We start from the raw sequence: 135,956 nt of genomic DNA on the forward strand, positions 1-135,956 counted from the left end.
TCAGGGGAGCACTGTGGGCCCTGAGGCTCATCCCTCTCCTCCCCCACTGAGGTCCTGCTTTCTGGCCCTTGAAGGCTCCATTCATTTTCGCTGCTTATCCCCAAGGGTCTACTGCCTTCTCTGAACTGATTCTTTCACTTTTACAGTGACCCAAAGCCACAGCTCTGAGGAGACCACTCTCTGGCTTTCACATCTATACAGCATTTTGAGTTTAGGTAGGGTAGAGGCAGAAGGAGTTGTCCCTGAATCCAAGAGACTAAGGTTTGGAACTGGGCTCCCAACCCAATGGCCTTGAAGACGCACCTGTCCTGAGATCTCATGCCCTGGGAACATGTAAAGTGTGAAAATTCCCAAGAACGCCCTCATTGTAGTGTTTGGTGGGGGTTAAAGGAGGGGCCTCAGGTTAGTGGTTGGAAAGGAGGTCCCTTAGTCTTTATTGTGGATATGTAATATTTTCCTCTAATAGCACTCCTTCCTGGGCGCCTCTCCTTCCTGTCTCCCTCCTGTACGTCTTACTCCAAACCACTTAGTATTAAGTCAGCCTGTCCATGACTGAACAAAGCAGTGATGACTTAAGTTAGAGACAAGTCAGGCATCGGCTGAGTAGGCGGTGGGACAGCCCCATGCTATCACTGGGATCTGATCAGGCACTCATCTTTCTGACCTACCATCTGGAACTTGCCTTTCCCCAGATGACTCCACAGACCAAAATGGCTGCTGAAACTCCAGGCAGCAAATCTGTATTCTTTATCTTGACAGTAGGAGGAGGTGAGGTTCTGTAGTCTCCCTATTAGGAAAGAGGGGGAAAGTAAAGGAGGGCCAAAAAAAAAAAAAAAGAAATTATATGTAGCCTATGTAACACTCACTCCTATCCCCACTGCCCTGGGGCTTTGCTGAAGCCGCTACAGGGAAGTTTCTCCATGTACAGAAGCGAGTTTCATGGTCTCTCCTAGCTGCAAAATGTAGTCTTGTCTCTGGGATGAGAGAGAGTAGGGCTTTCGGGTAAGCAGGACAGAAAGAGGACATATCTCTATTTCTAACCAGCGGGATTGGCTATGGCCTGGGGACCCAGGATGGCCGTCAGTGCCCTTCCATGGGATCTGATGCACAGCATCATGGAAAAGGTAACCCATGCTCCATACGGATCACAGGTGGAGGGACACAGCCCCGCCACACAAAGCACAGCAGCGCACAGCAGCACCAGCCTGGCAAAGAGCGAGCCCGGTGGGGGGGGGGTGCTCTGGCCTCTGGCTAGGCAGAAACCTAGTCACCTCTTGACCCAGGCACATTTCCGTGGCATCTCGTTTGTGCTGACTCAACACCCATGAGGACAACTGCTTGTTGTAGTGAATAAGCTAAGGTTGAACTGATGATGCATTAGGGGCTCCTTCCTGATCTCTGCAGCCACTTCGTTCGTGCTGCCTCCTTGGAGGCTCTCAAAAGCACCATCCTCGCCTCAACGCTCCCCTCCCCCCATCAATGTTTCTTCTATTCTCTCCTCCAAGAAACCCCTGTTTAGTCTTGAAGCCCCGACACCCAAATTCCTTCCTCTATAGAAGTTCCCTCAGTCATTTGATCCTTGGTCTTCATGAGCCCACTCCTTCTTCTGCAATTCTTCACCGCCCCCTCCCATCACGTAGACGGGAGGACCTAGAGGGAAAATCCCATCCCACACAGACTCCCACGTGTGACCTTTTGTTTGTGGCTGGATGACTGAATGAAAGCAGCGGAGTGAGATTTGGTTTCTATGCAAACTAAATTTGATCAGGACTTTCTGAGCAGGGCTGTTGGGTATGAACCCAGGGCTGCTGGGTGTGGACCCAGGGTTCTCTCCATCAGCTCTCTCCTCCACCGATCATTCGCCATGCCTGGCACAGAGTAGTGCCACATTGGATGCTGTTGGCCCACAGGAGGGTAGCTGCCTATGTATTCTCAGACTCTGAAACACTCTTTCTTTCCTTCCACGGCAGCGCTTTGCCACGAGGTGAGACAGGCTGAATTGGCAGCTTGTTTGTTTTCCAGGAGGAGCAAAAGAATTCCACACTGCTTTGCTGTGAGTGCTGTTCTGAAGTCAACTCGACTGGTTACTATCAGGGAAAGAACAGGATGTAGAAATATGAGCCTTGCCAAAAGCCAACTGCATTCACTGGTGAGACGAGGCTGGCCTCAGAACAGCTAAAGCCTCAAGCAACACAGAAAGAGATGGAGGGAGGATTGGCAAGAAAGTTCAGTGAGTAAAGGCACTTGAAGCTAACCCTGATGAGCTCCGCCCCTAGGACCCAGCTAAACTGACTACTAAAGTTGTCCTCTGACCTCTGCATGTACCATAGCATGCACCACCACCGCTGCCACCTTGACACACACATACACCATTTCCTTTAAACATGAAGGGAGAGGCCTGGTCTCCTCACATGTTCTACAAAAAACAAACAAACAAACAAACAAAAAACAAAAACAAAACAAAACAAAAAACCCTGAGAAAGGTAAGGGGCTGGAAAGAGGTGGAGGGTGGAGGGAGGCATTAGGATTATGGGTTGTCAGAGAATGTGGTGGTACGAATAAGAATGGTCCCCATTGGCTCATAGAAGATTTGAATGCTTGTTCACCTTGGAGCGGCACTATTTGAACTTCTCCAGCACCACATCTGCCTGCATGGCACCATGCTGCCCACCATAATAGACTAGACCTCTGAAACTGTATGAAAGCCCCAGTTAAAGGATTTCTTTTATAAGAGTTGCTGTGACTCTGGTTATCTCTTCACAGCAATAGAACACTGACTAAGACAGAAGCAAGACTTAAAACTCCATGGGTGGAAAAAGCTACAAGCAACAAAACAGAGTATTCTAGAAAAGCCACACACTGTGGGAGGAAGCAGTGCCACATAGCAACCTTAGTTAGGGTCCTGCAGCTCGAGTACAGAGCATTTGCAATCCCAGCCTCCTTGCCCAGCCTCAAGAGCCTGCTACTTTTTTTCCAGAGTTTTTTTTCTCATCATAAAAAAGTCTCTAAGTCAGTCACTGCCTGTGTGTCCCTAGTTCAGTTCTCTGTGCTGGGATACAAGAATCTGGAAATTTTAGCAGTTACCCTCTAGACTCAGATCCACACCAATAATAAAAGAGGTTAAAAAAAAAAGAAAAAGAAAGAAAGAGGAAACAGTGAAGCCTGGTGAATAAGCCTATGTTGGAGGTTGAGGCAGGAGGATCAAGTTTAGTGCCTGCCTGGGCTACAGAGTGAGTCCAAGGCCAACCATGGCAACTTAAAGAGACCTTGTTGCAAAATAAAATATAAGGCTATGATGTAATTCACAGTAAGAGGCTTGCTTACCTTGCAAGGCTGTGGACTCAAGTGTTGGGAACCCCCAAGGAGAAAGAACAGAGTGGGTAAGGGAAGTCAGGGCTCATGTCTTGCCAGAGCTAAGCGGGACTGTGGTCATACAGTGCTGACTGGAAACACACAACTAAGGAATCGGCTCCATTCCGTGAGAAATGAATTGTCAAAGAGATGGTGAACTGAAACACTTCAGCCATACACTAGAATATTATTCAAACACACACACACACACACACACACACACACACACACACACACACAAAGGAATGATGCTGCCATACTTGTGTAAGCATGGGAGAACCTAGAAAACGCTCATGCTAGGTAACAAGTCAGACACAAAGGACATACTCTGTATTACTTCGTTTACATGGGACATCCAGAATAGAGCGTGGATGCAAATAGAAAATGTTTGTGGTGCTGGAAGAAGGCAGAAATAGGAAGGGTGGGGCTAATGGCCCTGGGGTTTCCTTTTGAACGTTTTTGAATTGGGCAGAGGTGCTTGTGGGGGAGCGGTGGCACAGTTCTGAGTTCTGCTACCTTGTTCATTTGTAGCAGTTAATTTTACATGGAAATCTCACTTCAAGTTTTAAAAATATTTCCCTCTAAAACTGGAGGTCCCCTGATCTTTCAGAAATAGAAAATGAGCTAGAAAAGCTATGTAGTCCTCACCAAGATAACACATCCAATCCTGGATTGTCAAATAGCTGCCCAGTGGGAAGGGGCTCCCTGAGCAGAAGCTAGAATCCCAGAGAACAGTGGGCAGGAAGGCTCCACAGAGGGTTAATCTTGAGAGGGAGGATTCCCTTGTCTGCTCTGATGGTATTTGGGGGAAACAGGGCCCTCTCGAGAAACCCACCCCCGCCCCCTGCTCAACTTGGAATAGCAGTGCCTTTCATACCTTGTCTCCAGGGTTCTGGGGTATGTGAGACCACTAACTGATCTTAATGTGTGATTAACTGTCAAACGCTGGGCTCCATCTAGAAGCCAGAAACAGCCTACCAAGCATAGCCCGAACTATGACAGCAACTTATCCAGCAGCTCCCCACTTTGCTCCCGCTAATCAAGTCCTCGGCTTTCTGTTGGATAAAGAATGATTCTTTCCAAACAGTTCATACATGAGCTATCTCCCTTGCAGCTGGGTGAGGTCACGAGAAAGGAAGTCCAGGATATGAGCTGGAAAGAACTGGATAGTAAGAGTAGGTAGCTGGCCAGAGGACCAACCACAACCCATCCCTGGATTTCTTTTGCACAAAGGTTAAACTATTTGTATCAGAGCCTTGTAGCTGTACTTTCCATAAAAAGTAAAGGACGCAGAAGACAGTTGGTTTTGTAGACTCTGTCCTAGTTAACATTAACTCTCACTCACCCAGCCTGATTTGAGAAATTACCTAGATCAGGTTGACCAGTGGGCACGTCAGTGGGGGAGACGGCCAACTGTGGGCAGCACAGTCCTTACGCAGGTGGTCCTAGGCAATTTAAGAAAGCTAACTGGGCATGCATGAGCCTATAAACAAACCAGAGAACAATCCTGCAAGCTGCCTTCCTCCACGGGCCCCAGTCTTGAGTTCCAGTCCTGACTTCCTTCAACGATAGGCTGTGACCTACAAGTGTAAGCCAAATAAAACCTTTTCTTCTCTAAGCCTCATCAGCCTTTAGTGTTTGGTCAGAGTCCCCATTCCCTGAAGAATGGGCCAGGGGAACCATCAATGTCTTAGCAAAAACAACCCCATCTTTTCTTACCAGAAAACAGCAAGAACTTTGCCAAGTGCAGGCAACATGATCATCTCTGAGCTGGTTAAACAGCTCCCTGACCACAGGAGTTTCTATAACCACAAGATAGTTAAGAAAGACAGCATCTGTCCCTGTGTCCCCTTGTGCAACTATGTCTGAACTATGATTGCAAAGTCTATGTTTTTTTTTCAAGATATTCCTTAGTGGATGCAAAAGAAGAAATTAATCTCTGGCATATTTTACTGGGGCCGGAGGGTATGTGCCGGGGCCTGCAGCAGAGGTCAGAGGACAGTTTTAAAGTCAGTTCTCTCTTCCCACCACGTGGCATCAAGGTCATCAGTCTCAGTGGTACGCACCTTTACCCCCGAGCCTTCTCACAAGCCACTTTTCTTTTCCCTCCTCCTCTCTTTCCATAGATAGGTCCATCTTTTATAAAAAGCTGTAATCCTGCTTTATCCCATTCTGTTCTGTTCAACACTAATCTCACTACATCTGAGCATGCTTGTTGAGCCCATTAGTGCCCAGTGCACGGGGAAGTTCAGATGGCCTTGAGTGGTCCTCGTGCCCAATCTTAATTACTTAACCTGAGGTGATGCAGAAGAACTTCCCTCTCTTTGTCCACTGAGAAAGACCCAGAACTACAGCTGCCACAAAAAGACTTCATTCAGCTGCCTAATGGCTCCATGGAGCACCTTCTCAGCCTGCTAATTTAGATGTTCTTTCGTGCAGATGCATGCTGGCTTTAACCTTTAGATACAGGCACACTGCCCAAGCAGTCTCAGATCACCAAAGAATGAGCAAAACTGTGTGGGAACATTCAGTTTGGCTTTCAGTAGGTAAAACACCATCCTCATTCTCAGGCACAGGAAAGGCTGCCCCATAGCCTCTGCTCTGTTTTAATACACCCGAGGTTGTGTGGAGCCTAGGGTAAGGGCCACAGGAAAGGGAAGGACGGAGTCAGATCAGACTCTACATATGCTCTCACTGCAGCAGTAGGCCTCTTTGCAAACAGTATTTCTTCTGCAGAGACCCAGTGACACAAGGCCGGGAATATGTATTTGTCAACTGCCGTGTCCCGACACCTAGAACCTACTTGGCACACATTGTGCACTCAGAATAGTTTAATGACTTTGTTTATAAGCTCCCTTTAATGTCAACATTCTGAAATCCATCAAAGTCACCAGCATTTTCTCATGAAGGAGAAAAATGCCTCCAGGCTCACACGGCGTCTTCAGCTGACAATGGGGGTGAAGTACCAATCAAGCAGTTGTACACTGAAGATATGGGAAATTGAGCATGCCTTTAATGCGTGCAACGCCACTCCAGTTCTCTGCCTCAGCTCAACTCAGCGACACAGCACACTACACAGGAGCAATTGCTTCTGTGAGCACACAGCCAGACAGAGCGTCAGCTATAGAGAACAGCACCTCATTAGCTCAGGGGAAAGGTTAAAATTCAAACCAGAAGTATGTTTTCCATTGAGAGAGAGAGAAAGAGAGAGAGAGAGAGAGAGAGAGAGAGAGAGAGAGAGTGTGTCCATAATAAAATACATAATAAAATAGAATATAAAATAGAATGATCCTCTTCTTTCTCAGCTGGATACTCCCTCTCTGGCCTTGATCCCTGGGGTGGGCAAGGTGGACAAAGTTTCAAAAAGGGTGGGGTAATAGAGGGACATGTGAAGACAGACAGATACTGCACTTGAGGAACAGAGGCTGAGACAGAGAAATTTCCCTGTTTCAAAACTTCAGCCCAGCCTTCTTCCTCAAACCTCCCTTCCTTCCCTGTTTTGGATTCTTTTATGTCCCCACAGTTCTCCAAATCTAGAACTTGGGTTCTTATGATCAGGCCTAAAGGTCAACTGTATGGAAAGTCTGGCCCACCTTCGGGGAGAGGTTTCCGTCATGATATATATATATCATTCAACTTCTAAAAGAGATGAGATGACTATAAATTAATATTTGGGACTGCACATATGCCTGCCAGTCAGGTGTAGTTCTTTAGAACTGTATACCATCTGACCCAGTGGAGAATTGTTCTGATCTCTTACCTACTCTGGAAGACAGGGAGGCCTCAGGTCTGTCTGCAGCATGGAAGACTCCATACTACAATAGGAAAAACAGACCACATACGGCGTTATATACCTGCATTCATAGGTTCCACAGGAAGAAAATTGAATAGACTTCATCACCATTCACTGTCAACATCAACATCAACATCAACATCACCACCATCCTCACCATCTCCTACGTGGGCACCTGGATCTCACTGTGCCCAGGCACTGTGCAACGCTTGTCTCCTCTGGCAGTTTTACATGGGTCTCATAGGTTAACAAGGTGGTATCTCTTTGCTTTCCCTTTATTTAAAACCTCAAAGCCTACCCCTAGTAACACACCTAGGAGGCACAGCTTTGGTGAGGCAAGGGCCTATACCAAGACACCAGCAAAGGAAAATCTTTATTGTTGGTAGAACTCTGGGCAGTCACTGCAGGGAAGTTGGAAACAGAGCTTCTGAAATAACTTTTAAGTCCAGGTATCTTGTATCCTGGGACTTGCTTTTATGAAATCTGACTCTTAAGCCATGCCTGTCTTACGGCAGACATGGTAGAGTAGCACTTCCAAGATTAAATAATGAGAGATGAGCTTCTGTCTCCAGGGCACTTTCTCTTTCTCCTTCAGATTGCTCACCCTGGAGGCAGTGAGATTGTGCACCATGAAAGACTAAGGCCTGACACAACTGTGTGAGTAAGCTTGAGACAGATACAGCCACCCAGCTGTGGTATGTGGTGGTCTGAGTGAAAATGGGCCCCACCAAACCACTGCCCTGGGCTCATATAGTTGAATGCTTGGTCCCCAGTCAGTGGAACTATTTGGAAAGGATTAGGAGGTGTGGCCTTGTTGGAAGAGGTGTGTTACTAGGGGTAGGCTTTGAGGTTTTAAAAGTCCATGACAGGCCCAATTAACTCTCTCTGGACCCTGTTTATTGATCAGACGTAAGATCTCAGCTAATGCTTCAGTGCCATACCTATTTGCCTGCTTGTCATGTTGCCCACCATGATGGTCATCGATTCAAACCCTCAGGAACTATGAGCTCCTAATTAAATGCATTCTTTTATAAGTTGCCTTGATCATAGTGTCTGTATTAATCAGGTTCGCTAGAGGAACACAACTGATAGAATGAATCAATCAACCTATCTATATTTCTATATACATCTACATCTATCCATCTACACACACACGCACACTTTATGCCTGCATTTGTATTTATATGTGCATCTTTATCTATATCTATATATGTATAGATTCAGATATAGATAGAATGCTTGATAGATAGATGATAGATAGATAGAATATAGATAGATAGATAGATAGATAGATAGATAGATAGATAGATAGATAGAAGCAGATTTATCAGAGTGGCTTACAAGCTGGGTGGCCCAGCTAGTCCAACAACGACTGTCTCCCAGTGGAAAGTCCAAGAGTCCAGTAGTTGTTAAGTCCACAGGCCAGAACACAGAAGTAGGCACTAATTCTGGGAAGGAACAGTCTTGACAGTGGGAATGAGAGTAAGCAGGCAAGGAGAGCAAACTCCCTTCTTCTGTGTTCTTCATAAAGGCTAAGTGTGAGTTCTCTAAATCTCCATAGTGCGTCCTAAGTCATGGCTCCTCCTTAAAATATCCCTAACAGAGAGAAAGAAGGAATGGAAGGGCCTATGGTTTGTTCAGCTATGACACGGCATCTACAGTCTCAAAGTGCAGCGAATAAAGCACAAGTGTTAGTAAAGATCAGAGGACGTATGACTAGATGATTGGTAAGTTTACTTAAGTCGCTACTTCTAGTCTCAGCAATACACTGAAGGCGAATTTTTTTTCCTGGCAGGCCTTGCTAAGAATAATATTTCGTAGCACCCAACATTCATCATGGAGTATAAAAGTAAACAAATCTTTATTTATTACAATGTTTCAATAAATAACACATTAATACGATGTGTGAAGGCCAGAAGCTATGAGTCAAAGGAGCAGCCTGACATTAATAGGGAAACTCACGGCTCCTCTCGTAATTTATGGATCTGTGCAGAAATCAGAGCTCATTTCGGAATCAGCTTCAAGGGCTGTGGGAACAACGATGGCAGCTGCTGAGAGGCTGTGAGGCTCATTCGTCACTGTCAAGTGCAGGCAGCACCCTTATTTAGTCCACCTAGTTTTTCAATTCATTATACCAAGCCTTTAACTGGTAGCCCCAGGCAAGCTACAAGACTCACATTGTGCCCTAATCTAGAGTAATAATCTATTTAAAAGCTTTTTTTTTTTTTTTTTTTGCCAACAAGTGACTGTTTGCTTAATTCTAGTTGTATATGGAAGGGGTTGGAGGAGAAAATTTTGAACAATACAGACTGAAGGTAGGTTGTCTGTATGGGGTCACAGAGGAGAGCCCGTGAAGTTGTTGTTCTGCCTCCCTATGAGACCCATGAGGACCCGCTAAGGGTTTATGATTAAGGGACCCAGCATTGCACAAACTGGGGGCACAATTCCCCAAAAGTTATTGACATGACAAGGACAATCCTTCTTCATCCTTTCTTTAAGTCTGGTTTTAAAATCAGAAAAAAAAATGAGTCTGGGCTTTCTGTGTGATTTGTCTCCATGTATCAGACAGATGAGTGGTTGCCACTAGGGCCTTGCAGAAAGCCAAAGGAAATTTTACCCTAGGGCCTGGGAGCATTATCTGGAATTTATTTTGGCAATAGTACCATTCCCTCCGACCCCTCAGCTCCGGTCCCCTTCCCTCCACATCGCATTCCCCAAGTCTCCCAGGACAGATCTTTGTAGGACTGTAGGATGGGATTCCAGTCATGTGCCCAGCAACGTCTCCTCTGATTCCCAAATTTTTATCCTAAATAAGAGCATTCCCAGATTGGATTCTGTTGCCACCATCGAGGGAGGGAAGTCCACATCAATACTCAGAGCTGGTGTTCAGGAATCTTTGGGAGAGGCAAGGCCCATGTTGTCTCCACCAATTCATTCATGACCCTGGTCAGGCAAATTTTTCAGCTAAGTGACCAGGCCCAAGGAGCATTGTGTATATCTCCATCAGGGGACTCTGGACCCATCAGCAGAGAGGACCTAGCTGTTCTTTTCCTCATATTCCTGGCTCCGTCTACAGAAGCAGAAAAAGAAACTTTCTATGCTTCTGCGCACCAGGACCCATCCAAGAGGGAAGCTGAACACTTCCTTTAGAGGGCATTCGTGTGTTCTCCCTGTTCCTCCAAGCCAAGATGCTATGTTTGGACAAACGACTATTCCCTGTGCATAGAGAGAGACCAGGGAAAGGTCATACAAGAACCAGCCAGAAAAATTCCCAGAAACCAAACACACACACACACACACACACACACACACACACACACACACACACACACACGGGGGCTTTAAAAAAATATCAGTCTACTTCTCCAGCCTTCAGAAAATAAAATCACATTTCAAATAGAGCCCATAATTGACCTCCAGCTTGGGACTTGAACTCTGTTAGACTTTCTTGGGCCAGACATAGTGGCTCATGTCTTGACCAGCTACTAGTAAGGTAGAGGTAGGAAAATCAGCTCAAGGTCATCTTCAGCCAATCAATAAATCATCAACCAAAATGGCCTCAGTTCCCAAATATCAGCCAGCCAGATCTTCCTTACTTCTGAAATATGTGTGATCCAATGCATTCAAAAGGAACTTTGAGGGTTGCGGATTTAGCTCAGTGGTAGAGCGCTTGCCTAGGAAGCGCAAGGCCCTGAGTTCAATCCCCAGCTCCGAAAAAAAAGAACCAAAAAAAAAAAAAAAAAAGGAACTTTGAAATGTGGCATCCCTAGACACTGAAGTGGAACTCTCGAGCTATGCAAAAATCAATGGAAAATGTATCTCCTTCAGGCTGCTGGGGAGTGGGGCAGTCGATGACTTGGAACAAAGTTTCAATCCCATTGTTAATTTGAAATAGTTAAAAATCACACTCCTGCACCCAGATTAGAGGCTTTTTAGTTTTGTGGTCAGAAGACACACCATCTGCTCCCTGGTATCCTCAGGGAAGCTGTGTCCCAAACAGGGGCTGGGTCTCTTTCCTCAATGATCAAAGGACCCCTCTTTTCTGTTCATGCATCTTTTTGGCCTTCTCAATGCCAATCCCTTCCATTGCCTTCCATCACACCACAGGCCCCAGAGACAGACACGATTTCCTGGAAACTGACTTTCCTCCGTGCCTTCGCTTTCTCTAAGGCCATTCCAATTGCATTTGTGATGTCAGTACTGTGGAGAGGTTACCTAGCATTTCCATCGCTGTGACAAAAATGCCTGGAAAAATAAAAAGCAACATATAAGGACTTTGTTCTGGCCCGAAAATCCCCCCCCCCCCGCCGTGCCCATTTGGTTTCACTGTTTTGGTGCCTGTGTGGAGGTAGAAGAGCATGGCTGGGGGCTCACAGGGTATAATGGAGCTGCTCGCTCCATGCAGCCAGGAAACGAAGAGGAAAAGAGACAGGGATGCCATGTCCTCTTTAGGGATACAGCTCCTGTGACGTAACTTCCTTCCACTGGATCTGTCACCTCCTAATCGGTAGTAACCAGAGTTTAATGCGGGGGAACATTAAAGATCCAAACTTCACAGGAAGACATGCACAGAGAACATGCCCACAGTCATCACCACCCGCAGAATAATGACCAGCTCTTCAGGCATGCAGCAAGACTGGTTTCTCCTCCTTCCAGAATTGCAAGGGTCCTTATAGATCCACTTCTGTAGCATCCCATGATTCCTTTCTCTCTTATCCAACCTCAAGTTTTGAGTCTCCTCCTTTCTATCAAAAATTATATATATATATATATATATATATATATATGTGTGTGTGTGTGTGTGTGTGTGTGTGTGATCTGACCAGACTGCTGGCGGCCCTCAGCCACCCAGACATGAGATCTCAGGCCACTTTTACAGCCTTGCTGAGCTGCCCAGAAGAAACGTGAGAATTTTCCCACAACTGCAATGAATGAACACGGTTGACCCCAGGAAACCAACACTGCGGTGACATTTTACAATCTCACAGTTTCTCTCCCTCGGGAAACATAAATTTCCGTCTCTTCAGCTAAAACCCACCTAGAGAACTTGGGGGTGAGAGCAAATGCATTAGTTTTGTGTAAGTATCTACACTAGGGTGGAAAAAAGTACTCCACGTGGGACCAGCTGGTGTGGGGCACCGGTTTCTGTCCTGTCAATAATATTCTTCACGGTCCCCAGCTCTCTGCTCCTCCCAACTGGACCCTCTAACTGTGGGTTATTGTGTTTGCAGTGGGGGTAAGGGGGTTAGCCCATGGAGGACCCACTGAGACCTCAAAGGCATGTAAGATATGACAGGCAAGGCTGCAGCATACATAATTGATCATGAATAAGCCCAGAGAAGAGGGGGATCCCTTCCTGCCTAGATCCTCAGCCTTGGCAGAATTTCTGCGTGTGAGCCCGGAGGCAGACTCCAGGATCCTGTCTAGGCCTTTAAATCTCTCAAAGATTTGACACTGCTATGACAGAACAACATAGAGACTAGAGTGGCTTCTACTTTAAAGTCTGAGACAGTAAAAGAGGTTTGGCAGTTTACAGGAGGAGGCGAGGTTCTTGTGTGAGGCTTGCAGAGTCGCCAACAGCCGGCGGAGTTCAGCAGAGGAGGAGAACCAGAAGAGGAATGCTTAAGCAACGGGCAACTCGGGGGCCCCAGAAAAAGGCTTTAAAATGAGATGGCAAGACCTTGGCCACGATGTTCAAGATTTCAGACTCAAAATATTTAAGGCTGGTTGTAACTTTATTTTTTTTCTAACTTCATTTTTAATGGTAGTTCTTAAATGCTTTAACTTCCTTTTAGCCTACTACCCACCAGAAGTAGTTGAAAAGTGGGAGTGGGGGGCTGGGGATTTAGTTCAGTGGTAGAGCGCTTACCTAGGAAGCGCAAGGCCCTGGGTTCGGTCCCAGCTCCGAAAAAAAGAACCAAAAAAAAAAAAAAAAAAAAAGAAAAGTGGGAGTGGAAATCTTTGAAAGATTTTTTGGAGCAACTCCTGTTTGTGTTGTCTGGAAACTGGCAGTTCAGTTCACAGGTTAGCGGCGGCAGCTTGATCCACTCGTAAGCACTTCACAGATACACCAGCAGTCGGGTTTGGTAGAGTCAAGTTAGCAACCTTGGTGGCATAACCTAGCAGCCAGGCCTCAGCCTTGCCTAAAGTCAGCAGGAGGGACCCCAGAAGAAGTGTGCCTCTCTTGAGGAAGTGAGGATCAGTGAAGACGAGAGACCCACAAGCATTACACAGCTAGCTGTACTAGCAAGCCAAGCTCTGTCTCAGTCACTCTGTGGAGTCCTATTTATACTCTCTAAACATCACGTGTCCTTCACATGTCTTGCTAAGCACGAGTCTTACCTCAGCTCATGCATCCAGTCAGCCCAAGTTCACAGAGTTCCCCCCTATAAGGGAGCTCAACTACACAATGTAAGGTGGACCAATACATGTGTGCCGTTAACAAGGAATCCTCCATCACGTGCCCTTTCACAGGCTTGCTTTAGCAGGACATCCTTTCTTCTGTGTCCGTGACAGCAATATGTCCCTTCACGAGTCTGCCTTAGCCTTTCACACTTTCATGAAACATTCCTTCACGTGTTTGCCCCAGCAAAACATCATCCAACTGACTTTACAAAGAACACTTAAGTTTCCACGTTAGCTGGCGGTTCTTAGGAGGGTCTCACCTCCTCAGAGACTCATCTAGCAGGAAAAGAAGAGAAAGAGAGTTGTGAGAAAACATGTACACGCTGTATTAGAAGATTGCTTGGAGCTATAGAAGGTTCTGGGGTAGATATAGGGGTAGGCGGGGGTAGAGCTCACAACACAGTTGTGACCCTGGCACCTGTAGAAAGATAATGAGAATGGAAGAACCAGGAAGAGGAGCCCATCGGGGAATAAGAGACCAGATTGGTGTTTGCAACGTGTGTTTATAGGACCAGAGAAGCCATGGAGAGGAAATGTCACATAGGAAAGACAAGGGAGTTAAGCAGAACAGGGGAGCTGGGGTTAAAGATCCAGACCTGGCTTTGAACTGGAACAGTTTATGGAAGGTGGCCAAAGCTGTAAGGAGGGGTCCTGGCAGGTGCAGCAGGGAGGCAAGCGTTCCTCAAAGTGAACTCCCTGGCAGCCATCACTGGCCACCCACGAGAAAAGCCCTAGGCCCAGATCCAAAGCCCACACAGCAGCTCAGCACTACATTCTGCCCATTTTATAGGTGGGCCTGGACTACTTGTTCAAGTTCAGAAGCTATGTGGGGGAGGCCCTGGGAAAAGATCCCCAGTTTGTGGGACTTCATGGCTGAGTTCTTCCTTCCACACCAGGCCCCTCCAGTCTTTGAACATGGTGACTGCACTCAGGACAAACATGGTGGGTGGGGCTTAGTCACTTACTTGTCATTTTCTAAGAACTTGGTATATCTGAGTTTGGAGAAGGAACACTTACCAGGGAAGTTGTGCAATCGAGGGAAATTACAAAACACTCAAAGGCGGTTCAAGCCTCTGCTCAGATCTGGGAAAGCTTTGGAACCCACAGATTCCGGAACTGGTCAGAGAAATGATCTGGTGGATAGGTGGAGACCATGCTGTCCTTGGCCTGATCCCGTCTCTCTGGATAACAGGCCACAAAGCTGCGCCTGTGCCCTTAATGTCTTTCTGGCTTGGTTTCCTAAGAGTAAAATCAACCCCACTGTGCCCGGCACAGGAAGCCCCTGAGGACTTTCATTTCTCCTTCCCACACCTGGCAAAATGTGAATGAATTTCCCCAGCCCCGACCCCATTCATTCTCTAAGCCAAAGATATAATCAGTCGCTTGAACTTCCCACACAAGTTTGGACATCTCGGCGGAGATTTGCTTTCAGATCCATGCAGAATACATGATGGGGAGAGAGAGACGTGCTGGCCAAAATGTAGCATGCCATCTTCATGATATAGAATTAAGTCAAAACTGTGCAGCTCAGAGTCCCTACAGCCTGCTGTGTCCTTGGGTCCACTTGTTGGAGATGAGAAGTGCTGTGGGGAATGCTCCTGAGAAGTAGGCCAGGTTACCCCACTCTTCTGCTCCCTTGCTGAAAGCAGAGGCCTCAAGAGAGGTTAAGAGAAGAGGAACCAGTATTTCTGCGTGGGCAGCCTAGAGCAACCTCGCTTTTGTATGGATGTGGGTGTCTCTCCAGGCAATGTGTGTGTTCATACAGAAATGATACACATGCATTTCTATCAGGGTAACTGTTTAGGAAAGACGGCTCCTCATTGTACAAAGAGGTTCTGCTGTAGGCGTCTTTTACAAAGATAGACTCCCAGCTCCTGTGATAAATACATCGTTCCACTTACTTAAAACAAATAATTTTCAAACAGTTGCCAACAACATCATGAACAGACAGCCAGGTCTACCCAGATGGTCCTGCCCAGTCTGTCCTTGGGCCAAATAGAGTGTCTTAGTGAATATTGGGAATTGATCCGTAGCCTGCCTTCAATGCCAGAGGCCATCTGCACCTACAGCACAAAGAGAGGCGGATTGAGTATCTTATTTCTTATTCTTGGCTCTCTTGTTCTGATTCAGGAGATAGAGCAGACCCTTGTCAGTCTAGAGTTACCAGAAGCCTCCAAGCAGACAAGGCCAGGGCAGATTTCCCCCGGAATCTTGTTTCTTTTGAGTGTGATCTGCAGGATCATGAAGGCTTCCTCTTATGGTGCCCCAGAGCAGAGCACCCCTCCACACAAGACACAAAATCCATAAAGCACAGTTTCAAGTTGATTGAATTCACTATTTTTTTTTTTGGAAAATGTGAGAGCTGAGGTTCCCAATTCTTTCTGTTAGAGTATGAGACGTTTGGGCAGAATGTGCCTGTCAATCACAAAGGTAGGTATTCTTTGCTTAGAAAAAGCCTTAGCCTCACTGAACACCCAGCTTCTCAATCATTTAAACAGCACAGGCTGGTTTACTAGAAACTTCCCTAACCTCTCTCCTCAGCCCTGGAGACTGATACAGACCAGCGGATTTGCAGTCACTGTGTTTCAATGGCCACTCCCCTCCTGTACATGAGGGAGATAAAACTGGTGTCAGGGTGGTCTCTCAGGATGCTCGACCAGATCGTCTTAGTCTTGCTGTATCACTGAATAATCTTCCTCCTGGTTCCCATGGCTTGCCTTCAGTGCACTGGGCCTAGCTGTGAATAAACGGGCTTAACGTCAGTCACAGGTGCAGGGGTTGAAAATCAAGGCCTAGAAGAAGAGGAAATGAATCCTGTGCGAGAGATGTCAGCAAGTCTATCCTCGAGGAAAGTAGGGAGGAGTGGGGGAAAGGAGGCTAAAAACGTAATGTACTGTGAGACCACACTAAACTGACAGGGAACAAATTTTAAGAAAACTTCAACGGGACACAGAGATGCATGCATTGGGAGGCAGAGGAAGGCAGATCCCTGTGGCCAGAGCTCAGTCTGTCTATTGAGCTCAAGGGCAGCCAGAGCTACATGAAAAAAAGAAATTGTGATCCAACAAACCAAAAGGGAAAAATTTAAAGGAAAAGAAAGAAAACCCCAAAGGATCAAACTGAGACAAGAAATAAAATAGTTCCTAAGGTAATATAGCTTTTTAAGACATTAGTTATGTAAAGATCACAGTATCAGGATATGATTTTTAAATATATTACCCATATATATTTGGGGGGGTCAGCTGCTCCTCTTACAAAATGTCATGGTTGCAAGTGCAGACAAATACTAGAATTGAGCTCAGATTGTATCTCAGCTCCAAATATTCTGCTAAGGCAATGTTTGCCCATGGATAGGCTAGACAGGGCCACCTTGTCCACAGAGAATCCTTCAGAGACCTATGGGCTCAGTCACACCTATGACCAGACCCTGGGAGCTTCTTCCCCTGCTCTCCAAGCTGCTGAGGTGCACAGAGTCTGTGATTCTATCCAGAGAGCTTGGTCATCAGAATGATAAAGCATTCAACTAGTCATGAGCCTACCAATTGTAGATACCATGCTGAGCTGGCCCTGGGGTCATGAGAATGGGGGGGGGGGTAGCCCTGGTGAAGGGGATGGAAATGAGCCAGAGGGTGAGAGAGAGGAGAGCTGGCCCTTTGTTTGTCTGCCCACCCCAGATCACCCCTAACCACCTGAGTTACTCTGAAGGTATGAGCATGGGAGAGCTACCTTTGCCCCTCTTCTGGCTGTAGCCCTACATATGGACTGAACAACACATTGGATCTGACCCAGATGGAGAAGGCACAGGTGAGCCAGCCCCAAAGGTGTGAGAGGAGAGCTGGTCCAGTCTCTTGCAGCACTTGAGGAAGTGGGCCCTGTGCCTTGACTGGGCAGCACATGGAGATGGCTCTGGAGGCATAGGTGCAGGAAGGCCAGCAGGAGGGCATGAGAGTAGAAACACTGACCCTGCCTCCTGCCGATGGCTGTGTTGGGTGGCCTAACTGGAACAGTGCTGAAGACCTTGCCCTTGTGGTGTGGATAAAAGAGAGACAATGGGCTGACCAGTTCATTGTCCTACCACCCAGGCTCAGATGCAGGACTCTGAGTCAGCCTACTCCAAAATCTACATCATCTGTGAATGGTTGGAACACGTGAAAGGTCTGGTCCTGTTGATCCAAATCCCCATGACACCGGGCAACAACAGGATAGCCCGGAGGAGTTCCAATGTTGATGGTGTCACAGAAGCCAAAGATCTCAAACTAGACCAATGACTCATTGAAATGAGCATTTCCAAGTGAAGATATGTGGACAGAGGGATAAACTGTGGGACACACTGGGGCGTACTACAGCTTCCATGATAAGATGTTTTCTATGCGTGTGTGTGTGTGTGTGTGTGTGTGTGTGTGTGTGTGTGTGTGTTGACTTGGGGGGAGGTTGCAAGGGTAAAGGACAGATATGATGGGACAGGGAGATGAGCAGGACTGAGTACACACTGGGAAACTCACAATAAATCAATAAAAACTTCAAAAACAAACAAAGAATATACAGTGAGGAAAAAAAACAAATAAATAACAAACAGTCCTCTAAGTCATCAAAGTGAGGCTGTGAAGAACCATGACAATCAGCTCTAGACCAGTGGTTCTCATGACAACCGGCTCTAGACCAGTGCTTCTCAACCGTCCTAATGCATGTCAACCACAGCAACCCTGCTGTAACACCTCATGCTGCAGTGACCCCCAGCCATACAATTATTTTTTGTTTCTACTTCGTAACTGAACTGTAAATATCTGTATTTTTCCAATGGTCTTAGGCAACCCCTTGCTCAGGGGCTGTGACCCATGGGTTGAGAATCACTATCCTAAAGCATCCGCCAAAAAGACCCTTCTACTTGGATGGCCTAAGACAACAGCCTTCAGCTTCTCAAGTGCTGGTGGCCTCCAAACCTTCCCATGTCTCAGTCAAACGTACAGTCTGATGTGGTTGGTCTGTGCTGCGCCCTGGGATTCTGATGTTTCAGAAGCCCCCGGAGGCTGGTACCACTGCCGCTGGTCCACAGACCATGGTTTGAAGCTGGTATTTAGGACAATTTATTTGGGAATAATAAAGTTAGCAGGTTCAGCCTCTGATCCAAGCCTAGGGCAGGCAGAAAAACTGTGATGTCAGAGTCCTGCTCAGACTCCTGAGGCTGTCAGGGTCTGATCACCCAGATGTGTGCATTCACACCCGAGAGACTCTACACCATGCTGCTAACACTGCGCTGCACAGACAGACAAATGTCACAATCTCCCTTACATGTGAAGGCACAGAGATTGAGAGGAAAGTTACCAGGAGGGATGGAGGTAGGGGCTTGATCCCAGGATTGACTTCTGGTGTTACAGTACGGTTGCCGTGGTTTGACAACATTTAACCGTATGTTTTAAAATCACAGGTAGAGAAGGTTTTTGAAAGGTCCTGAAGAAATGAATGACAAATGACAAATGCTTGAAGTGGTAGATTATGCCAATTACCCTGTTGTGACCATTTATATTGAAATGTATAATGTGTTGAAAAGTCACACTGTGCCCCGTAAATATGCACAATCATTATCTGTCAATTTAAGAAAACGTGCTACAGTTTTTTTCTCCACACCCTACATCATGTGGGTAACACATTCAGCCTGGAAGTTTGAGCATTCATTCTGGAAGTTTCTTTTTGAATCTTAGTCCCAGGGGTAGCTTTAAAAAGCAAAGGCCTGAAACACCGTCTGATACCCATGTCTGCCTGACTCTTATAATGCCACTAACCTCGGCTGATGGATGAGGTCCTTAATTGATATTAGCACCCTCAGATGCCAGTGACGGAAGCTTCAAAATGAGTGTGACAGTCTGGCCCAATTCCTTCCCAGACTGACGAGTGCTGACTGCCAGCAACACGGAACATACCAGACACCATGGAGAGGAGATACAAGGATGTCAGGTCAGAGCCAGGTCCCAAGACACCTTCCTCTGACCACTGAATAGTTAACTGGAACCTTTAAATTATTTTAAACTTAAAAAGTGGAAGGTCTTCTCTCCTTGTTCTCTAGCCTCCTGTGGTATCATGTGACCTTTAGACAAAATAGATCTGCATTGGGAATATGGCTGAAGAAGAGACATTAACAGCGTGGTAGTTTTTCTACACATGTACTTTGTTTAGAATTTAAATCATTTTTCTGACTTTTCTATTAAGCCTTGATCCAAATATGAAAAAAGTAGAACATGTGGTCAAACAGAAGGCCTGGCCCAGAAAATACAGGAAAGATGCAGACAGAAGTTCATGCTGAGTTTGGGATTCTCTGGGCAATGAGCTTGGAAATCTCTTGACAGCAACATAGGTTTACTTAGAGAATGCCAGCCCAAGCCCTCTAGGGCTTGCCCTATTGTTGTAACCAATAGTAGAGAGGCATCTGGTTTTGGCACGTTGCCTGACCTATTTCGGTTAGGGGTTCCTCTGTTTCCTTGTATTATTTCCTGGGCTTGCCATCCTGGTGCATATGATACTATAAAGAAAGGTTTCACCTGTGAGTCCCTCCCTCTGTGACAATGGATGACCATGATGTGATGTGCTGCTGTCAATAGTAGCAAAATTACAGTTATGAAGTAGCAATAAAACTAATTCTAGTTAGTTGGGGGTCACCGCAACATGAGGAAGTGTATTAAAGGGTTACAGCATTAGGAAGGTTGAGAACCACTGTCCTAAAGGTTCAAGTGCCCCGCTTTTCCCATCTAAGCTAGCCATCCCTTTGAAGTGGGTTTCAGCGACATCACTTTATACAGTAATTTGGTGTTTGAGTATTAACTCGGTGATAGCCTCATAGGTTGTAGGGCTTTTGTTTGTAATAAGGAACCAGAAATTTAGAAAATGGAAAATCAATATACCCTGAAATTATAGCATTGTGCCTCCTTAACTCAAAGATAGTAAGATAAAAGCCACAAAACAGCCTTTTCCATTTTGTGTGGAGATAAATAAAAAAAAAACAATTTTCCATTCACAATCATTATAAATATGGAAAGAAGGCCTGTGTGAGCTGATCCAATCACCGTGGCTGCTGAAGACAGTTAAGTTAGTGGTTAAAAGAAGGATTCAGATCATGAAGCAGAGCTCTGTGACACAATGCTTATCTAAAATGTACAAGGCGTGTTCAATTCCCAACAACATCTCTCCAATACCCCCCAGAATGCCCAGATCTCATTAAACATGTCTTCTTATTTGCATATAAGTGTATATTCACAACAGCCTTCTATAAATGTCGTGCTCGCTAGTTATGCTCATTGGACTTACTGCGCATGCGTATGCGTTTCTTGGTATTTATTATATCAAGGAGACTATGAGCAGTGAAGTGGTTCACATGGGTGAAATTGGGAACCTTCCAAAACCACTCAGCCTAACCACTGAATGAAGACGTTTGAGAGCAGGGCTGACCATGCTGCTACTGTTCGCTGTCCTGCGTTATGACTCGTGGCTGAGCCTCACGCTTGTTTCCAAGCAGGGTCTTCTGGGTCACGGAGGTGACTTGTTCGTGTAGCTTGAAAGGGGCTGGTGTATGTGGTGCACCCGTAGCCACATCCTGAGTCAGAACCGGAACACCAAGACCGATTTAGATATTCTGTATGTGACTGAGCATAATTTCTCTTGCTGGGAATTGACTTCAGAGTCTGCCTTTTGTGTGGGGGTCCAGCTGCTAAGGAGGAAACGTAGCTTATTCTTCTTTTCCTTTTAAAAATCTATTAATTAATTTTTCTGTGAATGGGAGTTTTGCCTGAATGGGTGACTGTGTACCACATCTGCTTAGACCTCACAGAGACCAGAAGGTGTCAGGTCTTCTGGGACTAGAGTTACAGACAGTTGTAAGCTGCTATGTAGGTGCTGAAAATCCAGGCCTTCTGGAAGAGCAACCAGTGCCCTGAGCCTCTCCAGTCCTCCTTTTTCTCCTTAATATGAAGACAAGTGGCATTGTAAAGTGACTTGAGAGTCTTAGGACAAGGGCAAAATTGTATTATGTCCTAGATACAATACCACAAATCGGTATTTTCTTTAAAAGCATTAGTTATTGGGGCTGGAGAAATATTTCAGACATTAAGCTGCTCTTCCGGAAGATCCAGATCAATTCTCAGCATGCAGATGTGGCAGCTCACATCTGTCTATAACTCCATTTCCAGGGAATCTGACACCTTCACACAGACATACACATACAGGCAAAACACCAGCGCATATAAAAGTAAATAAATCTTAAAAAGGAAAGAAAACCACAAAATTATCATGTTTATCTTTGTGCATGAACGTGTGTGTGTGTGTGTGTGTGTGTGTGTGTGTGTGTGTGTACATGTATGTGTAGGGATGTGCATGCAGAGGTCATAAGACAACTTGTGGGAGCTGTTTTTCTCATTCCACCATTAAATCCCAGGGATTGAACTCAGGTCAAAGGTCTTGACGAAGGACCTTCATCCACCCAGCATCCTAGCTAACTCCACAAGTCACTTCTTAAGCAATGAATGCTTTTACCATTAAGACCCGAGACACTCCTGTTTAAGCCAAAACCACACTGCCTAAGCCTAAGCCCAACTAAAGGACTCGAGTTTCTGTAGTGCGAAGAATGGGGCCAGTTGTCTAGGCCAAGGCACTTGAGCTGTGTTTCTGCTTCGTCTGAACTCCAGCCTGGAAATCTCAATGCAGGAAGAGCTCTTGGGTCTTCTTGAAGTCGCCTTCATGTCCTGGAAGGCAACAGAGAGATCCATTATTTTCCCATTTTTACTCTTTCAGACAGGGTCTGGAGACGTTGTCCTTGAAGTCACTGTGCAGCTCAGGCAGGTCTTGAACTCACGATCTTTCTCAGCTCTCGAATTGATCCTGGATAGCATTACCCGGAGTTAGAAGGCTCTTCAGAGTCTAAATTCCTAGCCACCTGTATCAATTGCACAAGAATGTCACTGTGGGGCAAACTTACGTGACACAATACAGAGGTAATCTAACTGCTGGTGCAGGCGCTGTTTAGTTCTGCTGCCCAGGTGCCAATTATAGCCACCCTTCCTTAAGCATAAAGCGTTCTACACTTCTCTGTCTGATAATCATTTACCCACATGGGTTGTATCTCTTACTTCAAGTTAGGAACAAGAGAAACGGCTTTGGTTAGAGGGGTGGTGCCTCCTGGCTCATACATGTCTATTGGATGCTCTGAGTTGTCAATCAATGGGAAAAGAAAAAAAGAGAGTTGGTCCATGCCTGGATCACATGGTTCCCAGCCATTCCTTCACCTGCAGCCAACATCGTTGGAGGTGCTGGGACACTCTCCCTGTCCTTTTTATTTTAAGATTTATTTTAATTATGTAGGTATGAGTGTTTTTCTAAGTGTGCCTGGAGGCTCACAGAGGTTAGAAAATAGCATACGATTTCCTGGAGATGGAGTTACAGACATTTATGAACTGCCATGTGGCTGCTGGTAACCCAAACCTGGGTCCTCTGCAAGGGCACCGGAGCTCTTAACCTCTGAGCCATCTCTCCAGCCCTAACCACTGAGCCACCTGTCCAGACCCTGCCTCTTTTGTTCTTAACTGAATTCTTGATGCAATGAAACCAATTATAAAAGGCATCGTCGACTCAGTCTATTTACTTGTCATGCAGCGACTGTGGGGGCCTTTATCCTGTCCCACAGGACCCTGTAGTGAATGGAATATGTGAGCATAACTTTCTCTTCTGCAGTGAAACCCTTTCAAAATGGAATCTACCCTAGTTAAAATTCTAAGGATGTTATAATTTAAAACTGTGCCTGTGAGTCTTACCTGCAAAAATCTTTCCATCTAGCTTCAGGAAGAAATGATTCATTTTCAAAGTGATCCCATGACTTGTCCAGTTCAAAATCATCATCTTAACCTTTGATTAAAGGAGGCAATGTAAAAAAAAAATTTTTTTTTGGAGATGGCCACAGAGACTCACACTGTGGCCAAAGTCTTTCCCACAGTGATCTGACTCCTTCGAATGGCGGCAGAGGTACCAGCATTTCAGAAACGAGAGGATAGAAGAGCTGAATACAATGTTTCCTTTAAATAATATCCCGGGTTTCCTCCTCAATGGCTTCAGATATGCAGATGGCAGGACGCAGGTCATGGCCCAGGGCTGCGCCATCAGTGTGAGCCCCTGGTTTCTGACCACAGTGCGTGTGATCACCCTTCAAAGAGACATGGCCGCACTTCATTTTCACTTTGCTTCCCTGTGGCCACATTGAGGCTGAGAGCATTTGACTGCAAACCTTGTTCATCTTTTTGGCTCTTCGAATATCAAGCCACATCAGCAGGGAAAGCGGATATCAAAACACCAGCGCCCTATTTTCCAAACACACATCAGCTGTCAGGGCTGCGGTTCACATTTTCTTGTTGTTGGCAAAACCGCATCCGCCCTGCAGTACGGCCAGAAATCCTAGGTTGTATCAATTGCCTCGGAAAGCACGTGCCATTATGCATCAGACACAGAGGAAATAAAAACTGCTGATGCTCTAGTTTGCAAGGACGAATTAATTTGCCCCAGAAATGGAATGCGTGCCACCGATCTCATTAAAAGTACGGTGAGATCATCAAGAAAAATTAATCCAAGCCATTGGCTATCACCTACACCATGTCAGCACACACGGGTGCGTGCTGCTTGTCAGTTTGCTGCTGCGGGCAAGGACGGTATTCACGAAGAAAGTCACACTCGATTAGAAACCACCCTTGCACCGGCATCTGCCGTCCTTCTACACCAGACCAAGTCAAGCGATTGTAGCACTTTTGCTTTGAACGTGAGAAAAAAAGGAGAGTCAAGTCCTTTCTCAAAAGCACAGAGGAAGAACGGCCTGCTTGAAAAGATGGGAAACTGAGGCTCCAAGCTACTGAGGATGCTCAAGAAACATGAGGCGGAATAAATTGCACATTTGTACCTTGGAGCCGATCGTTTGTGGTTAGATTTTCAAGGTGTTGCTATGCCTCCCTTTGGTCCCTTGCACAGGTCCCCTAAGCGCTTGTCCCAGGTGACTACTGTATTGTCACTGTGCGTAGATGTCAGGCATGGCTTAGGCACTAACCCAAATATCTGAATATCCCCTGACAACTACCACTGGGACAGGTCCTTATATGTCTTCTGAGTCATCCATTTAGCAAACTCTTAGCGACAGTTATGAGCTCAGTGTCACCCGAGACCCTGGGGATGCAGTGAGTGAGTAAAGAAAAACAAATTATGTTGTTAAGTATTTCATTGTTCAGTACAGGATTTCATTGTTCAGTACAGGATCATGCAGCCTTCACAGACAGGCCGCCTAGGCTGGGAGTCCTCTCCTGCTTGGCCTCATCTGTTTGCCAAAGCGATTGTTGTCTGCTATTCTGCACAGGTGGCCGGGGTGTGTGCTAACACAACTAAGTGGCCACGATGGTTATACCTGTTCAAGGGGACTTATTTTCTAAAGTCTATGTTCTTATGGGGCATTTACAAAAGGTAGAAGAGGGACCCCTGGGAAGACAGCCCAGTTGATAAACTGACTGCTCTCCAAGCATAACAACCTGATTTTGGATCCCTAGCACCTACCATAAGAAGCTGAAAGGGTGGTATGCTCCTGTAACTGCGGTTCTGTTCAGTGAGAGACCCTAGCTCTACCACAATACTGTGGAAAGCAATAGAGGAAGACACCCAACATTGACTCTTAGCCTCTGATGCCAGGCAATGACCACCCCCCAACACACATGCACATGCACACACATATGTGCACACAGATATCTCTCTCTCTCTCTCTCTCTCTCTCTCTCTCTCTCTCTCTCTCTCTCACACACACACACACACACAGACTGAGTAGGGGGAGATCACCCTGTGTCTCCTGCTGGGCCACCATATTCTGCAGGTGGAAGGAAGGTGTCTTTTGTCTAATCATGCTGCCTAACAGCACTATACATACACCATCAGTATAAGTAAATGTCAAAGAAAGGAAAAAAGCACTGTTGAAATGTGTCAATGGTAGAACTCATTACAAATCTATGGACGCATGAGCAGGGCTGGAAGTCTCTAAACTGCATCGTCTAATTGGCCTCCAAAGGCCTTCTGGAGGCTTTTAGGTGCCTCCAGCCAGTCCTTCCATGGAGTTTGTCCTGCTGTAATGTTGGTATAGGCTGTGGCCTCATCTGGGTGCTGACTAAAACATCTGAACATGGTCAACCAGAGAAATTCTAGGCCTTTCTCTTGAAGATATGTAGCCATGCCGACAGAGGCGTTGTTCCTCAAGTGAGAGGTCCTGTGGCTGCAGTTGGTTCAGGGAGACTAAAGGGGCTAGAGTCTGCCTCTTGAGCTGAGGTTTTCTGTGTGTTCTCTAATGCAGTGCCTGATTTCTAGATCATTCTTGGTTCCACAGAGTGACAACAAGAGGTTTCTTATTGCTGGGCTCCCCTAACCTCAGTGACTCCTCTGAACCACCCAGAGGTAGTGTGTGTGGTCAGGAGGGCCAACCCGGTGTACTTCTAATCAGCCACATCCACAGCTTGACTAAAGAGAGTTAGAGGTGGTCATGAAAACCATTCTTCAGATCCTGCCTCTGATTGTTACTCAGGGAAGCTGACCCACCCATCAACGGAAGAGACAAGCAGAATAACTCCTTTTTACTCCATTCTGCTGAGCTCTGTGAACCAGAAGGTTCTAGAAGCTCTTGGAGACCTTTCGTGAATATGAAGTATGCTGAATTTGTTAAAGCCCTCCCTGAAAAGGTGGAAGAAAGCCTCCAAGTCAAAGGCATGCACTCTGCAGAAGAATAGCTGGACTGTGGATGGGACTGAGGGGCACAGTGGACAATACCACAGGTCCTCCACTTTGGCTTACTTCCAAATGGGAAGCAATACTCAGGCAGAGAGACATGGATACTCACTGAAGGAGACACATTAATATCTAGTACAATGGGAAACATTGTATCTGGTTCATCCCAGAGGAAGTATCCCCAAGGGACAGGGGACTGGGAACATGCTGGGTGGGCCACAGCCTCTCTGAGTTGAATGTAACAAGAGATGTTTGGCTGCAGTAAGGCCAGAGTTAACCAGCTCCCTACACATCGTTTCTAGTTTCTTCCTCCTGTTCACTAGTGTCCTCTGGCAAGCTCTTAACCTTGGTAAGGCTTAAAGTCTGAGAAAGCAACAATGTCCAATGTCACTATTATGAAACTCTACCCTTAGTCGTCATACCCACTCTTAGCTCTATCCTCTGGCACACATGGCCTTAATCTGATGGCCAGAGAAGGAAGTGCTTCATAGTCACAGTGTATAGGGTCTCTCTCTCTCTCTCTCTCTCTCTCTCTCTCTCTCTCTCTCTTCTCCCCTCCCCTTCTCTCTCTCTCTTCTCCCCTCCCCTTCTCTCTCTCTCTTCTCCCCTCCCCTTCTCTCTCTCTTCTCCCCTCCCCTCTCTCTCTCTTCTCCCCTCCCCTTCTCTCTCTCTTTCTCTCTCTCTCTTCTCCCCTCCCCTTCTCTCTCTCTTCTCCCCTCTCCTTCTCTCTCTCTCTTCTCCCCTCCCCTTCTCTCTCTCTTTCTCTCTCTCTTCTCCCCTCCCCTTCTCTCTCTTTCTCTCTCTCTTCTCCCCTCCCCTTCTCTCTCTCTCTTCTCCCCTCCCCTTCTCTCTCTCTCTCTCTCTCTCTCTCTCTCTCTTCTCTTTCCCTCTCTCTCCCTGTCTCGCTCTGTCTGTCTTTGTCTATCTCTGTCTGTCTCTGTCTCTGTCTATCTCTGTCTCTCTCTGTCTCTGTCTCTCTGTCTCTGTCTCTCTCTCTTTCTCTCTCTCTCTCTGTATACCCATTTTAGGTTGTGTGGTATTAAACTTTTCTGCCGGTAAGTAGAAAAGACCTTTTTGGTAAAAACTGAGAAACAGCTCTCAGGCGAGAACAGATATTTCAGAAATGACTCAGAGTCATGTTTTGCTAGAAGAATGCTAATGAAAGGCAGAGCATGTAGTCATGAAACCAACAGCTCCCTCAGAGAGAGAATGACTTCTCTAAGATGCCGGCGCTTGAGTGAAACACTCACTGACTGTAATGCAGTGGATGGGATTATGCTGGCAGAATGCCTCCTTCCTGTAGGGCGGTGATGAAGGGTGTCCTCCAGTCTCATGAAAAAGCTCGCCTCACTTGACCTTTAACCCTCCAGGAAATAGTCTTAAAAACATGGGATCCAGTAAGCTAGACACCAGCCAGATGCCCAGGATGTAACCTCCACACCTCCCACTCCTCTCTCAGGACTCATGTGAAGACAGCACACACCACATTCCCCATGACTCTTGGAGACTAGGGTAACAGCATCCCACATCCAATCTCCCATGTTGAAAGAAATAAAACAAAAACAAAAGCAAGATAGCCCCTAAGCTTGCTCATAGCTAGCAGGGTGTTAGCCCACGTCCAACTTAGAAACTGCTTTAGTTACAAACTACTTGAGCTTCCTATCAATGACTTGGGGTAATTTTTGCCAACAACTGAGTGCTGTCTGGGAAGCTGTCCTCTCTGGATGTCAGACACAGCTCATGGATCATGGCCCCTCTTTTTCTCTTTCAGATAGACTTGTTGACAGACACCTTGTCCCTCTGCTTGCTACTGTGTTTCCAGTCCCGTCTCCCTTACTGTTGTTCATACCTACAGCTATGAATAAGGACGGAAACCTAGAAAGAGTACAAGCGCGTGTACAGTGTCATGGTCTGTTCTTACAGAACTGGGGGACCCAACTCCGTCCAGAATCTAGAGCTAGGTGGCTCAATCTCTAATTTCCTTATATTTAAGTTATTCATTGTTATAGATGAGCCCCAACTCTTTGGTGCATGGTCTTGAACTCAGCATCCTTCTGCCTGAGGCCCCCCAGCACTGGTATTATAGGAGTATGCCTCTGGACCTGGGATCTAGCACACCTAAGTGTTCTCAGAGAGGTTTCTGGAAGGACTAGAGTAGGACTGAAAATCAGGCTTTAAGCAACATTGAGTAATTTAAGGCCCAAAGTAACGAAAAGGTATGGATAAAGGAAAAGCTTAAACCTCATTAACTGAACTTAATTTTCCATGATCTCTAGTACTCCAGAGGCAGAGGCAAGATCATAAGGTCAGGGTAGCCTAGGTTACACAGAGAGACTATGCTTCGAAGTGGGTGTGGGGGGAAGGGACAGAGACACAGATGGAGAGAAGGGGGAATCATTGTAGTTATAACTAAGAAAATAAGAATTCTCATATTTTAGAGGTGTACACTAAATTTTTACAGACCAAATCATGCAATACATACGACTTGCTTTATTGGATCATCCACAGAGCAGCAAGGGGAGAGTTACAGGTGTGACAAGTTCCCGTGAGTGGATCCCGTGGCCCAGGGATTATAATATTTGATCTGATTATGCCTGGAGATGATCTTTGATGGAAAGTTAAATATTTCCTTAGCGCTTAAGATTTGTTTGCATATACCTAGATTATATGAGTTTTGTCTTGTAAAAAAGAAACCACAGCATTAAATACGAGCTTTCTCTCTTCTCTCCTCTCCTCTCCCCCCCCCCTCTTTTGCTTTCTCTCCTCTTCCCCCCCTTATTCTACTCAAGGGTTCTGAGTGAGGACCACACAGCAAAAGCCTGGCACTCACTCAACAGACGCATTCCAGAGACACTACACTGTCATCTCCACCCAGAGACACTACACTGTCATCTCCACCCAGAGACACTACACTGTCATCTCCACCCAGAGACACTACACTGTCATCTCCACCCAGAGACACTACACTGTCATCTCTCTCCACCCAGAGACACTACACTGTCATCTCCACCCAGAGACACTACACTGTCATCTCCACCCAGAGACACTACACTGTCATCTCTCTCCACCCAGAGACACTACACTGTCATCTCCACCCAGAGACACAACACTGTCATCTCCACCCAGAGACACTACACTGTCATCTCCACCCAGACAGCTCCTCCCTGTGCATGGGCTGAGGAGGCTTCAGTGGGTGTCAGTCACATTAACACATGGAACAGCCAGATGGTGGCTCTTGTAAATACCACCGAAACGTACAGTCACAAAACTTGACTAGTGACAAATCTACAAAATAGTTTCATATTCTTCAATGAGGAAAAAACAAAATCCAGGACACTAGAGGGGGGCACAGAGAAGTCCCACCTATACCTGTGTCCTCTTGCCACGTGACCCAACCCTCTATTTTCAGGGTTAGATCGAATGCATCTGAACCTAAGATGGTCTGAATGGGGGCAGAAGCCAACAGAGTAAGCCACCACAGCAGTGACACAGTTGACCCCTGGTAGGACTTCCCGCTTCTCTGAATCCTCCCAGAGGCCACAGGCCCTCCCTATCTCAGACAGGCACAGTGGAGAAGCATCCATTAACTGACTTAATAAACACCTAAATCAAAACATCCTTGAGAAATCAAACTCTGCAGGGAAAAAAAAAACATGGCTATTGCCAGTTTCCAAGACAAGGAGAAATAGCACGTGGCAATGCTAGCCCTGGGTACATAACCTCAAAGATAGGCAGGACAGGAGAAATGCCAGCATATGATCGGAGAGGGTAGCTGGATACAAAATAAGGGGAAGGATTTATAGCCCTGGATAGGGAAGCAAACAGAGCCAGAGGCCACAATGAGTTTTTGGTAGAATGACCTCTTGGCTGGAACCCTTGCTCTCTGCACTGCTCAGTGCCGGAGACTGGGAAACCCACATTATGGAGCGAGCCCTATTCTGAATGCCTGGAGCAAACATAATTTAAACCAAGTCTATTGAGAATTGTGGGTCAACCTTGAGACCTCTGTACATTAACTGCTCTATGCCTCAGTTTCCCCATGTGTAAAACAAGGAGAGGCTCACAGAATCTACTTAGGAGACTGCTGTAGGCTTTAATGATCAGCACAGTGAAGGGATTGGTTATGGTACATCTGAGAGACCCGGGGGCCACACCCCACAGCTGCTTCTCCCAAAGTGTACTGCACCCCCCACCCCAGTGTCACCAGGCTGCTCCCCAGAGCAGTGACAGAGCAGCCTCAAGTGCTGGGACATGGGGGCTGCCTCTTCTCTGCCCCGAGAGTTCTCCAGCTGCAGAGCCACTCTGCCCCCTCAGTAGTCAGCGTGTTCTGAGGTCAGTGGTGAGCATCTGAAGTGGAGTGCGAACTTCGAAGGTAGATTTTTCTTCTCGATCTAAAGTCTTCCCTGCTGTCTCTTCGTTAGTCTGCTTACTTGGTGCCTCACTTAGCATCATGAGTGTTCAATTCCTGGGTGAATAGAATTGTGCTTTATGCTGTGCGACTGAGACTTATTACCCTGATATCTCCCCCACCCCCCATTTCCAGGAGGCTGGACAAGTCGAGTCCTGGATCTGGTTCTAGAGTGCTCCTGGGAGCATCAGGAATGGTTCATGGGTTTTCTGCCGGCTGACCCAGGTCTGGCTGGCTCCAAGGTGTTTCTGTGCTCAGGAGACAGCCATCACATCTCTGAAATATCAGAGGTACACATGGGCCATGCAGGGCAGGGAACACTGAGGCCAGAGCTGGCTCCGAGTGTCATCATCATGGGGCTCTGATGTCAGGACAGCAGAAAGCAGCGTTGTCCTGGCGAGGAGGTTGGAAGGCCAGTGAATTCCTCCCTTAAACCATCAGCTAAGGCTAAGATGTTTTTCCTTTCGGTGCTATTCAAAGGAGAGCCCTTGGTTCTTGTAGCGTCTTTTGCTGGGAGGACAAGAAGGTCCTAAGCACTTGAGGGCCGCCCTCGGAGTCCAATGTGGAGAGGGAAGCTACCCGGAGGCACATATACCTGTAGATATGGTGACTCTGCATCTCTATTCACACCATTGTGCATGTGCATGTGTGTGCACATGCTCTCGGTGGAAATCAAAGCGTAATAAAAACAAGGAAAGGACACTGGACTTTGTAGCCAGAAACCCAAGATCTCCAGCCTATTGTGTCCCTGAGAGGCTGTGGAACCTGGGTGGGTTGAAAAACAGAAGAGCTATTTTCTTCTTTACATGAAGGGTTTTCTCGAGTAATTTTAAAAGCACGGTTTATTAACCAGGACAACAGCAGTATGGATGGCCAAAAACATCTATTGAGCATTAAGAAGCTGTCAATCTCTGCCACTTGCTTTATTTGCATATCCACTAACATAATTATATGGAGTAATTATGTAACATAATTATATGGGCTATCAGCATCTGCATACGATAAGATTGTTTATGGAAAAATCCCTTAAATCTATAGCCTAAATCTATAGTTATATAGAAAAACCCCCAAAGTTCTAATGAAACCAAAAAGGTGGTAAGATATAAAATTTTGCTAAATTTTGGATTTGGATCTTGGATAAGAGTTAACGGTTGGATTCTGTCTTGTAGCGACTGAGACATAGTGGAACATGAAGGGGTGGCCTCAAGCATCATTGCAGATGTGTCCTCAAACGGCACGACGGGATTCCAACCTTCTCCTTTCTCTCTTTCCTTTACCCATAGTCTTGTCACTGTGATGGGCAGTCTCCCTAAAAGCAAGGAGACCTCAAACTGTCAGCCATGCTTCCTCTTTGTAAATGATGATCTCAGGTACCTGTTAGAGTAACAGAAATCTGATTAACATAAATTCCCATGTGAATAAAGTAACTAGAAAGTTTAACTAAAAAGATCATACTATTTAAAATAGCACTAAAAAAAGTCAGTTCTCTGAAAATAAATCTAGCAGGTGTTCAAGATCTCTAGAAGGAACGGGGGTCAAGGAGAGGGGCTCAATAATTGAGATTGCCCTTACCTTTGACAGAGGGCAGGGGCTTGGTTTCCAGTCAAGAATATGTAACTCCAGTTCCGGGGGATTTGATGCCCTCTTCTGGCATCTGTTGGTACTGCACACACGTTACATAAACGTACATGTAATCACTCATACACATAAATTTTTAAATATAAATCTTCAAAAGGAACAGCATAAAATTCTATTCAGACATGTTAAAGATGGCCTTAGTAAGTGAGGGTGTGAAGACTATAACCCTGAATGATCTGATCATTGTGATTTTTTTCTATAAAACCCTTACCTTTTTTTCAGTCCGGAGGCCGCTTACCTGCTATAAAAGGGTTTTGCCAGTGACCTACACATTCCAGCTCCGCTATTTAAGTTTTCTACACAGACTTTTATTTTTAAAGATTTATTTCATGTGTATGAGTGCGCAGTTGCTGTCTTCAGACACACCAGAAGAGGGCATCGGATCCCATGACAGATGGTTGTGAGCCACCATGTAGTTGCTGGGAATTGAACTCAGGACCTCTGGAAGAGCAGTCAGTGCTCTTAACCGCTGAGCCATCTCTCCAGCCTCCCAGTCCCATTTTAAAAATAGAATATGGGGCTGGAGAGATGGCTCAGTGGTTAAGGGCACCGACTGCTCTTCCCGAGGTCCTGAGTTCAAATCCCAGCAACCACATGGTGGCTCACAACCATCTGTAATGAGATCTGATGCCCTCTTCTGGTGTGTCTGAAGACAGCTACAGTGTACTCATATATATAATAAATAAATAAAATATTTAAAAAAAAATAGAATATGAAATGAATAATTTGAAATCTGTTCGAAAGAGTTGAAGGACCAAAGTAGCCAACATGAAGAATAATTGAGCAGCAATTCCTTGGCGTAGCTGGACATTCTGTGGTGATGGATCTGGCAGTCTGCTATACAGACAGAAGAAAACTACCATAGCATATGATGAGGCCTCAGAGAAAGACCCATGCATAAAAGGGGGCTAGCGTAAGGGAGAACTCAGGTTAGTGATGAAGAGAACAGAGCTGGGGAAAGTAGCTATTCCTGTGAGAAAAGAAAAAGAGGGAGCTTGGGAATCTCCCTCACATTGTACTAGGCAAATAAACCCAGATAAAAGAAAAGATTAAAGTTTTTCCAGCACTGAGATGTCATAATAAATAATATCTTTTATACACAGGATGCATGAGTATTTTCTTAACTGAGCACATAAATTACTGATGATAAAATCATACAATTAGCAATATCGAAATCAAGAACTTTGGTTCACCAAGAGATGTGTCTAACAAATGAAAGATATCTAGGCAGAGCTGTGCACCTCTGTAACCCCAGCATTCAAGTCTCTGAGGCAGGGGGCTTTGTGAGTTGAAGTCCGCCTTGGCAACATTAGAAAATCCTGACTCAAGAAAACAACACAACAATCCTTCTTTTAAGGATTTATATTATTATATTATATTATATTATATTATATTATATTATATTATATTATATGTGTATGGTGTTCTGCCTGCACGTACAATGTACTGTGTATATGCGGTGTCCACAGAGGCCAGGAGAAGGTGTTAGATGGCCCGGAACTGGTGTCACAGAGGGTTATGAGCTGCCACGTGAGCGTTGAGAATCAAACCAAGTCCTCTGCAAGATCGAGTGCTCTTAAGCGATGCACCATCTCTCCAGGCCCACCGCACAAAAATTTTAAGTGAAAAGACAAGGTGGAAATTGAAACAAGACATTCATAACGTCAACCACAGAGGCCTTCTACCAAGACCGTACAGAACTGCTCAAATCGATTTTAACAAAGTCAACAGCCCAGCATAACAGTGGGTGAAAACCGTCAACAGGTATTTCCCAGAAGAGGAAACGTGGCGGTTGAATAGATTCATGAAGTGTAAGTCAGCGCCATGATGACACATGGTTCAGTTTGGTGACCGAAGTCAGAATCCCCAGGACCCACATCAAGAACCCGAGTGTGGGAGCACAAACCTATAATGCCATCACCAGATAGGTGGAGACAGGAGGGTCCCCTGAGCTTGCTGGTCAGTCAGCCAGTCTACTGAGTCCGTGAGCCCCAAAGCTCAGCGAAGGGTTCTGACTCAAAAACTAACGCGTGAGAACATGGAAGTGCATCCACGCTCTGCGGGGTCTTGAGAAAGGAGACAGCACACTTTCTGGTTAGAAGGCCGTTGTAAGAATCCTGCTTGGGGTTGGGGATTTAGCTCAGTGGTAGAGCGCTTGCCTAGCAAGTGCAAGGCCCTGGGTTCGGTCCCCAGCTCTGGAAAAAAAAAAAGAATCCGGCTGGCACATTGCATTTGTCCTTGTATAGGTGTGGAGTTTCTCCCGTGTATAGGCTTGGAAGGAGCTCACACGTTGGAGCACTCAGGAGCAACCACAGTGCACACGACGTCGTGGATGGCTCTTGCAGGGTAACATTAAGTAACAAAAGGAGGTCCCCAAAAGTTGCACATCGCATGTCATTTCTACAAAGCATAAAAATCCAAGTACTTTCTGGTGATACATACATCAATATATAAGTATTAGGAGCAGCGATCTGAAGACCTGAGGGATAGAGAAAAGGGACTAATGAGATCTGGGAGACTAGACAGTGCAACATAGGGGGCTCACGGGTATTCACTACACTACCAGAAATAACTAATTCTATCACTAAGTAAATGGCAAAAGGACTAGTTATCTCATAGACTGATGGTGGAGAGTTTAATAATCAAGGGTTGAGATTAATGTGATTCTTAGATTCTGTGAACTGGGGATGGGACGGGAAAGCTTTCCTCCTTTGTCCTCTGGGGTAAACACCCCTTGTCATCTGCATGCTTCAGGAAGGGAAGTAGGGCCCAGTCTGGTTAAGTTACTTGCCTCAGGGCACCCACTAGTCATAGGAGAGGCAGACGTAGAGCAGAAGCCTTGGTCACAGCCACAGACCAGCTGGCAGGCCTTGAAGCCATGTGTGTAGAGCGACTTCACCTCGAAGCAGACCCCATGGCGTCTGTCCATAATGAGAAATCTATTTTGGAACTAGGTCATTTAGACCCACATTAACTCCAGCCTGTTTATTTCCTGTTGTAATCCAGAGGGTCCTAAAACCCTGGTGGGGTGATGTCTCCTCCGCCCCAGCACATATGCACAGCCCAAAGTCTTTTCTGACCCCCTCCCAAAATCATTTTCATATTCTTTTTGAGTAGTTTCGTTTTCTAGATGGGTTAGTTCAGATCTCATTCACAGGGAGCATATGAAAGAAATCGGCTCAGCATTGACTAAGCAGATGAGTAAGATTTGATTTTAATAGCACCGTGTAGGAGGCTTCTTCATAAATGAATGTAGAAGGGGAGGAGGACGTGCTGTGGGCTGCCCACTGACAAAAGCTAAACTTGTCACAGCCGGCTAATCTCGAACCATTCTTCCGTTTCCAGACTGGAGCTGTGTTTTGTAATATCCTCAACAATAAATGAATGAATGAATGAGTGAATGAATGAGTGAATGAATGAATGAATGAGTGAATGAATGAATGAGTGAATGAGTGAGTGAATGAATGAGTGAATGAATGAGTGAGTGAATGAATGAGTGAATGAATGAGTGAGTGAATGAATGAGTGAGTGAATGAGTGAATGAATGAGTGAATGAATGAGTGAATGAATGAAGCCAATGACTAACAGTCTGAGTCCTGGGAAGTGGATTTTTAGAGCCCTCTGGCCAACCAGTTTAGCCAATCAGTATACTTCTGGTTCGGTGGGAAACATACTCTCCAAAACAAGGTAGAGAGTGACTGAGGCAGTCACCTAATGTCAGCCTCTGACCCCTCATGCTCACACATGTCACAAACATACACTACTTTTTTTTAAATGGCTAAGGACCCAGAAGTAGGAATTTGCATACTAGATAGCCTGCCAGTTCCATTCTGTGTGGAAGCATTTCTGTGGCAGAAGTGCCCATCTCAGAACTGAGGCGCTGCAAGGTTAAAGATGAGGCACAGTTCCCTGCATTGCTCTAGGAGGTTCAAGTCCACAGGCAGAACAGCCCTCAGAGAAGGGCTTGTATCCCCCAGGGTGGAGAAGTGTTAACTTGGTTTTCTCTGTCCTCCGCTTGCACACTCAATCTCCAACATGTCACAGGGGCAGCATAAGGTCTAGAGGACAGCTGCCAGCAGAGCTGTGAGGAAATATCAGGTGTGACAACCTGGGGTATCCCAAGGGAGAGAGCGACTGTGCTAGACTTGAGTCAATTCCCTTCCCCACTCCTACATAGGCGGGATTGTGTACTAGGAAGCTCTGGGACATCCTCCTTAGTCCACTTCCTACAGTATGGCACTCATGAGCCTCTGGTATGATGGGAAAGAGTCTAGATTCCACTAGTCCTTTCCTGAGTTACGCCCCTCCCACCACTGCCATTCTCAATCTCTCTCAGTAGAAGACTGGCCTCCCTAGCCAAGCTACATTGTAATATAATAACCTTAATACCCACTTTGTCTTTGGACTTACCAGGAACAAGGACAGGAAGATTCCAAAGTGCCCTCTGCCTCAACCTCCACAGATGGCCACTTCTCAGCCAGAGGACCCCTACAAGGGGCAATTTGAGTTCCATAGGTTAAAACTAACCTCCTCTTTGGGATTTCTTAGAGCAGTGTGGGAAGCCACATCCCACCCCCTCTCCACCTTTCTCCTTCAGCCTTGGTTGTTCTCTGGGCTGCCCATTCAACAGGTGCACTTGTGGATAGGACAAGGAAAAGGGGGGCTCGGATAGACCCAGCAACGCTCTGTTCGGGGAGCTTACACGGTACACTGCAAATTAAAGAAGGCTGGGGCTGTGTGGACCTTTGGGGCTATTTTATTTTTAATTTAATATTTTAGTTTTCATCTCGGCAGGTTCTTTCCTTGTGCCTTTGCATCTTCTTGGCTAACCTCCATGCTGAAGCTTGCATTTCTGGGTGCTGTCTTTGTCTTGCTGTGGAATATACCATTCTGTCTTGATGACTAGAACACAGAAGAGGTTAAGATGGCCTTCCCATACCCACAGCCTAGGAACCCGGGAACATAAACACTGTATCCCAGCAGCTGGATGCAGCCAGCAACATTTGCTCAATTGCTCACTCCGTGGCATGGGAAGTGATTCATGGTTTTGCCTCATCCTCTTGCAGGGCTTTGAAATTATGTAATTTTTGTTGTTTTGCAACTAAGAAAATGCTGCATGGTTTTAAAAGTTTCAAATCCCAATTTTTCAAAGCCCTGTAAAACCCACAGTACTCCCCTCTCTGTCGTTGCAAAGATCTCAACACCGGGGAGCAAGGGTCCCTCTGTGGTCCTGCTGGCCAATCCTTAAAGGCTTCCGCAGTGACCAGACTCCATGTGTCTGTAAACTGAGTGTACTTGGCCATCCATACTGGGTCCACCCCACCTCCATTCGTCCTGTTCTTGCCAACATACCAGACGCATTGCTCATTGTAGATCCTTTATGCAGCAGCCAAATCTAAGTGTGACCACCACATTTAGTGCAGAGATCTCCTTCCTCACCTTGGGCAGCAATGTAGTGCCCAAGATGGTGCCAGCAACCTTCTGGGACCTCATCTTCTACAAGCACGGCAGGAGTTCAGGCAAGGGTTCTGCCTGGATTACCAGTGCCCTGCACCTCATCATGGCTCTCCCATGACATATTCCAGTCCTGGTGGGTTTTTTTTTCTTTCTCTAAAATGTGCTGTGACCCATGTTTAAACCTGTGTCATTTGCCAACCTCCATGAACCATGAGAAACTCTTGAGTCCAAAGGCACCTGGCATTTAGGAGGTAGCTCTCTATGCCCAACCAAGCCAGGCCGCCAGGTGCAGAGCCCAGCATGCTGCTATGGTGCCATGTCTCGCGTGAGACACAGGTACAAGTTCCAGGTACCTGCTGTCTCCTCCTGCCTATACCTGTCTGTAACTCTAGGTAGACAGCTGGAAAACTGACAGAGGGGTTTAGAGTGCAGGAGCTTGGGGTCAAGTGGAGGTGGTGATGCTTCAGGGGAGGCGGGGTAAGTGACGGGGGCAAGAGAGCATAAGTGGGAGGGGAGAGGAGGGAGGCAGGAGTGCAGGGCAGAGGGCAAGGCTGAGTCTGAAGAGGTCTCTGAAGAAAGCACAGAGAGCTCCAGCTAGCAGGTGTCCAGGAAATAGCTGACAGGGAGAGACCAGGAGGGCAAGGTCACTCTACAGTTGAGGGGATTTATGTGACTCTGGCGAGCCCTTGGCTAGGTCTGAGTCTGGGCGATGCAATCTATCATGACCATCCAAGTCTGGAGATGGGGCAGGAAAGGCAAAGCCCCAGGCCAGTGCTCTTCCCTTTCATGCAGGCCACTGGTGCTTTAACCCCATGTCATCATCTCAATGGTCGTCACCAAGGTGTTAGGATCATCTGAGTGGGAGAGTGTGATATACAGACATACACTGACCCCTGCCTGCCTCTCCTCCCCTCACCTACCTCCCCCAAAACTAGCAGACACTCCTGTCATCCATACAATCACGTTTACACCTCTGAAAATATCTTTCAGCACCAATGACTGAGTGAAAAGAAACATTGTAACTGGGGCCTGCTGTGGCTCCAGTGAAATGTCCCCTACTGACTCCTATGCTTAAATGCCGGCTTCCTGGCGGGTGGTGCCGCCTTATGGGTGGTTTATGATAGGAATGTGAGGTAGTTGGTGGAGTGGGGGTATATTTAGGTTATGCGTGTACATGTGTGGTGTGTGTTGGGCTTTTTTTAAAGTTTTGTTTATTTATTCTATATACGTACACTGTAGCTGTCTTCACACCAGAAGAGGACATCAGGTCTCATTACAGGTGGTTGTGAGCCACCATGTAGTTGCTGGGATTTGAACTCGGGACCTCTGGGAAAGCAGTCAGTGCTGAGACATCTCTCCAGCCCTGTGTTGGGCTTTATTCTATGATCCTACTGTGTTTCAGCTCATGGGAATCTCATTGAAACCTATTCAGTAGACAGCTTCATAGATAGCTCCTGGGGGCTGGGGATTTAGCTCAGTGGTAGAGCGCTTACCTAAGAAGCGCAAGGCCCTGGGTTCGGTCCCCAGCTCTGGAAAAAAAAAAAAACATAGATAGCTCCTTCTTCATACTTTGGAGAAAATAAGAATTACTATTATTCCCATTTTTCGGATGAGGCACAGATTTATGAAGCCAGGTTAAAGCATATATGTGTACATTTATAATACATATTTAATATATATATACATACATGTTTATAGTAACACACATGTATGTATACATATGTGTGTATTAAGGGATGTACTAGGTCGGCTTGTGTGAAGATAGCAACAGCAGCAGAATCGTACCTGAAGGGATTCGTACACAGCAGTCATTCTGTTTTCAGTCAGGCTGGTTGCTTATCATGGTCCTATAATGGCCGTCTCCCACCGGAGAGGTATCTCTCTGTCCACAAGGCTGTGTGCCTCAGCAGCGCTGACCTGGCCCTGATAACCTGGGATTCCTGGACCATCGTCATCAGCAGAAGCCTGGGAATGCTGGTTCTACTGTGAGCAAAGGAATCAGCATCACTGCAGCAAGAAGAAAGGCCAAGTGAGGAAGGGCAGGGCAGTTGGAGAGGGTCCTCCCCAAGTCACTCACACAATGGCGACACTTCTTCAGGTCAGGCAGTTCAGGGGATTCTAGTTGATGGGGAGTTGACACTAAAACCAACTGTAATAGTTAGCTTATTCTCCAACACGAAGAATCCCTTGCTACTACTGTGTCACAGAGGCATCAGGACTCCATGGGTCCTGCATGTGGAAGGACTTGGGGGACTTCAGGGTTATGCATACCACAGTTGCTGTCCCTCCTACAATTTTCTCTCCATGTGGACTGCACCCTCAAACTGTAAGCCAAAACAAAACCCCTTTCTTTCAGTTACTACTGATAGCTCTTCTGTTAATAATGAGAAACTGGTACATCTGTATCCCTAGAGGAGTATATAACTTTTGACCATGGCTATGGCTTCAACCGACTTTACAACAGTCTGCAAGCCATAGACCAGATTGGCAAGCCACTAGTGACAGTTTCAGGCCCTCTGTACCTGGGTGTCTGCTGAAGAGGGAGAGGATGTGGCTTTCACCCAGGAGATGCCACACCCAGTGCTGAAGTCACATGGTACTGTGTGGCTCAGAGTTCCAAGGCTCCCGACAGGAAGTCAGCCTGAGAGAGTCTGGGAAAACATGTGTGCTGTTGATCCCGTGTGTACTTCAGAGAGGGAAGGGCGCTGGCCGAGCAGAAGCCCTGTGGGAACTTCAGAGATGTTCCAACAGCAGGCCACAGAAGAATCAGAGTGTGGGAATGTGCTAAAAGGACCACAGCCAAGGGCATGACAGAGGGGGTTGGGGAGAAATAGAACATACTGAAAAGACCTAGAAAAAGGCAGCAACTAAAACTCCCCACAGCCCTCCAAAGTCCACCCTAGATTCCCAGACTTCAACGAAGGCCTTACTTATAATTCCTAAAGGATAAAAATACCAGTTTGGGCAGGAAGGTGTGGAAAGAGAGAGATGAGGAAAGGAGGCCAGCTTTGGACTCTCACTTTCCATCCTCATGAATCTGAATGTTCTTGAACACACGCACATGCACACATGCACACACACACACACACACACACACACACACACACACACACACACATGCACACACACACATTACCTTTGTGGATCAGGAGCTCTGAGCACTTGAGCATGTGGCCCAAGGCCCCCTCAAACTGCTTGTCTTTTGGGTGGATATTTTTCTTCCTCCTGGCAAGCTCAGCTCATAAACTATGAGATCTCAGGCACTAACAGTAAGGAGAGGACTGACAGCAAGACTTCTAGAAGCTTCCAGGGCTGAGAAGAGGCAGGGCAGACAAACCAGCGGGTCTCCATCGCACAGACTCCTGGGAGACCCTGACATGGTGGGAGAGAATTCTAAGAATCTGCAGGTCTCAGACTTCCACGACCAGCAGAGAGATGTTGGTAGAGCTGGGACAAGCCAGTGCATCGCCCTGAGATGCAGGTGGGTTGCCAAGCAAAACACAGGCTGCTGAGTTACATTTGAATTTCAGAAAGTGCATGGTGCTGAATGAGGACCAAAACTGCATAGTTAATAACCAAAAAATTAATGCGAAGCTAGTTAGCACTGTAATCTGGGCAAGCAGATTTAAGAAATCTTTTCACACACTTGTCCACCCTGTGCCCTGACCCTTACAGAGGGAGGGTTGGGGTGCATGTCCATCTGTGGCTCACGGTAGCCTACTTAGTCTTAGCATTTGGAGTAGCTAGGAGTCTCTACAGTGACCATCGAGACGAACGCCGCCAATAGGTTCTCCCCTTGGGCTAATGGCATCTCCAGCCTTGGCCTTTGACAGTGTTTAAACTACCAGGTATGACTTTTGTGAAGCAGGCATCTGTCACCCTCAGAAACAGTCTCGTTACTATTGTACCAGTAGACATGTATTGCCTTGTAGATCAATACAATAGCAGTCAGAGTCCACGCAATAGAACATTGATCCCCCTCGACCCCAAGAAGCCTGTCCAGAACTGCAAAAGTAATCAGGAGGAAACCTTTCCGAGTCAATTCAGTATCAATTTCTTTGTGTCCTATAGTCAAAATAAGTATTATGTTCGGTGATAGGGTCTTGGTATTTAGTTATAGTGGGCAACCAAGAGCTGCCTGTATTATTTTGGAGACCTATATCTGAGCCTCTCTGATCAATCACTCATAGGGAAGTGGTAACTTGTGCCTGTGCCCAGATTTCCATGTGAGAACCTGTGTCTTTCTGGAATAGAATTGCTCATTTACGTTTGACACCTCTGCTCAAACTCCATTTTAAGGAAATGTATTTTTAATTCGTTTACAAACTATTGGGTCTCCTAACACCTTTTCATATACCCTTAGTTAGGATTAACCCACCCTCTATCCTCCTTTCCCTAACCTCCAATCCCAACCCTAACAAGTTTACTGACCTTTTCAAAGACCTAGCTTTTGTTTTATGGATTTGTCCCTATTTCTCCCCCTCCCCCGGTTTCTATTTCCCATTTTCTACCCTTTTTTCCTTCTTTCAGCTCACTGAGAATCTTTGCATTATTTTTATGTGGAGTCTCGGAACAGAGATTATTTATTTAAAGTCTCCCCTCTCTTCAAACGCACATATTCCGTGCTGTAAATTTCCCTCTCTGAGTTCCATGAGTCCACCCTCACCCCACCCCCCCATTCTGATATCTGCGTCTTTTCACTTCCATTTAAAAGTAGTTTTTCTTTTTCAATTTCTCTTGACACTGCCTCTTTGACCAGTGAACTGCCAAGTCTTTGGGGGGTTTGCTGTTCAATCACCTGTTACTGATTTCCACCTTATTTATTGGGGTCCAAGAACACACCTGCATGCTTTCAATCTTTTTCCGATTTGTTGACATTTCTTTTGTGAGTCAGAGCGTGCCCTATCTCGATGGCTGTCTCAGGAATCCCCAGGGAAAGATGTGTATTCTGCTGTCACTGAATGGATGTGCCAGGGGAAAAGGGGATTCCTGCCCTGCGTCTGCCTCAGAGTGGCTTTCCATTTAAAAATCAGCGAGTCTTCGTTTTTGAATTATCTGTTCAGTGTTTTTGAGCCACGGTTGATCACAAGGAGCTGAAACCATGACTAAAGCAGGGCCTTTGTGGAGACTTTCCATACAGCCTCCCACCCAAAGCTTCCTATATTAACGTCTTGTATTAACGCAGCCCACTGTCTTGGTTAACAGTGTGTTCTTGCTCACAAGGTCAACGTTTTATTTAGCTTTCCTGAGGGTTGCTTTGGGATCCCACTCAGCTCAGCACATTTCATCTAGTCATTACCCTCCTTGGGCCTCTCGTGGTTGTGAGATTGTCTCAAACCTTCCTTGATTTCTTTAGACTTGACTGGTTTTGAGTCAGCCTTGTCAGGATGCCTCTTTATTAAGATGCGTCTGAGTCTTTTACCGTGATCTAATTGAGGTGGCTAGTATTGGAATGAACACCAATAAACCAGGTTGGTCAGATCCTGTCCCGGATATGCAATGCGGTCATGATCAATCAGTTGGTCTTGACCTTAGTAACCGGGCCATGGCAGTCTCGGCCAGCTTTCTCTCCCATCTCACTTTGCTTTTTACACTACTTGGGAGAAGTTATCAGGTTCAGTGCGACCTTGTCTCAAAAAAAATAAAGTGGGGAGAGGCAAAAGAAGACACTCGAAGCTCTGGTCTGTATAACCACAGCGCTGACCCACCCTCCACCCCTCCCCCCTAGCTGGTCCCCACAGCATTTGCAGAGTGTTTGTCTTGGGTCAGTACCATCCCTTGGGGTTATTGCCTTTGTGCAAACAGCATGTGGTTCCTGGCCTGAAGAACTTTCTGCAGTGTAGTTTCTAGCAATGCCAGTGTCAATGGGATGAATGCAATGTCCTCCGAAGTGACTGCTGCTCCTGGACTTGGCTCGGGCCTATTTTGCTTCTTTTATTTGAAACAAGAGAGCTCTATTTATGTGAGGACTGTTTCAGCTCTCCTTTCAGATCTTTAATGCTTTTTTTTTTTTTTTTGAGGTTTTTTCGGATATCCCTGACAGAATCACCTGAAGGAAATCAACTTTCCCACAGTATTTGCTCTTAATATTTTTTTAACCTCATGTATTTATTGGCTTGGTGTCCAGCATCTCTGCTCCTGGTTAAATTTCTCGCTCTGTCAAGCCAGGACCCTTGACCATTTTTCCTTTGGCTGTGAGCCCGTAACAATGCCCAAAGAAATAAGCACTGTGTAAACACTGTTGAAATGAATCATGTCGAATCCAGATGAGTTGGTTTCAAGGGGAATTCAAGTTACTAAAAGGTGGGACTTCGGGCTTCAGGAGCTGTTAGCAGAAAAACACAGCTGTCGGGTTACAGGCTTGGCAAACATGACTCTGGGTTGCTGTGTAACCCAAACAGCCTACTAGTACTGGGCTCAACAGCACAAGTACTTCCCAGTGGCATGGATCTCAGGTGACTTACAAGAGTATAAGAGCGATCCCAGGATGAGCAGGTGCCTGCCAGGGGCTGTTAAAGGGTTGAGAACAATCTGTTCTCGCCTTCTGTGAAAATATAGGATTTGAACTGGAGGTTGCCAAGAGGAACAAACCCGAGAGACCTGGGAACACAGTACAGGGCTACTGCACGAGAGACCAAACTATACAGGGGTGTTGGGGGGGCTCCAGCTGTGGGTCAACATCCAGCTGGCCTGCCTTGATGGAGGGCGTGAACTAGTGCCAGAGTTCAGTATAAGGGTCAAAGAAAGAGAACCCACAGCAAAAACACAGCAGAGAGGAAAATGGTGTAGAGATCCAAGGTGACTTTGGTTTCGGCTGGCATCCCTGGTAAGGGGTTGGCGGTGGTAGTGGCATAACCACTGTGAAGAGGGGTGGATGACATTTTCTGAACGCTTGTTTTTGCCCGTTTTCATGGTAAATACTCATACCTGCTAGATAGCTTTCTTTCTTTCTCTCTCTGCCTCTCTCTGCCTCTCTCTGCTTCTCTTCTGCCTCTCTCTGTCTCTCTGTCTCTCTGTCTCTCTTCTGCCTCTCTCTGCCTCTCCCTGCCTCTCCCTGCCTCTCCCTGCCTCTCTCTGCCTCTCCCTGCCTCTCCCTGCCTCTCCCTGCCTCTCCCTGCCTCTCTCTGCCTCTCCCTGCCTCTCCCTGCCTCTCTCTGCCTCTCTCTGCCTCTCTCCCTCTCCCTTTCCCTCTCTCTCCACAGTGTAAGGAAGGACTTGGTGATTTGTCACCTGGCTCATCGGCTTTTTGTAGAATAAAGACTTCAGCAGGGTAGTTGACATTCCCAAAGTGATACAGCTGCATGTGGTGGGGGTGGGGTGGGGTAGCATTCCGGAGTGGACATGTCGAGCAATGGACCATGCAGCAAACAGGCAGATCTAACAGGATTCCCTTGGGCATCCCACGTCAGCTCCTTTCTTGGTTGCCAGCCTCAGCCTGCCCTGCCCTTGCCCTTGCCATGTCTGGGATTGTTTTGAATTAGGACAGCCCAGGTGAAAAAAGGCAGCTGCAGAACACAGCAGGAAGGGGCAGCAGCCTACGCCCTGTGCACCTGCAACAGGACATTGGGGAGTTTAACGAATTTTAATAGAAAAGTATTGTTTTGTGAGCTTGCTTTGGTTTTATTTTTATTATTTTTTACTTTTATGCTTTGGGGTTTTGTTTGTTTGGGGGGGGTTTGTTTGTTTTGTTTTGCTTTTGTTTTGTCTTTTTCAAGACAGAGTCTCACTATGTATTTTTGGCTGTCCTGGAACTTACTATGTGAGCCAGGCTAGCCTTGAACTCACAGAGATCAATCTGTCTCTGTCTCCCAAGTGCTGGGATTAAAGGTGTGCACCACTATTCCTGGCTTGGTTTCATATATTTAAAAAAAATTTTTGAGTCGGGTATAGTGACACATGCCTTTAATAACAGTACTTGGGAGGTCGAGGCAGGTGGATCTCTGTGAGCTCTGGACCATCCTGGTATAAGTAAGGAGTTTTAGGACAGCCAGGGCTACAAAGGAGGCCTTGTGTCAAAAGTAAGTAAGTAAATAACTGTAGACATAAATATTTTACAACCCACTTTTAATAAACATTCAACTCTCCTCCTGCCCACCACCTAGCAGAGGTAGTATAAGAGAAAAGTTATTAGGATATGGGGGAAGTGGATCTGTTTAGCAATAGTTCTTTGGAGGCAAGCTCAATCGATCCTCTTTCCCAGCAGGTCAGTCCCATAGCAAACACTACATATGAATCAGCAGCTAGGGTCCAGTCCTCTAGGCAGGCAGACATCACTCATGACCCAACAGCTGTAGTTCAGTCCTGAGGAAACTGCAAGGCTCTCCAACCACCTGAGGCTAGGCCACTGTGGAAGTGGCAGGAGCTGTAGGAACCTCTCGAGAAGTTGTTTGGTAAGTTTCTCTCAGTGGTGGCGTTACCACAAGCAGAGCTCAACACGGTGTAAGGTGAACCAATACATGTGTGTGTCTTTAACAAAGAATATCGAGGAGGAGCGAACCAAGCCAATGCTCCCACTCCCACTGTCTGTGAGGTCATTCTTACATTCCTTCATCATGAGTCCTTTCACCTGTGTCTGCTTCAGGAAAACATTCTTTCATGTGTCTGCTTCAGCAAGATATCCTTTCACCCTGTGTGCCCAGCAAAGCATCATTTGACATAACTGACTTTCCAAAGAAACCAGAAGTTTCCACTTCAAATAAATAAACAAACCAACAAAATTTTAAAATTGAACTTTTAAAATGTAGCAATCCTATGAGACCATTTTACTGTTTGTTTCATATCTTCTGATCTGAAATGAACATCGAATACAGTCTGTGTGGGGCTGGAAAAATGGCTCAGTGACTAAACGTGCTTGTTGTGCTTCCAGAAACCTGAGGTCAGATCCTAGCATTCACACTGGGCAGCTCAGAGAGTTAACCTATATCTCTAGCTCTAGTAGACCAATGCCCTCCTTGTCTGGCCTTTGTGGACAGTTGAACATATATGCACGCACACACGCGCACACACACACACACACACACACACACACACATTTTACACTGGGTAGATTTTAAGACAAGCCTTCACTATTTAAAGCACATGGCCAGTCCATTAGACAGACCTGCACTGTGAACCCCAAGGTGAAGGTTAAGCTTCACTTTCCCTGTCAATTTGCCTGGATTTAGAATCGACATGAAAGCACAGCTCTGGGTGTGTCTATGAGAGTATTTACAGAATAGTCTAACTGAATGGGAAAACCCAGCCTGAATGTGGGTGGGTTCATCCCCATCCCATAAGCTGAGCTTCTAGACTAAATATCAATGAGGGAGTGAGCCGAGTACCAGCAGTCACCTCTCTCCTGCTGACTGTGGATAACAATGTAACCAGCCACCTCATGGTCCTGCCTCCTTGCCTTCTCAGCCACGTTACAGTGTGTCCCTTAACCCATAACAGCAGATCAAATCCTTTCTCCCTTAAGTTGCTTCTTTTCAAGAAGTTGGCTGCAGCAACAAGGAAAGGAAATAGTGATCCCGGGACATAGAGGAGAGTTGGGGAAGCCATAAGAGAATCTGTAAAGGTAAATTGCAGAGACAAAAGGTACAGGTCTCCAACATCCAGGAACAGATTTCTGAGTTATCTCCCTTGTAAAGTCTGGAGCATGCCCGCATCCCAAATTAGTCTACAGCAGACAAAAGGAGGAAATCAAGGATGGGATGCTCAAAAGCAAGAAGACCAAGTTCAGAAGAAAACAGAGAGAAACTCAGCTGTGCAATCGGGATTGATGGCAGTATCGTTAGCAATGACACAAACTTCCAAGGAACATTACGCTCTCTGCTTTTCTAGACTTGGAGGTGGTCTTACAAAAAAACCAAAAGACAGACCAGGAAGTGTATATGGTTTATTCTCCCTGCCATGACAGTCATTGCACAGAAAGGAGTGATGACATTCTACCACCAGAATCTTAAGAGACAGAAAAGCAGCCCATTAGAGCCCAAGCAAGCCAAAGGAAGGGGAATAGAGATGTGTGTTTGAGATAGGGAGAAACTGGACCAAACCAATAGTGGTCCATTACACACCATATCAATGGCCTAGTTTTCAAGTTAAGTGCAAATGGTTCATTAATAAAAAGTGCCAAACTTGGTGACACAGTCCTGTTACTGGGATAAAATATGACGACCAAGGGCTACTTATGGGAAGAAGATTTTACTGTGGGCTCGTGTTTCCAGAAGCTAAGAGTCCACAATGGTAGAGAAGGCGGAACAATGGGCAGCCCAAGCAGGAAGGGTGAGCACATCTTAGGACAGGAAGCATGAAGCAGAGAGAGCAAACTAGAGGTAGGGTGAGGCTACACATTCTTAAAGGCTCCCCCTAGTGACACACTTCCTCCAGCAAGGCCACACCTCCTAGGTCTTCCTCACTGAGCACTGCCCCACGGTGTCTCTGTTCTCACGCCTGCTGTGGGACAGTGACATGACCTCTGCACTGGGAGTTGGGAAAACCATTCTGGTCCAAATGTTCTTCATTTTATTTAAGGATTTGCTATGCCAGATGTGCAAGGCAGAAGCCAGAATAGCTACAGAGAGACTTTGGGCCAATCACTTACCATATCTGAGGTTCTGTTTCCTGATTTCTAAAGTTGAGACAAAAAAATGAGATGCCAAAAACGAAAAGTTTGCTGTGAATTAGGGCATCCCATGTGACTGGATTCCGTGTGACTGGATTCTGAGATCCTACTATGAAGACCACACATGTGGCAGGCCCTAAAACCATGTGGCTGCCAGCTAAATGTTTTGAGATGGGAAGACATACTCAAAACTGTGCTGAGAGGGACACATCTTTGAAGCTGGTGTCAGTGACACCCAGGACAGAGCTCAGAGCCTTGGGCTTGGAATAGTCAAAGGAAAAGGTGGTTTGCCTTTAAGCCGCCATCTACCCACGCTAGAAGAAAACTACATAAATTCCCCATGTGGATAATACCATGTGTCAAGTCATAGAAAAGAGGTGGATCCAAGCCCCATTTAACCAGCGCTGTAATGATCCAACACTTGATAAATGTTTGACGGTCCCTGTGTGCACTTTCTGTTATGTGGAACCCATATTATTCATTCCTGTAGTGTCACTAAATGCCACAGGTTTAAAATAATGACCCGAGTTAGGACAAAAGAGAGAAAAAATTCCAAAACATACCAAACTCCAAGGGGAGGAAGGAATTATCAGATTGTTCAAAGTAAAAGGAACTAGAAATTTCAATATGAGACATAATTAAGACTAGGGCATTTTTAATTATGTGATTTTTAATTATTTTTCAACATTTGGAAGCTGTCAAAGGTGGAAAATGCAACTATATAAAAAAAACAAAAAATGAACCAAAACTAAAACGAACAAATAGACAAGAAACCAGTAGTAACCAGGCTGGAAAGATGGCTCAGGGGTTCACAATACACATTCCTCTTATGTGTATTTAATTACATATCAGTCATATAATTGCAGCCCTGAGTTTGGTTCCCAGCACTCACAATGTGGTGGCTCACAACCACTTGAAACTCTAACTCCATGGGTGCCCTCTTCTGGCCCTATAAGTATCTACACTCATATATACATACCCAAACCCAGACACATACATATATACACAATTTAAAATAAAATAATTTTCTTGTAAAAAATAATAAAACAACTCCATGGCAAAAAAAAAAAAATACCATTGGCAAATGGCCAAGATAAATACTGAGCTAAAGTAAAAGATGACAGCTCATGGCACAGACCCAGATCAATAAAGAAGTCCTGAGGATGAGTAAGAGCAAACCCAAGAGTCGTCTGTACAAAGGATGAGCACGGACTGCACAGCACGGCAAGTACAATGGTCCTAAAAGCAACCAGGGTAAAGATGGACGCTGTGTGAGCTCGCTGCCTTCGGTTCATCCGAGCTGCACTGTTGCCAGCTCACAAGGAGCGACCATTAGCTTTTCACAGCTGGTTGTACAAGTCGAATGTTAGAGTCAGTCATTACTAAATGTTAATTATGTAGACATTAATGACATAAAGCCTACTGACAAACTGACACGACTCTCAGATCCATCATTATCATCCCGTTACTCTTGTGCTGCTCCTGATGTGTTAGGTGACATCAGACAATGATGTTCGTCTCAACTCCACATTTGGGGGTAGGCATGGGCATATTTGAAGTCAAAATTGGGTTGGGAAGATACAATGTACTTACACCATGAAAATCAACAGATACAATATATCAGGGCTGTTTTGAGAAGTGGTTGCTTGACACTTACCAGATCATCCCTGCAGAAATCCCACTGTCACTAAGATGTACTGTTGGGAAAGCTGGAAGAGACAGGTCTTCTGGTCTCACACTCACGAGACTGCCCAGCAATCAGTAGAACTCCGAGGAGTGTAATTTGGTAATGCGTGCTAGAATTCTAAAGGCACTTGCCCGCTTGTCCAGCAGTTTCTCTCTAGAGACTCTGTCTACTCGTGTCTGCCTGTGTGGGAGATAAGGCCCCATCTGAGGCCATCCTGCCAGGTTCACAACAGCAGGGTGCATTAGCCAGGAGTTGTCACAAAGGGCCACGCAGCCAGCTATGTAGAAGTGTGGGGGTGCTTTCAGTGTAGATAGGGGAACCTGTCAGAGGCAGGGAATATGTGATAAAAGCAAAGCACAGATGGTTCGCTTCTTCTTGTCTGTAAGTGGGGACGCGGAATGTATTTCTACATGCTTGTGTTTGCGTGTTTGCATAGAAGACTGCCAAGGGTGGGCTGGTATGATGAAAGCCAGCTACTTGATTCCATGGGTGACTTGGGGACGGTGTACTACATAATGCTCTTGAAAGTGTTATCCCACGAGGGGCTGCACCAGGGACGGGAGGAAGAACAGGATGAAGGACACTTGGCCTGGAAAACCAGGGCTACCAAGAAGGTTTGCGGGCTGCATGGTGCTGGATGTTGTCTGTGGGGGGAAGCTGTAGTCTACATAGTCAGGCCTAGCAGAACCTCTCACCAAGGGTGTACAGGCACACAAACACAGAGACGAGGAAAGAGGCTAGTCACAGCTTCTCTCTCTCTCCCTCTCTCTCTCTAGTGTTGTTTCTACTGCCACTGGTATAACAGTAAAAACACAAGAAAAATGATTCTTTCCAACAAAATTCCCACCTTCTAAGGTATTAGATACGTTCTCAGAACTATCATTATAAAATGTTAGTTTTATTAATAATGAAGATATACCTATTAGCTCCTGACAAGATGCTAATTTCATGCCCAAGTCAATTAAAGGATAGAGTCTATACTCAGTAATATTAACTTTTATACATGAAATATGATTCTAGAGGAGATAGGATTAGATTACATTTCAAACCTCTCATGTAAAACAATGGAAAGTTTGACAGGGACACTTAAAACCATACACTACTTAAAGTTATAGGTCCATAAGATGACAAATTGGTAAAAGGAGACTTAAATTCTAACTTAGGGTTCTTCCAAGTTGTACCCAGGACTCAACGAACAGGGTGGGCGCACTTGAGCTGAGCTGGGTGGAGTCAGGAGGATGGCCAGAGCACAGATGAGGAGAGTGCTTGGACTGAGTCCTGTTTACGAATAAAATGTTTACTGCATCCATCAAATGGGTTAGTCAGAAGATTCCTTACTCAGTTCTCCTGCTATCCTACAGCCATTTGTTTCTTGAAATATTTTCTTTAATTGAAAACAGATTCTTTTCTCATACAATATATCCTGATTATAGTTTCTCGCTCTTCTTCCCCTCCTCTCCCCTCTAGATCCACTCCTTTTCTGTCTCTCACTAGAAATGAGTAGGCTGCTAAGAGGTAACGAGCAAACATGACAAAATAAAATACAATTAAGATGAAGCAAAAGGACCCTACTAACATCAACCCAAATGGCGACTCACAAGGGGGAACGAGTCCTAGGAGCAGGCAAAAGAGTCAGAGACCCGCTCGTTCTCACAGTCAGGATTTCCATAAAAACACTGAGCGAATGGCTACAACACATACGACCTGGTGCTGCCCAGAGCAGGCCCTGTGCTTGCTGCTTCAGTCTCTGTGAACTCATGCGAGCTTGGCTCAGCTGCCTCAGAGGGCCTTGTCCTGGTGCCCTCCATGCTCCCTGGCTCTTATGTTCTGACTGTTCCTCAGCAGGGTTCCCCGAGATTCGAGGGGAGGGATTTAGATCCTCTGCACAGAATGTCTGGCTGTGGGTCTCTGCATCTGCTCCCATCTGCTGCTGGAAGGAGCCTCTCTGACGATGACTGAAGAAGACACCGGTCTGTGAGGATAGCAGAATATCCTTAGGAGGCATTTTACTGTTACTGTTTCTTTTTAGACCAGTCATGTTTGGTTTCCCCCTAGCTTTCTGGGATATCTCGTCTCTGGTTCTTAGTTACCTAAGCAGTCAGTGCTGGGTGTGGGTTCCTTCTCTGGGGTGGGCCTGAGTCAAACCAGACAATGGTTGGCTGTGCCTACACGTTCCGTGCCACCAGCGCTCTGCCCTATTTCGCAGGCAGGGCAGGCTGTAGGTCAAAGGTTTTGTGGCTAAGTTGGTGTTTCTCTTTTGGTAGCTTGCAGAGTGCCTTCCCTCACCAAAGACTATTGATCAGGTCTAACCCCTTACGGTCAATTATTTCCAGAACCATTGTCACAGATACATTTAAAGATGTGCTTGCCAATAGTCCTTTTTCCTTCCTTCCTTCCTTCCTTCCTTCCTTCCTTCCTTTTCTTTCTCTTTTTTTCTTCTGTTCTCTTTCTTTCTTTCTCTCTCTTTCTTTCTCTCTCTCTCTCTCTCTCTCTCTCTCTCTCTCTCTCTCTTAGATTTATTTATTTTATGTGAGTACACTGTAGCTGTCCTCAGACACACCAGAAGAGGACATCAGATCCCATTACAGATGGTTGAGAGCCACCATGTGGGTGCTGGGAATTGAACTCAGGACCTCTGGAAGAGTAGTCAGTGCCCTTGACCAGCCTGTCTCTAATATTTCTTTATCCAATTAAACTGACAAATGAAAAGGGTATATACGTTGTTGGGTTTTTTTTTTTTTTTTAAAGCTGATGAGATGGTGAGATAACATGTCACTGCAGCTAAACTGAGTTTACTCTGACTAAAACCAGAACCGGAGAGGTATAGTCCTCTGTGAGCGACCACTGGTTTATGCTATGGGGAGGTCACACCAGTTAAATTGGGGAGAGAAGGGCACAGACCTTCCATATGGGCTTGTAAGTTGTGACTCTCCTTCATCCAGAGCAGAAATTGAACAAATTAGAAGTGACAGGCAAGTCAGACACCAGGAGACAATGAAAAAGGCACTGTTCAACCAGAGCTATAGAGTAAGCTGAGGCAGGAGGATAGGGTCTCCGCCTACCTGGGTTGCAGGGTGAATTCAAGGCTGGCTGATACAGGTTATCAAGCCTGTGTCAAAATAAATAGTGAAAAACAAAAACGAAACAAACTGGTGTATATCTAGCAAGTTATGTGGAGCCTAAGGTTCAAACCTCAGTATATTTTTTTAAGACTGTGTTTTGGAGGGAGCAGTTTCAGGTTCATACTCTACCTACCCCCAAGCCTAATCAGGCACAGCCTTTCCTAACACTGACATATTCATGAGGATGGCGCAAGGGTTAGAAGCCACCAACCAATGCAGATGCACGAGTATCTCCCAAGTCCACAGCATACACTGGGCTTCACCCTCCGTATACATTCTGTGGTGCAGACAAACCGTAATGATGTCTGTCCATCACGATTGTGTCACGCAGGGATCCTCACTGACTCCAAGCATCCTCTGTGCGGAGCAAAAGCCCTACTGAAACCCTTGGCTGGACAGTGTTTCTGAGCCCAGCCTCTGCCTTCTCCAGGGACCTATGCCACATCTGTCTCCTCACCCTCTATCTGCATCTGCCTGCATCTCCACCACATACCAACCTGCCCCCAGGGTCATCAGGGGTGCTGCCAAATCTGCCTAGATGGTCTCCTCCCTCTGCCTCTCACAGGCCGGCTGCTGTCATGTCTCAAATGCCAGGCACCCCATCTAGTAGGGGGACTCCTTGTTCTCACCTCTCATAGCTCCCTCTGTCCATCTCTCCTCAAGCAGGGGGTCTACTGTGTGGTACTCCTGACTCTGGACACTCTGCCTCAAACAGAGGGTGAATTGGATGAGCTTTTGTTGGACATAGACGTTTCTAGACCTTTCTCTCTATCATGTTCTACATCTGGAAGCTTCAGGATTCTCAAGCCCAGGTACCTGTGAGAAGTTACTGGAAGGAAAAGCAAGCATGAGGGGTGAGTGTGTGTGTGTGTGTGTGTGTGTGTGTGTTCATGTGTGTGTTTACATGTGTGTGAGTGCGCACATATGAATGTGTGAGTGTACATATATGTGAGTGTGTATGTGTGAGTGCATGTGAGTGAGTGAGTGTGCCCATGTGTGACTGTGCGTGAGTGTGTGTGCGCATGTGTGTATTTGTGTGTGAGTGTGTGTGTGAGAGTGTGTGGGTATGTATAAATGTGAGTGTGCATGCATGAGAAGGGGTGAGAACGAGCCACACATTTGCTGCTTCCAAGAACCAAGTAGGCAGTGGTCCATCTTGGGTCTAATCGCCGTCCCTTCCTCCTGCTCAGCACCCTGGTCCACAGCACACAGGTCTCCACAGTGAGCAGACGCTGGCCGTGAAAGCGAGTCTCCCTCTCTTCCTGGCCGTCTCAGATAAAGACAGAAAGCCTTCAGGATTGGCCAGTGCCCAGGGAAGACAGAAGTCCATCAGAGTGGTAGTCACATCTCACAGTGCCTTCTCCTGAAGGGAGTCCACCCCACTGGTCCCCTACCCCGCCTGGCCCAGCAGTAAAAGTAGTCCCTGCCTAGACACAAATAAATATGCACGGAGTCCTGGGACAACTGTGAACTCTGAAGCCCCGCAGCCCCGAGCTCAAGTCCAGCATCCATTTCTCACAGGCACGCTTTATGATTCCCCACCAGAAGCCAGGTTTCCACCCCTTCAACTCCTCCAAGGAAGAACACCATGCCCAGATCATAACTGCATGGAGCACGTGCCTGGTCTCTTGTATAAAACAAGTCCGAGTACCTAAGGTATGCATCTTATCAAAGACTGTGTGCTGGCTGATCTTAAAATATCGCCCCCCAAGTACACATGGAGTACGCCAAGAAACCATCAACGGTAAATTACGTCCTGCTCCATGGGCCAGGACGTGGGCACTGTCCTCGTGCAAGCCGTTCACATAAAATCCAAGATGTCTCACACTTTATCTTGAAACTTGGTAAAATTTATTGATCTTTACAGCCATGAAAGGCAAGAGGAAATATATTTCAAGTTCAAGTCTTTTATTACTGACCTACTGACCATGTGAAATGGCTCAGATTTCTCCTCTCCTCCAGCTGCCAGCATTTATGGCAGCTTTTAAATGTGTCGCTTTACCCAGATCTTTGTACGGTTCAGGGGACACTGGGAGTGTGCTGAGTGGCTCAGGCTTTGGGATCAGAAAAAAACCTTTCAGCTTAAGTACTTTTGCAGCTCATGGGACAGAGGAAGTGAAGTCCACTTGAGAAGATGGTGGACCCCAGAAACTCAGTGAAGAAGCATGCTCTCCCAGATTTATGCCTCTCCACATGGGAATAACAGAAGTTCCCCTTGTCACTGGGAGTTATGTGTGCCTCTGTGCTGTGATAGAGGTAGAAGAAATATTCAGATTCCTTGGTGACACTTGCTACCTGCAGAATCCCTCTCTAACAGAGACCCTCAGTGGCTTCCCTGGGCTTAGGCTCAAAGACTCCACAGCTACCACATCTGTCTAGAACCCAGAGTGGGCAAAAACAACCAAAGAATGGGTACCCAGTCAACAGAGAGGGGACCAGATATCTGCACCAAGAAACATCTCCAGCAGCATCACTCCTGATGCCTACATCCCAGGGTTAAAACACAAAAATGACCAATCTACCCAATGTGCCTCCTCCAGAAGGCGGCAACCCTCCGAAGAAGGCCCTGGGGGAAGCAATTTAGTTGAATCACAAGACAAGGACTTTAAAATAGCAATTACAGACATGTTCAGAGACTTGAAAGAGGGCATACATGCCTTAATGAAAACACAAGCAGGGCGATGAAGTAATGAGAGCCATTCAAGACACAAAGGTGGGATGTAACAAGGAAACAGAATCACTAAAAAACAAAACAAAACAAACAAAACCCAACCGGGACTGAAATAGAGCTTGAAATAAAAAGGATTCAGGATGCCAAACAAAAACCTCAGAGATAAACATCAACAGCAGAGTAGAAGACGTGGAAGACGGAATCTCAGGATTGAAGACGAGATAGAAGAAATGGAGAGTTAGGTCAAAGGAAGTGTTAAGTGTAAAAACATCCCAGGCACAAAACATCTGGGATATCTGAGAGACACTGTGATAAGACAAAGCTATGGATAACAGGTACAGAGGGAGAAACCAGGGCCAGAGGCACAGAAAACAAAACTTTTAACTGTTTACTCCGACTGTGGTCCGTGCTATAGACAAGTGGCTTAAACAACATCTATTGTCCCATGGTTCTAAACCACAGATATCGAAGCCCAAGGTGACAGCAAGGTTCATCCCTACCAGAGGCCGAGAGAGCAATTCTGACCATCCTCCCTCCCTCCCTCCTGGCTTCCCATGTCTGGCCTGCTGGCCATTCTTGGTATATCACTCTCATCTCTGGCTTTGTCCCCACAAAACAGTCCAAATTCTTCTCTTTATGAGGGGACTTCTCATATCAACCCCTTATTAGGTGATTATCTCTGAAGACTCTGCCTCCCAATTTCATGACCTCATGAGATAGCAAGGGCTGAGTCAACACTCATTCTGGAGGCATACAATCCAGCCACTACCACCTTACATATTGGCCCTGGGGCTAAGGAACTCATGAAGCTTGTCATTGACTAGTGAGCATCTTACTGCTCAGGGAACTGCGGAGTGGCTGTGCTCACCTCTGTTACTGTACTTGTCAACACGTAACACACACAAGTCTCTAGGGTAAGGAGTTCTGCTAACCATAGATTCCCAACAGCACAGAGGCCAGGCCACTCAGGAAGCCACATTTCCCTCCTACGGGGAGACAGACCTGGGTAGGGGCCAGGGCAAAGGTGAGAGAGCTGTCTGCCTGATCCCAAGAAGGAGGAAGACTGCAGGGAAATGGCAGGATAGTGTGTGGGGCCAGTGCCTGGAGAAAGGGTGGGAATATAAGGAGGATTTTAGAGGAGACACTTATGACCATGACAAGATTAAGACACTCTAGGCAGAAGGGGAGCCAAGACAACAAGAAATGACAGGCCCTAGATGCTAGGTTGTCCTATTGGGGGTAGCCTGTCCTGAGACCCACTGTATTTCAGGGCATTGTCCCAGGACCCTGGGAGCTGCAGCGCTCTGCCTGGTGTTTCCTACAGTAGAGGTAGGCCAGGACACTGATTAGAACCCATGCACTTTCTGCCCTTCATAGATGCCTCTGCTCTTAATCACTGCTGTTGACTCAAAACTAGACTGTGTTGTTGAGGAGCATTAAGTGAGGTTTAATAAACAGATTAAGACATCTGTATAGTTTTTAAGGCTCTTGGCCTTTTGGTGGGTGCGGTCTCTCAGCTAGCCTCTAATTTAACCCAACCGCTCTGCCATTGCTTCTCTCCGTGTGGTTCTCACAGCCTACTTCCCAGCACCCAGTCTCTGGTGTCTCTCTGCATCTGCCAGTGTAGGCCTGCCTGCCCAGACAGTCCAGTCTATTTCTCCACTTCTTGCCCCAGCTCCAACCGTCAGTTCTTTATTATGCAAAAAGCCACATTCCTTACTCAACCAGTTGGCTTTAGGGACTTTGGGGAAGTCACCCTCCCCAAGGGCAGCTTGCCTTTCTTTTATAGGCAGCAGAAGGAGTGACATTTACATATCCTACTAGCCTGGTGCTGCCAACTCCAATAACAACTGAAAACACAAGGACTCGGTTTTTCACAACCAGAAAATACAATATTTGTGAGTCACCCTATGATCTGGGGTTCAACATGATGCATATGCCTAAGATCTCAGTGCCTAGTCTGAGAATCTGTGAATCTGGGCAGGCAGTGATAGGCCAGAAAGACCCTTCTGTAATCAGCTTTCCGACACTATAACAAAATACCTGACATAATCAACGTGTAAAGAAAAATGGTTTTTACAAAAGGCTCAGTCTTGGAGGTTCACCTCTATGGTGGGTAGGTACAACCACTGTATTATACTCCTCTCATCTTTGTTATAAAGTCAGTCTCCCTCTCCCTCTCCTTCTCCTTTGCTTCTCCCTCTTCTCTCCCTCCTTTCTTCCCTACCCATCTCCCAGGTTGCTATACAGCCAGTCCATACTGGTCTTAAACACACTATTTACCCTCAGACTCAAGCTTGTAATCCTCCTGCCTCAGCCTCCCGAGTTATGGGACTACAGTTATATGCCACTGCTCCCAAACTCTCACCATCCTGTTTGGCCTTTTCTTCTTTCCCCAAATTCAAAGTTTCTTTATAGCCTGTGTACATCTACCCGTATACCCAAGAATTAACATTATAGACCAGGGCAACAGAAGAGATGGCACTGAGAATGTTCTTTGGAAAACTGTTCTTCTTTGCCCCAAAATACACATCCGCCCATGCAGAATATTTGGGAAGCATAAATCAGTGATTAAAAGGTCATACCTTACAACTGAGAACTTACCTCTGAAAGGGTGACCAGCGATTATGGAGGAATGCCCGCAGGAGGATGGGAGGCCACCTGAGCCCCTGTAGGGAGCAAGTGAGTACAGGCGTTACATTTAAAGCTGAATCATCGAGGCTCTGTTGGTAAATTCACACCTAGGCAAGCAAGAGGCCTTGCATTTGAGTCTCAGGTCCCTTGGGCATGGGAGAGGAGCCAAGCACACACCCGCAATCTCACTACGGAGGAGATGGGGACAGAATTCCTGGAGCTTGCTGGCCATATTGTTAGACAAACTGGTTATCTCCAGGTTCAGCAAGAGACCCGGTCACACCAGTAAGGTGAAGAGTGATTGAGGAAGACGTCCAACATCAACCTCCAGTGTCCAGGTGCATGTACACACACACACACACACACATACACACAAATATACCATGTAACCCAGTAACAGGTTTTGACTATATCTCATAAGGAGGCATCAACTTAGAAATGGCTACCATATCAATGTGTTTTGCAGCCTTGCTTATTATAGCAAACAACTGGAGTTGTCTAACTGTAGTTAGACAATCTCAATGTCTAACTACAAACCGTGATTAAGTAAGGAGGCCATGCCATGAGCACATGCTCCCTCTCAGAGCAGGAAGAGGCCTCTCTGCCTGCCTCACCTCCACCACAGACAGACCTATCAGCCCTGTGGGGAACGCATATGCACCCCAACTGCGGCATTCCAGTGTAGAACAGAGGACCACCAGACGACTACCGGTTCAAACCTCACTTGGTCTTAACCTAGCCACTATTGTTGGTAGTTTTTCCATCTCCAGCCCTGGGAAGCGGGTTGAAACTCTCAAGGCAGAAGTTTCTAGAGTGCCATGCACTTCTCCTGGTACCCGGGAGCTAGGAGCGTGGCTTTCTTGCAATCACCCACCAGTGTCATTCAAGTCAGGATTCAAAACGGAGTCCTGATAGTTCCAGGAGCATGTCTTTCTCAATCCCTTGGCATCCCAGGCTGCCTCTCCCCTAGACTGGTCTCTAACACCCAAGAGAGGCTGCTGCAACATGACTCTCAGACTAAGAGCCAAGATAGAGGGATCTGAATGTGGTCTTGGCTCCTGAGACGCAAAGAGTACCTCTAAGAGGTTACAGCAAATAACAGCTTTCACAAGGCGTTGGGGTATCAAGGGGGAGCCAGAGAAAACAACCGTGGATCTGGTAGGGAATGCTGATCTCCACAGCTGGCTGCAGGGGACATGCGCTAGATTTGCTCATAGGGAATGGCAGGTTTTTTCCTTGGGAGCATTCCGGGCATTTCATAGCTGAGCAGGTGCTGGAGAGTGACTTTGGCTTATAGATGGCAGAAAAGCAATCTGTGCTGCCTCTGTGGAAGAGGTCTGCTGCCCTCCCTTCAGGAGATGCTCAGGATGGGTATAAACAGTCCTAGGAAGGATTCTCCAGTCCGTGGGGCAGCACCAAGAGGCCGTAGTCTCCCTCCTACAGCTAACTCATCTCTTCCCCTACACCCTGCAAAAATGTTTTCACACAGTGATAACTCAGTGATCTTCTGTTAGCTTTTCCTCTGGGCTTCTTTTTACATTCACCTGGAGATGGGGTGTCTCTCCAGAGGTCTGATCTGTGATGATCTATCTAAAAGCAGGATGTGGCTCACTGGTTAAGAGCACATGATGCTTTTTCTCTTGTCTCCTAGCTCTTCAGTTCCCAGCACCCACGCTGGGCGGCTCATATCTCATCTCTGGCCTCTAGAAGCATTATATTTGTGCACAAACTCACACTCACACATATGCATACACATGATTAATTTTTTTTTAAAAAATGTGTACCATGTCCATGTGAGGAAGTGTTCAGGAACTCTTGAGAGCAGACAAAGCAACTGGTACACGAGGCCTCACAGGGATGCAACTCACTGTGGGAGGGAAAATGTAGCAGTTGGAGCATAAAGCAGCTGGTTCCATTCTCTCCCACTCCTGTAGTCAGAGCATAGAAAGAGATGAATTCAGAGCTCAGCCCATGATTTGGGAATCAGTCTACAAATCAGGCAAGTTTGTCATTGTTGTTGTTGTTTGTTTGTTTGTTTTTGTTTGTTGCTTGTTTTTTTTTTAACCTGTCTGGGTCTCAGTTTACCTATCCCTTAAGTGTGCATAATGCACCTTATTGCTAGGCTTATCAAAGAGAATATGCATGCATGATTCTCTTAAATAGTGCCAGCATCTAGGACATTGGCTATCATTTTCATTGCGGTCTATATTTACCAGTCTCCAGCTTAGGAGGAAAGAGGAAAAGAAACAGAGGCTGCTCCATCTCTGCCTGAACACTCTGAATCCACAATGGAACGGACTGGCTTTGAACTGAATAATCCCTGTTTGGCATTAGCGTGATCTGGGGACAGTACAAGCTACATATAGGCCTCTCTGGATGCTCGTGGAGAAACCATCTACTCAGCTGAGACCATAGCAATAAACAGATCACTCCAACTGTGTAAGGATGAGCAGGGTTTCCCAAAGGGCCCCAGGCCCTGGAAAGATCTGGATAAAAATGTAAATAATAGAACTGCACTTCCTGTTTCCTCTGAATGATGATAAACTGAGGTGCCCCCACGTTGACCCACGTAGAAATCTCAAGCACAGATTCTACATTAGCTCCCGTCTCATCACTGTGAGAAAATGGCTGCCAAAGGCAAGTTGAGGAAGGGAGGGTTTGCTTGTATTCACAGTCTAAGAAGGGATACACTCATGGTGTGGGAGGCATGATGACAGGGGATTGCATTATGCAGCTGGTCACACTGCAGTGGAGGAGAGAAGTGAGTGCTGTGCTCAGCTCCTTTTCTCCTTTTTATTTTGTTGATCCCAGGCCATGGGATGGTGACACTCAAGATGGATAATCCCTCCTCAGTTAAGCCTTTCTGAAAACACCTTCCCAGAGACACCCAGAGACATATTGCTATGTTGGTTTGAAATCCCCTAGTCCTGTCCTTTCATTTTACAGAAAAAAAACTCAAGAGCATTTTCCACCCAAAAGTGTGGGGGGGGGGTGGTAATTTTGTCTTCAAAGAACGCTCACGATTCTTTTCACTCACTTCATGCATCAAATCTTTTATCCACCGTATAAGTCTTCTGGCACTGTGGCGCCCTCTTCTCTGGCAGCATTGGTGCTGTGCATGCTGGATGCTGGTCCCTCCACCCCATCAGTCCCCCACAATCAGCAGAGATGCTGCCTCTCATGGCTCTATCACACTTTTCTACCAGGGGTTGCCTTCTATAGCGTCCTCATATCCTTTTCCCCTCGTGCCCCAGTGCCTTGAAACCATTACTCTTGCCATCTCCCTCCTGGTAGGCAGAGAATTCTTAGATCTGACAGTTCTTATCTTTCACCTCTTCAGCAACTCCTACCTTCTCCCACTTATTCCAGCCATTTTTTTTTTTTTACAGAATCACTCCCCCTACCCCTACCCACCTCCCTGTGACTCAAATGTGGCAATTATGTCCTTTCTGAATTCACTGGGTGTGTTCCTTTAATAACTCTCAAGAAGAGACTTCCTGGTAGAAATCAGTTGGTGTGGAAATAGTAGCTATGTTGATTAACAGGTTCAGATGCTAATCTTGTTATAATGGGAGTTCTTAGGGCCAGATTAGCTCACAGGAGCCAGTCAGTTGCAAAGCTGCTATAACTGGTGGCTGGTCTGCAGTACGCAGCCTCTTCAGAGATGGCTTTATTGTTTTTGGGTCTTTGTCATGTTTGTAAAATTCACAGTGTACCTGGGTGGAATCTGTCACAATTAGCAGGAAAGCACACAGCACCTAACTTAGAACCCAAGTCACAGAACAATAAGATGTTCTGAGTTCACCTTTCACCTTATATGACCCAGATTTGGAGCTGAAGAAGCCAACAGCCTGGAGGCGCCAGTGAACACTACAGTGGTTAGCTTAACTGTCAAACTTGACACAACCTAGAATTACCTGGGGTGAGAGTTTACTGAAAGGATTGTCTGCATTACCTTTGCTTTGGGCTTGTCAGTAAAGGACTGTCTTAAGTTAATTGATGTGAGTAGATCCAGCCCCCTGTGGGTAGAGCCATTTCCTAGGCAGGGGGTCCTGAACCGTCTAAGAATGGATAAATCAAGCTGAGCGCGAGAAAGCAATTGAGCGGGCATGCATTTATTTTCTCTCTGCTCTTAGATACAATGAGATCTTGAGTTCCAACCTCAATTTCTCTACAGTGATAAACTGGACTGTTAGTTGGGATTTTAAGCCAAATAAACTCTCACTTAAGTTACCTTTTTCTGGGTGGGCGGGTGTCAGGGTATGTTATGACAGCAATGAAACTAGAGCACAAAGATAGCTCTCAAAAGCCTGCTCCCCACAGCCACGGGACAAGACAGCCTAGAAAGACAGACTAGCCACAGTCACACCACTCCAGCCAAATGCCACACAGAAACTGTGGTCTAGCTGTTACCCACACCAGCAGAGGCTCTGAGCGAGGAACCCAGACTTACGGGCTACCAGGAGTCGCCCTAATCCTCTGTGGTAGGAGGCTGAATGGGGAGCTCAGACTTCCATATTCCAAGCAACATGAAGCCCCTTTGCCCTTGCAAGGTGCCACTGGAGGCCACGTGGGAAGTGTGGATCACCACGACAGTTCATAGTCATAGGGCTGAGTGGGAAGTCGGGACCTTCACCAGAGCCCAGCGGTGATAAGATCAGTGCCCACCCCCCTCCTCCAGCCTTTCAAGTGAAGCGAAAGGATGAGTCATTTATGCCCCTTTCAGCAGAAGGATTGTCAGCAGATAGCAGAGGTGGTAGAACAGTGGGATCAGAATTATCTGACAGAGATCCTAAAGCAACTTCTATGGAAAAGGTACTTCAGTGAGCATGTGCAAGCTCTAGAGCCCCAGAAGCCAAGGGGAAAACATAAGTCACCAGTGTCTTCCTCGTCGCCATCCTTACCTATTGATGGGATAAAATACCCCGAGTAAAACTACTTCCAGGAGAGTGGATCGTATTTATTGATTGGAATCTTATAATTCTGAGTTGGAAAAGTAGCAGTAGCATGCATGAATTAATTAGTAGTTCAATGATTAATTATGAATCAACAGCGGTCCCACTCAGATCCATTTTCTCTGTAAAATCTTTCTCGGTAGCTAAGCTAGTTAGTTCATCCACCTCCCCACCTTAGCAAGCACCTGCCAGGGGCGACACCCACGATCTAGTTCTCGAGAACTAAAATATGGAGGTGAAAGTCTCCTTTAACAGATGGAGAGCCTCCGAAAATCAGAAACGTGGCCGTGTTTGTAAGTGTTCAGCTTCCCCCTCTCACCCAGTGAGTATTTGACATGTCAGCTGATCTCTGGTTCTTCCTTCAGAGAAAAGATACTTTAACGGATGTTACAAGGAGGCCGTTCACATCAAGGAAGCGGGTAGCGAGAAGCCTTCTGGGTCCTCTGAAGAACGCGCTGATGTGATGGCTACAGGGGTGGCCACAAAGAGAGTGCTTAGCATTGGTGAAGAGCAGAGGAAGAGCTGGGAGCTGCTCTCAGCTCTGGCTTTGGGCCCTCCTGACCCGGCACAGGAGGGCTGGAGAGAAAAGAGAAAAGGTAAAGATCACCTGAAATTCTGCCTGAACCAGGCCACTGCTCCAAGAAGGGACATGATGATTTTAAGAGTCTAAGTCTCTTTTTATCCCTCTTCTCTGTCTCCTGGGCCTGGCTCTCACTTCTCTTTTAAAATGTATCCCAAAAGGGCTAGCCAGAGTCTTATGACCGCTGACCTCTTGTCCTCCACCTCCAAAGAGCAGTAAAGCTTTGTAGAGGATAAAAACCCTTATGCTGAACAACCAGAAGGGGGCGCTCACAGGGGCCAGAGGCTCCATGAGGTAAGATGGATGGACCCAGAGCCGCATCCACTGCCAAGATGTTGATCACAAGCCTCACCAGTCACCAGACCCGAAAGCAGGAAACAGCACCGAGTAACCTCTAATGAAAACTGGAAACACACGCACAAACACACGAGTATTTAAAGAAAACAATCTCAGGGGGAAAGCACCAAACTCATACATGGGAAATCAGTGGTCCAGGGAAAGTATTCGCAAGAAAACAGAGAAACAGTTGTGATTATTGGATACAAGTCATCAACACACATTCTTACACACAGCAATTTTTCAAGTTAAAACTAACCCCAAAAATTACAAATTGAGATGAAGCACAAGTAAAACTGTCCAGGTATAGAAATATGGAAGGTCTTGCATGCTACCCCAGCATGTGGGAAAGGGTGAGACAAAAAGATTGCCTTGACGTCAAGGCCAGCTCCATCTACATAGCAAGTTCTATCCAGACGGTACTAAAAAGATAGAGACTCTGTCTCACAAAATAAATAAGTAAAATATTTCCAAGGGGAGGGAAGTTAAGAGGAAGGAGAGGGAAGAAAAGGGAAGGGAAGATGAAAATATCCCAGTGTGGATGTAGGGGTGCATACCTTTAATCCCAGCACTCAGGAGGCAGAGGCAAGCCTAGATCTGTGAGTTCGAGGCCAGCCTGGTTCCAGGACAGCCAGAGCTACATAGTGAGACCCTGTCTCAAAGAAAAAAAAATCCCATTGCTTACAGGAGGCTATCTCTCTATGAATTACTGGCCAGGGGGCTCCCAGAGGCTGACAAAAACAATACAGCCTATTGTCATTGTTTTGGGTTAGCCACTGGAGAACTAGACAGTAAGACCTGATTGCTAAAGGCGCCACCTGCTTTATGTACAGGACTCTGAAGAATCAGGCTGGAGCTGAGGTGATCAGAGGTGCTGACTGCTAGAGGAGAAAAGGTATTAACAGTCTTAAACAACTGTAGACACTGTGTACTATAATGCTGACCAGTTAGGCAAGATGTACCCACTGATACAATAGAGGCATGACTTGTTCAGGGAGTAACCAACCACTTCTGGTTCTGTCTGAGACCTTGTCCATGAGAGGGTGGTGCTGTAAATCAAAAGCTATAGGGGAACATTTACTACTGATGCATTGCTAAATGGACATGGAGTAGAACGACCTTCTAAATAGGGGTGTTTATTTCCATGAATTATTGCTGCTCTTGGCCTAGACCAACAAGGGACGCTTGTTTTTGCAGAGGGTGACAGTCAACGCAGAGACTTAGGAATGTAGTCAATGCAGAGGCAATGGAAAATGAAAAGGTATTTCCAATGACATCATAGTAAACTGGAAACCTTGTATCCACTCCTTCCCTGTGCTGTGGCACCTACCAGTGTCTCCTAGATTGGCTATGTGACTTCCTTCATCCATCACTTAGTCATCAACAGTTTGCGGGGATGGGAGTCACAATTTGACTCAGACTCAAACTCCCATGATTTGTTATAAAAAGCATTTGCTCCAAGGTCCTGCTGCTCACAGAACTAGACCCGTGGAACAGTCCCAAATCTGACTAACAGTTGGAGCCAAGCCTAACCAGAAGCAGCCAGATTTCAATTGACCCACAGACCCAAAGCAAGGAAAATATATGATTGTCCTTGATCAGTCACAGGACCATAGGTTAACTCTTAGGGGGCATTCGTGCAGCCAGGCCTGATTAATGACACACTTTACTGAAAGAGGTAGGAGTTAGTTAAAAGACATCATCTTTCAGCAAAATGCAGCACAATATGAGACAAGGAGTAAAATGTATAGTTACATTTCAATAGGTTTCGTTTCAATAAGATAGCAATAATCTATCTGCCCATCTATCTATCATCATCTATCTACCTATTTATTTGTCATTTTGTATCACTTTGTTGTCAATCATTGGCTTGAAACTTACAATGTAGCCCAGGCTGGCTTTAAGCTTATAGCAATCCGCCTGCCTCATCCTCTCAAGTGCTGAGAATTAGAGAAATGAGTCACCACAGCTGCCATGAATCACTATAGCCAAACACAGGACAGACGCAGATGAGGAATACATAGCTTAGGGCTTTAAAGGCTGAAAGTCCAAACTTCATAGCACAGGCTGGCCGAATTACCTCTTGACACAGCCAGAAAGATCTAGTTAGAACCAAACTTAGGCTTTTACAACAACCCTATCTAGAATCTACTAAGGAGTCATAAGAACTACCCAGTGACCCAGGACCCCTAAGGTTCAACCCTGGGTGGTAACCCAGGGAGCAAAGCCTTTAATCACGCTGGGGATAGGAATGTTGCTAAAATTCCTTCCCTTTAATAGGCAGAAGCAAACAGTGTCTCCCCTGTAACTTTAATTTATTCATAACCTATTTTAATGATGGTTCTTAAACACTTTAACCTCCCTTGCAGTCCACCACCCACCTGAGGTAGTGAAAAAGAAAGGATATGGGGGAAGAGGACCTGTTTAGGAAGGGTTCTTTGGAGCAACTCCCATCTGTGTTGTCTGGACATTGGCAGTTCAGTTCACAGGTCAGCAGCAGCAGCTCGACCCATTGGAAAGCACTTCACGGATACACCTCAGTCCAGTTCAGTAGAGTCGGATAGCAGACACGAGTCACCAGCAGTGGCACTACCTAGAGACAGCCAGGCCTCAGCCTGGGCACAGGTCAGCAGGAGGGACAAGGAGGAATGCTAGGAGAAGTTCTCAGCTGTGCCTCTCCTGTCGAAGCGAAGACTCGAGACCCACAAGTGTTGCACAGCAAGCTCTGTAAGCAGTTCTAGCTCAGCCTCCGTCACTGTCCACTGAGTCCTATTCATACCCTCCAGACACTGTGTGTGCTCCACCTGTCTTCCCTCAGCACACATCATCCAGAGTCTGCAGAAGCAACAAGAAACAGCAGCACACCACTAGAAGTTTTTTTGGTGCTTTTCTCTCCATGGAGTCCCAACAAATGCAGCCCAACTATGCAAGGTAAGGCAGACTAATATATGGGTGTCATTAGCAAAGAATTCTTAAGTTTCTACTCCTCCTCCTCCTAAGGTCTCAACGACAAACCAAGATATGATTCCGTGGAAGTTCTTTCTGGAGAACCAATGAGTTATTGGGCTGATTTACAGAGCCATGGGTGAGGGGTTTGGGGCAGGAGCAGGAGTGACTTTAAAGCACCCAGCATGGATGTAGATTGCCCCATGGAGCCCCTCTCCCAATCCTTCCGTTAGCCCTTCGCAGAGACCTCAGGTCTCTGCACATGTAATGCGGAATTGCAGGCAACTGGTTGAGAAAATGGTTGAATACTTGGTAAATGCCCCACAATTCTCTTTGCCCCCTCCTTCTAAGAGGTAAGACCACCAGTCAATAAACTACAGATTATTCTGATGTTTAAAAATGCTTCTCTCAAGGGTTGAGGATGGCTTAGCAGTTGAGAGCATCTGTTGCTCTTACAGAGATTTGGCTCGCAGCTAGCTGTAACTCTAGCTCCAGGGAACGATGCTCTCTTCTGGACTTTGCTGGCACTGCACATGCACACTTAACATGCCGATATTAATAATAAGAACAGTTAAAAAAAACTTTGAAGTACACAGAAGTTCAAGTCTACAGGGAGAGCCAAAGTCATCTTGGAGGAGGACCAAGCTGGAGGATGTCTACTGCAAAGCATCCGCAGTAATTAAGACAGTGCTGTTCACTGTGAATGTGTAGACAAAGAGAAAAACAGAACAGAAAACTGGAAATAGAAACAGACCTTCAGACATGTGTCCATATGCAACAATAGCAAAAGATAAGAGACCTTTTCAATGAAAGTTTTGGGGTCAATCAGATATCCATACAGAGAAAAATGAACTGTGAAGCCCACCTGGTGCTATGCACAAAAGTCAACACCAGTATGATTGTCCCCCTAAGGGTGGAGAGCAAAACAAATGAATCTCCATCATGATATGCAGGAGAGTGATTGTGTTGGCAAGTGTTACATCAACTTGACACAAGCTAAAGTCATTGGAGAGGAGAGAGACTTAGGTGAGAAAATGCCTCCCTAAGATCCACCTATAGGCAAACCTGTTTGGCATTTTCTTAATTAGTGATTGATGGGTGAAGGCCCAGACCATTGTGGGTGGCGCCATCCCTGGGCAGGTGGTCATGGGTTCTAGAAGAAAGCAGGCTAAGCAAGTCATGAGGAGCAAGCCAGTAAGCAGCACCCCTCCACGGCCTCTGCATCCGCTCCTGCCTGTAGGTTCTAGCTCTGTTTGATTGAGTTCCTGTCCTTCATTGATGAACAGTTACTACATCCCCAAGTTACTTTGGCCATGGCGTGTCATCACCGCAATAGAAACCATAACTAAGACAGTAGTCTTACGATCTTGAGCTGGTAGAAGAGTTTTCAATGGGACTGAAAACCACTAACAGGTAAACCAAGGGATAGCTCAGCAGCTAATGCATACTGGCCATGCAGAAGACCTAAGTGTGGTTCCCAGCACCCACATTGGGTGGCCCACAACTCTCTGTAACTCCTGCTCCAGGAAATCCTGCACTTGTTTGTACCTGCCCACAGATACACACACACACACACACACACACACACACACACACACACACACATTAGTTTTTACAAAATGAAATAAAAATTCTTCTATTTAAAAGACTTGCTAAATTCAATTTCATCATAATTAAGAATGTCTGTTAGGAAAAATAAAAACCATTCAGAGAGGGAAAAGCTTATGTGCTGAGAGAAGGTTAGTTGCAGAATGAATATTCAATGAAGAATTCATATACAACACACGTAAAGAATATCTTCAAACCAGATAAAGTCTAACGGTCCAACGTAACAACTGAGTAATAATGTAATTGGGCCCTTCACGAAAAGGAGCTAGCCAAGCAGTTAGCAAAGAGCTGAAGAGGTACACACTGTTAATCATGGTTTAGAAAAACAACTTCTGTCCACCTTATAGAAGGAGCTCACAGACTAGTATCTAAAAGACGCCAAGCCTAAGAGACATACTGTGGCGTTCCATTTAAGTATGGGTTCAAAACATGAGTCAAAATAGCAGCTGCTTCTGAAAGAGGTGATTCTGTGGAAGAGGCGTGAACACATGCCCAGTGTTCAAGACCCTTGTTTAGATGCCTTGATCTGTCATAGTATACACTTTCCCCCTGTCTATGTTGAAAGATTTACCCCACACCTGAAAAAACTACCAACGAAAGCCTCCAGAAAGCAAAAGAGGTCGCCCGGAAGCTGCCTGCAGGAGTGTGAGTGGAAGGCAGCCCAGCTGAGGATGAGACTGACCAGAGCCTGCAAGCAGGATCAGGAAGCAAGACCGGATTCCTCACTTATCGAATCTTCCAGGAAGACTCAAGAGCCTGCTCTCGCTGAAATGAAGCAGCTGCTCTCACCCTCAGACAGAGATGCTTAGGAAATCTGGCTCTGGCCACACGGAAAACCTCGCTGCGGTTTTGAACCATCTCCAAGTCTTTCCTGATAATAACGAAAGGAAGACGTGTGTGTACATTGAGGCAATCCCACCCCACCTCCCCCAAAAGAGATTTCTCTCTGAAGATTATTAGGGAGAAACAGTGGACCCCTAGTGTGCCACTCTTTTGCCTCTTGGAACCGTCACAGCCCCTTCCACAGCGCTGCTGACAAGCATGGGTGAGTGTAACCTCATTGCCAGGCAGTGTCTGGCACAGAGAAATACACTAACTTGGTTAATCCCACAAGTCTATGATACATACTTTATCATCCACATCCACGTTGTTCAGAGGAGGACACTGAAGTACAGATATGAACCATACTTAGAAATGCAGGATGCAGTGAGATGCAGGGAGCACCAGGACCTGCCATTGCTCTCCAGTACCAACTGAATAGATAAAATAATAAGGCGTTGTTAAAAGCTGAGTGCCGTGGCCTTGTACTCACAATGCTTCAGAGAAAGAGGCAGTAGGAGGAATACCCTGGGGGGCTCATTGTCCAGTCAACCGAGTCAGTGAAGACGGTGTCTAAGAAGTAACAAAACAATGGGCTGGAGAAATGGCTCAGTGGTTAAGAGCACTGACTGTTCTTCCAGAGGACCTGGCATTGGCTCCCGGCACCTACATGGAATCTAAGAACCACCCGTAACTCCAGCTCTAAGAGACTTGACATCTTCTTCTGACCTCCGAGGACACTGCATGCACATGGTGCATAGACAGACAGATCGACAAACAAAGCACCCATAAAGCCCACATAAAAAAATGGAAAAAGTAATAAAACAAGAAAAAAGTGTATAAGGCTTGAAAAAGAACACCCAAAACTGTCCTCTGGGCTACACACACACACACACACACACACACACACACACACACACACGAGTGTGCACACACAGAAAATCTTGATAATTCCTACCACCAGTAGACAGTAGAGCTGGGATTTGTCCCCCTTCATCCGTGCACTATTCTAACCCCTGGTGGCACAGGTCAAAATCACCCCCATAAGTTACCCAGGTTCAAACCTGCGAGATCAGTTGTCTCCTGGACAAACAGTCTTAGGGAACTAGTCTAAATAATCCATGCACAGAGAAACAAAATGCATATTCCACACGGGGGGTGGGGGGAATGAAATCAGTCTGATTACCTCACGGGTTAGCATTTCTAGGAAAGTAACCACAAAAACAAAATCTCATCAAGTAGAAATAATGTTCTTTTTCAGAGGCTCCTATTCATTTTGGAAAGTTCAATTCGACCACAGTCTACATCCTGCTATTACTCTACAATAACGGCCAGGCCCAGAGGAAGGTTTCCCCTTGGTGAAAACCTTTGAAGGGCAGGCTTGTCAGTCAGTAAAAGAAAACATCTGTAGTGGGGTTGCTAACCACTGTTTCACACAGCACCCAGAGGAGGGAGTCCCCCCAAGCCAAGATGCTGCCTCTGCTACCAAGTGACTTACCAGAGATCAGGGGCAACGATCTCACGAGCCGGACCTTAGTATCAGGAGGTTCCCAGGCCACCTTTGGATGCTAAAGTCATCTCTGCATTCAGTTCACAAACACCACCCTGTGTTCTTTAAATCACACAAGCGATTCACACCACAGAATACAATGCAGACGCTGTGGCAGTGGCTGTCGTACCATATTGTTTAAAGAATGATAAGGAAATAAATCTGTAACTGTTTAGTACAAATGCAATTTTTCACAAGTTGAATCCGTGTGTGCGGAACCCTTGAATACAGAAGGCCAACTGTGCTATCAGGATCTCTCCTTACCAGCCAGGACATCCCAGGAAGGCTTGAGCATGACTATTCCTTGCTGCTAAGGGCTGGGGATGGTTCTGAAAACACAGATGTAACTCCGCCCCCCCCCCAACTCACGGACCTGAACTGATTCCAAGTGGAAAGAACTACACTGAGGTAATGGTTTCTCCCCCTCAAAGGATAGACTCTCCCTCGTGTGGAAGAAAGCCGTAGGCTCCTGTATAACAAACCATGATAAAGAACGTGAATCCTATTGGCATAGTCACAGGCAGAATTCCTTCCTCTGCTCGGCATTGGCCTGTTGGTGACCCAGTCACAACCAATCGAGTTCTTGAGGCAACTGTGGCGCTGACTATCGAGTGGTCTGCCCAGCTTCAGTCAGTTTGGATCTACAGACCTTGCCTTGCGAGACCACCTGGGCCTAATCCCATTGGGTAGGGGGCCTTCTTGAGCCTTGCTCTCCTCACCTGTAACCTTGGGCTAATTAGGATTCCTGGTTTTTTTCTGATTGGTTGTTTTTGGTGGTGGTGGTTACAATGTTTTGTTTTGGACAGTTCTGGGGATTGAACCTAGAACTTCATGCACACGGGGCAAGCACTCTGCCCCTGAGCTATATCCTTACTCTTCTTTTGACTTTATATTTGAAGATAGGGCCTTACTAAGTTCCCCAATCCAATCTTGACTACAGTTTATACTACTTATGGGCCTTCAACTGGCATTCCTCCTGCCTCAGCATCCCAAGTAGCTCAGATTACAGGCTTGGCCTACCAGGGGCTACTATGAGATTTACATAAATTAGCATACTGAGGCTATCTCATTAGCTGACACAGGACATTAGTCTCATTTAAGCTGGTAGGTGGCACCGGGGGCACTGTACCAGAGGAAAGATGTTCTCAGGATGTTTCTACCTATGTGTCCTGCTCCCCCAATGCAGCACTCTCGCCACTTCGAGAAATTCAGTCTAGAGTTCTCATATTGAATTCTGTTCAGCCATGATGGTTAAGGATTGTCTGTCAATAAGAAGTACAGCCAATTCTTCAGTTCACTAAAAAGAAAACAGTTCTCGAATCACAGTCATAGACTCCATGGTCACAGCCCCTTCGTGATCTACCTTGCTCAACTCACAAAACACGTTTCCAAACATGGACTCGCTTCCGAGCCAGCCTCTACTCAGTTTCTTCTTTGCAGACATTGCTTATCAGTTTTGGGCCTTTCTTGTGTTGTGTGAAATTTCCTCTCTGAAATATTATGATTCTTCTTTCACTTCCTTTGCCTCAACTTCTGGCATGTACAAGTTTCATTTTTCCTTTTTTTAAAACAAGCTAAGAAAGTCAATCTGAGCGAATGTTTCTGAGATTTTCTTTACCCAAATCTGATGGATGTACGGTACAAAACACCAAGACTCTTCAGGCAAGCTCTGCACCAGGAGAGAAAACCCAACGATACAGCTGCCAACACCCTTCAAAGATTGTGTTTCAAGTCCCTCATCCCAACAGTCTTCGGTCGGTTAAACAAGGTTGCAGACTTCGCTATAGACCAGGATTTCTTCCTGACGCTTTACGGACCGTGCTCCTCCTCCAGCTAGCACTGACACCATGACAATTCCTCTCTCAAGCATCTGGCTCTGCAACTTTATTATTTTCATTTTTATTTTTTAACCACTGACAACTGCCATGGCATGTGCAGCTGGGGTCTCCCAGTCTTCCTTCCATGGGTTCCATGGGCTCCATGGGCTCCGTGGACTTGACTCCACCATAGCCAGGGCACCCACAGCAAGCATTCAGGCTTCTGCATGATGCAGAACAGTTCTGACCTGACTCTCCACTGGCAAGCAACTCTGTCCTCAGCTAGGGCTCCATTCCTTGTTGCTAAAGAGGTATGGAGGAGAGGGGCAGAAAAGGAATTTTGTCTTAGGGAAATACTACATAGGGTAGTGTGCTGCTCTGAGGGGCAAAAAGATGGAGCAATGACCCTTGCTTCTGCAGCCATCCTTGCATTAAAGCCACCTTTCTGCTATGGTGGCACTATGCTGTCTATTAACAGGACAAGAAAAGTGCTGGGGAAATGGACCAGTGGACAAATTCAAGTGTAAGGACCAGCATTCAGATATCCAGATATGTCCATGGCCTCCTGCCTGTGATTCCAGTACTCAGAAGGTTGGTACAGGGGCTCTCCCAGAGCAAGCTGGCTAGCTACACTAGCCCAGAGCATCAGTATCTGGGTTCAACTGACAGACCTTGCCTCAATGAACAAAGCAGGACAGTAAAGGAAAACATCCAATGCCAGCATTGTGCATGCACACATTTGCATGTGCACTATCATGCACAGGAGCCCACTCACATTAGGAACATGCACCCTACACACCTGCCCATTAAAAAGCAAAATTTAAATAAATAAAATTTAGAGGAGCAGGTAATACTTGAGTGTAAAAAGCCTCTAGGGACTCTGGGATTGCTCTTGCCTGGTCTTCTTTTTACAGAGCAAAGGACAACACACACAGAGAGACATACCTAGTTAGAAACATACACATAGACACATATGTACATACAAAGGCATTGCCACACATATACACATACAGGCACATACATATACACACATAGAGATAAACATAGCCACACATAAACACATACATGCATACACACATGTGCACAGATACACATGCTTGTACATATATACATACACATATGTATACAGCATATACACATACATACATGCAGATACACATACCCATATACACACCCATATGTATACACGCACATACAACCTTTGTTATTTGTTATTGGAGACAACAACCTTTGTCTCTCTAGCATGGGTTAACCAGAGCAATGACTGAACCCACCTCTATCAGAGTCCTAAGAACAAACGGGTTCAATTCCAGGCTGGCTCTGTCCTCCCACCTGGAGATGGCTATCTGTGGGCAGGCAGGGAGGGTTCACCCTGCAGGTTAGCAGTCTTTCCTGCTCTGTCCTCCCACACTGCACAGACAAATGCACCATTTTCCCTAGGATAACCCACTGTCACTCTCACTGCTGCTCAGTGTCACCTGACTTGAAGGTGGCTCTGTTGTGAGAGTCTTTACCCACTGAGCATGCCCCGCTCTGAGATCGTGGATTTTCCATCCATCGAGCTCTTTTTTCTCAGTGCGTTCTGAGTGCTGAGCACATTGTTTACCCAGCCTCCCCTTTGCAAAGCTTTAAGCCACGTGTCAGCCGTGCGGTGTCACCCCCTTCACACTGGGCCCTACTGCTACCTGAATCCTGCTCGTTCTTCCCTGACCGTAGGCTAGACACTACCTCAGGTCTTTACCACCTCCATCCATGGAATTCGGTGATGTCATTCTTAGCCGTAGTATTGTCCCTACCATGGTCTTACTAATAAAGGATGCCAAGTTCTGAAAGAGCAGGGCCCTGCCCTGCAAGAGGAGCCAGGATCTGAACCACCACCCTGGGATGAACCAATCCATGCTGTGCTGTGACAAGTGCAGACTCTGTCCTCTGCTCCTGACCCAGAACTTCTAACGCTGTCGCAAGCTCCTGAGTGTGCAGATGTCTGTATGTTCAAGTGGGATGTTATCCACTTGATAGCATTAAATATCAGCATAGAGATAAATCTCTGGACACATCTGAAAAGGATTCTGTAAATTAGGTCAATGATGAGAGACGATCCACCCTAGGTGTAGGCAGCACCATCCCATAGGCTGTGGTCCCTGAGCTGAACACTTCCTGCTTGTGGATACAAGTGACCACCAGAAGGCTCCTGACCCCAGGCTCTCCCTACCAAGATAGAATAATCCCTTAAAGCTGTAAGCCAGAATAAGTCCTTCAACTCTTAAACTGCTTCTTGTTGGGTCTTTAAGTAACTTCAGCAAACTTAATCTAAGTTTATGTTAAGGGGGTGACCCTTGGGTGGTTTCAAGAGAGAAGCTGGCATAGTTAGAAAACCAAGTACATGGCAGGGGAGCTGGAATGCTCGGCCCTAATCCTGTGTCTCTGTGGAGCAGAGGCCACTGGGCATGGACTTCAGTCACATGACAACAGTCTCAGCATCTATGTAATGAAACCACAAACACCACCAAGAGAAACCAGGCTTGGGGGCTTCCCAGCTGGTGAGTGCACATGTATATGTTAACCACAGACCACCCTTTAGCACAAACTCGGATGGGGGAAACACATGGAGCCCCATTTAGCCAAGGACATCCAATGACTAACCGCACGTGATGATTCCTACATACGTGTTTAGTAGATTACCAGAGATTAGCATTCTTCAGTAATTGACTACGAAGACAAGGAACCTCCAAAATGCTTCCCTCCAGCCGGCCTGCTAATGTTACCCATACATTGCTAGTGTGGTTAGCCAGGTTTTTAAATCGAGTTTCCCCTTCTTTCATTAAACAAAAGGCCAATAACGGGGGGATTTTATGTTCTTTCCACAAATCTGGTGGGGAAAACAGCTTTATTTAAGACCATTTTCCCCACGCTGTGACCATGTGAGTCTTTATCTTGTTCTCTTAACTCAACACATAAAATCCCCCACGTCCTTAATGTTCCCTCCACCTGCCCAGCGAGAGCTCAGCAAAGACTGCCAACAATAACACGGCACTGCGTGTTTACATTTCCAAATTACTTTCACACACGTCGCCCTGGTTCGGTTTCCTTCCAGAGCAGAACGAGCTATGGCCATCTTCCTTTTTAAATAGGGGAACTCGGAGCCTCAGAAACAATAGCAAGCACACATGAGGCATTTCCGTGTATCCCTGCACTGTGTTCCCATGAGCTCTCTTACCTGCTCCTTTCCATGCCCCCCCAGGAGACCAACACTATTAAGTAGCCCACAATACAGACAATGAAACAGGAACTGAAGAGGCTGAGGATTCCTCCCAAAGAGGGGAGGGTGTTCTCAACGCCTGAGTGCAAAAAGCCATCTCCTGGCTCCCTGCCAGCTACCTCTGTGTTTCTCTCTTAAGTCTTTCAGGCTGGTTCCATCCTGTCCTATTCCCAGCAACAGGTCGTTCCATGCCCCTGCCTCAGCTCCTGTCTACTAATGATCTCACTGTTAAGGTTGGTAAAGTAAGCTCAATGAACTGTACCTCATCAGACGCCTGGTCACCCCGAGACCCAGCTGGCGATGAGAAAAACAAATGTTCTGCTCTCTAGGAATGGGGAATGACCCAGTGTTTGGAGCATGCTCCAGTGGAGCATTCAGGAAGCATTGTTGTTGCTGGGAATATGAAGGACAGGACTCTCTGGAGATAATGAGGAAATGTCTGTCATCTGCTTGTATTCTCCCGTCTGATGAGGAGGACACCAAGGCCCAAGATTGGAAGTGAGTTTTCCATGGGAGTTCAGTCACGTGCCACAGCGGAGGCTGGAAGCAGGGACCAGTATATCCAGGGCTCTCTCTGTGGATGACGCTACCCATGGCCTGCAACTCTGTTTCACTCTGACAGCCATGGGCATCTATATAACAGGGACTCAGAACTCTTTTCTGTTTTCAAGCCTGCTGACCTGTCGCTGGCCACAAGGAGCACTCTCCCCAGACTCCTTTCCGGACACCTTCTCTTCCCTGAGGTCCCATTGCCATCTCTTCAACACAGCTTCAATGTGGAGACTGGGCGTGTCAGGAGCTAGCATCTGATTTTGGGGTACATAGAATGGGCCTGGAAAATGTTTGTTCAATCCATTCGCAGATTCACAAGTAGGAATAACTCACCACTTTGGTAAAAAGACATTGAAACCACAAATAAGAATAGAATGAGGACTACAGTTTTTCTGGCAGTGCACAAACACAGTGACCCCTCACCCAGCTGCCAAAATAAATGACACTGGGATTCCCGTTTTGTACCTCGAGGGCAGGTGGTTCCCCCAAGATAATGCAGGTTCATAACTAGCACAGTGATCTCAGCTGGGGCTCTCCCTGCAGCCCTTTGGCCTGGTCAACACCAGCTACTGGCTGTGTGGCCTCAGCTGTTGCCCCACACTGCCAGCCCCAGAGGTCTCATCTGTAATGTACAGAGGTGAGAAGAACCAGGCTTTACCAGTAGATGTGATTGGTTTGAGGAGCTCCTTGCCAGGACAGGCAGAACTGGGATGTTCTCCGTTGCTGGAGAGGATGACTGAAGGAGGGATAGAAGCAGGCAGGCCAGAATCCTATTTCAGGACAGTCATTGCTAAGCCTCACTTTGCCTCACTTGTGAAAAGCCTTCTGTTTGGGGCCTGAGATCTGCATCTCATGTTTACATGGAGTGAGCTTTGAATCCCAAAGGAGGAACCCGCAATGCATGCTGGGCCCAACTGCAGCCTGGCTGCACCCTCAAATAACCCTGCTGCTGCCTCTCAGCCTCCTTGGGCTCTTCCTCCTTGAGAAGCCCCAGGCAGCCTGGGGACCCTGGACACCTCAGTAGAACCCATATTCTCTCACCACCAGTACCTGTTTCTCCTCCCTCTGTATTGATACTTGAAAAATAAGATGCCCGTGTGGCTGCCCCTGGAGCTAAAGGAAACCCACTTTCTGCGTCATCTCGGATTGACATTTCTTACACAATAGCACCTCCAACGGTCAGTTGTTAGTGACCACAGATGTTACACAGGATCAGAATGAACTTCAGGTCCCCTGGATCTGACAGCAGGGACAGTCTTGGTGCACTCTTGGCTGGCAGGTTCTCTGGAAGGCCAGCTCTGCCATGTTCTCTGTGTTCCTCTCTGAGGAAGGAAGAAGGTGGTTCTAACGGCAAGGACGGCTCATGTTCTTCATGAGCCCTGCACGTCACTGCGACAGGCAGGGACGACCCTTTCTCTTTTCTGTTCTTTTAAAGCAGAGTCCTTGAACTTATCTCTGAAACAAAGATGTCCCCAAACTCCTGATCCTTTATTCCGTGTCCCAAGTGTTGGAATTAAGACATTTCTCACCACTGGGAGTTTATGTAGCGCCAGAGCTAAAAACCCAGGGCTTCCTGCTTGCTAAGTAAGCACTCTACCAATGGAGCTTCGCCTCCCAGCTCCTTTTCTTTTACTGTAGATCAGATCAGACCTATGCCTCCTTCATGTTCAGCGAGCACTGCCATTGAGTCACACTCTGGCTTCAGACTCCTGTAAAGCTCTGAATGTGGCTTGGGAAAGAGCAGAAGGGGAGGCCTCCAATCTCCCCCTTCTCTGCTGCTGTGATCTGGGGTCCTCCCCTGTGGCATTCCTTTGCTATGCTATTTGGGTTTTGTCAACTTCACACAAACCTAGAAAGTCCTGAGAAGGGAGAATCTCAATTGAGGAACTGTCTCCAGCAGATCGGCCCGTAGGCAAATCAGTGGGCACTCTTCTCTTAGCTGATGACTGACATGGGGGATTACAGCCTGTGTGTGGTGTCACCCCAGGCAGGTGGTCCTGGCATGCAGAGGAAAGCAGGCCGAGCAAGCCATGGGAGCAAGCCAGGAAGCAGCACCCCTCCATGGCCTCTGCTTCAGCCTCTGCACTTAGGTTCCTGCAGCTCTGCTTCTGTAGAAGCCAAGTGTACGGAGTAAGAGTTTGATGGGGCTCAGGACCTCTGCTCCCCAAGGACCTGGCAAGACCCAACTCCTGTCACTCTTTCCATCAGCATTTGAGGACTGAACTTGTGATTTCTTACTGACAAATAACAGTCACACAACACTCAGACTCTAGCCTCCTTCAAGGCAGCTCTTGGATTTCCAAAGCTACTTTCAGGATGCTTTTTCTTGGTAAAGCAGGAGTTCTGACAGCCCCTCACCCCCCAGAAATACCCTTCTACCTTTTGGGATATGGTTCACCACTAGTCTGAATTTTCCACTGTGTTTTAGAAGTGGAGAATCTAATGGACACTGAGCTGAAGTCAAGTCCTCCTTGTTGAAGGTCTCTGCCCAAACATTGTTCTCTATGAGCTTACCTCTCAGAAAAGCATGAAGGAAAATGGACTCAGGGTCGGATCTGGAAAAGATGGACCAGGGTTCTGAGCCATGAGTGGGAGAAGACTGAGGTTGCAGAAGTCTTCACTCATCCTGAGGGTGGTGGTGAGCACTTCCAGTCCAGCATTTGAAAGGCAGAGGCAGGTGGATATCTGTGAGTTCAGGGTCAGCCTGGTCTACATAGTGAGACTGCCTCAAAAATAAAGGAAAAGAGATTTGCTTCTCTGGAGGCTGCAGTAGAGCTGCTCGGTTCTGTGCCTGTCTTACAAGAAAAATGACAAAGTACCAGTGCCAGCCTATGTTAGACCCGCATCACAGGAATGGGCCATCCCAACTCCAGGGCATCAGGACAGCATGCATTCATTCAGTGGTGGCCCTGCAGTCAATATCTACCTTTTACACAACTGGACTTCATGGTGAACATTATAGGGATGGTGTACTGAAGCCAGAGAGATGGCTCAATAGTTAAGAGTGATTGTTGCTCCTGTATAGGACCAGAGTTTGGTTCCCAGCACCCCCATGGGACGGCTCACAAACACCTTCCCAGTCCATTTCACCTCTTTCCTTAGCACTGGGCATTTTCCCAACACACTGCAAGTCTCTCCAATTGACTGTCCCGTAGAAGGTCAAGTCCATCAAGCCTGGGACTTGACTCAGCTTCCTCCCACCACGGCTCTCTTCTGAGACGAAGGCTCCTCTATCTGCGTGCACAGGCTGCAAGGTGACATCAGGACCACCCCTTTCCTGTACACTACTTATATCCAATCTGTCCCTCAGTCCCTCTCTGCCCTCCAAGGTCCCACCTCCAATGTAGACCTTAGCAATCACCTCCCCATGGTCCCTGTCCTTCTGGTCTTTGTGAACTCCCAGGGAAAGAGCCTGTTTCAGCTCAAATCAGGTCCCATGTCATCTCACGTCAGGTCACATGTGTCTACTCACTCCTTCCACAATGCATTAGGTAGTCGCTTTATTGCTATAACAGAAAACCTGACAGAACCAACGTAATGAAGGAGGGGTATTTTGGCTCCAGGTTCAAAAAAATGGAGTCCATTGCGTCAGCAGGAGATGACTGTATAGTTTGTTCATATCTTAGCTTAAGCTGTGTAGGGTAAATTCTATTAAACTTTGATATGCTTATAAAATACGTTTCCATGGGGATTTTCCAAACTTCCTTAGTGTTAGTTATCCATCCCCCACCCCCATTATTACATCCCTGTAACATTGCATTACTACACACATTACAATACTACATTATTACATTCTCATCAGTCCCCACTTGAACACCCCTCTCCTCTTCTCCTTAAATCACCTGTGCCCTACAACCCCCTCCCTTAAGGGCTTTTAGCATCTTTCAAGGGAAATCTCAAGGGGTGGCCACAGAACAGCAAAAGACCCCCTGAGGTTTCTCTCCTTTTACCTCTTCTACAAAATGCTATCTCCGATAAATTTGGGCAACACAGATGAATAGTATACAGCTCTTACATAAGTGACTGCTTTAAAACCAGAACAAACAGGTTTAACCACAAGGGGAAACAGTATATGACCTGTGGCAACATTCTGACCCAACCTCAGCATAGCACCCCTCTCCCACCCTCTTCTCCTTGAGTGCACAGAACAGGTCAGGCAACCATTTTCAAACTGTATTTTTCCCCCTTGACTGAGCAGAATCCCATAAACACCATCCTTAAAACTCTGCCCCTGTCTTTGCAGGTACAATTACTATGAATAACAGTTCTCTTAATATCGTCCCTAAGTTTTTCCTACAAGAAAAAGGGGACAACAAAATTTTACATCTTAAAAAAACCCTTATCTTGGGGTGGGGCTGGAGAGATGGTTCAGTGGTTATGATTGTACACTGTTCACGTAAAGGAGGAGAGTTCAATTTTCAGTCTCCATGTCAGGTGACACACAGCTGGCTGTGACTCCAGTTTCAGGAGATCTGACATCCTCTTTTGGCCTCTTTTAGTAACTACACTCATGTGCACATACATTACGTGAGTGTCTTTGAATTTTTAACTGAAAAAAAAAAAACCCGTCCCGTTAACATAATTAAAAACAAAATTTTTAATTAAAATAAAATCAGCTTTGGGATGGGAAGACAGCTCAGTGGCTATCCCCGGAAGTGTTTGTCCCCAAAGTATGAGGACCAGAAAATCCCCAGAGGACACTCAAAGAATGAGAGGGACAGTGGTCCACCTGCAGGTCCAGTGCCTGCATGGCACACAGAGGCTCCCTAAGGCTGAGTAGTTAAACTAGCTTTATTGGTAAGCTTTGGGTTCAATAGAGACCCTGCCTCAATCAGTAAGGTGGAGAGGAATGAAAGACTACTCCTGACGCCCATCTTGAGCCTACACACACACACACACACACACACACACACACACACACACACACACACATGTATTTCACACATGTGCACTGCATGCCTGTAAATGCACATACACACAAACCATACACATATACACATGAAGAGAAACCTCATCTTAAGGTGGAAAAATGATGGTTTTTGATTCTAAGTCTATGATTTGTGGCAATGGTGGCCATAAGGTGAGTATAAAGGACGACCACTGTGGTCCATTCACACAGTTCTACCGCATGGTTCCTGGGGTTTTAAAGTACCTTTGTGGCTGTATTAGATTTATACGGTTGAACACTGAAGTGTCACACACTTAACAACTTAAAAGCACACCTATGTGTCACATATAGTTCATCAGGTCAGACGTCTTTGTTTAGAGTTTTAAAAGACTGATATTAAAGCACAGAGATAATAGACTTCCTTTCCAGAATCTCAAGGCAAGACTTGGCCAAGTTCACTCCAGATGAATAAGATGTAGGATTAAGGTCCCTAAGGACTGTAAGATTCGGTTGGCTGCCACCCAAGTCCCCTGCCATACTGCCCCTTCTATCTTCAGACCAAGGGCAGGGAGTGCCCCCCAGTCCCCCCCCAAGACACACATTAATTGCTTTTACTCTTGGCATCTCTTGCACCAGGAAAAGCCTGGCCCCTTTGAACACCCTGTTAGGTCAGGCTGGCCCAAGATAATCTCTTTTCCCGATACTCTACTTGAAACCTAATTATACCTACAAAATCCCATCGGAGCAGCGCCCAGTGTGGTGTTTGACTGCACAGCTGGGAGAAGGCATATGTGCACCAGGGAGCCATTGTGGTGGCTTAAATTTGGATACATAAGTCACTGTCTTCTTTTCAACAAGAAGGGAAAGGGTCCTTTACTTGTAATTGTTTCAATATGTTAGAAAATGAAACTTCTTTTGGAGCTGACAATCCAATCCGTAGCCAAGCTGGCAACATTTCAGAGACCAAATAAAACCCAGCCTACTCCAAAACCTGTTAGCTAGGGCCTGGTGTTAAAGCCTCCTACCACTTATTACTATGGGCAGAACTTCAAGGTCACTTAGGCACTTGGGGCTATCAAACGGCACCCTAGGGACGATCAGGATCCTGAGCTGGTAGGCCTAGCTGTGTCTCTCCTATTTGACTGTTCTTAGGAGTCGTAACTCATCAAAACTCTTCCTGCACAAAGCGATGCCCTGCACAGTCTGGGAGTGTGGATGAAATGCAGAGCCCGAGGCTTCATGCCAGACCCGCAGAGCCCAAGGCTGCCTTCCCACAAGGTTTTACATGAGCACAGTCACGGCAGAGGAGCACGGCTGTAAACCATGCCTTCAAGGAGCAGCGTTTACCTTTCCTTCTGGAAAACGCACGAGGATGTGGTAAAGTCTGAACAGCATGTCATTCCCTTCCACACACAACTCCAATGCTTCCCTTGCCCAGTCCCTGCGTCACCAATGATGGACCATGACTACGCCATAGCAGTCAGTATAGTCTGGATGTATGTGAGCGTCTCAAATTCTTGCACAGGTGCTTAACTTCCCAGGTGATGGACTTAGAAGTTGAGGATAATGAAATGTGATTAGGCCACAACTGTGACCTTCAGATAGGATTAATCTCCTAATAAAAGAGACTTCAAAGAGCTATCATACACACACACACACACACACACACACACACACACACACTCACGCACGCACAAGATGTCCTTCCATGCAAACACAGATAACACATGATCGTGCAGAACAAGACCTCTACAAACACCCCGCCAGCACCTTGACCTTGGGCCTTTTAGCCCCTGACCTACATCATATCAGTAAATTCTCATCTGCTGCTTAAGCTTGTTGAAAGTGGACTCCAGGAGTGAGGAAGCCCTCTCTTGTCTCAGACTCAAGCACGTTCACTTCAAGTGCTCTCCCAAGCTCTCTGTCATAGGCAGGCTGACTCTCTGTGACCACAAAGCTACGGGGAGGTGGTACATATTTACTTGGTAAACAGACTGAGTTTGAGTTCTGTTGTCCCATCTTTCTTACCATGTGACAATTTGGATGTTACACTAATGCTAACAGAAACATTTTTCTTGGATACTCAATTCTCTTGGGTTGGTTTTTCCTCAGAGACATCACACTTACCTGTGGCTGGAAGGCTCGATTGCTACCCATGGCCCTGACCTCTGGTGCTCGCCAGGGTTACCCAGGAACCCTTACTGATTGAAGCAACCCCAGATAACATGATTTTTACTTTGTGTTGGAAGAAAGAGCTCCAGCAGATTTTCCCATCCTTTCAGCCCACAGCTCATTGGTTGGAATTGGTCACATGGCTGACCAACTTTAAGGGGCAGAAAGCAACAGCCCTTCCAGATGGTAAAGACTATTTGGGTAATTTTTTGGCCAAAGACTTCCAGCCCATTGATAGAAAAGACAGAAGGAAGGCAGTTGGGTGGTCTCAAGCCCCCCCCCCCCCGCCAAGTCTCCCTTGGCTATCCCATTCTTGAAGAGTTCTGAGTAGCAAATTCTGAGTAGCCCTCCAAGAACCCGGCCCCAGTGGTGAATTTTCCAGTAAGTAATAAGATACAGGAGGGTGGGTAGCCCCAACCTGTCATCTTCATATTCACTACCAGTCCCAGGCAGGGTTTGCTGGTAGACAATGCGCATCCTCACTCTGGTGTCTTAGTGAAGGTGACACTTCCCTTTCAGGAGTCAGATCTGCAGACATAGAAGGGCTCAGGGAATTTTCGAGAGTGGGAGCAGGCTAGACCACAGCTGACTGGGAAAGAAGGGAACTTGCGTCGTGAGCTTTCTGCATCTGTGAAGTGGGGTTCAGGTTCTTGAATGAGGGGCTCCTTTCACAAGTGCGATGGCTCTTCTTGGTTGTCAACCTGACTACATCTGGAATTAACTAAACCCCAAGTCACTGGGCACACCCATGAGGGACTTTTAGTTGACTGGATCATTTGACGTAGGGAGACCCACCCTATGTCCAGATCATTTGAGGTCTGAAGACCCACCCCAAATCTTGGACCACACCTCCTGGTGGCAGCCTATATAAAGAATAGAAGAAGCTTTCCTCTTTGCCGGCTTGCCCTAGCTCTCGTTGGCAAGTTTATTCCTTCACTGGTATTAGAACTTACTTCTTTAGGATTCTGACATATACTGAAGACCAGCTGAGATATCCAGCCTCCTGGGCTGAAAAACTACTGGATTCTTGGATTTTCCACTGATAGACAGCCATTGTTGGACTAGCTGAACCGCAACCTGGAAGACACTAATAGAGACATTTGATCAATCGGTTCTGTTCCTCTGCAAAGCTCTGACTAATACAGTGAGTGAGCTGAGTTTGGGTTGGTGAGTGCTAAAGGAGGCCTGACTGTGTTCCTGGCCTCTCCTGGAAACACTGACCACAGCTGATAGCCGGATGTCACAGCCTGGCTGAGGACAGGGCTCCTGACCTCATTGCTCACATCCTACCTGCAGATTCCAGTGCCTCAGAATTCTGGGAACAGTCACAAAGTAAAGGAGCCTGGGGGCTTTCTCATGCTGGAATAAACTGCAGGTCACGGAGGCCTCCTCAGCATGCTGTGCCCAGGGACATTTAGACATGGGCTGTGTGAAGTCACCTCAGCTGGTCTTCAGAGCAACACTCTTTTTTTGGTTTCTCTAGAGTGTATTTTTAGTGGTTGTTGCTTTGGAATAAGTCAACTAATCCTCTTCCCATTCTGAGCACATGGGGAAGCAAAGCATTGCCCGTGTACTATGCTACGTCCAAGAGTTCATTCTGCATGAACCAGAGATGTTTCTAGATTTCTACAAAGGCTACGTGGTCTTAGCAGGAAGGACAGTAGCATCCCTTTACCAGAGACCTGACAAGTGCACCTGCTTCTGGGTGCTTTTTGGGATGTGTCATTCATGCAAGTGAGTTTTATTGGGCTTGAAATCATAGGTCCAATGACCCCATGGGGGCATTTAAGAAGCCAGTGGGGCCTCTTGTGTTGACCATGGTGGATCTCAGTTCCCATTTGGGTCCACAAACATTGTATTGTGGTGAGTCCATCTTTAGAAGCCAGATAGGGAATAAACACCATTTAGACAATCCCTCCACTACAACATGATGATGATAAGTAGTTTCTTTGAGAAGTAAGAATGGGCAAAGAAAAGTAGGTTCAAGTATTTATCTGTGGGCTCTCCACATTAAAGATATACTACTCACCTAAAGAATATTTACATCCAAGACAGAAAAAGATCCACTTTATAAAAGTTCCCTTTGGGGACAGGGTAAGGCCAGTGTAATGAGAAATAGGGCCTCCTGAGTCCTTTCCAAGACTCTGTCTTGGCCTTGCTATTCTCAAGAACTTTCTTTAAGGTTAAGGTCAAATACTCTGTGCCAGGCCTAATAACACAGCCTGAATCTTTTGGCAACTGGTGGGTCCCAGACTCTCTGCTCCTACCCATTAGAAGATGCTTCATCACCTGATTCAGACAATGGTCCCAAATTTAGGTCTCAGTTATTTCCCTCCCAGCCAGGCCTGCCTTCAGCCTCTATGTCCTGAAGGAGAACACACTTGCCCCACAGAGTTATGGCATTGCACGGGACATGAACAATATTTTCAGGACTGGTCTCTACCCCAGCAAGCATGGCCATACCACTGCTAAGAAAGCTATCATCCAAAGTTCTGGAGCAGGTTTGGGGCAAGTTTGGGCCTGAGGTTAACTGAACCCTTTCCTGTCCCTTCTGGTCCAAGTAACATCTTATTTTGGGGATCCATCATCTAACATGGAAGCAGAAAAAGACTCTGCTAGAGCCACACCAGAAGGTTTTAGCAAATCCGTTGCCTTCCTGATCTTGCAGGGGTATCAAGCCTTTCAAACCTCCTGCTGTGACCGGCCTCAAGATTCTCTTACCACCAAATCCATTACCTTCCTGATCTTGCAGGGGTATCAAGCCTTTCAAACCTCCTGCTGTGACCGGCCTCAAGATTCTCTTACCACATTGATCTAGTCAAGGACATAGCTGAGTCTTGTTACATATTGTGCTGAGCCATACCAAGTGGGTGTTCAGTGAAAGAAGGGCTTATGGCTGGCTAAGCAGATGGCTGGCAGGATGATGGATGGATGGATGGATGGATGGATGGATGGATGGATGGATGGGTGAGATACTGAATATAAACAAATGGATATAGGTGAATAGACAAAAAGGTGGCAGGTAGATAGGTAGATGAATGGACCAACTGTTAGATGTATGGATGGGTTGATGTTGGCAACAAATAGCCCAGATGGGATGCTTCTTGTGGATGACCAAGGTTTCAAAGTTCTCCTGCCACTTTGTGGAGAGAACATAGCTGTCCCTCCTGCCTGAGGCCTCCTCTCCTGGACTTTCTAAAGTAGCTGACAGAAGAAGCTGGTGGTACTCTGGGTTCATCACAACGTCACAAATCATTTTTCAGGCTCTTGGCCCAGTCCCTCAGACCTTTTGCCAAGCACTTTTTTCCTTGGTTTTTTAAGCCCTTGGGAAATGTTATCTGAATGTTTCCAATTCGTTTATGCTCAGCTCATCAAAATGCCATTTTATAAGAGCTGTTTAAACTCCAAAAGGTCTGGGAAACTTTCCCCTCATATATTTATATATGGAAAATAGCCAGGCTTCTTCTATTAAATGGGAGGCCCCAGTGTGCTGTCAGGCTCCATGATCCTGATGCCTGCCCTTCCTGATCCCAGGATAGCCTGACAGACTTAGAATAGACACATACAAGGCCAAGGCAAGACAACTGGTCAACTGGGCCTTGTCCAACCCATGTTATCTTCACAACTAAGAATACTCAGGTCCTTGCAGCAGATCTGAGTGTCCAATGCAAGCCTTTCCAAAACCCTTCCTGACCTAGCATCCTACAGTGTAAATGCAATGCAAATGCTGAGATCCTAGTGGGGGGGGGGGGAGACTATGTCTCCTCTGGGGCAGCCGAGGGTCTCAGGATCCTTCTCTGTTTCTTCTGAACAACGCTTTTGAGGTTTCTGGATAATGCCTCCCATATACATAAAGTCCCTCCTGATCTATCTGATCCAGGACCCCTGGGAGGCACTAGGGGCAGGAAGGTTGCCTTCCACAAGATCTCCAGTTCATTTCCCCAGTAACTTGGAGGCAGAAGGAACCTAGAGTCACAATGTCCGCCCTAACACTCCTCTCTTCCTGGGACTCTTCTCTTCCACCTCCATCAACTCTTCCCATCAGCCCCCTAAAGGGAAGGAGGGAGATTCCTTCCTTCTCCCATGTCTCCACTTTCCTTTCTCCTCCACCTTGCCCTCCAGTTATAGGTTCTTTGGAAAAGTCACAAAGTTGACAAACTTGTATCAAGACTGAGAGAGAGGGAGGTGGGGGGATAGACTTCCACCACCACAGATTAAAATAGAAGCTAAAACTAGAGCTGATACAGACACTGCACAGATAACAAACAGGATTTCATAGATAAATTTGATAACTTTGAGGAAATGGATTTATTCTACAAGCACCTAAGACGGAATGCTCGTCAGCCCTGAAACTAAAATACGAATGAAAGCTCTATAACTCCCCGAGAAGAAACTTCCGGGCCAGACGGTTTCTCTGGAGAGAATTCCAACAGATGTCTAAAGGTGGTTTATGCGATTCCTCCTCCAAAATAGAGGGGATTCGATACAACTTATTCTATGAAGCTGGAATTGCCTGATATAAAACCAAAAATATCTTGGGCATATACCCAAAAGATGCTCCAACATACAACAAAGACACGTGCTCCACTATGTTCATAGCAGCCTTATTTATAATAGCCAGAAGCTGGAAAGAACCCAGATGCCCTTCAACAGAGGAATGGATACAGAAAATGTGGTACATCTACACAATGGAATACTACTCAGCTATCAAAAACAATGACTTTATGAAATTCATAGGCAAAATATCATCCTGAGTGAGGTAACCCAATCACAGAAAAACACACATGGTATGCACTCATTGATAAGTGGCTATTAGCCAAATGCTTGAATTACCCTAGATGCACAGAACACATGAAACTCAAGAAGGATGACCAAAATGTGAATGCTTCACTCCTTCTTTAAAAGGGGAACAAGAATACCCTTGGCAGGGAATAGGGAGGCAAAGTTTAGAACAGAGGCAGAAGGAACACCCATTCAGAGCCTGCCCCACATGTGGCCCATACCTTTACAGCCACCAAACTAGATAAGATGGATGAAGCAAAGAGGTGTAGGCTGACAGGAGCCGGATGTAGATTTCTCCTGAGAGACACAGCCAGAATACAGCAAATACATAGGCGAATGCCAGCAGCAAACCACTGAACTGAGAATAGGATCCCCGTTGAAGGAATCAGAGAAAGGACTGAAAGAGTTGAAGGGGCTCGAGACCTCATATGAACAACAATACCAACCAACCAGAGCTTCCAGGGACTAAGCCACTACCCAAAGACTATACATGGACTGACCCTGGGCTCCAACCTCATAGGTAGCAATGAATAGCCTAGTAAGGGCACCAGTGGAAGGGGAAGTCCTTTGTCCTCCCAAGACTGAACCCCCAGTGAACGGGATTTTTGGGGGGAGGGCGGTAATGGGGAGAGGTTAGGGAGGGGAACACCCATATAGAAGTGGAGGGGGAGGGGTTAGGGGGATGTTGGCCCGGAAACTGGGAAAGGGAATAACAATCAAAATGTAAATAAGAAATACCCAATTTAATAAAGATGGAAAAATATTAATATATAATAAAAAATAAAACCAAAAATAGAACCCTAATCTCTGCAAACTTCATGAGTACAGATGCTAAAAGTCCTTCACAGATTACCAGTAAGCAAATTTTAGAAATCTTTAACAGATTAACTCCATGTGACCAAATAGAATTTATTTTAGGGATGCAAGATTGGCTCAATTGAAAATCAATTAGTATGTAGTCCATGCAAACCATGTGGAAACCCTAAGCCACTTCATGCAAAAGGAGTACAATGAAACAGGGAGGGTTAAATGAGGTGAGGGGTGGGAGGGTCAAGGAGGGCATACAGAGAAAGATACCTAACACTAAAGACCTTCAAAACACTATCTGGAAACCTACTACTGTAGAAGCTTCCCAAAACACACACACACACACACACACACAGAGAGAGAGAGAGAGAGAGAGAGAGAGAGAGAGAGAGAGAGAGAGAGAGAGAGAGAGAGAGAAACACACACATACCCCTCACCAGTTGTGGAATATTTCTTTTTAAGCTATTGATCAGTGAGGTCCTATAGGCCACCTCAAGAACTACAAGATATGGGTTGTTAAGCTGGTACAACCACTCTGGAAATCAGTAAGGAGGTTCCTCAGAAAATTGGACATGTCACTACCTGAGGACCCAGCTATACCACTCCTGGGGATATACCCAAAAGATACTCCAACATATAACAAGGACACAGTCTCCACTATGTTCATAGCAGCCTTTTTTATAATAGCCAGAAGCTGGAAAGAACCCAGATGTCCCTCAACAGAGGAATGGATACAGAAAATGTGGTACATCTACACAATGGAGTACTACTCAGCTATTAAAAACAATGATGTCGGGGTTGGGGATTTAGCTCAGTGGTAGAGCGCTTGCCTAGGAAGCGCAAGGCCTTGGGTTCGGTCCCCAGCTCCGAAAAAAAAAAAAAAAAAAAAAAAAAAAAAAAAAAAAAAAAAAAAAAAAAAAAAAAAAAAAAAAACAATGATGTCATAAAATTCATAGGCAAATCGATGGAACTAGAAAATATCATCCTGAGTGAGGTAGGAAATCACAAAACAACAAGAACAACAAACCACACACACACATGGTGTGCACTCACTGATAAGTAGATATTAGTCCAAAAGCTCGAGTTACCCAAGATACAATCCACAGACTACATGAAGCTCAAGAAGAAGGAAGACCAAAGTGTGGATGCTTCAGTCCTTCTTAGAAGGGGGAACAAAAATATTCACAGAAGGAAATATGGAGACAGAGTTTGGAGCAGAAACTGAAGGAAAGGCCATCCAGACACTGCTCCACCGAGGGATCTAGCCCATATACATACAACCACCAAACCCAGACAATGTTGCTGATGCCAAGAAGTACAAGCTGACAGGAGTTTGATATAGCTGTCTCCTGAGAGGCTCTGCCAGAGCATGACAAATACAGAGGCGAATGCTCACAACCAACCATTGAACTGAGAACAGGGTCCCCATTGGAGGAGTCAGAGAAAGGATTGAAGGAGCTGAAGGGGTTTGCAACCCCATAAGAACAGCAATACCAACCAACCAGAGCTCCCAGAGACCAAACCACCATCCAAAGACTACACATGGACAGACCCATGGCTCCAGCTGCATGTGTAGCAGAGGATGGCCTTGTTGGGCACCAATGGGAAGAGAAGCCTTTGATCCTGCCAAGGCTCAATGCCCCAATGCAGGGAAACGTCAGGGTGGGGAGGAAGGAAGGGATGGTTGGGTAGTTGTGGGAACACCCTCATAGAAGCAGGAGGAGGGGGATTGGGGTAGGGGCTTTATGGATGGGAAACTGGGAAAGGGGATAACATTTGAAATGTAAATAAAAAAATACCCAAGAGGGGGGAAAAGAATTACAAGATATTGTCACTTCTCTTGGTTACCATTCAGAACTTTATGGTAAGACCCTATTGCTGAAAACACCATGTACCTCAGTCACAGGACAAAGAAAACTCAAACTATTACTGACCTGGAAACTTCATCCCAACTGGGTAGACTGCACAGTGCTGGAAGCTTTTATGCATGCTACCCAGAGAGAAAAGTCATCAACAGACTTACTCAGCTGTGAACTCTGTGAGCTACAAGAATGAATAGCCTAGTAAGATATGCCCAAATGATATGGGTATAACCAAAAAGGTTATTATTGGACCCAAACCTACTCCACAAAATGGAACACACACCTAGCATCACTGAGCCACGAGCCTGTGGCTAGACAGATCAATGGACCTAAAGGAAAACCTAGCACTATCATGCAGCTAAATGGTCACAGTAAGAAACGTTCTCCTATGTTCTTGTTATACTTATAGATCAGTGTATCATTCAATGGTTACCAAAGAAGATTATTTTGTTGTAGATGACAATTAATAGAGACCCGTGACTAGTCATCATACAGAGAAAAGGAGACTTCAGAGTGCTCGGTCCTACATCGAACATCTATATCACACCCCTGCCTTCCGAAGCTCAGGAATCATCAGGGAATAGAAGATGGAAATATTGTAAGACCCAGGAATAGTAGATGTCTTCAGCAAAACAGTGTTTGCGAGGCATGACAGGACGGTTTCACACATGAACTCACAGTGACTAGGACTGCCTTCGTAACTCAAGTCAGCCAAAATCCCAACATGTATGGAGGAGGGCCACATAAAGTCCCACTCCTAACTGAAGACACTGGGGAGGAGAACCCATTGTCATCAGAGATATGGCCTGTGAGAGGCTACCTGACTCCAGGAGATAGTCCCACACTCGCACACACGGGCAGCTCTGAATGTACTCAGTGGTATCAAAAAGAGGATGTGTGCACATGGAGTTGTGTGTGTGCACATGGAGTTGTGTGTGTGTGCACATGGAGTTGGGTGTGTGCACATGGAGTCGGATGTGTGCACACAGAGTTGTCGGGAAAAGCAATGGGTGCAAATAGAGAAGGAATTGGAGGAGAGGAAACGGGGGTGGATTTGATGAAAACAAATTATATGTAAGTATAGACATTGAGTGAAATATTTTTTAAAAATTAAAATTTTGACAGGAAAAGAGACAACATTTAACAAAATCTGACACCCATCCTTGCCAAAACTCTCAGGAAACATAGCATTTACCAAAAACTACAACTAATTTCAAATTTGATGAAAGATTGAATGCTTTGCACCCAAGATTGGGAACAAGGCAAGGCGTCTGTTGTCACAGTTGTTAATCAACTTACTACTGGAAGTTCCAATAACACCATAAGGCCACAAATGAGCAAAAGGAGGGAAAAAAGTCTTCATGGAAAGTTTCCACGGTCTCCAGGGAAACTGCTGTGGCATCTAATCCCCACCTCCATTTTTAAAACCAGCATTAATAAACAAATTTAATGAGGTCACAAACACTGAATGTGTTTCTACATTATGTATATATATATATTATATTGTTATATATATTGTTATATATGTTGTTATATATATTATATTGTTATATATATTGTTATATATATTGTTATATATATATATAAACAAAATCAAAATGCCAGCCGTACTCAGTCTAAAAATGAAATATTTAGTATTAATCTAACATAACACATATAGGATTTTTATACTAAGATCTAAAGAAAGTGCTAATACAATAAAGACTACAGCAAAGACGTCAATCTTCCCTAAATAGAAGTCCATGTTTAACATAATTTCTCTCAAAATCCTAGTAACATGCTTTTATTTATTTTAGTTAGCATATAAAGAAATGGGTCTCATTGTGATAATATATATATGCATGTGTATCTGTATATATGTATACATATGTATGTGTTATCTATATTATACTATTTTTTATGTCTTCCCCCCCCCCCAGCTGCCCTCTCCTGTCCTCTTGCAAGGTATTTTTAACTTCATACAAGATTGTTCTAAAATTTACACAAAACCTATTACTATTCTGCTAAGGGAACACAGCAATAAAACAACTCCTCATGTTGTAGCGCTACACCCCCAGATCAAGGCATTGTTCAGCTTTCATCAGAGAGACTTCTCAGAGTAGATAGTAACTAATGAAGAGACCCATGACTGGACAAGGTGCAGAGAGTAGACGACTTTGGAGCATCCCATACTAAATGGGATGTCTTTAGCAAACCCTTCCCTCCAAGGCTCAGGATGCTGTGCAGAAGAGGAGGTAGAAAGATTGCAAGAGCAGAGATGGTGGGAAACTCCAAGGAAACAGCCTGTTTCAGACTCAACAGAGCCAATGGGCATGTGAACGTTCTGAGACTATGGCAGCATGCACATAACCTGCACAAACTCAAGCCAGAGAAAAATCCAGCACAGAGAAGGGGAAGAGAGCACCAAGTCCCACCCCCAACCAAGAAGCTATTTGCCATCCATAGCCTGCTGTGAGAGAGAAAAATCTGTCTTCTTCAATGGAGTGTTACTGGGTGTGTCAACCACTTTCCAGGGCAGCCCATGCGCAGGGGTAGATGGCCAACACAAAACAGATGCCGTAGTTTTTTGTGTGCCTTTTGTTGTTGTTGCTGCTGTTGCTGCTGCTGCTTTTCCTATGGTTTGGTGGGGTTTGTCTCTGTGTCTCCCCCCTCTTGGGTTTGTTGGTGTTTATTTATTATATTTTTTGATAGGAGAAACATGAAGTTGGGTGTGTTGGGAAGATCTGTGAAGACTTGGGAGAGGAGAAATAACACGATCAAAACACACTGCATGAAGAAATAAAATTGATAATAAATATAGTTAAATTTTAATCGATTTGTTTAAGAAAATGAATTAACATTTATACAGAAAAAAAACTAGAACAAAACTGTAAGTCATGAGACCTACTGTTGAATTGCAGTTAGTCTACAGCAGCAGTGATCAATGGACCAATTGGATGAAGGGAGAACTGAAAACCAGCCCCAGTAAGAGCAGGTACCTGACTTAGATGGAGCATCCAGAGAACATGGATGGAGAAGAGTCACCTTGCAGCAAGTGCTGCTGGAGAACTGGAATGACCAAGGAGAGAGAGGAAGAAAGGAGGGAGGGGAGACAGGAAAGCAGAGGAGGGAGGAGGAAGTCACAGTCTATGACTCGTATCTTATACAGTAATATATGGATAATAAATGTAAATATAGAACATAAGCTGTGGAGCTGGGGGGGGGCAGACTGAGTTCTGTTCTCTGAATCTACATGGCGGAGGGAGAGAACTGATTCCTGTAAGCTACCTTCTCACCTTCATTAATACTGTAACATGGGTGCTTGTGCATGTGCATACAGAGAGAGCCAGACAGAGCCAGACACACAGAGAGAGAGAGAGAGAGAGAGAGAGAGAGAGAGAACGAACATACAGACAGAGCCAGACAGAGCCAGACACACAGAGAGAGAGAGAGAGAGAGAGAGAGAGAGAGAACGAACATACAGAGAGAGCCAGACAGAGCCAGACAGACACACACACAGAGAGAGAGAGAGAGAGAGAGAGAGAGAGAGAGAGAGAGAGAGAGCACATACAGAGAGAGCCAGACAGACACACACAGAGAGAGAGAGAGAGAGAGAGAGAGAGAGAGAGAGAGAGGTGCATACAGAGACAGACAGACAGACCCAGACACACACATACACAGAGACAGACAGACAGTCACAGAGACACACACGGGGAGAGAATAAGTAAATAAATAATAAATGTGAGGAATGCCCACAATATATGGAACATTTAGAAGAATCTGTATAGAAACATCTTCATAACCAAAGGCTTGGGAAAGAGTTCTTAAAATTAGCCCCACCAGCACAATTCATAAAGAAAAACAACAAATCGGAGCTTCTTGCTTTCACATATGAGTCACCTTAGTGAGAGCACAGTGAGGTGGGCCACAGTTCTCTCACTTCTGTGACGAATCAACGTGAAAGTGGTGATGTAAGACCACACCACAGCCGTAATCCTGAGTGGAAATCCCTGCATGACAGGACCTATTTAGTATCTGACATGATGACTAGGAGATAGGGATCTCAGAGAACATCTTTAAAATCCTTCCGATCACAGACTTAGAGAACTTTTCAACAAACTTCATCTATGACTAAGGACTCATATCTAAAAATATATACTTTTTTTTTCTTTTTTTTCGGAGCTGGGGACCGAACCCAGGGCCTTGCGCTTGCTAGGCAAGCGCTCTACCGCAGAGCTAAATCCCCAACCCCAAAAATATACTTTTAATAACTCTCAAAAGTAAACAATATAATTAGAGAATGGGCAAAGAAATGGCAACGATTCCCTGAAAATGATGAAGCAGATGCCAAACGGTCACATGAAAATGTGTTCCAAATTACAAACCACCAGGGAAATGCAAATTACGAGCATGTGAGCAGTCATTGTTCACCCATAGAAACTACAAAAACAAAAATAGCAACAATACTCAGTGCTGGCGAGGATAGGGAGACAGTTCCAACATGTAGAGGTACTGTCACTCTGCAGAACAGGTCCTCAGGTAGTGCAGTCAACAGAACAACAAAACCCAACCAAGCAAGCAAAAAAAAAAAAAAGCCCAAAGTTCAGGGACCATTGACGAAGAGGAGGTAGAAAGATGGTGAGAGCCAGTTATCAGGGAGGAGAATGACACACTGTCTTCTAGACACGACAGAACTGCTGTACTCCTGAACTCAGGGGAGCTGTGGCTGCCTGCACAAGATTGAGCCAGTCAACACTCTAGTGGGGGAGGGGAGGGGAAGGAAGGGGAGAGGGGCTCAGGAGCTCCTACCCACAACTGAGGAGCTATGGACAGTTGATGCCTCCTAGGAGAGGAAGAGTTAGTTTTCTTTAGGTTGTGTCCTTGGCAGCTCCTCAATGCTCCAGTGGACGTCCTCATGCCCAGGAGGGTATGAGAAGCACAAACTGGACTTGATGGGTTATAAACATCAAGAGAGAACCTGAAGTTGGTGTGAGTAGGGAGGTGGTGAACCTGAGTGGGAGGAGTTAGGTTGAGAAGGGAGGTGAATATGATCAGAATACATTGTGTGAAATTCTCAAGGAATTAATAGTATATTCAATTAAAAAAAACATCTGGGGGAAGCTAAACATAAGGCAGGTATGGTTCTACACCTATAATCCTTACACATAAGAGTCTAAAGCCAGAGATCACAAATTCAGACAGCTTGGACCACATAGTGAGACCCTGTCTCAGAGAAACAAAGGAAGGAGGGAAGAAGGAAGAAAGAGAAAAGCCGAATGGACTCTTCTTTACCTTACAACCAGTGAACGAAATATTAAATATTTATCTCACAGACACAAGAACATATATCAGTCGTATGCTCTCTCTCTCTCTCTCACACACACACACACACACACACACAGAGAGAGAGAGAGAGAGAGAGAGAGAGAGAGAGAGAGAGAGAGAGAGAGAGAGAGGTGCAATTGTTAAAGCCTAAACCATAAAACAACACTGGAGAAATAATTTAAGAAACTGAAACATCATGTCTCCAGAGACATGAAACCAAGGATGTATGTGTATGTGTGTGTCTGTTCATGCATATGACTATGTATGTGCATATGACTCTGTGTGTGTGTGTGTGTGTGTGTGTGTGTGTGTGTATAGACAGTCACAGATAGAGAAATGTTAAGAAACAAGCTCTCATGTGGAGGGAAATCTCAGATTTTCAGGTCACACTAGAAGACTAGAAAGAACTGTTGTTGTTACAGGTGTCCATAATCCCCTCTTTCTTGGGAAAATCACTCTTTTTCTTTTTAATGGCCTTCTCGTGCGTCCCATCTGCCCTCACGGAAGAAAATCTGCTTTACTCAAAATCAGCTGATTTAAATGCAGTCTTACCCCCACCACCACCCAACTCTTCTCAGAAACATCCAGAAAATTGCCGTACACCTAGCACTGAGAGGGCTGGGGTAGCAGGATCATGAGTTCTAGACCAACCTCGGGCACATAATGAGACTTACAACCCCCAAAAGAAGAATCTGGTGACAGAAGGGAAAGAAAAGCAGGGGTGAGGCAGGGGGAAGCAGGGGTGAGGTGGGGGTGAGTAGGGGTGAGCTGGGGATGAGGTAGGGGTTAGGTGGGGGAGGTAAGGGGAGGCAGCGGGAGGTGGGGGCAGGTAGAGGGCAGGGTGAGGTAACATCTGTACTTGACCAAATATCTAGTATCATACCTTACAGTTTAACCCATGAATTATCTATCACAAGAAGTATTGCTCCATGATAAAACACACACCCCCACACACACACAGGCTCACTAAACACAACATATTGGTCAGATCTCAAGGGAATTAATTCTGCTGAGTGAAAAACAGCCAGTCTCTAAAGGTCATACACTACATGATCCCATGTATGTGACATTTGAAAAATAACAAAATTACAGACATGGAAAATATCAGCGGTTGCTAGAGGCGTGGGTGAAGGGGTGAATCCATTAAGAGTGGAGGGTTGTCTGTGGGGATGAACTGTCTTGACTGCAGTGGCAGCTTGGGGACTGTGCTAACATATCATTAGGCCTTACACACAAGATACCCATGCCAGACTCCTTGTTAGGGCTCTATGCTATAATTACGATGAAACAAACCTGGTAAAGTAAGTGGAAGGTAACAACTGCACCATGTCTGAAACTTCATGTGAACCTGGGATTATGTCAGAACAGATGAGGAAGGAGGAGGAGCAGGTACATGAGGAGGAACAGGAGGAGGAGTAGCAGGAGACGTAACAGGAAGAGGAACAGGAGGATTCAGCACAGGGGGAGGAGCAGGAGGAGGAACAGGAGCAGGAGCAGGAAGGAGCAGGACACACAGAAACAGGAGGAGGAGGAGCAGGAGGAGGAACAAGATGGGAAGGAGCAGGGGGAGAAGCAGAAGGAAGAACACAGAAACAGGAGGAGGAGCAGGAGGGGAAGGAGCAGGAGGAAGTAGAGGAGGAAGATTATAGCAAAGAGCCCACATAGAGATTCAGCAAGGAGCACAGGCGCCTGCTGAAATAGTATGCACAATACCATTTTCCTTTGTTAATCATTTATCCCTGTGTGTGCATGCGTGTGTGCATGCATGTGTGCGTGTGTGTGCATGTGCTCATGTTCATGTCACAGCATGCATACAAAGGTCAGAGATGAGGATGCCCTGTGGGAGTCAGTTCTCTCTTTCCACCATGTGAGTCCCAGGGATCAAATTCAGGTCATCTGGCAGAGTTAAGCAGCCAGTGTATTTACCCACTGAGCCAAGCCACTGGCTCCTTTTTCTTTCTTTTTTCAAAGGATGGAAATATATTTTTTCCAAAAAAATAAAATTAGACAAGAACCTGTCTATTAAAAGTTGATGCCAAGGCTGGGAGGTGGTGACAATATGCCTTTAATCCAAGAGGCAGAGACAGGGAGATCTCTGAATTCGAGGCCAGCCTGGTCCACAGAGTGACTTCCAGGACAGCTAGGGCTACACAGATAAGCCCTATCTCAAGAAACCAAAATTAATTAAATAATTAATTAATGCCTAGAGTCAGGTGTGGTAACACACATCTACCATCCCAGCACTTCAGAGGTGGTGGCAAGAAGATTAGGAATTCAGAGGCTAGCCTTGTCTACATAGCAAGTCTGAGGCTAGGTTGGCACCAAGAGGCACTCTATCCCAGAGAAAGAAAGAGAGAGAGAGAGAAAGAGAGAGAGAGAGAGAGAGAGAGAGAGAGAGAGAGAGAAAGAGAGAGACTGACTGACTAGCTGTGTGTGGTGTCACATATCTGAAATCTCAACACATGGGTCCAGCAGAGGCAGGAAGATCCAGGGCATAAGGGCGGCCTGAGCTACACATCAAGACACAGAAGCTACTAGGGAACTGTCTTCTGCAGCTCAGTGGTAGAACATGAGCATGTATGCAACCTTGGGTTCAATCTCTAACAAATGAACTGTTAGAGCAAGCATGAGAGGAGACACAAAGTCAGAGTACCCTCTGCCCACACATCACGCCACGCCTAGTGTGGCCAAGCCCCAGGAGCTCAGGACCCAGGAGGAGGCTGAAGCACTCACAGCATGTGGAAATCTGTTGCTTTGGAACCCAAACTTGTTAGTTTCCATTTCCCCTTCTTCTTAAGACGAGCCAAGTTCATCTCTATCAAAACCAACAGCTGGCAGGGGAAAAACGCTCGTTACAAAGGTCACAGACATCTGCACGGATAGATTCCCTTCATAGGAACGAATTAGATACAGAGATGGACCAACCATCAACAGGTTCCTTATCGAGGACTTAGTCCTTCTGCAGCTGCTATAATAGAAAGCCACATGATTTTTAAACAACACATTCTTGACTTGTGGTTTGGGAAACTGGGAAGTCCATCTGGTAAGAGTCTATCAGTGATATAACATGACAGAATGACCAGCAGGTGGCAGGGGCAGAGGAAACCTAACCCTCAATAACCAACCAATACCCATAGGTCTTACTCTGTAGCCCAGGCTAGCCTTGAACCTAGGCCATTGTAACCTAGGCTTGCCTTGAGGAAATTTGAACTCTCCATCTTGCCTCCTCTGTCTTCCAAGTCCTGAATTTATAGATGTGTTCCCCAATATGTGACTCTATCCCACTTCTCTTTTTTAAGATTGATTGATTGATTTAATATATATATATATATATATATATATATATATATATATATATATATATATATATAATTGTAGCTGTCTTCAGACACACCAGAAGAGGGCATCAGATCCCATTGCAGAGGGTTGTGAGCCACCACATGGTTGCTGGGATTTGAACTCAGGACCTCTGGAAGAACAGCCAGTGCTCTTAACTGCTGAGCCATCTCTCCAACCCCTTCCCCACTTCTTAATACCAATATGATGACAATTATTTTTCCTCGGAGGTTTGGCAGAAACCGTCAGGCGGGAGCTGAGACAATCAGTGATGGTAACTGATGAATCTGTGAGCGACTGTTGAGGCCACGCAGATCCATTTCATCTGACTCTCTGGTTGCCTTTTATACAGTATTCTGGGATAAAAATAAGGACCTTGTAGACATGACCTTAGGGGACCCTGAAGAGTCCTCAACCAATTGCTTTCGACAGGGTTGGTAGACATGACAGGACTGGCTTATGGAAATATTGGTCCACACGCTTGAACTTCACCAATGATTTCCCCAGACCCCTCTCTAGCAGCCTGATGTCCTTGCTCTTTGCTTCTTTCCTTCCCTCCAACCAGGATGCTGGGAGGAAAAGGCTAACTGACTTCCTGGGCCTGGCACCTCCTGTTGGCTCTTCCTCCACAACCATCCTGGGGTAGTAGCCCTGGCTGGTTGGCTCCCTTCCTGCCTGTGGTTGTTCATACTGACTCAGTGCCTGGGCACAGTCTGCAGTCCCGATGGAGCGGGCTTTGCATTAGATCACATTTCCCACTGTCATTAAATATTCCTGGAAAACAGGATGTTCAACAGCGTGAGTACAACCAAGGCCATCTGTGTGCTCGGTGCTCAGCTTTAGGAAGCGAGACCTTGTCATCTGGTCCCTGGAGTGGAGAAAGTGCATCGGCACCTGGCTGGCACCTGGGCTACTCACTGCTTCTCCAGCAAAGATGTTGCTTTGGATGTCCATTGACACAGCTGAACAAGGTAACTAGAAGTCAATTATTCATTGATAAACCCTATAACAGAGTCCTGTCTCACTGCAGCCACCTGACCAAAAGGGGGGAATATAAACTTTCCCACATGAACACATGCAACCCTAAAGAGATAATAGTAAAGGGCCTTTGGTCATAAGTATCTTTAAATACGTATGTCCACCACCACACACACACACACACACACACACACACACACACACACACACACACACACACACAAGACTTCTCAGATGCATAATTAAAAACGACGTGATATCTAGCACACAGCACTTAGTGCAAACACTCACAACTTGTTAGAGTGCTGAGAATTCCTGAGGATGGAGTGCTTGGCTCAGTGGGACATCATATCACCCTCCTCAAGGCTCAGGGACTAAGTAGGAGAGAAGGCAAAAAGAGCATAAAAACCAAAGGATTGGGAGATGTGGCACAAGAAGACGTCTCCTGGGCATGACATAGTCATTAGAGCCATGAGCTCACTGTAGCCATGTTCTCTACTAGTCCTGACCAAGACTGGTCCTGCCAGCATTTCACATGGACAGGAGAGAGTGACCCATGAGGTCCCACCCCTCCTTACAGGACTACAGGTGGATGGCGGTTGAGGGGTAGGGGTGGGGGTGGGGAGGATGGGAAGTCTTCAGTGGTGTGGCCACCAGTAAGTTGTCTGCAACCCAGTAAACAATCTACCCATATTCAAGCAATTTTAAGTATCTATAATATATAACAATATAATAATAAATTAATCTAATTTAATTAAATTCAGTGGGTCTCACATAGAAACGAGACGTGAAAGTAGGAGGGGGACTTGGACGAAGGGTTCCAGCTAGAGTGGGGGAAGGGTTTTGTGAGGAGAACAAGAGTGAAAGCCGTTAAAATTTATTACACATGTATGTGAAACTGTCAAATATTTTTTTTGAAAAAACCTACTAACGGAGTAAAATAGCTTAGCAAAGGCCGTTGTGTATGCTGTGACATTTAAAACGGTTTCCCCGAGTTGTGTACCTCCTAGGAACGTGGACTGGTAAAGGTGAGAGTCAGCTCTTGGAAAGTAAACAGTAAAATGCCTCTGAGTCCCAGCACTCAGCCAGTCAAGGTCAGACCAGTACTAGCCTTGTTAGTAGAACACATATTCAATCCCAGGAACTTCTTCACTGGGCACTTCTCTAGAAAATCTTCAATAGGTCATTCACTCAGTTTGGCAAGGATTAAATCCAGGACTCAGCCTGCTAAACCCACAGCCTGCTGCTGAGCAACCCTGCTAGCCCCAAGGCCAGTGCTGTTGGCTTCCCACAGCATAATGAAAGATTCCTCACAGGAAAATGCCAGGGCAGCAAGTGTTCCCCACTCCTGTGAGGGCCCCTGAGTCCCCTACCTTCACATGGGTGTTTCCTGGTCATCTATCTTAAGGCCTTCATGCTGAGAGAAAGCCAAGATTCTGTGTGGGCTGCATAATCTTGCCTACAGCTACCACTGAAGCCCCAGCTCAACCACTTCAAACACAGGAGAACCTTTGGAAGATTCTAGACCCCAATGCTTACACCATAACCACCTGAGGTCCCAGTCACTGTCAGTAGATATTGTCCAAGGAAGCTAATGCCACTTGTAACACGGCAGTCACATCGCACCAAAGACATTGGCGACAAGCTCATTAGTGAGTGTTGTTGCTTCTAAGAACACTTGTGATTGTCCAGTATTTCATGCAAGAAAACTTACATTCCCCAGAAAACTAAGAGCTTATGCATGGAAGAAACGTGTTGAAAATATGGACTAAATGACCCAAAGCTTTAGAAGATCAAGCTACTTTAAAAGGCTAAGTAACAGAATTTGGTTGATCATAGGCTACGGCAAAGGCTCCTACCTAGCATCACCCCCCATGCCAAGTGTTCCAGAGGTAAGAGCAAGGTCTTAGGTCCTGCTGGGAAAGCCAAGCCTGACCCACAGGCCACATTAGGGACAAGCAGGAGCAAGCTGTCAGAGGGAAGAGAAGGGATGGGAAGATAAAATAGAAAGGGGCAGAAAGGGTTGTTAGTGGATATGATGTTAGGACAAGCTTCTGATGTCTTACGGCTCTGTAGGGTGACTGTGACTGACAACTGTATATCAGAGTACTAGCAGAGAGGACTTTTAATGTTCCTAACACACAAAAACATGGATAAATGATGGACATGTATGGACATGTATGACATGTGTGGACATGTATGACATGTGTGGACATGGACTTTCTCTGTAACTTCAATTTTTTTTTCAAAACCTATTTTTAATGAGGGTTCTTAAATGCTTTAATGTCCCTTGTAGCTTGCCACCCACCAGAGGTAGTGGGAAAGAAAGGATATGGGAGAACTAGACCTGCTTAGAAAGGTTCTTTGGAACAACTCCCATCTGTGTTGTCTGGAAATTGGCAGTTCAGTTTATAGGTCAGCGGTGGCAGCTCAGTCCACTCGTAAACACTTCATGGATTCACCAGCAGTCCGGTTTGGTAGTCAGGATAGCAAACACGAATCAGCAGAGGTGACACTACCTAGCACAGACAGCCAGACCTCAGCCTCAGCACAAGTCAGCAGGAAGGACCAGGAGGGACACTAGGAGAAGTTCTTGGCTGTGCCTCTCTCAGGGACGTGAAGATCAATGAAGACACGAGACCAACAAGCACTGCAAAGCTAGCTCTGTAAGTAAGCCAAGCTCAGGCTCCATCACTGTCCTTTTAATATGTCCTCCAAACATCACGCGTCCTCTGCGCTTCTTGTCTCAGCACAGGTCTCGCCTCAGCACTGAGTCCGTCTCAGCTGACATCACTCTACCAATCAGCCAGAGTCTTCAGAAGCAGCAGGAAACTGCAGCACGCCACCATAATTTATTTGGTGCACTTCTCTCTATGGCGTTAAAACAAATACATTTCAACTACGCAGTGTAAGGCTGGCCAATGCATGCTTCTCATTAGCAAAGAACCCTTCATCACATGTCTTTTCACGTGCTTGCTTTAGCAGAACATCCTCTCTCCTGTGTCTGCTTCAGCAAAATGTTCCTTCACGAGTCTGCCTTAGCCTTTCACACCTGAGTCCTCCTTAACGAAATATTCCTTCACGTGTTTGCCCAACTGACTTCACAAAGAACACTTAAGTTTCCACTTCTTTTCTCAGAGCTGCCCACAGCACAAATAATGATATGAAGGTTTCTATTACAGTTCAATGCTTAGGCCTTTTGCTGGGGCAGTCTCCAGCTAGCTCACCTAACATAGTGTTCTAGCCTGTGACTCGGCATGTGGCCAGCTCTGTATCTCTCTACTCCACTGTGGTCCATTTCTATTCCCCTCTGTGTCTTCCCTGCCTCTGTTTTCTTCCCCTGCATCACCTTCTCTGTCCATAAGTTCCGTGCTCCTCCTTCCTGCCCAGATCTGGGCCATCATCTCTTCATGACAACCAATCAGTAGTGAGAGTCTCTGATACAGTTCTAGGTCGCCTTTGGGCAGTGGGGAAGAACAAGTATTTACAAAATAGAAAACCTGGAGATGAATTGTAGAAATGGCAACACCAGGATCCTACGTGCATTCAGTTCTCTGCCAAGACAGAACTGTCAATTGCAAACACAGAGACACACCTTCCTTCATACAACTTGGGGGAAGTTACCCCAACAGACATACCAGAGTCCTCCATTGTCACGCATTGTTTACGTGCATTAAAGTGCCACACTGAATGTCACAGTTAGTGTCAGCTGTCAGTTTGGTTTTTTTTTTTTTTAAGTTTTCTAAAATATATACATTTGGGTTTTTTTTTCCATTTTTTCTTTATTAACTTGAGTATTTCTTATTTACATTTCAAATGTTATTCCCTTTCCCGGTTTCCGGGCCAACATCCCCCTAACCCCCCCCCCTTCCCCTTCTATATGGGTGTTCCCCTCCCCATCCTCCCCCCATTACCGCCCTCCCCCCACAATCACGTTCACTGGGGGTTCAGTCTTAGAAGGACCCAGGGCTTCCCCTTCCACTGGTGCTCTTACTAGGATATTCATTGCTACCTATGAGGTTGGAGCCCAGTGTCAGTCCATGTATAGTCTTTAGGTAGTGGCTTAGTCCCTGGAAGCTCTGGTTGCTTGGCATTGTTGTTCATATGAGGTCTCGAGCCCCTTCAAGCTTTCAAGCTTTCCAGTTCTTTCTCTGATTCCTCCAACGGGGGTCCTATTCTCAGTTCAGTGGTTTGCTGCTGGCATTCGCTTATGTATTTGCTGTATTCTGGCTGTGTCTCTCAGGAGCGATCTACATCCGGCTCCTGTCGGTCTGCACTTCTTTGCTTCATCCATCTTGTCTAATTGGGTGGCTGTATATGTATGGGCCACATGTGGGGCAGGCTCTGAATGGGTGTTCCTTCTGCCTCTGTTTTAATCTTTGCCTCCCTATTCCCTGCCAAGGGTATTCTTGTTCCCCTTTTAAAGAAGGAGTGAAGCATTCGAATTTTGATCATCCATCTTGAGTTTCATGTGTTCTGTGCATCTAGGGTAATTCAAGTCAGCTGTCACTTTAACAAGCCTACAATCACCTGTGAACAGACTGATTGGAAGAATTTCCCAGTGCACATGTCACTAATGGGACATACTTTATTCTGTGGGCATGCACCCTTGATCCTGAAGACATTTTACAGAGAACCACACAAAAGTGGCTTCCTGTCAGAGGTGATTACATAATGAATTACATAACAGTCACATTCAGCACTCACTGTGGTTCCCCAGATATCTGGTAGTGGCCATCTTAACTAGGTTGTTAAGATGTCCATACTGGTGCCATGTTGTCTAAACCTTTTATCCATTCTTTTAAACACTGTGTCCCATAAACACGCATAATCATTAGGTACCAATCAGAAGCTCCCTTCCTATAGGGGGTGTGTAGTGATAGCTCCCTTTTAAGATATGAATGGTCCTATTCCAGGTATGTCCACACAAGAAAGAAAACTGAGACAAAAGCCCTGGCCCTTCTTCCCAGTGGCAAGATTCCTGTCAGTGTGCACAATGGCCAGAAACAGGGCTATTGAATAGAGCACAGTGTTACCATGTCTATCTCCAGCTTTCCCAAGCAAACAAGACGGTGTTCTACCTGAGGAAGGTCAGTAAACTGACTAAAAGAAATTGTAGTGTCGACCCCAAGGGCAACTGCCTCGGGCATAGACTCCTCCCAACATGGGCTTGAGAACAGAAGGAAAATCCCACATGTGCTCCAATGAGAGAGTGGACACACCTGGTCCACCCTCCTCCTGGTCCACCCTCCTCTCCCTGGGGCATGAGTAAACAGTTTCTCATTTTGTCTTTTCCTGAGAGAATGACCTGACCCACTGAGACAAGTAAAGCTGTTTCCCTCCACAGCACAACTGGAGGACTCACTCTAAGAGGTGTTCTTGGTAGAGTCTAAAGAAGGACAGGCTCTCAGACACTCCAGCATGGTTCTTCTCTTCTTGGCCCCATGGTGCTTTTCACGGAGTAAGAACTCACTGTGGTGAAGAAATGCCCATGAAGGAAGCAAAGAGAAGAGAGAAACAGGACTCATCATTGGACACCAGGAGAGGAGACAGTGGAAAGCCTGACCCAGACAGACCTTGGTTTCCATGGCACCAGCAGCCAGAGGAGGAATAAGTACCAGGATGCCTTGTGAAGTCTTCCCTCTGTCTGTCTCTCGTCTGAACACTAACCGTCATGTTTTGTGTCCAAATTTAAGAGGGCAGGAGATACTGTGCAGGCGACTGGCTGGCAGCACGCTGGGCTGACTATACTCTGCACACAAATGGAGTGCAAACACAAGCTGGCCCTGCCTCCCTCCATTCCCCTAGAACACCGTAGGCCCTATTGGAACACAGTGGCTCCTCTCCCCTGTCATTGGCTCAGATCCCACCTTTTAAGCCCAGCAGATCCCCCTTCCCCTGGATATAGCAGGATATACTAGTATTCAATAAATACTAGTCAAATATTAAGAGGGAAATCTTACAAGTGACTGATATGGTTTTTAAAATCCTTAATGTCTTCTGAGCCTTGGACCCCGGGGTCTCAGGATATCCATAGTTCCTGTCAGTACAACAAAAATGGAACCAATACTGGGCAACTGAGTGAGAAGCTAGGCCACGCTCCACCCATAGGCCTCTGAGGATCAATTACTGTCGACTGTGGGAATACAGAGACTGAAAGAACCTCTCATCAGCCTCAATAGCAGCCTCTTGGCCCAGGTAGGGCTTCTTCTTCACAAAGGCCCCCCTCCCCACTGCCTTACATCTCACCCTCTGCCAGCAAAAATGCAGTTCAGTGAACATCACTGATCCACAAGCCACGTGTGGTCACCTGCAATGGCTGGCTTCTCCCACAGAGCTCAGGCCCAGCAGCAGCCCCATTAGAGGAGCAGCCGGATGTACTCATGAAAACAAGTCCCTGTCCACTGTCTGCCTCTGACACCATCCTATGTGATGTGTTTATAAAAGGATAAAGAGAGGGGGATGGGTTCTATGGAGAATGGAGTCAGGTATGGGGAAGGGGATGCCTCCACAGGCCCATGTTGAGGCAGCCCTTCCCCCTGAGCGACCAGCCACATGACAGTATAGTATAGAGTTTATTCAGGGCATGGGGAGAGGATTCAGGAGACAGAGAGAGAGAGAGATGGAGAGGGGGGAGGGGAGAGAGAGAGATGGAGAGAGAGAGATGAGAGGAGAGGAGAGGAGAGGAGAGGAGAGGAGAGGAGAGGAGAGGAGAGAAGAGAAGAGAAGAGAAGAGAAGAGAAGAGAAGAGAAGAGAAGAGAAGAGAAGGAGTAGAGGAGAGGCTGGCCATGAGCATGGAGAGAGAGAGCAGGGAGGGGAATGGGAGGACAGAGCAGGGGCAGGAAGACAAGAGCAGGAGATGGGGAAAAAAGAAGACAGCCCCTCCCTCAGACAGTGGTACACTGATTGCTGTCCCTTCTTGAAGGCCTGGTGAGAAGAGACTCTACACGGTTCCTGATGGGGTCCAATTGCTTGATTGCTTGCCTTGCATGCACGAGCAGTGAGTTTTGATTCCCAGCACTACATAAACCAAAAGCTGTGGTGCATAGTTAAAATTCTGGGCATCGGGGAACGGGGATAAGAGAATCAGAAGTTCAAGGTCACCCTTGGCTACTTGGGGAGTTCAAGGTCAACAATTTTTAATTTGTAAAGTAAGGAGATCCAGGTACAGTGACACACACCTATAATCCCGAGACATAAGAGGCTGACAGGAAGATCAGGAGTTTGAAGCCGGAGCGTCATAGCAACAGGAGACCTAATGAAGCCACAAAGTCATAGTGCCAGCCACTTGGGAAGCTGGGAAGGGGAAGTCAAGGCCAAGGGCTAGTCTGGGCTACAAGTTTCAAACCAGGCTGGGCAGTTTGAGAGTGTCATCTTGAGGGGGAACTGGAAAGAGGGGGAGATGATATTGGGATGTAAAGTGGAATTATTAATTTGTGTGTGTGTGTGTGTGTGTGTGTGTGTGTGTGTGTGTATGTGTGTTTTAAAAGGTTGTGGGGCTGGCAAAAAGGTTCAGCAGATAAAGGTATTTGCCAGCAAGCCTGGCAATCTAAGTTCGATTCTGATTTCCAGATGGTAGGAGAGGACCAGCTCCCTCTGGCCTCCACAGATATGCCACGGCACACTTGAAGGCATGTGTGTGAACGCACGCACACACACACACACACACACAAAGACACATGCAAACGAATAAGCACATAAATAACTTAATAAATGATAAAGTTAAATTGTAAGATTAGGTACAGCTCAGGGATAGACCACTTGCTAGGATTAGCATGTATAAAAGGTCCTGGGCTCAGTCTCTAGCACCAAAGAATAAGTAATGGATGAACTGTGCTCCTTCCGGGTGTTGGAGTGCAGCAGGGCGGGGAAACAAAGCACACCAGTAGCTCTGCCCTTCTCTTGGCTGTGCGACCTGTGCGGGGCCTGCAGCCCCTCTCCCCGGCAGCATGCTCTCCAACATTCCTCTCTAATGATGCCTGCATCAGAGTCTTGCAGCCCCACCTTTCCCTCAGCAGTGCATCTGTGAGACACCAGATATCTGAAATGTCCTGCAGCAGAGAAGGAGTCCGAACACGGTGTGCCAAAGCCCCCCAAGCCTTCGGGGTTGACCCGGTGGCAGGACACAGAGAAGGTTAAGTTGTGACAGTCACTGTTTGTATTAGTTACTTTTTCTTTTAGCTTTTGTGGTTTTTCAAGACAGGATTTCTCTTTATGGCCCTGGCTGCCCTGGAACTCCCTCTGTAGACCAGGCTGGCCTCAAACTCGGGGATCCACCTGCCTCTGCCTTGTGAGTTCTGGGCCACCACTCCCAGCTTTACTTACTTTTCTTACTGCTGTGACCTAATGCTTGACAAGAAGCAACTTGAAAGTGGGAGCGTTTACCTTGGCTTACAGTTTAAGGATCAGCATAGACCATCATGACAAGGAAGGCCTGGCAGTGGGAGAGTAAGGCATCTTGTCACACTGTGCATGAAAGAACCAGACAACAGATCGGAGGTGAGGCCTGGCTATAAAAACTTAAGACCTTTCCTCTAGTGACCCACTTCCTCCAGCAAGGCTCTCTTCCCTAATGGTTTTGTAATCCTTCAAAACAGCTCCACCAGCTGGGCACAAGTGTTCAAACACTCCATCCTTAAACCGTAATACTATTTTGTGATATTCTAACCCATCTATGGTCCAAGCTACAGACTAAAACCCTAGGCCCACAGAGCTCAGCATTTGCACACAGGGAAACTAGGCATGCACAGTGAAAATGGCGGTCAAGGGCCAGCTTTAATTCACGGTTTTGCTTCTGTTCTATTCAAACAGCAACCACACGGAGACCTGCATGCTGGTGTCTCCTTTCCCTTTCCCTCTGTAGAGTGCAGGGAAGCCTTGTCTCTTATTTTAAGGGAAGTCTGAAAGGTCCCTCTTAAGGCCTGAGCACCAAGGGAGGCAGGAGGGAACTGCATCTCAGAAGACAGTGGTTCTAGTCAGCCGGTTAGTGTTAGTGACAAGAATGTCTGTGTCTAGTAATAACAGCTGCCCAGTGTCTGGATGCCTAAGCAGGTGGGAAGAAACCCAACGCAGAGTTTAGACAGGTACTCTATATCTAAAAGCCCACAGAGTTTGAGGTGAGAGATGCTGGCTTGTATAAGGAAGCAAAGCCAAGATCTGAGCATGCACTCACTTCCAAGGCAGGAATTTGCTTCCAGAGAACTGAGAGGGTCCGAGGACTGGTCCAATAAGGTGGGTAACTCAAGCTAATGAATGGATACCTCAGCTCTAAGCTCGCTCGAGCTTCCCAGAAGCCTGTCTTGGTGATCTGTGCCCAGTGATGCCCACTCCTTATCTAAGACTCACATTGGCTTCATAAAAGACTTGCCAGGTCTCCTGTTCTGTGTAACTACTGTCTACCAAACTGGGGCAGCCCCCGGACTACAGGGGGGCAGGCGGTGCTGTTTCAGACACCCAAACATCTGTTGTTCTTGCTAAGTAAAAACAAGTAACTAGTCACAGCAAAACCATGAAAGAAAACCGCAAGTGACCTAAGGATTTCTGACTCACCCTTCAACCTGGGTACTTTGTGACATTCCAACCAGAGCTCTCAGCCACCTGCAGCCCAGCTGAGAACTGCAGTCCCTTTGTCTTCCTGGCTCAGGGTAATTACCCTGCCCCCAGATGGCTTTTGCCTTCAGAACAAAATAAAGAAAAACCACCTTCCCTCCCTAAGCCTAAGTGACTAAGAAAAACTGGCAGGGACCGTCCCTCAGACCATAATTGTGGGAACCTCTTGCAAAACAATTTTTGTTGCCAGATAAACTGTGTCTTTTCCCAGCAGCCAAGTGCCACACCTTAGAGACTTAGGGTGAGAGATTTCCTTTAAGATATCACTGAGCAGATGTGAAAACCCGGGCCTCTTCTGCCCACCAGGGAGCGCTGTGTAGAGATGCAGCCTGAGAGGCTTTGAAGGGCCTGAACACCTAAGTGTTCTAGCCAGTGTGGCGTTCTGATCTCAGGCTTGGAATCAACAGCCTCCTGGTGGGAGAGGGTTCACACTGTGCCGGTCAAGACCCTTTCTCTGCAGGATAGGCAACTGTGACAAGCCCATCTGTCTAAGAGGAGCCAGGAGCCAGGCAAACACCACCTTCACTTTGGAAACAGTGCCAGAGCACAGAGTTGTCATTTTCTGTAACACATAGCTCCAGTCTTTGGGGTCACACCTGACAAAACCAGAGCCAGACCTCAAGTCAGGTGCGGCTTCTATAGCTTGGATTGCATGGTTCGATGAACACAGAAAACGTCCTTTTCCTCAACAGTGCTCAGTATGGGAGGCCTATGAGGAACTAGGAATCCTGTCAGTGTCCTTTACAAAAGGGGGTGGAGCAGCAAACAAGCACGAAAAATCTTTCCCCCATCACCTGAGCTGCTAGGCTCTGGAGTTCAGCTACCTCTAAGTGCCAGGCTGCCAACAGAAGGTCTGTGCTCCCTACACCCCAACCTCTGGGAGCAGCGGTCAAGGCCTCTCTGCCGAAGCAGTGAGGATTAGCCATACAGGAGAAGATGCACAGGCAGGAGTATGAAAGATTGCCTAGGCAGCAGAAGAGAAGGAAGGAGGCGTTCCCAGCTCCGTAGAGAAGGGCAGCCTGCTCCACGATCGGAATTGAGCATCGGGAAACCTTACTGGGCGAGAAAAGAATCTCCATGGAGGTCGCCCACGCAGACTGAAATCCTCCTCAGAGTCTCACTTCTGGCTAATGTTCTCTCAAAACATAATCACACCACCTTAGGTGTGGACGGTTCTCCCAGCTCGTTTTTGAAAAAATGTTTATTTTTACATGTAGGGTAAAACATGTATGTGTATGTAGGGTTTGCCGGTATGCGTATCTGTGTACCACATGCATGTAGTATCTATAGAGGCCACAAGAGGGCGTTAGGAACTCTGAGACGGGAGTTACAGACAGTTGTGAGCTGCCATGTGGGGGTTGGGAACTGAACCCAGGTCCTCTGGAAGAACAGTCAGTGCTCTTAGCCATTGGGTCATCTCTCCAGGCCCTCTTGGCCCATCCTGTAAGTGAGAAAATATATTTAGTAGACCTCATTAAGCTGCAGTTCAACCCCAGGGCATCAGACCCTATAGCCCTTTTCTCTCTCCTGCTACTGGCCCTCAACAGAACAGATTATGTCTCTTTCTTGAAAAGGCTGGTGCTGCTGGGGTCTGGAGAGTGTGGTGTTTTACCCTGTATCTCAGGGTAGTCCTGGGCCTCAAGCGTCTCAGGAGAAAGTCCCTGATAGGGCTATGCTATGCTGGAGACCCAAGAGGTTTCCACTCCCTGGAGAGCGACCTTCCCACAGCCTCCTTGATCAGTTCATTCGGGAATCATGGCCCCTGACCTGGTATATCCTGCCTACAGATATCATGGCTTCAGTTAAAGTATTTTATGTTGGTAACTCTTTTTATGGATTAAAAAGAAAAGTAAACTTTAAATTTGAGAATCACAGCATCCTACAGCACTCTAAATCATGCCCCACAACAGCAAACTCAGCAGTTGGCAGAGGGCGGGGGAGTCTGAACCTGAAGAAAAGAGAAAAATCAGTGCAAGAAGCCAACAGTCCTTGTCCAGACACCGTGAGGACAGCCTTCCTCAGAGTCTGTGTCCTGAGAATTAGGTGCAAAGTGACATTTTGACATTTCTCAGAAGGAGCATCCAGCCTGGGCCTGGGTGTACCCAAGGACCCGCTAGCTGTAGACAGTGTACAGGGAACAGCAGAAGTAACTGTGGTTGGTGTCCTCTGCATATCCCCTGGACCACCATTGACCACACTGAGTGGTCCAGATGACTTTTACATAACGCATTGCATCTTTATAAACTGGATACTCTTATGGCAGAAATAATGAAGACCTGGATCAAAGTGTTAAGAGACCAAGGAGTGTGGAATGTTCTAGAAAGAGCTCCTTTCCAGGTACCATAGTGTTATTTCCACAAGGTAAGCCCTGAACATTCCTTCACTGCCTTCTTCCTTTTCTGGCCTTGCAGAAGAAGTCCAGTCCTGCCCTCTTTCCTCACATCAAGGGATGTGAAGGAGGAGAGAATTCTCCTCACCTCCACAAGCCCTGAGCTGAGGCTGCTTTCTGTCTTTGGACAGCCACAATTTGGCAGTGTGAGTTAGGAGACTGAAAAGAGTTTACGTTCTTCCACCTGGCAATGGCTCTCTCTCTGGAAAACCACTGGAAGGAGTAAGTCAGAAACTTGGACTCCTTTTCCAAAGAGGGCTCAATGAAGCTTTATATACAGCTGTTAAAAGCTGGCAGCAGTGTATCTCTCTCACCGTATGGGAATGGTTAAATAATTACAGGGCGTCCAGAAGATGGGATATGCTTTGCAATCTCAAGATGGCACCTCCAAGGCTATTTAACGATGTGGAAACATGGGCTAGTTTCCATGATGTTAAGTGGGAATCTCTAATACAAAATCAAATGCGCAGAACAATAAAAGTACGCATATGTGAACATATACAGAGAACTGGGCAGGAATGTAAACTGGCAAAGGGAATTGTTCTGGGTGGTAAGATTACAGCTCATTTTTTATGCTGTCCTTTGTTACTCGCTATACGCTGCCTTTATAGTTTTTTAAGTGACTGAAGAGAAAATAAAGCTCCCTAGCTAGTGATGCAGGCTAAGATTAATAGCTTTTCTGTATGGAACATACATTGCAGTGAGCATCCCAAGTCCCCGCCCTAGCCTGACAGCTCTGCCTTGTGGAATCAAACTTGGTGTCAAGTTCCCAGGAGCACAAGGGGGCAGGAAGTGAGAGTGAGCTGGAAAGGTTTGTAGCACCACTGTCAACCTGAGTGATGGCTCAACACACCTGACCTGGACTGCCCAGTGGCTTCTGCCTTTTGTAAAAATGTCGTGGGGGTGGCGGCAGGTTCTGCTACCGCTGTGTTTATAGTGTGAAGTTGCTTTTCATTAAATGCCAAATGTCTGCATATGGTTGAAGGTGCTGAAGATGGGCATCCACCCAGAGTTGACAGTGACCCAACTCCTGAGACAGCTCTGCCTAGCTAGAGTGCTGAGCAAGTTTCCAAACCCCAGTACCGAGTACGACAGCCCACACTTCCCAGCATGCCCCTGGTGCTCACAGAAAACACATGCAGAAGTGGCTTCCTTGAAACCGAAGACCTGTCTCCCTGCTGCATTTCCCACCTGCTTTCTCCACTCGGCCTTCATGTTTGGATAACACAAGATGCCTCTCCAACACAGCCTAAGAGGCTGGCTTCGACACGTTAGCATCTAGGACACAACGCACTGCTTTTACAAGGGAAGCCAAAGCACAGTAGAGCTGGCCCTGAGGGTGTGGGTGCAGGAAGCTGGCCCTGCCCCTCACCTGAGCAGTGCAGGAGAGCTGGCCCCGCCCCCTTGCTGGCTCCAGCACACACCTCACCTGAGCAGTGCAGGAGAGCTGGTAGAATGACCAACTCAGCCTCCACCTCAGCTCAGATCCAGGGCTTTCAGTTGGCCCACCCCAACATCTACCCCACTGATGAACTGCTGGAAAACATGAAGGGGCCCGTCATGCAGAACCAAAGCTGCAGGGTCTCCAAGACTCAGGAGAACAGCAGGATATGCTAGAGGAGTCCCAGTGAGGATCCAATACTGAAAGTGTAGCAGAAACCAGAGGCCTCAAACCAGACCAATGACATATTGCAGTGAACATTTGGCAAGTAAAACTGGGCAAAGTGATGTAGTGTGGGAGACACCACAGCTTCCGCTGTTTGCTTTTGTTTGTTTTGTTTGCTGGGGGAGGTTGCAAGGGCAGAGGGCAGATGCAGAAGAATGGGGAGATAGATAGGTGGGATTGGAGAGCATGATTCAAAATTCACAAAGAATCAGTAAAAGTTTCTTTAAGGTCACATACCTGTAGTCCTGATGCTCAGGAGGCAGAGAAAGTGGGATGCCAAGTTCAAGGCCAGCCTGGGCTATGTGACAAGACCATATCTCAAAAAAGAAGAGAGGGAGGAGGAATAAAGAAAGAGAACAGGGGAGAGAAAGAAAATAAAAGGAGAAAGGGGGCAGGAGAAGGAGGGGAGGGGAAGAACTTACCTTGTCACCTGCTTGCTGAAGTCAAAGGCAGCCCACAGCTATCTATTCTCCTGTGCCCAGGTGGCCCAACCCAACCATGTTCCTTCTGAGTGAGACTTCCAAGCCCAACACCAGGAAGGCACTCTCTGTAATGGAACTGCAGCTAGTCTCTCTGTGCTCTGCGCACGTAGCAACCGTGCGCTGCCTGGAATCACACCGCAGCTCACCCTAGGAATGATTTACTTGACGGCTTGATCTGGCACAGAACTGACAGAACAAGACTGTGATCCAAACCGTGCACTTAGAAACACACTGCAAACTCAGCAGCAGCCGCCCGACTGGGGGTGTGGATGAGTGGCCTCCCACCGGGGTTCAAGACCAACAGTGAACCTTGGAAGACAGTGTTTTATTTAACTCCCTTACAGGATGCCTGGCTAATGTGACATTTTTTTAAAGCTTATCTCGGTGCAGTTAACATATAACACAGCCTCTCCTCTCCCCAGTCTCTGTCCTTCACCAGCACACAGGAGCAATGTTTATTTCTCGAATAGCAGCAAACGTCCAAGCTCCTTACAGCCCCATGGCAGTCCTCAGACTCTAGACAGCTGCACAGAAAGATGGAGGGCCTGAGCAGGAGAGGGGACCAGAGGCTTGCTGGACAGAAGCCAAGGATATGGCATAGGAGGAGAGATGGGGAAATGCCTGCCACCCAAGAAGCTCGGGTTTGATGTCTGCTATCAGACTTCTGCACTGGCCAAGGGAAGCTGAGCAAGGGGAGAGAAGGGTGCCTGGAGAAAGACGGTCCCCAGCGCTCCCCGTGTGTGTAACGGAAGTGTCCCCATGCACTAGGAGAGGAGGAAACAGGAAAGCAGGAAGTTGCTCCCCAGATCCCCCCAGGTTGGCTTGAATACCTTTCCTCGATATTGCTAGGGACAGCTGGACAGTCAACAGGAGCCAACCTCTCCCACTGCTGGGTGTGTTTTCCCCGAGGGAGCACTGCTGTAGCTCTTTCCTAATTTCCTAGAGTCCTAGCCTGTCAGGTTCGTGGTTGGGACAATGATCATCTGGTGCTTGCCACAGGCAAACTACCGCTTAAAACACAATCGATATTATAGGATACAGCAAGACACTTAAACGCAATGCTATTATTTTGAAAACTGCTAAGTAAGCACAGCTTCAGTGTGCTCACCACCAAAGGTGATTATTATGTGAGGTCATACATATGCTAATTAGCTTTATCAAGCCATTCCAAAGTGTCTACATACCGTAAATCGTGTTATGCATGATAAATATTTACAATCTTGTCAATTTTTAAAAAATAAAATTATATTTAAGAAACGGTCAAAGTGTGATCATGCATTGCTTAAAAATGGGGCATGCTGTGAGTCGATTTTGTCATTGTTCCAAAGTTTATTAGTTGATATCTCCAGTATATACCTGTGCAGTGTGGCACAATCCATCAAGAGACTGACCTTGTACAAATGTAAGGGATAGGTCCTGTCGTAGTGGAGATGAAGAAACTGAGGTGCTGAGAGTTTGCGGAACTTTCTCAGAGCAGTCAGGAGAGACAGGCTTCAGATCCAGTTTGGCTATTGAACATGCATTGCTAAAGATATATGATTCTGTTTTCCTAGAAATGTATGCTGAATAATTAATCAGGGCCATCAATCAAAGGCCCTTAGGGAACTATATTTCATTGAAATAGTCTGGTAAAAATGTGTCCTCAGGGTTTGTGGGTGTAGCTAGCAAAAGAAATACTTGTCTGGCTTCCTTGATGTCCTGGTTTTAGTACCAGTGCCAGAAAAACAAAATAGAAAACAGCGAAAGGAAGAAGCTGGCCCAGGGCTAGGAAGATAAGGAGCAGGGAAAGAGCCTGCATGGTGTGGGGCTGTGGAGTCCCGTGATGGGAATGGCTGGTTTAGCATCCATCCCAGACAGGCAGAAGTCACCAGGTGTCAGTGCCCTTGATGGAAATAGCAGGTCACCATCACAGACAGGCAGATGTCACCGGGTGTGCAACGACTCTGTCAGCTGGGCTGAATTTCAGCTCACGCTTTCTTCCTTGCATTTTCTGTGTTGGATACATTTTCATTTACTTTTGTCTTTACAAAAACCTTTTGAAAAAAGTCCAAGTGTAAAACCTCTCCTCAGGGGTTCCCTATCCAGTACAATGTGCCCAGAGCTAAAGCAAAGGAGAAGGGGGAAGGCCTACTCTGAGTTTGCCAGAGAAGACAAACGCTGGAGCTGGGAGAACTGCACAGCCGGACAGTTAGGGGCCTGGCTTGCAGGGCAGAGGCTAGAAATGGCTGCTATCAGCTGATCTCAAGGTTTCTGAACGTCTCTAGAAGGTGAGCTAAGTGAAAAGTTGGTTTGGGTGTGCCATTTTTTTGTCGAACTAAAAATGGATGACATGGCACGTCACTCTGTTTCTTTTCTCACAAGTTAGAAAATTGCATGGTGTATGCTTGCAATGTTTTCTGGGAAGGTCTGGATGTGGTAACAGGAGTGAGGCCAGGCTCGAGCTCAGCTTCGGCCGTGGGAAGAGGAAAGGTGCACACATGACTCCCTCAACCAAAACACAGCACAAGAGGTTCTGGGAACTGAAACCACAGGTGAGTCAGCACGTGGGAGAGGGGACAGGACAGGGCACGTGGGTAAATCCTCATCCCATACCAGCACTTAAGGAGAATGTTCAAAGCAGGAGGAGGGGAGGCTCCCCTTCCTAGGTAGGAGGCAGTGGGCCAGGTCACAAGAACCCTTAGGCGAGTCCTAACCACCACTCACCCAGCTGCAAGGCTGTACCAGCAAGCCTTGACTCAGAAGGAGCCGGTTAGGACTTGAATTCAGAATGGTCACACGGGTTCAGGTGTTTGAGCACTTGATCCCCAGCTGGTAGCATTGTTCTGGAAGGTTGGAGAGTCTAGGGAGTAGAGCCTTTCTGGGGAAGTGGGTCACTGGTGGTGGGACCCAGTCACTTCCTGACTATTCTTTGCTACCAGAATGCCAAGACAATGGTGGTGTGTCTCCTTAGATTCCTGTTGATGGACTGTATCCTTTATTAAACCATGAACCACGAGAAATGCTTCACGCCCCAAATTGCCTTGTCAGGTATTTTGCTGGAGCATTAAGAAAGGTAACTACACTGGGTGCATGCTGGCTTCATTTAGGACTCTGAAATATCCAACCCCCATACAGAAGCATCCAGTGGTGGCCCCTCCCCCACCAGCTCTTGCTCAACAGACAGGCACATCTATCATCGATATGTTTGTGAATTCCAGCAACTGATCCAAATCAGTTCCCTCGTAGTAAACACTGCACTTAAAGGATTTAAAGGAAATCTCTGTGTATCCAACAAGGGGAAGAGGCCCACTAAGCCTGCTTCCCTCGGAGAAGTAGGTCAAGGCTACACCCTATCCAGTTATGTGAATGACTCCTGAGCCCGTCTGGCGCTGAGCTAATTCTGGAAGGATGAGTTCATTTCATACCCGGCAACCTGGTAACTCGCTTCCTATCGCTGTCCCTTCTGAGGAACCCTAGTTTCAGGGAGGATTAGAACTTCAATCATGGCCACTCATCGGTCAAGGGCAGAGCTAGAATCTGAGGGTTTACAGCGTATTTGGAGCTGTTCACAGTCCCATTGTCCTGAAATGTCTCAGGAGACTGCCACACCCTAACATCCAGGAAATTCCATAAGGGTCAGATCCCTTGGCTTAACACAGAGTGATCCAAGCTGGGGTGGCATCTCAACAAGGGGTTTATTCATTCTAAAATGTTGAAGACACGACTGGCCATGCTAAGAGCATTCTTAGGCTCTCCCTGCCAACATGCCAACCAAGCCTCATGCAGGTTTGATGAAAAGCAAAAATCAACATTTCCACATACCCAGCCATGTGACAGCTGGTTGGATGGGCAATAAGGGGAAAGTAAGCCATGGGATGGCAAAGGTAGGACACACCATCTCCCTCTGTCTGACTTCAACTTGCCCATAGTACAGAAGGCTAGATGCCACTTAGGTTTGGAAGATGGGACCGAAACGACAAGTATATGTTGAAAGCCAGGGTGTCCTGGCCCCCCATCTCTGTTCTTACCCTGCACAACCTGTGACTAGGCAGTCTCACGAAGAGCTGCTAGCAACAGCCTCCTGTGGCCCCAGCCACTGTTCGAGCCTGGCATTGTTCCCACTTACACCCTGAGAGTTGACAGACCTTGGTGTCTCCTGCTGAAGAGTCATAGCTCCAAGTCTCTAGGGAAGAAGAAGAGAAGATTGCAGGAGACAGGCCCTTCCCTAAGACACAGGCTCTTGGCCCAGGTCCACAGGCTCTGTAGCCCATACATGTTCATTGGTGTGTGTGTGACTCTCTCTCTCTGGGCTCTCAGAGCAGCCATCCCTGGTTTGCTACGTGAGTGTTAAAGGAAGGAGAAGGTCCATTAAGTTATTAAGTCCTTCTGGCTGTCCAGGAGAGGGAAACGAGTCGCTGCAGTCACAGTGCACAGTAAACATCAACCTGTTGCCAGCTGTGCGCTTGCTCTCAGAAGTTTTGGTTGCAAGGGCCATCCCAGATGTCAGAGTCAGCTCTCAATGGCACCCTCCTCAGTGGAAGCATACACTAGCCTGCTGCTAACTATATTTTACTAGACTTCTGGTTTCTTTTCTAAATTCTTTAAGTCTTTAAGCAAAAGTAAGATTTTCCAGGAGCCACATGAAAGTCTGCGTAGATGTGCTAGGGCATGTGCGCCACCAGTGTGCTCTCCTGTTACTCCAGCCGTTCTGGGAGAATCCCAGCCGACTCCCGCTGTCCAGGGAGGGATGCCAAGCAGGTAGAGGGGAAGCCAAGGGAGGCTGAATCCAGGTTGACAGGACCAGAGGAGACAGATGGGGAAGTCCAATGGCGAAGCCACCCCATTGTTATCAGAGCAGTGAGGAAGAGGGTGCTGACTGGACCCCCAGATCTGTGTTCCGGAACTGCTCAGATCTTGCTGCCTTCACCTCTGTTACCCACTTGCTATCGTCTTAGGAATTAATTACCCGATTGCTCCAGGCAGAATACGGGAGCTGGAAGAAGGCCGCAGGCAGTTTGCAGACGCCTGCAGAGCAAGACAAGCCGTGTTTGATGCTGAAGAACAGAGGAGTCCTTAGAGGATGGATTCTGATGTCCAGTGTTTATTTCATTCCGACTACATCTAAAGTGACCAGTCCTCTGACAGAACTCACCTATGAGACATCTGCCGGCATCCAAGCAGAATAAGAGCACTTCAAGAGGTCCTGCATGCAGGACTGTCAAGAGTTGATCTAAGGACTTCATTTTTTTTAAATTGGAGTACATGTGAGTAAGACAATATATGGTTAAACACACATACACACCCACTCACACACACACACTCACACTCACACACAAAACACCACAGAAGCAAACATCCAAAAATAAATAGAGAAAACATCAAAGGCATCCCAAGATGCCACTAAGGATTTCTAAGTTTCATTCCAGATGGCTGCTTTTCCTTTACAGAAAATATCTTCTGAACTGCTTCTCTAGAACATAAAGAATAGTTTTCTGCAAGTGAGGTCGATTAAGAGTAGACAATAGGGCTGGGGGCAGGTGGCTCACTGAATAAAGTGCTTGCCATACAAGCATGAGGGCCTAAGTTCAGATCCAGTTCCTCCATCCACACAAAAAACCACACTTGTTTCCATACACTCATAAACCCAGTGCTAGGGAGGAGGACATAGCCCTGAAGCTTGTCGGCCAGCTAGGGCAGGTAGGCCAGCCAAGCCAAAGGACTCAGGACCAGGGAGAGACTTGGCTTCAATGTTTAAAAGTGAAAGTTATTGAGGAAGACATCTAAGGAGGAGACATACACACAGAAAGAGAGATGCCGACACATACAGACACACACCATACATACACAGACACACAGAGAGACCCACATGTACAGACACACAGACACACACAGACACACACAGACATACACAGACACACACACAGAGAGAGAGAGAGAGAGAGAGAGAGAGAGAGAGAGAGAGAGAGATGCCACCCCCCTCCGACACATGCACACACAGACACACACACACACACAGGTTTGGAGTGGACAGTGATATAGTTTCATAATAAACAGTAGCTCCCAGAGCCTAGGAAGGGTGGTCTGGGGAGGACATAGATAGCAGTGTAGAAAGCAGTAAGTGTAGAAGTAAGTGTGGAAAGCAATAGAAAGGAGTGACTTGTGCTGTGTTGAATGGTAACTATGGCTGACAGTAATTGATCATGCATCTCAAATAGAATGCAAAAGAACTTTTAAATGTTCCCCAAACACAACATAAAACAATAGATGTCTAAGGTACGGGATCCAGCAAATGCACGGCTGTGATCATTAGAACCTTTCCTCATTGCTCTAACTAAACATCTGGTAAGCAAGACTTAGGAAGGAAGGGTTTCTGAGGGCTTACGGCTTTTGAGTACAATCCATCCTGGAGAAGCGGACACAACAGCAGGAGTATGAGGTAGCTGGCCATACTGCATCCATGGTCAGAAACCAGAGAGAGGAATGCTGGCACCCAACTGGCTACTTGTTTCTTTACACTCAGCTTGGGATGGCTGCCCGTGGGATGGCTGCCCGTGGGATGGCAGCCCATGGGACAGTGCCATTCCTTCCTTCCTCAGTTAAACCTCTCTGGAAACAGATACCTGGAGGTGCGTTTTTTTCTTTGTATGTGGGTACAGTAAACTTCATTGATTGTATTCATGAGAGTAGGCCTCCATAGGCCCCTCCTATTATTATGGGGGGGGTCTAGGATGGGAACCATGAGGGACATGCTCAGGGTCAGATTCTGAGTTGGGACAGGGACTCCTCAGCAGTCAAGGGCCTCTCCCTTGCTCAATATCCTTGCTGGGTCCCTGGCTTATGTCATGTCCTTGGAGACTATGGAGATCATGTGGTCCACCACCCTGTCAATGTATTCATTGGCATAGCAGGAAATGAGCTTTACAAAGTTGTCATTGTGAGCAATGCCAGTCCCAGCATCAAAGGTGGAAGGGAGGGAGTCACAGGAGACAGCCTGGTCCTCGGTGTAGCCCACGATGCCCTTTAGTGGGTCCTCAGATGCCTTCTTCACCACCTTCTTGACGTCATCATACTTGGCAAGTTTCTCCAGGTGGCATGTCAGATCCACGACAGACACATTGGGCATAGAATAATGGAAGGCTGTACCAGTGAACTTCTAGTTCAGCTCTGGGATGACCTTGCCCACAGCCTTGGCAGCACCAGTGATGGCAGGGATGATGTTCTGGACTGCCCCACAGCCATCATGCCATAGCTTTCCAGAAGGGCCACCCACAGTCTTCTGAGTGGCAGTGATGACATGGACTGTGGTCATGAGCCCTTCTAAGAAAGCCAAAGTTGTCATGGATGACCTTGGTGGTGGTGGGAGGTGCTAAGCAGTTGGTGGTACAGGAAGCATTGCTGACAATCTCAAATGAGTTGTCATACTTCTTGTGGTTCATACCCATCACAAATATGAGGGCATTGGCAGAAAGGGCAGAGATGATGACTCTTCTGGCCCCACCCAGCCTTCTCCATGGTGGTGAAGACATCAGTAGACTCCACGACATACTCAGCGACAGCATCATCCCATTTGATGGTAGCAGGACCTCGCTCCTGGAAGATGGTAATGGCTTCCGGTTGATGACAAGCTTCTTATTCTCAGCTTTGACTGTGCTGTTGAACTTGCCATGGGTAGAGTCATGCTGGAACATCTAGACCATGTAGTTGAGGTCAATGAAGAGGTCATTGATGACAACAATCTGCACTTTGCCAGATGAGCTGGCAGCTCTGGTAACCAGGCACCCAAGGCCAAATTCATTCATTCCAACATTCACCAATCGCGTCTAAGGGACAAGGCTGTCACTGAATGAGAAGGTGCAGCTGTCTCTGGAATGAGGAGGAGCAGAGAGCCTGGAGGTGTGCCTCTTAAGTGACTAAATTCAGTCAAGTTGCCAATGAAATTTAAACATCGCACACCTGCTCAGGTGCACAGAATTGCCCCCTTATTCCTCACAAAAAGTGTACAGTTGTTAAGTATAAGTTTCCATATTTTTCAAATAGAAAATTTATAGAATAAATGATAACAGCAAAGCCCATGATGATAAAAGAAATTCTCAAACTGCCTTGGCAGGAATCCTGGGGCGGGGTCGACTCAGTAGAGTTGGGAGGCAGCAGAGAGAATGGGGGAAGTTAGGAGAGTGAGTCAGACTAGCAGAAGTATTTGGAGTGGGGGAGAGGGTTGGTGGTAAGACATTCCAAAAAGTGAAAACGCATGTATGCATTGACTCTCACTCCTCAGGATTTTAGAGGTCCTGGAAATGTCTGGGGAGCACAAACCACATATTAGTTTATCTCTTTAATCTCAACCTCCCATTCCAGCCTTCTAGAAGTCTATATTTTTGTATATTTATAGTAAGAATCTGCCCCGCCTACCATTCCACTGTTAGGATCCTATGATCTTACCATGAAGACCTTCTGATGAACACATTCTCACATGCACACTCATGTTGATGGCTTCTAACTGGTGCTACACCTGCACTGTGCCACCCAGACCCTTGGCATCTGCAGGTGACTGAGGGCGAGGGCACTTCTCAGTGCTGAGTTTCCTTCAGAATGGTCCAGATCAGGGAAGGCAGGCTTTAGATCATACACTGGCCCTTTCCAGACATGTTCTCCTTGGCTTCCTTCAGGGCACAGTTAAAGGCAGATGTTGTCTTCTACCTCCCTATCTATCCTTGCAGTTAAAGCTCAGCTTCGTGACTCCCACAGAGATATTACGTGAGCAACTCTGAGTTCTGTGGCTGGAGGGAGGGAGGGCCTTCACACGGGAGTTTCTACATAGACCCTTTCAAAAACAAAGTACTTGGCATCTCACTCGCCCTTAGTTCTGTGAGAGGCTCTGCCCTAAGTCTACCTTTTTGCCTAGAAGACTAAGAGATGCATGAAATCTAAAATTTGTGAAGCAAAAGATTCATGAATAAACTCATGAGCTGTCCCAGTCCCCAAAAACCAAGTCATTCACCCCTAATTCAAAGTTATGCATAGGGGATGGAGAGATGGCTCAGCGGTTAAGAGCACTGACTGTTCTTCCAGAGGTCCTGAGTTCAAATCCCAGCAACCACATGGTGGCTCACAACCATCTGTAATGAGATCTGGTGCCCTCTTCTGGTGTGTCTGAAGACAGCAACAGTGTGGTTATGTATAATAAATAAATAAATCTTCAAAGTTCTGCGTAAGAAGTCTTGTTTTCTTTCCCCCTAGTCTTTTTATCCTCCTGTGTCTGCCCCTGACAGTAGGGTACATGGGACTGCACAACCAGATGGACGTAAGAACTGGCACTATGAGGCATGCTAAAACCCAAGGGATCTCAGGGATGCTCTGGAGCTCGGACAGGACACCAATTGAGAGGACCCTGGGCACTCAGTCAGGAGAATAGCTCCTGGGATCCTTTCCCATGCTAATAAGGTTTCTAGATAGCCTGAGCCTTCAGCCAATGACCTTCCCTTCCTGGATATTCTCATGCTTTCCCCCAACAAGTATATAATCTCTGGCTTACACCAAATCAAGTGTATGTGTTCACATCCACCCCCAATAAAGAAATACGAACAAGCTAATATCATCTCAGTGAGCTGCTTCACTCGAGATCACCACAGGAAAGACCTTTACCTAAACCAGCTGTGACACTGAGTCTCCCTCCTGAAGAAGGCCTTTTCTCTTCTCCTGACCCTCCAGTACTGCCAGACCCAGCTCGTTTAGGGCTCCTCTTTCCCCTTCCTGGCTAACATGCAGATGCCCCTGAGGGGAAACATGGACTATGGATCCCCATTCCTCTCAGGCATCCAGAGGAGAGCTTGGAACCACAGCATTCATCCGAAACCCCACTTTCTCCTTCCAGTCTGGCATGTAGGCGTCTGATGCCCAAAGGGAAACTCAGGCTGCGGACTCCGCCTTCTCCTCCCTGAGCAGGTGAATTGGCAGCACCCAGACACCGCCGGGGAAGAGAGTCAGAACAGAATAGCACACCTGACCTGCATTCATCCGCCATGGAGTGCCTGTGGCATCTGTGACCACTAGCCAGCTTGGAAACAAGGAGGTTGATGGGGCTCCCATTCAATCTCAGCCTGACAATGTTCCCTCTTCCTTCTGCACTCAATTCTACATCCAGGCTCCAACCAGATCTTCCTGAGAGCCTATGTGCCCACTTCAGCCTGTGGGGCAGGGGGAAGCATGCATGTGTCCACGTGTGGGTGTGTATATAAGCCATAGGACAATCTTGGGTACCACTCTCAGGCTCTTTTTTGGGGGGATAGGCTCTTTCACTGACCTAGAAGATACCAAGTAGGCTGGGCTAGCTGGCCAAAGAGCCCTAAAGATCCACTTGTTCAGTGAATCCAGTTTCCAATGTAGGACCTCTTGAGCTTCATCTGCAAAAATTCAACCTCGTGTATAGTTAGATCAGAAACAGGAAACGGGTGGAGAGAATTGCTGAAATAAAGCAAAAGAGAAGCCCCTAGTTCACAGAACTGTCTGGGTTCAAAAAAAATTGGGATGGTGGTAACCTTTCTCAATGGCCATTTGCAAAAGTTGAGCAGGTGAACCCATCCAGATGGTGATGGCTGTCCAGTTTGTGCTGGACAGTTAGTAAGGTAAGGCAGCTATAGCAGAGTCCCCAGGGTACACAACCAGGCACCACCTCTTGCCCAGACTCTTATGGTCTCCCTCTCATAGGGGATGAGGAAAGTCTTCTTTAGTTCCTGTGCCCCACTCCCCACGTTGTGGTGACTGGGGAGGGAGGCAGGCCCTTGCTGTGGTCTGGCTTTGGGGCAGAGTAACCACAAGACAATCACTGCCAAAATTAAACTCACGTTAGCAGAGTCTCTGTGGGTGCTTAGGCTCAAAGGCCTTCTTTACAACATTGAATCATATTTCAAAAATACCCGAGGGAGTGGCGGGAAAGAGTTGAGTCGGGGGGAAAAAATCAGTCACACTGTGTTGGTCACATTATGTATAAAATGTCAACTCCCACCTGTGGCTCATAAAAGGGGCTGAATCCTCTACACCCAGAGAGAGTGTGAACCCTGTCAGGACAGCAGTCCCATCTCCATCCTCCCAGTACAATGTCCTGTCACCTGCTGAACTGAATAAGCAAGACGAACAGGAGTGTGCCCACAGGAGAAGCACTGTGGTGGGCAGAGAGTTGAGATGTGGCTCAGGGTAGAGGCATCCAGTAAACAAGCGGCAAATGAACAGAAATTACTGAGACAGAGAGAGGGGTCTGCACCACACAGCACAGCACATGAGTCCCTGTGACTTCATAGTGAACAAGGACAGTCCCACTCTAGACTCCAAGTCTGTGAACCCGCCAAACATGATGGTGCCTTCCATCCCAGAACTTGGGAGACAGAAGCTGGTGAGTCTCTGTGAGTTCAAAGGCCAGCTAGGGCTACTTGGTGAAACCCTGTCTCAAACAAAACTGTCCGTGACCTTGACTGCCTTGCCTGTAACCCATCAGCTAGTGTCTGAGCTCAGCTCTAGTCCTACACACTAGAAAGCCCAGGTGACTCCTCTGACTGTGCCGGAACCTTCCTCCTTTGCAGCCCTCCTCCTCCTCCATAGTCCCCCTCTCCCTCCTCCTCTGAAGTTCATACAGAAAGCTTAGACCATACCCAAACACATATAAATATAAATGCTCCGAGACATAGACTCTTACCCCAAATTCCCTCTTCAATTTTCCTTACAGGTAATTCTAGTAACCATTTGGTTAATGGGTTTTGTAAAAATAACACTTTTAAAATCTTGTGTGTGTGTGTGTGTGTGTGTGTGTGTGTGTGTGTGTCTGTGTGTGTGTCTGTGTGTCTGTGTGTCTGTGTGTTCTTGTTGACTACCGGCATGTGCCGTGGATGTCAGATGATAACCTTGTGTATCAGTCCTTATCTTCCACATTGTTTGAGACAGGGTGTCTTGTATGTTGATCCACACACCAACCTAACTGGATATCCATGGATATCCCTGTCTCCAGTTCCCATATCACCACAGGAATACACAAGCATGTGTAGCTTCATCGGGACTTACGTGGGCTCTAGGGATCTAAGGTCAGGCTTCACACTTCCATGCGGGCACTCTACCCACCGAGCCTTCTCCCCAGCCTCAGGAACCACTTTGAAAGACCCTGAGTGTGGAAAATCACATAGGACCCCACTCCTAGATGAACAGCTATGGCAATTAAAACCTTGTGAGAGAGAGAATTAGCCTGACCCAGATATGAGCACCTGAGGTGACTATCCAACCCTAAGTGGTCAACACTGCAAAGCAGACACACAAGCCCTAGTAAACAAGCTAGCCAGTGTGCGTTTATACATCTGTGCATGTGTGTGTGCATGCGTGTGTGCGTGTGTGCGTGTGTGCGTGTGTGTGTGTATGTGTGTATGTGTGTGTGAGTGTAATTAATAACTAAAGAGGCCGTGAGCTTGAAAGGGAGTAGAAAGGACACGGAAGAAGTTGGGGGAGGAAAGGGAGGAATAGGAATGATGTAATTATCTTTTATTTTTAAAATATTACTCAAAAAATAAAGGTCGTTAGGACAAAGTTTTCTCAATTTTTGACTTGAGAAACTAAAGACAAAGCAAGTTCTGGAATGCTGGATCACCTCCCTTCCTCCAGACAGAAGCTTTCAAAGTCCACGGTTGAGCCAAGTCACGTGCGCACTACAACTAAAGCACCTGCGGACTTCTCTGTCCAGAAAAAATGGCGCATCCCAGTCATTGACCCTACGGCGGTGTGGACAAGGCAGTCAGTCCAATTCCCAATGTCTGGATGATGCTTTATCACTGGTCTTTCTCTACTTTTCCTCCACATCTCTAGGAGGTCAGCTGAGGGAAACCTGCCTCCCAGGTCAGCTCTCAGGGAGACGTTACGTTTCTCAGAGCTAAGACATTATCTTCCACCTCTGTGTAGGTTGTGTGTAGAGAAATGGGAACATACAGAGGCTGGGGAAGACCCTGGTACCAAATCTCCATATGTTAGCTATTTTAGCCACACTAAACAAACTAACCAGGGTGCATTTCTACATCCAAGTGTGTCTGTGTGTGTGTGTGTGTGTGTGTGTGTGTGTGTGTGAGAGAGAGAGAGAGAGAGAGAGAGAGAGAGAGAGAGACTATTGAAGAACTTGAATTTGTAAATTAGGCACAATAAAAGATTAGCAACTTAGAATACACTCAAACTGTTAATAGTATCACAAACTTAAAAGTTATTTAAAACTTAGGCTGGAGAGAGATCTCAGCAGTTAAGAGCACTGGCTGCTCTTATAGAAGACCCAGGTTTGGTTCCCAGCATCCACATGGTGATAAACAACTGCCTGTAACTCTAGTGCCAGGTGCTTCAGCACCACCTTCTGGCCTCTTTTGGCAGTGCATGCAACTGGACAAGCAGGCAAACACATATACACATAAATAAAATTTTAAATTTTAGTTGTCCATCCAGAGACTGCCCCACCTGGGGATCCAGTCCATACACATACAACCACCAAACATTGCTGATACCATACACATACAGACAACATGGCTGATGCCAAGAAGTACATGCTGACAGGAGCCTGATATAGCTGTCTCCTGAGAGGCTCTGCCAGAGCATGACAAATACAGAGGCAGATGCTCGCAGCCAACCATTGAACTGAGAACGGGGTCCCCATTGGAGGAGTTAGAGAAAGGATTGAAGGAGCTGAAGAGGCTTGCAACCCCATAAGAATAACAATACCAACCAACCAGAGCTCCCAGGGACTAAACCACTAACCAAAGACTATACATGGGCTGACTCAGGGCTCCAGCTGCATAGGTAGCAGGGATGGCCTTGTTGGGCATCAGTGGAAGGAGAAGCCCTTGGTCCTGCCAAGTGTAAGGTAATGTCAGAGCAGGGGGAGGTGGGAAGGGGTGGGTGGATGGATGGAGGAACACCCTCATAGAAGCAGGGGGGGTGGCATAGGGGGGTTATGGACAGGAAACCAGGACAGGGGATAACATTTGAAATGTAAATTTAAAAATATCCAATAAAAATTTTAATTCTTTAAAGATAATCAGAGATTTACGAACTGCTCTTATCTGGGATTCTTCCTTCTACATATCTGGATCAACACTCCCTGGAGTGACAGGGACAGGTCACTTCGCAAAAGCCTGGGCTGGACAGAACTGGGCAGGCTTGAGGGGCGATCAGAGAAGAAACACTATACAGAGAAGCAGGTGAAAGCAGGCTGTGGCTCGAACCCCACAGCAGCTCTGCCGAGACGAGACCGCTGACCACCCTGGGCAGCGGCCTGCTCCTTCACAAGCACCAGGGCTCAACTTAAAACCCCTCAGACAGAGGTGAGGAGTGAAACTCAGGAGAGCACGCACGGACAGAGAGCAGGCCAGAACTTGTTCCTGGGTCCATTTGATAGGCCTCTCAAACAATTTATGAAGAGAAAGCATGAAGTGAATGAGCAGGGCAAATGTCAGACCTGAAGTGGCAAGATGACTGTCACCCCCTATGCTCGCCCCTGGGACAGTCTTCCACGAGAGATGCAACTTAAAACCAAAGTGTGCGTATTGTATCTTTGGCCTGTAGTGTATGTCACTTGTCGATCTTCTATAAGTTTGGGGGACTTTTAAACATCTTCTGTCAAAGCATCATTTTCAAAACATTAGGGATTTGGCTCTCTGGCTAAGCCCAGTTAGTGAATGAGAGCATACCAGGAGGATTCCGGGGGCATTTGGGGTTCATTTGGGAGGAGAACTAGTTACGTTTGCTACGATGCATACAAAAGGATGCATACAAAAGCTAGTTCACATTCCATACCACAGTAAACCCATGAGGACTGGGCAATCTCTTCAACCAGAAGGAAATGGTTTCCCTGGCCCTATCAATCATAGCAGAGAATTGGGCTCCCTCGGCTCTACCCTTTACTTCTGAACTATTGGCTACTGATAGATTGTGGAAGAAAAAGAATCACTGTCTTTAGTTATGTAGCCTCCCCTCAGCCTACTGGGCTCCAAAATAAAGCTCCACGTCAAGGTCACACAAAAGACCTTGGTTGTACTGAGCGGGTTACAAACAAAAGGAAACCACACAGTGTTGGAAAGAGATTCACCGTTGGGGGCAATAGACAGGCATGGTAGAGGGGTAGTGGTGAGAACGTCGTAGGCATTGCAAACTTGCCAGAAATTGTCAAAAAACAAATTTAGCTGATTAAAAATGGTAAAGTAGTAGCAAACTCTTTGTGCTTTTTATTTGACCAAAAAAAAAAAAAAAATGTGTCCAACTTCAGGCAGGTCTGCGTCCTGACTACTGGCACACAGCATATGGAACAAGGGTTGCGTGCTAGGAGATTTAGAGAGTCCGTGCCTGAAGGCCCTGGGCAACGCTCCGGTGTGTGGCTCCAACAGCTTCCTGCAGCTGTTCATTTCCCTTATTGCCAACTCCCAGGACCTCTTTCTGAGCACGCCCTAGGTTCCTAGCTAACAATTTGGGTAGCTTCTAGCGAGTTATAACTTCATGACTGACAAAGCCAGTAACCGGAGCCCAGATTAGTAGACAACTCAGCCCCACGCCTCTGTGAAGATGAGCTACGGAACAAAAGCTGGGAGCCGAAGCTCCCCAGAGCAGCTGCCTCCAGAGCAAAAAGTCTTCAGGCTGGGGGCGGAGTTTAGAAACCAAGTGCCTTTGGCCCCGCATCAAGCATCACTGTAAATATGTTCTGCAGACAGCTTGACCTTGAATGAGAACATCAAGACTGAGAAAAGTGAAATGTAGGTTGTGAGCTGGTATTATTACCTTGGGCTATCTTAGGCTAATTAACTTTGGATCTGACCTAACATGCTCACGACTAACAGGCGAACTCCTCAGAATGTATGGCTGAGCATGGCAGGACTCTGCCCTCCCCCAACCCTGGGGCTAAGAACACTGTAAGACTATGTCTGAGAGTTTTAGAAGAGAGTCTTCCCCCACCCCCTGCTCTGCTGTAACTCACCTACCTAGCAGTCCCACCGTTATAATCGGTCAGTCTTTTGGCTCATGACTTTTGCGGGGGAGGGGGCTGTGTGTAATATGTTTACTCAGAATAACTTTCATTACATGTTCCTGGGACATGGTCATCTATGTTTGGCTCAGAATAAATAATTTTTTTTTATTTCCTGAAAAGCAGGGCAGTTCTTTTACATTGACAAAACAAAGCATAATATTAAACTACTCAATTAAACAATAGTCATTCAGTAGCTGAGAAGAAAATCTAACCAACACCCAGACACAGCCTGGCAGTATTCACCAGTCAGTCTCCAGCTTCTCCTGGGTCTTCTCACTTAGCTTAAAGAGAACGTTTAACTTTGTCTGTAAAGGCCGACCAGTCTGTAACCTCATGCTTAGCCAGTTGGGTCATGGCTACAGAGTGAGTTAAGAAGTAGGTGACAGCCTGGGGACCCAGAACAAGGGCTTAGCTGAGCTAGGCCAGACTCCAGGAGGCTTCCGAAAGCATGTGGTTACATCGGATCTTACATCTGTAGTCTTTACAGAGCCATCCAAAGGCAAGACAGCGACCCTTTCCAGGAAAGTCCAAACCAGAGACATCCCCCTTTTGTTCTGCCTTGACGACCCGAACCACTCTTCTACTTTGTCTTGTTATGCTGAACTGCACAATAGCATCTGGTGTCTTCCTACACCAGGGCCTTGAGAGGCCCGCATCAATGCCTTTCTTGCTTATTCAACAGATTCTCAAAAGTTTCTAAGTTCCAGCCTGTACTATTGTTCCTACAGATAATCCGAAAGATAAGCAAGACAAAGTTCTCTGCTCTTGCATGAGAACAAAGAGACAGGCAATCAAAGTAATAATAATTGACTGTAAAAGCAAAGTTACAAACCCATCACTCCAACTCTTAAGAGAACTGGAAGCTTAAGGCTAGGCCAGCATGAGCTTCACAGGGAAACCATGTCTTGAAGGAGAGGGGGGAAGAAAAGGGGAGGGGAATGGAATGGGGAGGAGGAAGCAGCCTTTACAAAAGCCCCAACTGGGCCAGTCCCAGCCCTCACATGGCTCTGCTTGGGAAGGAGAACACCTCAGGACACACACCCTACTCCTCCATTCTGTTGATTCATGCTTACTCTGCAATTCAAGGCCAACCTAGCCTCACCCATACCATGAGCATGTGTCCTGTTTAACCACAAAACCCACCATGCTAGCTCCACCCTGGCCAGCCTAAGTTTCTACTCTAGGCTCTAAGCCAAGCAGGCACCTCTCACCTGGTGTCCTGTAACAGGGGATCAGACAGTGGCTGTGTCCCGGTTTCCCTCCTGTGTGGCCCAGTGTACAGTGGCTCTCTAGTTGACAATGTTGACCCTGCTGAAGAGAGTTGTGTGGGAAGGAGTGCCATCCACCTGGGTGCCCCGGGGAGCTCCACGCAAGTCTGCCAGCCAGGTGGGTATCCAACTGTCCCTGCTCTTTCTCACCTGAGGAAAACATGGCTCTATGCTCTTCCGTTAAAACCTCCTGCTTCATTTGGTGGGACTCGTTTGAAGGGAAGGTGAGATTCACCCAAGACCCTGTCTCACAGCACCCAGGAGCATGGAGAAATGCTCCTCAGAAGGAAGAATCCTCCTCTAACTGTAAATTATTTCAAAGTGGCATATACTGTTCATTATGCTTCAAAATTGAAAAAGCCTCTCCCACAATTATAGTCGTTTTATAACTAAATCCCACTGTTTCCCAGCTCTCTCCAGACCTACTTACGTTAAATGAGAAAAATAAAACTATTTCCTAACATGTCCTTTATTGGGCAACCTGGGTTCGTACTGCGTGCTGCTTCACAGTCTGGAATTAGTCCGGGACTGCGGGATGTGGACAAGTTAGGTCATACTGTACACTGCTGTCTTTGAAAGATGTGTCAAAAAGTTTAAGGGCTTCATTGTTAGCTCTCCAGGACCTTGTCCCCTGTTGGTTGCTAAATGAAAGGTAGCCAGAGAAGCTGACCCCGAGGGAGGAAGGAGTTGGAGAGATGACTCAGTTGCTAAGGTGCCTGTGGTGCATGTACGGGGGACCTGAGCTCCTGTCCTTCATGGACACGTAAAAGCCAGGCGAAGCCCTATCTGCAATCTCAGGACCTAGAATAGCGGGCCAGCAGGTGGATCTCTAGAGCTAATCGGCTGGTCACTCTAGCCAAACTGTTGTGTTCCAGGGTCAATAATGTGAAGAAAGATAGAAAAATACCTGATATCAGGCCTTGCACATGGGTGTACACGCACGCGCACACGTGCACACATACACACGCACACACACATGCACACTCACGCGCGCGCACACACACGCACACGCACGCGCACACACACGCATACACACGCACACATACACACACGCACACACACACACACGCACGCACGCACACACACACGCACACGCACACGCACACACACGCACGCACACACACCTGACCCCAAGGGAGACCCAGCACCTGTAGTTTGGGGATTGTGTGCTGCCAACTGAATGGGTATCAGGGAACCTCAAAGTTCTCTAAGACAGGATGCTCAGATAGTTCTAAAGGGTGAGGTGTGTGCTACAAGCTTGCAATAAGATGTTATCTTGTGCCTAGTCATTTCTTTGAATGAAAACAGTCCCCATCCAACTTTGGATGGAGTAAACCTCACCTGAACTTGACCCTTGACCCTGCCCAGGGATGAGTAAACCACATCCTTTGATCCCACAAATCACATGACTCAGGGCTACAGTGGGGGCCAGGAGTCTACTCCTGCCGTGAGGTTTACAAGCTTAAAGTGATTTCCCAGGGAGGAAGCCAAAGGATTTTAGGAGAAGCGACTACTTTGTACTTTAAATAGTACGCAAACATGAATCACTGTCTCCACAGGTACAACAGAGTGATTCAGGGGCTGCCCAAACCCAGTGTGCCCAAAGGATGTGCGGAGTCTACAGACCTTGCAAGAAGTTCCAACCCAAGGCCATGTTAACGACTATTTTGCCTCCAATACTTTTCTTTTAATTGGGTGTCAGTTTTACTGGGCGTGAGATCAGTGCTATTGAGCCCCATTCAAGTATTCAGCAGGGACCATCCTGGCTCCCCCAACTTGCATTTAAACTTGACCAAGCCTTTCCCTGGAGGGCCTGAGATAAAAGTCGGGAACTAAGCAGTTAGGATGCTGTAAATGTCTCTGTGTTAATCACTTCCCACAGATATTTCCCCTCTGGCCTTGAGATATCTCAACCTGGGAGGAACATGAAACAGACATTAGAGGCATGGACATAAAACTGAGGACCCTAAGAACATTGCGAGACATGACTCTCACACACGCATTGTAACAGGATGGGTATGTCTCTCTCAGTAAGCCTTTACCTCGAGTTCAAAACAAGGGTCATCTCATCCACGATATGCTATCACCTTTTCCCCTAAGGCCAAGCAACTTAATTACTTATGCGACGTCTCTGTAGGGTCACTACTGATTCGGTCAAAGCACCATGACCAAAAACGCAAGTTGGGGAAGAAAAGGGTTTATTCAGCTTATACTTCCAGAGTGCTGTCTATCATTGGAGGACATCAGAACAGGAACTCACACAGGGCAGGAACCTCGAGCAGGAGCTGATGCACAGGCCATGGAGGGGTGCTGCTTATTGGCTTGCTTTCCATGGCTTGCTCAGCCTGCTTTCTTATAGAATACAGTATCACCTGCACAGGGATGGCCCCGCCCAACATGGACTGGACTTTCCCCCATCAATCACTAAAAAGGAAAATTCCTTACCTGTGGATCTTATGGAGACATTTTCTGAATTAAGTTCCCTCCTTTCAGATGACTCTAGGTTGGGCCAAGTTGACACACAAAACCAGGCAGCACAGTCTCTCTAAACAGCACCAGACAGGTAGATTACTGTGGGCTCCAGGGCGGCTGAAGCCACATGCTTGGGCTAATGATGTGCATTTTGATACAAATGGAATAGCCATCTTGAAAGGAAAATTTAGTGAAATCTTAGAATTTAAACATGTACCTTCATATGGCTTAGTAATATATACATACATATGTGTCTATACACAAATACACACATATATAAAGATACATAAATACATATGTACATGCATAAATATATATAAATAGATATAGTAGCTTGATTCATAATTGCCCCCAAGTTGTGAACACGTCAAATATCCAACTTATGAAGGGAAACCTAGATTGTGTCAGTGGCCATTGTGGTGGTTTAAATACGCTTGGCCCAGGGAGGGGCACTATTAGGAGTAAGTTTGTTTTTGTTGGAGAAAGTGTGTCACTTGGAGGGTGGACTTTGAGACTCTCATTCTAGTTGCTTGGAAGCCAATCTTCTCCTGGATGCAATCAGGACAAGATGTATAACTCTCAGCTCCTCCTGCACCATGTCTACCTGGACACTGCTATGCTCCCGCCTTGATAATAGATGGAGCCTCTGAACCTGTAAGCCCCCACCCCCGATTAAATGTTGTCCTTAAAGAGTTGCTGTGGTCATGGTGTTTGCTCACAGCAGTAAAACCCTAACTAAGACAACTGTCAACAGGGATCCACTACTAACTCATGAGGACATGACCAAGTCTCAAAGGTAGAAGTGTGAAAGAAGCCAGGCACGAAAGACAACGCACTGCACAAGGCCGTTTATATGAAATCCTATAAAAGGCAGAACCACAGTGATGGAGAACAGGCCCCTGACTATTGGCCCAGGGAGAAGAATAGAATTGCAGAAATGGCCAGGGACCTTGTGTGGTATGGTGGCGTGCTGTGT

At 46.5% G+C, this 135,956-nt stretch overlaps 1 long non-coding RNA gene across 1 annotated transcript; it reads right to left on the reverse strand.

Annotated features, from left to right (window-relative positions):
• Nucleotides 1-33,716: 33,716 nt before the first annotated feature.
• On the reverse strand, nt 33,717-115,345 carry LOC102550367 (uncharacterized). Its single transcript, NR_110721.2, has 5 exons — nt 115,178-115,345; nt 58,511-58,575; nt 39,609-39,830; nt 36,777-39,352; nt 33,717-34,845 (listed from the first exon to the last, which is right to left on the reverse strand). It is a non-coding gene; the product is annotated as an uncharacterized LOC102550367 (long non-coding RNA).
• Between the last annotated feature and the right edge of the window lie 20,611 nt (nt 115,346-135,956).

The sequence above is a fragment of the Rattus norvegicus genome, chromosome 3, assembly GCF_036323735.1.
Source record: "Rattus norvegicus strain BN/NHsdMcwi chromosome 3, GRCr8, whole genome shotgun sequence".
NCBI classification, from domain to species: domain Eukaryota; kingdom Metazoa; phylum Chordata; class Mammalia; order Rodentia; family Muridae; genus Rattus; species Rattus norvegicus.